Source organism: Drosophila obscura, unplaced genomic scaffold (assembly GCF_018151105.1).
Source record: "Drosophila obscura isolate BZ-5 IFL unplaced genomic scaffold, ASM1815110v1 contig_200, whole genome shotgun sequence".
Lineage (NCBI taxonomy): Eukaryota > Metazoa > Arthropoda > Insecta > Diptera > Drosophilidae > Drosophila > Drosophila obscura.
In genome coordinates, this window is record NW_024542791.1 from 5,970,115 (window position 1) to 6,084,890 (window position 114,776).

The following is a 114,776-nucleotide window of genomic DNA, read 5'->3' on the forward strand; positions in this document are numbered from 1 at the left end:
TATGCAGATTGTTGCTTATTCCGTGCCAAAGTTGCACAACAATGCTGCTACTTCATTTCCCCATGCTGCTGAAATTTTTCCCATACAAATCAAATGTATCTTACGGGAACGCGTATGGAATGACGCAGCAATGAATCTTTATTCCATACGCGTTCCCGTAAGATACATTTGATTTTGTATGGGAAAAATTTCAGCAACATGCTGCCACACCACGAAAATGAGGGGAAAGTCTCCACAAAAACACTCTATTCTCCACTGAAAAGAGATGGATGATGATGAATTGTTGTGCAGATGTGTCCCCTGTCTTGTGAAAAACCCCCCAAATCAGCACTGGAGTTTGCCTCTAACGAAATTAATTAGCAGTATCTCCTTCCGGTGATTGAGTATTTGTGATTGACAATAGACAAGTGGTTTGGGCTGGGGGTGAGGCATTCGAATGATATATTATTAAACGAGTAACAAGAAGCAACACAAATCCCCCAAGTCGTAGTCAAAGATATTTTAATAATAGATGGAAACAGCGGGGAATGGAATGCAGCAAAAGACAAGCGAGAGGAAAAACAATAAGAATACAAAAACTGTGGAAACTGCAGTCAAAAGTTGTAAAAATCCAAACAATAAATCAACTTTTGCGTGCACTTGGGAGGAAACGTTGAAGGAGCTGAAACGCCAAGGCGGAGCAGCCAGGCGCAGGCAGGAATCAACTTGGTCAAAGCAATTTAGAAGCAGTTTATATACCAGGCAAGTGGCAGCAAAGTTTTGACCACAGATCCAAACATACATATGTACATATAGATAAAGATGTTGATATAAATAATAGTAGGAGCAACAGCAAAAGAACAATAACCATTTGTGGGAGATGTACCCGGAAGCAGGAAGCCAGGCAGGAAGGATGCGACTGCTTCTGCTCAAAATGATAACCATTTGAAACTGAAAATAAATATTGAAAAAGTTCTTAGAAAAATAAAAAAAATACCATTCGAAATAGAAAGGGAAATTATCAATATATGAGGATTGAATGAAAGAATAGGCGTCAAAGGGGATACCATAGAACATTCTTCTAGGTTCCGGGAGCTCTGTCAGGGGAGTTAGGGGGCGCACGCCAAAAACGGCCATAAAAAGTGACAAATTTACATATTTGGCTGCATATAAATTATGCTCAGCGCCATGCTTGGCAGTCCAGGATATCACAGCACCTGAACCCTTCTCAAATTTTGACAAACTAATTTTAGCGACGACAAGATTTCATATCATTAGTCAAATGCCAAAGGAATCTCATCTTGTCGTCCTTGTGATGTCCTAGACAAAATTGGTTGTATTTACCATTATATGGTGCAAAGTAAGTTGCTCTTAGCCAAGGCATGCATTACCAACATTTCATGCTATGATTTTTTATTAGTTTTGGTTTTAGATTAAAAAATATTTAAATCTCAACGTATCATACATTGATTAACATCCTCAGTTACATGCTACATTACATTTTACATGAGCTTACTTACTCCCAATTAAAAAAACAAAACAAAACCTTCAAGGTTTTCATTTCACGTTATTAATTGGAGCCTGAAATTACAAACAATATCTCAAGTCCATAATATCCATTTTCTCAAGGTATGCAGATTGTTGCTCATTCCGTGCCAAAGTTGCACAACAATGCTGCTAATTCATTTCCCCATGTTGCTGAAATTTTTCCCATACAAATCAAATGTTCTTAACGGGATCGCGTATGGAATGAAGATTCACTGTTGCGTCATGACGTTATGTTATGTTAAGTTTTCGAACTTATGTTATGTTAAGTTTTCGAACTGTTATGGACAAAAATCACAAGATATCATGGTATGGTAGCCCGCAGCAACTACGAATTGCACGAGTCTGGCAACGCCACAAAAACGTAAAATAACAACTGAATTGTAGTTTTAAAGTGGTTTCAGAGAGGTTTATTTTTCTTTGTTTACTTTTTGTGCAGCAATTCCCACGCTCCTCTGCCCGAAATCTCTTTGGTTTCCTTCTAAACCTAATCTTATCAATACGCTATCCAGATCTAAACTGTGCCGCCTTCGGTGTTTTTCTCTACCACCTCTCTCTCTCTCTCTCTCTCTCTCTTTTCATTATTCTACTGTTTGCTGGCGGCATTTGAAAGAACTCCAAAGCCAGCATCCACATAGCTACAGACACTTGCTGCTGATGCGGTCGAAAGGTCAAGGTGGGCCATTGTTTGAAGTATTTTTTTTACATTTGTGAGTAAATATTCGTAGTAGTTTTCACTTTTTTATATACAACTCGTACATACAGTAGCAACTGGTGTGGCCAGGCCCCAAGAGCAAGAGTGCCCCAAAATGATCTGGCGAACCTTTCGCAATTGAATTTCCCGAAATTCACTTCCGTTTTGCACAAATTAGCAGGTTAAATATTGTTTATAAATAACAGAATCACGTGTTAAAGGCTTGCCTCCAGTTCCAGGTGCAGCTCCAGATTCCAACCCCCTCCAGATCACTCGCAATCCGGCAGCTGAGACGTGTTTGCATGCTAAAAGTTCTTACAACTTTTCACACTTTAAATGACTTTTGACAACAATTAAAATACTTGCATTTATATAACATTTATACTGAATATACATACATACATATACTATATGGCTACAGAATGCCAGCCCCCAAAACTGGCGGGAATTATGAAATTTAAAAAAAAAACCCGCACTTCCCTTGCATATCATATGGTAGTATGGCGAGCGGCACTTTCGCCCACAATTAAAGGCCAATCATAAAGCGGCGCACACGACTCGTGGTGTGGTGTTCATTGCAAGCCAATTTGCCAATTAAGTTATTAAAAACACCTTGTCGATGACACATACGAAACGATCCTCTCCGCTCCGGAGTGGGACGGGACGGTACTGACTCCCGCCCATAAATCGAGTATCAATGGGACTTGACTTATTTTAAGTCGAAAGTCACATGCTGAGCTTTATGCCTCCGATTTGGCGGAACGGAATTGTTTGTACCCCAGTTGGTGTGGAGATTCCCTTCTGGCCTCTTTGCCAATCTTATCTCAAGCCGAAGGCTTTGGTACAAAAGTCATTGTATTTTTTCTGTTCGCTCTAGCATTGTAAAGTCTCTGTCGGCTATAAAGATTAGAGCCGATATTATGGTTAGTACCATTGTAAAAGACATATTTAAGATAGCTAGCTTTGCTCGTTTCCTCGCCCAGTTTATTTAGTTTTTTTTTTTATTATATGGCGGACACAAATATGGCCAAAGTATTACCCCGGCAAACTGGAAAAAAAAAACCCAGAACCAACGTAACCCCATGACCCATTGGCGGTGGTCAGCCTTCGTCTCAAGCGAGAACACTCAACGCTCAAGACCCTCCCCTCCAGTTCCCACTTCACACCAAGCCAATCCACTCCACTCCGCACTCCAATTTGTGGTCTCAGTTTTTGTATTTATTTTCTTTTATTCAGCTGAACGAGTATATCTCTCGGCATCGATGACCCTCGAAATGTCAATTGGTATGGCAATTTCCTTGCCTTTGCCTCCACAATTCGTTTTCGTTTTGTGGCAACTATTTTAATTATTTAAGTATTTACTTACGTATTTTTACTAAAATTGTTCTCGCCTTAACCGTTGTCGATCAATCCGTATGATTTCGTTTGATTGATTTATTGTTCAGATCCGTTGAAACTTGTTAGCGACTCAAACGTTTCGATATTTTTTTGCGGCTTGGAATTGTAATATCTACAGGCAACAGATCAAGGGGAAAATTGGGCACTAAAGCCATGAAAATTACGAGAAAGTTACCTTGGGATAAGCAAGTGCTTAGTACACGCTGTGCCATGTACTATGGAGTGTATCTAAGTTAGGATTATGGGTGGGAGATACATCATATCTTATCGGGACACAATCGAGATATTTTAAGTTTACAACACCAAAGATACATGTGTACCTATGATAAAGATAAGTTTTGATAATACTTCTGCTAAAGCCATTCAAAACTTTTACTTCCATGTGTCAACACAAAAGAGTTTATTTTTAACTGATGAATATTCATTAGGCCTATTTTATGATTGATGGAAACATTCCCCTAGATTCTAAGTTTCTTGGCAATTTTCATTCTCACAATAGATTTGTTGAGTTCTTTTTTATATGAACTGCTCGCACATTGATTCAAAGGTCTCGGCTATTTGCTTGAGAAATTTGAGTCTACATTTAACAGGTCGATGCTGTTAATACCCTTCTATCTTTTACAAAGATTTCTAGATTATGTTGTAATATTTTGTTTTCAGTTAAACTGTATAGCCCATAAAATCGTACACTTATGATATATCTATTTTTCAGGTAACTCTATGGACAAGCCGCTCTATATTTATCTTATCCATTCCACAATTCCATATTTTTTGCATAAAGTATCCAACATTTTAGTACACTTCGCAACAGAGTTTCTGTATAATTATTTATATCACTTTATTTTGGCGCTCCATCGCATCCCCATTAATGGACATCAAATATAAAAGACTTTCTGGCCGCTTCAATTAATTTGCTGTACGAGTATATAACGCAAAATATTTTGTATGCGAGTAAAATATTGAGTGCTATGTTTCTGTCTGTCTGGTTACCAGTTCAAGCTGGTAACATTTTCGGTCATGGACGATGAAGCCAGTTTGAGCTAGTTTTTGGATATAGTAGCGTGTGGCATAAGGGGAGGACGGTAGAGCACGGGGCTTCTGGGTTATTATGATATTCTGAATTTTTAGATATGTATTTATATGAGCAAACATATCAATTGCAGAGTTTCATATCACGTAGCGGTTCGCTGACTCAATTGGAAATGACAATGCTAAAAACCCGTAAACAATTTTGAAGATCATCTCAGAATCGTTAGAGCTTTGCATAGCTTAGTGGGGCTATCCTATCGTATTGCATGGATCGTGCTGGACAGTTAATTGTTTGGGGGCGAGCAATTATTGAAGTTTGTCACTTTTCATTAAGCAAAAGATGGAAAAATCCCAGTACAAAAGAAGCCAGAATGTACAGTGAAAATTCAATTGAACGGAAAGTTATATTAATATATATTACATTTCGTATTAGTAACTTTATCCAGATAGCACTGCTCGTAGCAGCGAAATTATCTTGAAATCAAGTTGATCTCAAGTCTGGACAAAGTGTGCCATCGATAAGGTAGAAAAGATAAACCTGGAATGCTGGTCGAAAATCTTGCTTATGGGATTTATATGGAAAGTACTAAATTATCTGACGATACATCAGCTCACAGATTTATACGTCTCTCTCTCTATCATAATAGTAGAGCCAGAGATTACTACTACTTGTGGGGGGACTTTTCACAGCTGCACGAGCTGTAATTTCCAGTGAACCAATTTCGACAATGATCTGACAATGCCTAGATCACTCAACTCAGACATCTCTGAAAAAATATACATATAGACAGAGATATAAATATATACCCCACAGATAGAAATGTGTATATATGTATTTATACCATAACGCGACTGCATTGAACCGCATCTGTAACTGGTAAAATCAAACAAAAAAGTTTTGTCTGCTGTGTGCACCAATTTATGCAGATAATTATAACAAAACAAAAATAATACTTGTGCAACTGAAGCTAAAATTGAAACAGCATTTGACTGGATCGGAATAAAATGAGAGAGATGCACAATAGACGAGGTGGTTCAACCGACTAAAACGATAAGCACCCTCCCTTTCTCCGTGTCCCACGGCCGCCTCCCTCCGTTTACGTCTCCGTCGGTTTTGCACTAAATTGCATTGCATAAAGACCGAAACCGAAACCCGCCTCTAACCGGTAAACGTTACTAACTAACTATCTATGTCTCTGGGCAGCAAAAACAGCAGCAGCAACAATACTAATTCTATTGGAGATACAACAAGTTGGCGCATATATTGAGTGTATGTACATACACCCTACACTCTACACTTTGGGGGATGTACGATCGCTGTAATATTCGCTCACAAGAGCGTTCATATTCTGTCAACAACTTGGATTATATTTATATATACATAGTATATACTCATCAAAAGTCATTCAAAGTCCAAGCATATATGTGCATACATATGTATGTATGTATGTCGTGTTGTTTTTTTGAGTTCTTCAAAATAATCTTCTGAATATTTTACATATTCAATATATGTATGGTAGGGACAAAAAACTTTTGTTTTTCCCAAGTAATCAAAATAAGTAAAATTCCTTGATATTATATTTATACAAACCGAATGAAAAAGAATGTTTTTTTGTTGCTGTTTTGGTATTATATTGCCATGATAATGCGAGCATATAAGATACATATGTATATGATGGTTTATTCCATTTGATCTCTAAATTCGCTTTGAATATACATATTTAAAAAATGTATACTCATCATCCCTTAAAAAAGTTGTTAGCAATCCGTCTACGCTGATTCCCATGAAGAGCAGAGTGCAATGTTGAAATTTATCTAGTTTTTGTTTTTTGCCAAGTTTTTATGGCTGTGTATAGAACGGGATATAAAACTGGCGCGTGCAAGTTCAACGACGACAACGGTGTGTACCGTTAAGTATTCAGCGCATAATCGATTGTTCCTATAAACTGAAATCGAAATCGAGTTTCAAATGAGCAAATAAAATAAAGTTCCTTGGGCGGGTTGGGTTTACGCTTCACGCATGTGGACGACGACGATCAACGTCTACTAATTCGATCGATTAAGATAGCAACAGTTTTTTACGATCATACATACTAAGTACACACACACATGTACATATAAACTTATACATATGTACGACAAATCAACTCCTTGATCCACGATCGTTGGTTGACGAAACAAACCCCCGATGCCGCGCTAATAAAAAAAAAAAACTCCAGCAGCAGCAGCAGCAGCAGACAGGCAGCCAGCCAGCAGTGACACCAGCGTCGTCGATTGTCGCTTATCTGCTCACATATAAACTAAAGTCGGGGGGAATAATTTCTCATTTGTAATTTAACAGGCGGCGTGCGCGGATCGAGCAGAGAACAAAGCGCCAAAAGCGGGGATCGAAGATCGTTAACAGTTTTACAGTTGTTGCCGTTTGCGTTTGCGTTTGCGTGTGTGTTGCTAAAACATTGCTAAAACAAAACTCGACTCACACACACAGAAACACTCCAAACACAGACACAATCCACAGACAGACAGACCGAGAACGAGAGAGAGCCAGAGAGAGATCGGTGCACTACTGAAATAACGGAAGAGGGGCCAAAGCGAAAAAGAATCAAGAAGTGCTTAGAGGAGCACCAGCAGGCCCACTTGCCGTTTCGTTCTCGCTGCGTGTGGTTTTAATTGCGTTTTGTAATTGTTACGCATGCGCCCAAACCCGAAGTGTTAAGGAAGTACAAGTATTATAAAAAGAGACGGGGAGAGAATAAACTGTGTTTTGTGTGTGTGTGCTTGCGTTCGTGTCCGTGTGATATCCTTTGCCCATATATCCGAACCAATCCTGTGTAACCGTGGCGAAGGAACTGAGCAACTTGCTAACGTTGCAAAACAATAATCTCGAGATGACACAACAGCCGCAATGGGGCATAAACCTATCACGGTGTAAGTGTCCCATGCCCCCCACATGACAACCAACCCCCTTCATCATTATTTGCAAAACTTTCTGTGCTATCTGCCATATCCGTAAACCCCGAATTGGGAGTGTGCTTTATTGAATATTAAATACGAACCGATGGGGATGGGGATGGATACGTTGAACTCCGAGCGGAGTATTCTTGAAATGAAATGATTAAACAAAGTATATTTGAGTGGTTTAACCGACATTGACCGACAACAAAATAAATTCCTAAATATATAATATATGTATACATTTTTGTACATACGAATACGTTGTATACCGATGTATAATGCAGAAATGAAAACAATGACAGAAACGTTTCTGCCAGACACTTCCGATTCAGTTAGTGGTTTTATTTAGTATTTCGTGTCTCGAATTTTACGCCTTTTTTATTTCGGTTTTTTGTTTGTTGTCATTCGTGGACTGTTTCATGTCCGATCTGTTGGGTTGGCATTCCCGCCACGAGCTAACATATAATTCATATAAAATAATATACTACTATGCATGTATTTATTTTGCATACGATTTGCATGTGAAGTGACGATCGTGGAACGGGGAAGTCGCTGCGTCAGGTGTGTAGGGTGCCCATCAATCGAGCCTGTCAATTCTCATAATCGCTTTGCAATGGATCCCATTAAAACGAAAAACAGTTATTTATTATTGTTTTATGGCCAGGAATGGGGAACGGTCAATGGGCTCCCGGTTTCCTCTCCTATCCGTTCGTTCTGACCTTTTTTGGACAAGGTCAATGCTATATACGAAATTCGTTTATAAAAGTTTGGGCAGTCAAATCATTTCGTTTGTTGCCCTGTAAATCCATCTTTTGGTAGAATCCATCTGCTAGATACGTTTTTCCCGTGTTCCTCATTGAGAACTACTTTCTCTGGAATGTCCAATAATTACAGTCTTGTTCTCGTTTTGTTAGCTTTTACTTGCCATACAATCAATAGACTGCGGACTGTTGTTATTTGCTTTGAAAAACAAATACAGAGAATCGAATAAGCCTGGGAATGGGTTGAGTTTAACATCTTGAAACGTACTCACATGGTTAAACGTGAGTTCTTAAGTATTTTGTTAGCCTAATGAGTTGTTAAATCTATGACTTGGCCATAAATCATCGGATGCAGGGCATTGATTGGCACTCAAATGAATAATACCCGCCCAAGTACCCAAAACACCGAAAAGTACCCCTACCCTACCCAACCCCGCAAGCTAATCGCTTTGTTTCATCACTTTCCCTGCACTCGGCGCGTCTGCCCCAATTGTTCGATGCGATGCACGCTTATCGAACATGTGGATGGAAGGGCGGTGGGGCATATCTCGTATGCAGCAATCGCACATTAAACTCGCCCCCAACCCAGCCCAGCCCCATTGACATAATTTTCGCAAGACCGCGGAAATGCAAGCGCCTCGAGGAAAATTATGTAAAAATGTGAAAATGGAATATTTGTATTTGTGCCGTGGCCGTGCTATCAATACTATGGTCTGGAACTGGACACTAGAGATTGCACCGGACCATATAGCATTTCATATATAATATGTAAATATATATGTAAATATATATATATGTATGTACATATGTATGGAATGATGAAGACAAAGAGTCAGAGACCCAGAAATGTCAACAGACAGACAGGAGATTGTTTTATTCTTTTTTCACTTTCTCATTATTGCAATGAGTGCATGGACACATATGTATGTACATATGTATATACTTATAAGTAGTGACAGATCTATTGGGTGGACACACACTTTCCCATACTAGGAGTTTTCCTAGTACTTATCTTCTGGAAAGTTTTCCTCTTTTACTACATATTCAAGAACGGGATAACACTAGAAATTCCTGATACTTTCTTTATTAAAATATTTGCCCCATGCTTCAGTGATATCCTATAGGCCCCGTATTTATGTTGTACTCCAATGAGATTATAACGATATTACCTGCTTATAAAGCACTCCAAAATAATACCTAGCACTAGCTTTATATGCGATAAGACTGTGTGTGTTATTCACTTCTGATTAAATCTTAACTAGCTTATCGTGTGATGTGATGCGACTTAGATCGAGTGTGGTCATATATTAACGCCAATAAGCGTGATTGGTCAAGTAAAATATAGCCATGCTTCTCGAAATGAACGAGAAATATGATTAGCGCCTATATTTACATACATATACGTTCATACTTATTTATACGTAAAGACGGTGGCCTAATCAACTTATCACTTTCGGGAATCATACGAAAAAGAGGTTGTATTTCTTATTTGACACTCGTGTGACTTTGGGGCGCGTATAAATTTTCTTGTCGGCTTCGTTAAGCGATATGTCAAATATTGACACATTGTTAATTTTGCCAGTTTTGGAGTTTCGCTTTTTCAACCAGCACCACTCATGCAAAATATTTAATAATAATGTTAATTTATAAACAAAATAGGATGCCAGCCAGTGACGTCTTTTGGAGGGGTTTATTAAACTGAAAGAGTGGTGCCTCGTTCTTCATTATAAAGTCAAACAGGTTGCTTAATGGATCTTACGTAGGCGAAATGTCTGGCGGGAATCGTCAATAGATGATCCAACAAAATTCTTATGAATTTGATTGTGATTATATTTACCATAGAACGCGAATTGTTTGCTCATTTACAATGCAGACCAAACGTCTCTGTATTGTCAACAAAGTTGTTTATTTGCTCTTCTGGTTAGAGTAGGGATCGCTTTGAGATCATATAGGTCAATGTTAACCCTTATTCTTAGCAAACTCTCTCAATTAATTGATCAATTCAACCTTCAAAATTTCATGAACTTGAGCCAGAACCCAACAATTGAGGAGGTTCCGCTGCCCCAAAATGGGAGCCCTATAAATTTATACTGAAGACCATTTAATTGGCAGTGCCGTCAGACCGTTGCTTTATTTTATGGTCATTATGGGTTCTCCGTTTGATATACATACACACTCGAGATTGGTGCCATATGCACTCCAAGTGTTTTATCGCAGATCTATCACACTTGGAGCCTTATCAGCGCATAATACCGTTTAACAATTTGATTATGATATGAGGGTGTTGTATAACCCGCGCGCTCCATCGATCGGCGCTTGGTGATTGATAATGGCCCACAGAACAAGTGCATAGCGCCGTTCCTATATTGCCTAATCGCGTGCCAAAGGTTTTCCATGGCACCATAAACAAAACACAGCCCAGGAAGCACCACATATATGGCCATAATTTTCACACAAAATTCTTCTTTGGAATTCCATTGATTAACACTACAGTAAAATAATTTGGAAATGAAGGCAAATAAATTTCAACGAATATTTGAAGTACATTTGACTTTAAAGACGGTACAAAATAATCATATATTATTATTTCAATGATTTATACAAAATGATTTAAATGCATACGAGTATATGGTTTTAATATAATGTGTGTTGTCAAGGGAATAACTTTTCTGGGAGTCTATAGTCGTTATATACACACTCGTATGTAGATAATTATATGATGAATGCTCGTGATTGGATTTATGTAATGCAAGGGAAAATATCCATTAGAAGATAGTGGCTTTGGGGAGATACTTATCTCCTTTATTGAAATACATTTAGCTGTGCCAATCTATGATAAAAAAGTGAGGTTTTGTAGGCTTAGAGCGGAGTAAATATAATAAATATTAGGGCCACGCATGAATCCACAGTACATATAAAATCACAGCTATACTCATACCTCTTCGATCATTACGAATCCTACACTGAGTATCTATTAGGTATACCTCCATCAGTGGATAATGCTCTTGAAGTTATAATTATGTAAACGAAAGGTTTATGGAGTATTTGATCAATATTCTCCATCAGTGGGATGTCTGTGTTACAATATCAATCAATATTATTTAGGTGCAATCTCGTGAAAGTCAAGTCGTGTAAGATAAATGATATGATGAGCACGATATAGGCCCTGGCGGCTATGTAATTGATACTCGTTTCGTAGCTCGCCATAGGGCAATCAACTGCAATTTGAAGTTTATCAGCGCAAATTGATTTGTACCCAATTGACCAGCCCCGCCCGCGATGAAGAGCAACTTGTCAAACTATTTATTCGCACGCTAACCAAATTAAATTGTCTAAAATTGTTTAAAACAATATGCGGTGGATACCCCATACCCATACCCAACCCAGACCGTGCCATCAAAATGTTTGACGCAAACAATTAATATCGTATATTCGATTCCACGTCACTCTCTCATCTGTCTTTTTTTGTGCTGCAGATTTTATAATACCCCAACGTGTGATATTGGCCATTATGGGGTTCCTGGCGATCCTCAATGCCTACACAATGCGTGTGTGCCTCTCCCAGGCCATCACAGTGCTGGTCATAAAGAGGAATGTCACGAATGAGGATAGCGATGTGGCCATCTGCGAGCCAGATGATCTGGATGAGGGCGTCAGCGTAAGTTTCATCTGCAGATACCCATAAATGAAACCCATTTTCAAGCCTTAACATCCATACAGACTGGCGGCGATTACGATTGGTCGGAGCAGCTGCAGGGCCTGATCTTGTCCTCCTTCTACATTGGCTACATTGTCACGCACATTCCTGGCGGTCTGCTGGCCGAGAAGTTTGGCGGCAAATGGACCCTGGGCCTGGGCATCCTCTCCACAGCTGCGTTCACTATGCTCACACCTCTGGCCATTGAGAAGGGCGGCTCCGACTGGCTGATCGTATCCCGTGTGCTGATGGGTCTGGGCGAGGGCACCACCTTCCCCGCTCTCAGTGTGCTCCTTGCTGCCTGGGTACCCGCGAACGAACGCGGCAAGCTGGGTGCCTTGGTCTTGGGCGGCGGTCAGGTGGGCACAATCATGGGCAATCTGCTATCTGGCGTCTTTCTGGATGCTTACGAATGGCCATTTGTGTTCTACTTCTTTGGCGGCCTGGGTGTCATTTGGTTTGTCATCTTTGTAAGTGTCACATGCCTCATCCTGCCTTCTCTGTTTGGCTCTAACCAAACCCTTTGCTCTCGCCCACAAGGTTTTCCTGTGCTACAGCGATCCCTCCAGCCATCCGTTCATCAAGCCCAGCGAACGGGAGTATCTTGCCAAGGAGATCGGAACGATTGGCCGCAACGAGTCTCTGCCCCCGACGCCCTGGAAGGCCATCCTCACGAATCTGCCCATGTTCGCCCTGGTCTCTGCTCAGATCGGTCACGATTGGGGCTTCTACATCATGGTGACGGATCTGCCCAAGTACATGGCCGATGTGCTGCAGTTCTCCATCAAAGCCAACGGCCTGTACTCCTCCCTGCCCTATGTGATGATGTGGATTGTGTCCGTGGGCAGTGGCTTCATTGCCGACTGGATGATCCGCAAGGGCATCATGAGCACAACAAATACCCGCAAGGTGATGACCGGTCTGGCCGCCTTTGGTCCAGCCATCTTCATGGTGGGCGCCTCGTACGCTGGCTGTGATCGCGTCCTCGTTGTGATCCTCTTCACCATTTGCATGGGCCTGATGGGCGCCTACTATGCGGGCATGAAGCTCAGTCCCTTGGACATGAGCCCCAACTATGCTGGCACCCTGATGGCCATCACAAACGGCATTGGAGCGATCACGGGCGTGATAACGCCATATCTGGTGGGAGTGATGACACCAAATGTGAGTGCAACAACTCTTCTGCAACCGTATCATTGCAATGCATGCTAAACTGATTTTTCTTCGATTGTAGGCCTCGCTGCTCGAATGGCGTACTGTGTTCTGGGTGGCCTTTGGCGTGCTGTGCGTCACAGCGGTCGTCTACTGCGTGTGGGCCTCGGGAGAGGTGCAGCCGTTCAACAATGCACCCATCCAGCCCCGCTCCGTGGACTTTGAGGCCGAGGAGCGCAAGACCACAGCCTTCAAGAGTCCCGAGTACGACTACAACAGCGGCAGTACAGGTGTACATCAGCGCACGGAGCGAAGCTCCTAAATCGGCATCGCCTTCAGAATGTGCCATATTGTACTCTAGTTGAAAATGCTGTCCCCGTCGAGTCGCACGAGTCGAGGTTCCATTTATATACATAGTAGATATAATACGTATACGCCCTTATTGCTGTTCAGATAGCTAGTTTTATAGTATTTCCGATCTGGCCGAGATCCCCAGCACAGGGCCACCAACTAATTAACTTTTAAGCGAAGAATTTACTTACACTCACCCAAAAAAAAAAAAACAAAAGAATGGAAAAAAAGAAGATGAAAGTCGCACGTGGCAGTGTGTACTTCTGTGTGTGTACAATTTTCCTGTTATAGGTAGGATAATCATCCCTAATTAATACCGTCGTCCTGTCCCCCGCACCCGCACATGTCCCCGCACATGCAACGTACTCTCTTAATTATTATTTAGTATTTAATCGAAACCTGAAAAGCAGCAGCTGAAGCCGATTTCAACGTCTAAGATTAGATAGAGCAAGTGTATACCGAGTTCGTATTGCCCGTACCCGTACCGTACTGTAAAGGCCCCCACCCACCCCCGTCGGATGGGATGGCGAAATATTGTATGAGTTTTAAATTGTTGATCAATGTGTAACGCCAAAACGTGTTTTTAACAAACTCTGTTAAGACATAACTGTTTTTATGATGTTAGCCAAATAAAGTGCATAAAGAAAATGAAAAAAAAAAACGAGCAATCAATGAAATCGAGAGACCTGGCCAAACACAGAGCACCTCGCTATATGTAGCACCTTTCTGGCAAGGTTTTTCATTCGACTTTGGTACCCCGCCCTACTTTAAGGTGATTCCCTCATAGACAACTGAATGGAAGCTATGGAAAACTTATATAATCCATAGAAATATTAAAGGATTCCCATTAATCATTCGGCATTCAATGTTCTTGCTGTGGGAGAGCTCTGATAGGTCTTCCGGGACAAACTAAGCTGCTACATGACTTGGATTGACCTGTCCAATGAGAACTGCCATTGACGATGGATACATGTACGTCCATGCCCACAACTGTTTGCACTGCTCCAATTGTTCCCATTTCTTAGGGATTTATTCTTCGACAATCGACGCCAGCAAGACGGTCAAGCAAAAAGGGCAGAACAGAATGGAAGAAAGGATGAACACAAACAAATACATACACACTAAACCTCGGTCCCAAGAAAGCGAAAACGAACTACATGTCGTGTGCATGACAAGGAGCTTTGCTACTCGACTCGAGCCTCGCCTTCCCTTTCAGGGAACTAAAGAAAGCTAAAGATATGAACCCAATACATTTCGTTTCTATTCAACATTTTTGATTCCCGAATTTATTGTCAAATATTTAAGTTAATTGAAAAAACATATTTTCTCTTTTATTAATGTTATCAAAGTGATTTCCATTTGCATTCAAAATGTTTTCCATTCAGCATATGCTACGCGATCTGTTCAGCTGTAAGTATTTCTTTAGGATAATCCATATTGGGGTAGCGTTTATGAAGTGTTTCCATCTTTAAGGAAGATTTTAGGGTGCAGCAGCGGCTGGTCCTCTGCTGCTTCAGCCTCTTGGCCATCATCAATGCATACACGATGAGACTGTGCCTGGACCTTTCCCTGAATCGCATTGCCCTGGAAGGTTGTGCTCATCATCCTCCCCCTTCTTCTACTCCTCCGCATTCAGCTGCACAGAGCAAGTCACACAATTGGTTCACAGAACTGGCTGCTCGATTGAATCAAACGGAAAACATGCTAAGAGCCAGACTTCGGGCTGGCAGGGAGCATCTGTACCATCCCACGAGGGTGCCTCTCGCAGCAATCGAGCAGCCGGTAAGGGTAAAAGTGCCATCTAGTGCGTCGATAAAAGTGTCCTCTCGCGAGCGGATAAGCTGCTCCGAGCTGTGGTCGCGACAGACCCAAACCCTGGTCACGGTGGCCTTCTATGCCGGCTACATGCTCACCCACATCCCAGGCGGCCGCCTGTCGGAGCGTTGTGGCGGCAAATGGATATTAGGAGCCGCCATCATGTCCTCGGCCATTCTCACGCTGCTGACGCCGGTGGCTGTACGCCATGGTGGTCCGTATGCCCTGGTGGCTGTCCGCCTTGGCATCGGACTCTGCGAGGGTCCCACCTTCCCGGCGGTGTCTGCTTTGCTGGCCCAGTGGGTGCCGGAGGGAGAGCGCGGACTGCTGGCCAGCGGTGTTCTGAGTGGTGGAGAGATTGGCATCACCCTGGTGCAGCTGCTCAGTGGGTTGGTGATGGCGGAAGAGGATTGGCCGGTGGCCTTCTATGTGGTCGGTGGTGGGGCTGTTGCCTGGTTCCTGGGATTCGTGAGTTGTATGGACGCTGCTTGAGCAGCGGTCTCTTAACTGGCTTCTCTCTTTCCATAGATCCTGATCTGCTATAGCAAACCCGACAACTGTCCGTACATACAGAGCGAGGAGCGGGATTACATCAAGAGCCATGTCAGTGCCACACTGCTGGTAACATCCAGCAACGCGGGTGGGGACCAACCACCGAATGCGCCCTGGAAGAGCATGCTGATGAGTACGCCGCTGTGGGCGCTGGTTTCCGCCTCCATGCAGCACGACTGGAGTCAGCAGCAGTTCGCCCATGAGTTGCAGAAAGTGCTGGAGGATCTCAGATCCAAGGGCAGCACTCTGTGGGATGAGCTGGAGGCAAGCATAGTGGTGACGGCTCCCCATCTCTGCAATTGGCTGGCCTCTCTCAGCACGGGCACTCTGAGCGACTTTCTCATAGCCGAGCGCATCCTCAGTCGCACGGAGACGCGTCGCCTCATGACCTGGCTGGTGTTTGTCTGCGGCTCCATGTACATGGTCTACTTGAAATCGGATGGTGCACGCATCTGGAGTGTCCTGGCCGTAGGCGCCTACTACGCGGGCGTCAAGCTGCTGCCCCTGGACATGAGTCCCAATTACGCTGGCACCCTGATGGGCATCTCAAATGGCTTGGGTGCGTTGCCTGGTCTACTGCTGCCCTATCTGCAGGAGTTCGAGGCTGACTATGCCATTGTGGGAAGCGTGCGCTCCGCCCTCTGGCTTATCTGTTCCGCTTACATATCCGGCGAAGTGCAGTCGTACAACCAACCGGCGGGCTAAGACCAGGGGGGCCACAAAATCACGACGATTCAGCTTTTACTTATTTTAATCTTACGTTTAAGCATAGGCTATGTGGCTGTGTGGATTCCTTAGGCAACAAAGATTATACATGAAATGAATTTAAACGCTTCAACGGCGAGTTATCGTCATCGTCACACAATTTGATGCTAGAACTAAAGATTGGGGCGGGGGGGGAGGGAAAAAACAAGCTATCGTTTTTTATATATATAAATAACAGGATCAACTTAGCTACAAATAACTGGGTCTGCTTTCCGGTGGTGGTGTGTCCGGCATGCCAATTGCTAAATGCACATATCTGCCGCTAAATACTCTACATGCCTCCCGTGCCGTACATTTGGTTCATGGCCGAGATGGCGTTCATGTCGATGCCCAGATTCTTGGTTACATTGATTTGAGCAATGGCCGCATTGCGCAGCGAGTAGGCATGGACGACCTCCTCAAAGCTTTTGGAATAGCGAACTGCCTGATCGAAGAGTTCAACAGCTCGCTTCAGGTTCGCCCGCTGTACTTCGACGGTGCCGAGCGTCTCGTAGGCCTGCTCACATTTGGGATCCAGCTGAATTGCCTTGTTGAGCGTGTCGACAGCAGACTCAACATCGCCACGCCACTGCAGCGTCATGACAGCCTGGTGAACAAGCAGGGACGCATTTGTGGGCGCCAACTTTGTGGCCTTGTCATAGTATTGCTGCGCCTGGTGGAAATTCTGCTGGTCGGCCATCACCTGGGCCAACATGCTGTAGCACTCCACGCACGTGGGAAACTGTTCGATTGCCTGCTCCAGTTGGCGGACCACATTTTCCAGCCGTAGCTGGTTGTTGGACATGAGCGCCAGACGGTACTCGGTATAGCATTTCTGGACGAAAGCGATGGCATGGTTGGGGGCCAAACGCACAGCCTTGTCGAACTGCTCCAGGGCTGGCTCAATGCTATCCAACATCAGCAGGATCTGGGCACGCTGATGGTACACATCGGGATTGTCGGGCTTCAGCTTCTCTGCTGCATCGAAATCGGCCAGGGCTTCCTCGCGCTTATTCACCTGCATATAGAGGGAGGCACGCCTCAGGTAGGCATAGGCGCGGATTGTCTCATCCGCATCGACTGGAAAGAGAACTCAGTTTTGGCTAGAGTCCACATTTAAGTGAAGATATTTTCTTACCATTGCCGATTATGGCATCAAAGTCTGGTTTGCTCTCTGTGTAGGTGCCACAAAGAAGATGGACTGTGCCGCGCAATAGCAGGGCCTCCACCTTGTACTGGGATTCGGACTCAGAGGATTCGATTTCCTCTGTGCAGGCAGGTATAACGTCATCAAACTTCTCCTCGCGGAAGGCGCTAAGGGCTCGCAGGAAACCGCGCGCCGGTGTCTCCGCCACAGTCGATGGCGGCACGTTTATAGTCTGCAGTGGATCTCCGACAAATGATTGCAAATATGTTCTGATAAAGGACGTGGAGGGCACTACTGGAACCCGGTCGCGCATATGCTTATCGGCATCCGTGCGTCCCGTCTCTTTGAGCACACGATCCGCATACATGATGCTCTGGTTGTTCTGGAACATTTCCAATATACAGGTGGCAGTGACGTCGTTCAGGCACTCCAGCATGTCTTTTGTGGCCTCGTGGGCCCGAGCGCGTCGGAAGTAGGCCTTTGCATAGCGACGATTGTATGCCAAGGAGCTGGAGCAGTCTTCCTTCACTTTGTTCCACTTTTGTAGCTTCTCGTAAGAGGCGGCGCGGTTCTGGTAAAAGATGGCCATGTCAGCGCCGTTCTGCGGTGGGCACTTGTCAATGGCCTTGTCGTAGAAGATTATGGCCTCGTCGTACTTGCCATTGCGATAGCAATTGTTGCCCTCGTTCTTGTAGCTGTTGGCCTCCTTAACGGGAGACAGTTTCTCGCCCAGCTCGGCAGATTTCTGCTTACGCTCCAGTTCCTTGTCCGGCGCTGTTCCGTCAATGGACGTCGCTTGCTTCTCGATTTTTCCCTTGGACCGTTTATTTTCCTCGCCCTTAGACTCGCCGCCAGGCGTGGCGTTCATCCGTCTGACCACATAAGTGCCCAGGCCGATGGCCAGGGGCGTGCCAATAAATAACGCAATCTGCCATTTACTCAACTTTATTGAGCTAAAGTTGAGGGCCATTCTGATGGAGTATGTCTTCTGAAGGCTGCAAGAAAATAATACATACAAATTGTGTAATAGTCCGTTTTCTTATCAACGAGCACGGACCGGGCTGGGCTCCCGCTAAATGCCGGGGCCCTAACCCCTCAACCCCATTGATTTTTTCACCACCACGGCACAGTACTTACTCTTTGGCGAACTTTACACTGAGGTCAATTTAGCAACTTTTAGTTGATGTTTTTACTAATTTCCTTTCAGGATTGAAGGATTTAAAAGGAAATTGTTTACCAGGCCTGCTGATCAGCGTGACCGCGCCGATAACGATAACGATAAAAAAAACCAGGGCAATCCGGCGATCAAACGAGACTTAACCCACTTAACCCCCCTCTATTTAAAAAGTTGAGCACCCTTTGTTAAACCGTCGATAGCCCAGGGGGGCTGGTCGACAATGGGATAACGATATTTTTTATTGATTGCAATCGTATTCCACAATTTTGATATTCAGTTTAATATTACTAGCTAGTTGGCCCTCTCAGCCCTAAACAAATAATTTTATCCAATTCATCTATCAATTTTGTAGAAGATGGTTAGCTTTCAAAACTCCTTTGGATGTAAATCTTATCTGTGTACCGGAATGTGACGACAGTGTTGCTGCTCAACCAAGTTTCTTCTATGCGTATGGACTTTTGTATACCTTATTTCCTTTAATTGATGTTAAATTTGTTGTTCCAAGCTCCATTGAAACATTAATAATGATTTTGTCCTAAGGTGGAAAAATGCAATTTTATGTAATTTACATTACATTTACATGTATTTAAAATTAATTCACTAGAACTCGAATACGCGGGTCGGGCAGCTCTATGAGCGTATTTTCTCTCCAGAGTCATCAGTAGTCCGATCCGTGGCAGGTGCCGGGCTCTCTGGCTGGCCTTCGTCACTAGTGAATACTTTGTACAAGTTTTCGGGTTTCACCAGACCGTGGGAGTCTGCATAGCGCAGGAGATCACAGATGATGGGCGATTCCACGACCAGGATATACTGGCACGTCTTTGGCTCCAGCAAGTACATTGACACGGCGGTTCCACTGGTGGTCACGGGCGTGCACGTTAGCTTGACATCCACCTCCCGCGGCTGGCTGGTGCGATCACAATGTGTTCCCTTCACATAATGGTGCCAAATGGATGACGTGAAGCCAGTGCGGCGTGCTCCCTTTTCAGGATTGGCGATGGCCCACTGGCGGTGTGACTCCTCCGAGAAGTAGCCAAGGAACAGCTCAACTTCACTATTCTTATCCTTGTGGAACTGGCGCACATGCTTTCCATAGCAGAATTCATAGCGCCACCAACCGTTGCCCTGTAGAAAAGATAATCTTGAGTAAAATGGATTGCCTTCGGGGGTAATTTCTTACCCCAGTTAGACAGTTTGCGCCAGATATAAACTGCCTGATGGGCGTAAGCTCATCGATGGGGGCTGGCTGTGTTCGAAGAGCAGCCCCCGCTTTGGCAAGCAATAGCTGTTGGTATTCCTTCTCGGAATCCAGTCCACCCTTGTTCATCAGCTCCATTATGATTTTGTCGACATCTCCGCTGTGTTTGAGTGTTACTACTTCCCCCTCCTTTGGCCACGCCTTGGCAACGGGCTTATTTTCGGCGTCGTTTGAGAGAATCAGATCGGACTCACTTTCGGCCCATTCGCTTAGCTCTGAGCGCAGCATGCTCAATGGCTTATGCGGCTCTGTTTCCGAATTGAAGCACTTGATGGTGGTCTCCTTGGTCTCCTCCGCATGGAAGCCAGGAATGACGCACAATGCAGAGGTGAGTATAATCGCCTCATAGTTGCAGGAGGAGGTCTCTTTGAAGGAGTAAATATCGTCCTTGCCATGGGGATAGCACACATAGCGAACCATTGTGGTGCGTGGAGCGTCGATAATATCGCACATGGTTCCGTCGCTGAACTCCATTTCGAAATACGGATAGCGCGTATTGTCAATCTTGATAGTCTTGTACTTGTGCTTGCCCCCATCCTTCTGTTCCGCCTCCCAGGTCTTTGACAGCAGCTCCGTCTTCTCCTCGCTCCATTTGCCCAGGTAGTACTCCTGGAACTTGACGTTCTTGCCCTCGCGCTCCTCGTGATACTGCCGCACATGATGGCCATGGCAAATCTCGTAGGACCAATAGGCTTCGATGCGGTACGAACAGGTTTGGCCAGAGAAAGTCGGCTTCAGTAAACTGATTGGAGCTGCAAGAAGCGTACATTTGCAGGAAATACATTTGTAGAATGAATATCCCCACTTACACAACTCTGGCTTGTCGGACTTCTCTTCCTCCTTGGGCTTCTCCAGGGCGGGTATCAGACACTCGTATTTCTCTTTGTCCGTCGTAATGAAAGATGTCAGTTCGTTGCCCAAATCCTTCATAAACATACAACAAATATTAGCCATATGCTTCGGCTGCATATCATTCATTCCATAGACTTACTGGTGCACCACTTATTAAATCTGGCACAGCCCAGTCAATTCTGTACAAGATGGAATCGTCGAAATCTTTGGCTTCGTGGGACGCCGCAGCGGACAGCAGGCCAAGCAGCAGCGCTGCTCTTATTGTATTTACTTGAACGCTCGTCATTTTTACTTTTCAAATGTTGCCCACTTGATTATTTTCATGCCAAATAGCAATAAATAGAAAATTGCTGAGCTACGTGTTGTTTTCTTCAAAAAAAATAATGAACAGCTGTTTTCCTAATAGAGGTGGAAGTCGATGCATCGATGTTTTTCAAGTTCCGCCGCATAACATCGATGATTCATCGAAGTTCTTATCTAAAACATCGATGTCTCCAAACATCGTCAAACATGTCAAACTTGACATGTTGGTTTATTTCAAATAAAAACGTTATTCGGAAAGAAAGAAAGACTGAAGGTTATGTTCAACATTTTTTTTTTGTATTTTCATTAACAAATATGGTGGGTTCCCTAACTCGTTTCCGCTGCCGCCGCTGTTTCTGTGCTCCCCCAGCCGGGCTCTTTCGTCTGCAAACGATCCAGTGGCATCTTTTCAATGGCGTCCAAAATGAATTTTACGGAATGCGCTGTGCGTGGCAGCCACTCCATGATGCGGGAAGTGGTTGACACCGGTGGCGGTGCATCGGCATCATCGACGAAATCCGCATCGCCGCCAGATAAGGAGCGAACACCACCCAAATAATCCGTATAATCGTAGTCGCTGGTGAGGGGATTTACTTTGGAGTAGTAAATGGCAGCAAATGTCGAATAGATAATCAGAAGGGCTGTGCCCACCTATTGGTTGGAGGATTAAAATAAGTAACTGGACGGACTCAGCTGACGATATATCAACTAACCTGAAAGACAGCCCAGAACTTGTAGGAGCCCTCCGTAATGACGAAATCGTAGTAGCCCTTTAGGGGATCACCCTTAATGTAACGACCCTCACCCACATCCGTGTCTGCCTTGTCCTCTGCAACCGCGTCACGTCTCTGGCGAAGTCCGCGCACGGAACTCACATCAGCCTTCTCCCCCTTCTCACCCTTCTGAGGCTCTGGCTTCACTGTTGTTGTTGATGATGACATCGCCTCTTTCTCCTCCCCCTTGTCCTCCTCAGAGTTATCCGCAGGCGGAGTCGTACTCGAAGTGGATGTTGGCTTTCTCGTTGTGGTGCTCTTCTTGTTTTGATTCTTTTTATCTCCCTCGATGCGCGGTGGCTTCTTGGAATTAACTCTCATTTTTTGCTGTTGCTGCTGACGCAGGCGATCCTTTTCGGCCTGTTTTTCCGCCTGTTCCTTGCGGAATTTCTCGGTGCTCTTTTGATGACGCTCAGCCATGGAATTCCAGGCGCTCATTAGTGCCTGGTAGAGATCCCACAGTTGCTTTAGGCTCTTGAGAACGGTCACAAAAGTGGATTCTTCCTGAACGGCAACCATCGCGTTATTATGTGTGGGTTGCGGCGGGGGGGCCTGCTTGGCTAGCGCTGTCTCCGCCTGTGGACGACGCTGGAAGCCCATGGGGTAGTCGTACACTTCATCGTAGGCAGGGTAAGGGGCGCTGCAGGTAATAATCGTTAGGACTGACTCTGGCATTATAAAATAAAGGTTTGTTTTACCGATTCGGCGGGGCTTGGAGCTTCCTGTTTTTTGCATCAGCAGCAGGATGCGTGGCCACTGGCGATGGCTTCCAGGGCGCGTAAAAGCCATCATAGGGACGAGCCTGAGCCGCTCTGCCCTCAGATGAGCCATCGCCATCTCCATAGAAATTCTCGCCCGACTGCTGTTGCTCCTCCTGCTGATATGGATAATGTCCAGGCCCATAATCCTCAGCTGCATCATAATAGGGATCCTGTTCGTCGGAGTCTTCTCTGCTCTGGGGCGGACCAAATGAATCCTGACGCTGTGCAACAATGGGATCGGGATCCATGCTTTCTGCATTCACCACCACCGCCCGCTGCTCCTCATAGAAGTCCTTACTCTGCCTGGCTGGAGTCTGTGTGGGATCACTCGAATTGCTGGCCTCCCTGGCTATGCGCTCCACTGTGGCAGTTTCTTCTTTCGTATCGTTTCCAGTTGCCGCTTGAAAATGGCTCCACATGCGATTCAGAATTAACACGTCAGCACCACCGGACTGTGCACGTTCAGCCTCAATTAAAGCCACCACCGTTAGGGTCGACACGAACAGCAGCACGGTGAGCAAGAGCAACCATATGGACGACAGACGCCGCTGCGGCTGCTTCTGCGACATATCTTCGTAGGCTGCCATTATCCGTATTGTATTCTTTCTATTCTAATCTGAGGTTTATATTATTCCGGAATCCTTGATTTGGATTTTGAGGCGCGGCACGGCCAGTCGGCTTGCAGTTCAGTCTTCAACTAAACGAAGAATCTTCAATGATGATCCAGAAAAACCCCGTACCATCGATGGCCCCAGCGATGGTGCTAATACAAGGGAAATGTATCAACATTTACTACGAGTATCTAGAACATCTTCGCTGGGGCCTTAAGTCTTCAGCTCGTTGAAAGGTGCTAATCCGTGTGCCGCGTGCATCGTCGTTATTGGGGCAGTGCTCCAGTTTCGATTTAACGGTTCATTCGCCATCGAGTGCCACACCAATTAACATGTCCCCAAGTCATACTGGATGTCTTTGGTCCATTCCCATTCATTTTGATGCATAATCCCCGACTTTGTTGTTGACCAGAAATTCGTTTTTTTTCGCGGTGAAAGTGTGCAATACTCGGTAGGATTCTATGCTACACAGAAGATGGGAGAGCAGAGCCCAAAGCGGAGGAATTTAGTAAGTCGTAATTGGTCGTAGTAGATCTTGGTCTGTCGCCCAATGTCGTGGTGCATGCACCGTCTGACGTGTGGCACGCGCAACTCACGATTCAAATAGTTGACATATTTACAAACAGAATTTGAGTATACATAAACTCGTCTATCTAATAATTGACAGTGTATATTTCAAGACGAGCGTGTGTCATTCATTAAAGGCTAAGAAAGAAATTCATTTCCTCTTGATTGTGTCTTTGGCTACCACAAAGGTGGCTGGTCTGAGGCATTGGGGGAGGTATTATTGATACGGGCTTATAGATCAAACGTTTTTTGTATTATAAGTAGCCCCTGAAGAAGTGGGTCGACTTAAATATTTAACATAACATTACTATTTAGGGGATAGGAAACACATAGTTTGGTCTGCTGGCGAATCCATCACTGGCGAATCCAGTGACTTCAATTGCTGCCGATGCTGCTCTTGTATATTAGGTGATCTCATCTCGGCTTGCAACAGCAACAGATGATTCCGCTGCAGATGAAGGGTCAAGGTGAGGCGATTAGGGTTCAAGGTGAACAACAGTAACAGATGATTTTGGAAGTAAAGGATGAAAGGTGAAGCCTAATCCCAGAGATTTGCAGATGTGTCAAAACAGATGGAAGAGAAACGTTGATGAGGGAATTCGGCAAGTGGAAAATCGTTTCAAAGGTCGGCTAAAAGATCTTATCCAGCTAAACAGCTAAACCGAAATTCGCTACTCCTTGCTATAATGGCACCCCAAGATTTGTCTGGTATACACATACATATGTATGTATGTTTGTACTTGAAAATTTGATGTGTGACGAACCCAGCAAAGCTTTTATTGTAGAATTTGCTAATTCAATTCTGATGTTTTTTTCTAGATTGTACTGAATTTCTAATGCGTCATTTGTTTACAGCAGAAAACGCACCGCGACAAACTAGTTTCGTTACCCCCAAAATTGTTTATATGTTTCTCAAGATATCGCACTGGTTCTCCTCTAAAAAAGCTCCATCACCTTTTTATTTGTTGTTTTGTTTGAAGCCTACAAAGTGGTGATGGTAGCGTGTTCTTGATTTCTCTTTGTCACGAGCGCTTAGGCTGTAAGGACCTAACCTGATGTGCATCCGTTACAAGATGGACATTTTGATAATGTGAAGATGTTTACCTAAATAAATTTAATAATTAAGTAAAAATGTATATGTATAAACGTAAAAATGGATACATACATATATGTATAAGAGCTTTGGTAATAGCGACGTTTCGTCGTTGCTTGGACACGCACCCATCTCTACTTAAAAATAAAAATCTGACAGAGAAAAGCGATTTCTGGAAATAGTACGTGAATAATATAAAATTGTTTGAAACAAAGCGATGGATCATGAAATTCAAGTAGCTGAAATATACTGCTTGCTGTTATCATGATGATTAATATTCAACACATCATACATACTTATACATATGTATGTAACCACCTGATATGCCGCCTGTTTCATTGTTTACCACATACCAAATATAAACAGAAACAACGCAATAAAAAGCCGGCAAATTGTGCAAAGAGAGCGAGAGAATTCCATTAGAGTGGACCTGTCTCGAAAAAGTAAAATATATGTACATTGAGACTAAAGAAAAATCGTTAACCGATCGATCGTGTTCTTAACTTCACTTAATCCTACAAAAATTCATACATCAATTTTGTTTACTCTCTCACAACCACATGCAACGTACAGGCGGAAGAATTACATATATGGTAGGCATTAACACATATGTATGTATGTATACGCGTGTAAGTTATGAACTTTTATGGAAGGTCACGGGAATATTTCCGTTTTGAAAGCAATTTCTAAATATGTACATATAGATATGTATGTATATATGTACATGTGGCTTCGATGATAACTGAAAAGAAAGAAAACACTTGGTGTTACAATTGCATTGGCGGTCGTCGCTGATACTTGAAGATCGACGAGACGGCTGAGCTGAGTGCAAATGAGTTCAACTAAAAGGCTATAAATATGCACTCAAATCGTAAGAGGAACGGAAACCAACAACTGCAGCAAACAAATACATATTCGTCGACAAGGTGCTTTTTTTATAAGGTGAGACACTGTTGTTGGTTTGCACATAACTTTTTAGTTAATTACGTTTTTGTGTGTCTGTAAGAGACGGGGAAACCAAATATAAGGTGATGCCTCACCTTTAGTTAACACACCTTCTGCATACGTATGCATTCATAAATATGTACATGTGTGTATTAATATAAATACAAATACCACCTGAGAGAGCGTTGATTCCAAATGCTGGAAAGTTCTCGACAAACAAATCCAACACCTGAGAGGAGAGAGCCTAAGTTGTGTGGGTTTCTGGAAATTTCTCAATCAAAAATGCAATAAACTCAGTATTGTGTTTCTCTTTATTGTGTATGTAATATCTAAATCAAACTTCATAATGTGAAACTCACTATAGCTTATTAACTAGAAATTGTAAGTCTGAATTAAGTTTAGGAAATAGTTTAAGCTAAGGGTAATTTTTTTTGTTTGTGAAACTATAAGCAAATAAAATTATTATAATGTTCACAAAAAGTTTTTTTCCGTTGCTCCTCCTGCTTCATGGAAATTCAGTGTATTGTGCACTTCCAGTGGCTGTTCCGCTTCCTCTCCACTCCACCACTCTCTTTCTCTGCCCACAAACGCCACTGCGCTGCGCTGCTTGATTTTCAATTTCTTCTTGTTGCCTTTTCTTCTCGTTTGCCTTTTAGTAACTTAAATTCGATTATTTCTTCGTTTTCGACTCTCTTCAACTCTTTGCCTTTCTTTGATTCCGCGTTAGCGGCAGCCCTGCATCAGTTTTTGCAGGCCTTCTTAATGTTGTTGGTGTTTGTGTTCATGAGCTTGGTTAGGATTTTTCTGGAGTGACCGGAGGGGTCGAAGTGGTTGGTGTGCACGCTGGCCTCCTTCTTGGATCGCTGCTTACCGCCGTGGCCAGAGAAAATGTGCTTGTCATGGTCGAAGTTATAGTGCTCGTACTCATCAAAATGTGACTCGGACATGGTTGTTGGCGTTTTATTTAAATTTGACTAAAACGAGCTGCAATATAATGCGTTTGCTTGGTTTTTGCTTTTTCTTTCTTTGCTGTGGCCTTTTGGCTGCAACTATGGACGAATTTTTCACTTTTTTCCCCTTCGCTGCAGAACGTATTGAAATTTTCACTTCTATATCAGACCTTTATATACTCCAAGACAAGAGCTTTCAAAGCTGACAGGGAGAGAATGTGAACTGCTCTCACGTGGAGTGGCCAGACTGTCTGCTTCAAATGTGTTTTCGTGAGCTCAAAAAATCCATATATTTACTATAATTGAATAGGTTTGATTCAGAAAGTAGTCTACATTTAAGATCTCTTAAGATATCTGTCGTTTTTGGTGATACAAGGCATATTTTAGCTTTTCCAAGTCCTCAACATATTCACCAACTTTATGGCAGCACCATTTTACTCTCTTGCTCTCTTTTTCAACAACTGCGCAATTTAATTTTTGTTGTTATATTAACTTAACAAAGTGCGCGTAAACAAAAAAAATAAAAGCACACACAGCGCCAAACATATTTTCTTTGCCTTGTACATTTATTTAAATTATTTTAGAATTTTCTCATAATACACACGTTCTCAAACAACTGGAGGGGCAGGCAGGGAAGAACAGGCGGTTGTTATATAAACTTAACGCTTGCCACCCACCTTGGCCCGCCCTCACATGACCCCGAGGGTGGTGCATTCAAATTGCATCATCATCAGAATTGTTCCGTTACATTTGAAATACCATTTTTGACTTTGAAAGGGAAACGTGATCGTACGCACATATCTACATATAGAAGTGGGCTTGTCAGAACCCGATCCGCTGACCCAGTTCCCTCACACTTCAATCCATTTTTGTTTATTTTTGAAATAAAGCTTTTAATTGGTTTTGGTCTAATTGTTTTTGTATTAAAAACACTTGTTACGTACAACTCAGCTCCCTCCTTCGGTCTGATAAGATTGTACACACTGTCAACTATTGCTCTGGTTATGGTTCATTAGTCACTTGAGTTAGCCAGAGAGCCGGAAAGTTCCACCTGTTTCGAGAGAAACGACGCAATAGAACGGAATCGTTATCACATTCCTCGATAAGAAAGCATTCCCCTTACATTGTAATGGACTCTACATTGTAGAGTCACGAGCTTCCACAATATATGATCAATCGGTTTAACGACTTTCCAAATTCCAAAGGGTCTATCCTATTTGTCACTTTCTTTGGGGAGCAGAGTTTTCAGGCGCTTTTCGCTTGTTGGAGTGCCTTCAAGTGCGTGCTTGCGCGAACTTTTGGGTTCTCTTTGCTTCTTTTTGGCCGGCGGTAGAGTGTCTTCGATCATGGGGAGGTCGAAGTCATCCGGCATTTTGTTCTCAAATGAACTATCCACTGATTCGGACAGTTCCAGTTGTACAGCTTTCTCGGTGTGCACACGCTGCACATGCTCCTTCATCTTGTCGGATCGATGACTGCTAAAGCCGCACAGCTGGCATTTGTAGCGATTCAGCCCGTTCGCCGTGTGCTTGAGCGCGTGCCGCTTGAGATTCTTGCTCTGGCTAAACTTGCAGCCGCATATTTCGCAAATAAAGTCCCGCCCCTGCTTGTGCGTTTCTATGTGTAGCTTCAAGTTCTCCTTGCGGTTAGCCCGATGGTTACAGCCCGATACGGTGCAGGCGAAGAATTCGCCCGTGTGAAGCAGTTTGTGGGACTTGAGAGCCTTCATGTGGGTGGTGCTATAGCCGCACACATCGCAGAGCATTTGCTTCTCCGGATTGTGGACTAGAATGTGATTGCTGAGACCCTGCTTCCACTTGAAGCCCTTGCCACAGTGCGGACAGATGTGCGGCGTTTCCGTAGAGTGCTTGGGCTGGTGCACCAGCAGAGCAGCTCTGGTGGTAAAGTGAATGCCGCACTGTAGGCAAAAGAAGGGCTTGCGCAGATTTCCAGAGTGGCGGCGCAGATGACGGTCATACTCCCGCCAGTCCAGGAAGCCCACCTCGCACAGGGAACAGGTTAGATGCGAGGGTTCACAGCTGCTCATGTGCTCAATCATCTTCTGCACTTGGTAGCATTTGAAGTCGCAGCCAATACAATAGTTCACCTTGCTGCTGGATTTTACGGCACGGGGATTCTTCAGCTTCAAAGGCAGAGAAATTAAATAAATGAAAGAGCAACAACAAATCGCGTAGCATACCTTGAAGAAGCTCTGTTGATTCTCAAATAGATCTTCGGGTTTCTTTGTTGGCTCCAGGTTTACCTCAGCCTCTCCGGGTGTCAGAGCCTCGCATGTGTCTCTTGCCTCGTCCACGGGCTGCATCTGGTACAAGTTTAAGAGCTCTGTCACAGCCAATATTTTAGCCAGCTCCCGGAAATGTTCCTCATGCTCCTTCGAAACGGATACAATGTCCTCGTAGAAAAAGTCTGCAAAATGCAAATATTAATACTAAAAAATTATAAATCTTTGTAACAATAAGATATACATAATTGGCTAATATTTTGTAAGCATAACATTAGCATCCATAACTGCGCTGAGGCGACGCGACGATATAAGTGCCTTTATGTCGTGATATTCAGATGTTTTTCGCCACCACTCAATTTCAGCTTTGGGCGACGTTTGGCCATCCATTTCTTGAGCAATGCCCACAATAGGATTGGATTGAGATCCGGACTTACCTACAATTGTGTGCAGGCATTGGGTGCAGGCGAAATTGCGGATGGTTATCTTCAGGGGATTGTGTATGGAGAACTGCTGCTGCTTTTGGCCAATGAGCTGACTCTGGGCGGCCAGAACACAAAAGTGCACGCTCAGGCAACAATCCGCATCCGAACAGTCCGAGTCCAATTCTAGCAGCAAATCACAGAACTGGCCAGTGCGCCGCTGATTGTTGAGGTAATTGGATACTTTCGAGTGGAGCGGCTGGTGCAGAGTGGGCAGAGATTGAGTAGCTGGTGCCAGTAGCATTTTCTCATTCAATTAAGGTGTTTTTAGCAATAAAAATAAAATTTACAAGAACAGTTTTTTGTTTATATCGCAACAGCTGGCAGTGCAGTGTGACCAGGACGTGGGTTTGACAAAAATACCATGAGACGAGGAAAAATGCGACTAAAAACATACTGCAAAACACTGACGCTGTATTTGTGTGTGTCCGTTACATTAAACTGGTTTGGTTTTCTTATTGTTTCATATATGCAAATTAACAATTTAGAAATGTTCGAGTTTTTATAGCAGTGCATTTATAGTTAGCCTCTTAAATAACAAAAACAAACAGAAACTTCTTTCATAAAAAGAGCCCATTCAAATAAGCTCTTGGACCTCTCGCTGTTTGATGACTTTCAGTTGAAAAGCTAAACTGTGCCTTGTAAGACCTCTCCGCGGATCGGTGTTTATTTATGTGCGGTGTTTATTTAAAACGTTGCTATTGTCTTGGCTTCCACTCTTACAAGCAAATCTTACACTGCCAATTAAAACCAAACACGAATAAATAAGATGAAACATTCTTGGGAATTTTGAGCAGCCATTGTCGGGAGTTTTATCTGATTGCAGTCAATTGTTGTTCCATTTACGCAAACAATAAAAAGAAATCTCATTGCGATTTGAACTCAAATTATATGCAGATTATATATTGATCATCGGATTAGACTAATTGCATTTGTCCTTATCGTATAGATAATATCTAACGTTTAATTACTGGAAATCCCAACATAAACACACTCGTAGAGGAAGTCTACTTTACGCTTCTCACTAAGCTTTCGTGTTGGATTCCAATTGTTTGTTCAACGGACGGACGACTTTCTTGCACATGTACTTATAGGGGCAGCCAGCCAGAAAGAAGGAGAGAGAGAGAGAAAGAGAGAAGAGGGGCTTATGATGATGGGGCTAGCTTATTCCGATCATAACGCTTGAGGCTCGTGTGGCGAGCGGTTGATCTCCCATCGCGTCAGATTCCGATTCCGATTCCCACTGCCGTCGCCCGCTGATTAACGCTGGACGCAATCAGAACAAATCAGCATTAATTCAATCAATGATTAAGACTGACAGCGATCGTCTCAGCTGTGCACAGAAGATGTTCCTTGTGTTCATCCTGGCCCTGACACTGATAGGCCCTGCCGCCGCCTGGCCACAGGTGCAGACAATTGGAGCGGCTCGGCCCGATGAAGATGGGGACAGACTGAAGCTTTGGCTGACAATCAATGCGCGCAAGCGTTTTCTGGAGATCTCCTGGAAGAATGCCCCAGCCCGAATGGGAGACAATGTCCTGCTGACAGTCCAGGATCCGCACAGCTTCGAGCGGCGTACACTGCCAACGGGAACGCCTTTGGCTTCCTTTGCCAATGACGAAGGCAGTGGTTCCGGCGATGGTGCGGTCGACTATGTGCCCCTGCAGGGATACACAAGGAAGCCGCTTATTTCGCTGACCAAGAAGAAGTCGCCTTCGTCGCAGCAGTACTGGGTGGCCAACGAGGGTAGCGCCCAAGTAGTTGCCGCCATTCAGCCCAGCCTCTCCACCCAGTGGTTCACCACGGGCGTGCCCTTCGACTATGCGCTGTCGCGTAATGTGACCGCCCAGACCTCCTGCTATGGCTACTGGGCCAGCTACATCAATGCGGAGGGACGCATTCTGGCCAAGAACTGTGTGAGAGCCTATCCCCGCTGGATGAACGAGCTGCGTTCGGTGGTGGACGAGCTTCGACTGCGAGATCTCTTCATACCAGGCACCCATGATTCCGGCTCGTATCGCCCCAATTTCGATCCACTGCTACGCGAGGGTCTGGTGACCAAATATGCCCTCACCCAAGATGACGACATAATGGGACAGCTAATGCATGGCGTGCGATATCTGGATATACGTGTGGGCTACTATCGACCATCTGTGGAGAAGTTTTTCATCTACCATGGCATCACGAAGCAGCGCCCGCTGCAGGAAGTCATCAATCAGGTCAAGGATTTTGTCCATGAAACCAATGAGATTGTCATTTTTGGACTCAAGGAGTTTCCAGTGGGTAAATGTGGAATAACATCATTCCGCCTCCGTTTATCAGCTTAACGTCCTATTGTTTTTTCAGGCTTTGGCAAGAACTTGGGCGTCCATCGTCTGCTGGTCAGTTATCTGCGCGAACAGTTCCAGGATCTGATTGCACATCCCTCATTGGGATGGCGCGCCTCCCTGCGCGACATTTGGTCCAGGCAACAGAATGTGATACTAGCCTACGACAAGCATACCATTGTGGAGGAGTTTCCCCAACTGCTGTTCGGCGCCGTGGAACAGCGCTGGGGCAACGTACAGACCTGGCCGCGTCTCGAGACGTATTTGCGCAACATCAACGACTTTGATGTGTCGTAAGTGTAACATCCAATTGATAATTATACGAGTAGTTTATTTATGGGTTGTTACTCTCTTGAGCAGACGCTTCTCGAGTCGCCCGGTGGCTGATATGGCCGAGCTGACGCCGGAAACCTGGGATGTCATACTCGATAAGCACGGCGGACTCCGTAAAATGGCCGACACTATCAATTGGCGTGTATCGCAGCTGTATCGGGATGAGCTGGGCGAAAATTCCAACATTGTGGCGGCGGATTTCATACGCGGCACCACCATAGTAGAGACAGCCATCGATTGGAATCGTCGCAAGATTGCCTATTAAGTAATTAAGTAGACATTTAGCATTTAAAAACAGCAACATTTATCAGCAAGAAAAAACGTTTACAAATTTATGGCCAGCAAGTGGCTGTTGTTTGTTCCCTAAACATGTCACAATATCTATGTATGTAGTTTGTTCCCATATCAAAAGCAGCACTGCACTTCCTGATGTATATTCAAAAAAGGAATGTGGCATCAGGAAGAAATTATAAAATGCATTCTATTCTATTGGGCAAGGCCTTCGGGGGTTACACTCGTATATCGTATAGCAGGTATAGTAAAATAAATGTGTTAGCTGTTGAGTTTGCTCAAATAAATAAACGCACTACGGGGAAACTAAATGTATGTATCTATGTTTGTATAAAACTAAATGTATAAACGATACCGATTTCGTTGTGAGGAATGGAATGCCAATTTCTAAGCACAAATATCATACACATGGTGGCGGGGGGGGTTGGGTTCACTAATCACAAATAGAATGCAAGGCTAAAAGGCAAACACTTTGCTTAGCTACTCTGAATATCATTTACGAGTGTTCTTTTCTTTCATAAACTTAATGCATTAGGTGTTAGCCGATGCATGAGTTCTTCTTTCGTTTGTGGGTAAATTGGTCCTAGTTTATGGCCTCATTTGATTCTATAATGGTTGTGTTGAACATGCCGCGACATAGCTCTACAACAGCACTGGACAAGCGGCCATAGCACTTGGGCTTCTGTTTCCAGGCAATAAACACATAGTAAAACGGAATGCCGGCCAAAGTGATGGCAATGCCAATGAGCAGATTCCCGGGCTCCTTCAAATTGGGCAGCAGCACCAATGTCACACAGCAGACCATAAAGGTGAGGGGCAAGGCCAGATGTACTTTAATAGGTCGTGGCAAATCCGGCCTGAAACATACAAACAAATTGAGCAATTGAAGGGATGAATGTTAGGTATGTAAGGAACACAAACTTCTTGTGCCGCAACCACAACATGCCCGCTATGCTGGCGACTACAGACAGCCAGAGCACCGAGCTGAAGTAGTTGATCAACTGATAGACATTATCCGTCAGCAGCATAAGCAGCGACATCAGGCACTAAACAGAGAGTAAAACAATGTTTTAGTTCATTTTAATAAAATGAAAAAACATTAAAAATAACTTACTGTGAAAATTAACGATGGTATTGGTGTCTGTTGCTTTACATGGAACAGCTGGAAAAACTTTGGTAAGTGTCCCTCCTGGGCGCCAGTTGCAAATAGTCGTGCCGATGTGAAGAGCACGCCATTGACACCGCCAAAGGTGCTGAGGGCCACAAAAATGGGCACCATAAAAGCCATTGGTCCAAAGACCTTGTTGCCAAAAGTCACCGCCACGGCCAAGGAGCTGAGCATTTCCGGTTTGTTAACCACAACGAAATAGGCCAAATTCACGAGCACATAGATGGCCGTGACCAGGGGCATGGCTATCCAAATGGCCCGTGGAAGATTTCTGTAAAAATACACACACAGAGAAACGTTAGGAACGTGCTTTTACAGAAGGGAAAAGCAAGCAACCCCAGCACTTAAATTGATTGGGAGTGTTTCAAGCGTAAATTGAATTCATTAGGGAGCAAAACCAGCAGCATCCTACCCAACACCCTCCTCATTCATGACATCAAGGACACTCAACAAGTTTCAACTTGTTGAGGGCTCGCGCATGACGCAAAAGGCAGTCCCACTCCCACCCCAATGCCGCATCCATTTGTCTTGCTGACAGGCGGCTCCCTACCCTACTCACTTGTATGGATCCTGCAGCTCCTCTGTTACAAAGTTCAAGTAATTCCAACCGCCAAAGGCAAATAAACCAGAGTAGAAGGCATAGCCAATATTCCGAGCACTGTAAGTGCCCTCCCAAGGATTACTAAAGTTCTCCAGTTTTCCCATGGCCATGTAGTAGAGGCCAGCAAGTATTATCATGATGAGAGCCAGCAGCTTGCCCACTGTAAAGACATCCTGGACTTTCATTGAGACCTTGACAGACAAACAGTTAATGGCAGTGAGCAAAGCTGTAAAGGAAGAGAACTTCTTTAATGTAATTTTTGATGTCATTAATTCTTTACTCACTCAGACACACAGCTGCCAATAGCTTGACCGAATTTTGTGGCGGATCACAATCCTCAAAGAAAGGTTTAGCGGCATAATGGGCAAAGGTAAGAGCTACAATGGTCTGTCAAGAAAAATCCGATTAATATAAGAATATATAATCCAAAACTAAATCTTTAAGCCAGCTTCCCACTTTCGTTTCGTTGGAGAAAGTTGTTCCAGTAATTGAATTCAATTCTGGTCGAAGGTTGCCGCCACTTAACAAATTTATATATTTGTTGTGCATCAACAAACAATTCAAATGGCAATCCATCAATCAAGAGAAATAATGAACATTTCATAATTCAATTGATTGGCCCCCTCCCCTGAGGCATTCACTGACCTGCGTCGTTGGCCGGATGATCAGCAAAGCTATCCACAGACGTAGGAATCCAACCAAAGGACCAAAGGATACCAGCAAATAGGCATAATCTCCACCAGATCTCGTAATGCTTGTGCCCAGCTCTGCATAACAGAGGGCTCCAATGGTCGATAAAATTCCACAGGCTGACCAAATCAAAAGGGAAGTTCCAACGGATCTTGATAATGAAAGAAATAAATTAATAATTTTTGAAGACCCACAAAGGGAAAAATAAATGTTCTAAAGCTAAAATAAGATGATATCGATCTATCATGGAGTTTTGTTTCTCATTTAAGAAAAGATTTTGAATAACTTAATTCCTTTCAAACCTTGGAACTGCTTGCAAGCTTTAGATCTTGACCATGTCCAAGGAGCGAGACAATGCTGGTCGACTCAACCAAGAGGACTTGAATAATGTTGATTCGATTGGTAGCTTCTTCCCAGCGGTGCCCAACCTGGATGAATTGCGTTGCAGTGAGGAGAACTTTCGCCAGGATCAGTACAAAGCCGAGTTGTGTGATGTGTTAAATACCTATGGGACGGGTATGGCCATGACAATGCAAATGGATCGCATGATCGCTAGCCGTGTGGGTCATCCATCCCACATGTCACCCAGCTACTTAATGGACGATATACTGACTGGCCGCATTCACACTATAGGTTTCGAGGACTACTTGAATCTGCCCCATCACAACGAACAGATGCGTAACTTACATTTTGAAATGGAGAAGAATGACCACAAATAAATCTACACCAAACATCTTTAAAAACAATATTTCCCAAGACACTGTACAGAGTTTATTCAGTCCATGATTTCCCACGCACACCACACTATTACATAAATTTTAAACAGAGTTTATGTTCATTCAGCAAATTAAATTGAAATGAAAGCCAGCTAACAAAAAATATGAGTACAAGAAAACTTCTGCTTGCATAATTGCTTTTTTGCCACACTATGCTTTTAGAGTGGATTCGCATAAACCAGACAAAGGCATTCGATTTTTTTACAGGACGACAACTGTTTAAATATTGCGATTATAATAGCTGGGCTGGATAACACATGCCTATCTTGAATACAGCCTAGTAAAAACATTAGAAAATATCTAATTCGACAGCTTTAAAAGTGGAAAAAAGCTGATAAAATGCCATATAACTATTATCTAGTCAGTAAGTAGAAATACACAGATAATATTATTACACTTTTTTCTATTTACAACGAACTTCTTTATGGTTTTGTCAAGCACCTTGTTTATGCATAATATAAATAATTTCAGGCATGGAATCGTCTTGTTGTTCGACTTCTTGTAATTGGAGAGAAATCGACTTAAAAGCTGACGCAATATTTTCTCAAAATTTCTTCTCAAACGAAGGCAGGGCGGGCTTTAACAAACTCAAACTCAAGGGAAAATCGGGTACTAATAAATTCCATTTAATTGGCGCCAAAAGAATAATTGTGACAATTTATCCATTAATTGACCTTTTTGTGAATTAATTGAATTAAGGATGATACTATGTATATGCATAAAGAGATTCTACAACATATTTAAATATGCATAGTAGGTGATTTCCCCACCAGCTTACTCACTCTGTATAGAGAAAGACTCCAGTGGGTGCGATGAATATGCCAGATCCTATAATGGTGCCAACAATAATTGCCACTCCATTGAGCAGAGTTAGCTTGCGTTTCAAAACGATTTTTCCATCCAATTCGGGGGTCTCCTTGTCTGCTCCATCGAAGGAGTCCGCCAGGCTGGTGGTCACTCCATTTGCATATCGTTCAGTCATTATGTGTATGGATATAGTTTGCCTCTAATGCGCGATGTTTGGCATTGCCCCTGGAAATGGAAAAGCGGAAGTGTACGCTTTAAAGATGCAAATCTATTTAGGGGGCATCTATTTATATCAAGGGAACCAAGCACGTGCTGTGCGAAAGCGAAACCTAGCCAATTGTAAACAATCTATTGCACAGAGATATTACAACCTGTTGGTCATTGCTCCCCCCGTCAATCACAGCCACATAGAACCTCAGCTGGTCTCTGCTGTGTTGGCACCACGAACTAATCTCTCAATTGGTCTAAGTACAGCGAAGTCCCACATCACATCCATTATCTCTTAACAGACAAAACTATGTATCTATGACTTAAAGTTGAAAGTGTCGCAAGGCGAGTGTCGGCAATCTATGGTGCGTGGAGTGGAGTTCTTTTCCAGGTGGCGGCGCCACCTCGCACCTCGTGCTAATTTTCACGATTTCGTCATTCCACTTCCACTGCAATACAAACAAAACGTTCCACCGTAAACACAGTCGCGTGGCAGTGAAAACTTTGTGCACTTTTTTTCTTCTATTTTTGTGTGTCAACGTTTGGAATGCAGTTTAGTTGATTATTTGGTTTTATCTCTCGCGGGGTTTGGTGCCTGCTCTACCATAAAATGCAATTTTATACCTCAAGAAAAGCAAACACTATGCGCGACTGAGGCGGACACAACAAATCGGCTCCAAATACGGGTTGAGACTGTGCGTTGGCATCGAGACCGGCATTTTCGTATTAATGTTGACGCATTTCCACCCCAGCGTAAATTTTAGTATATAGCGAGCCCAGAGAATGAATGTGCGCGTCATTTGAGAGAACGACCGTGGGTAGCAAAAATTTGCGGGCCAAAAGCAGAGAGGAGAGTGCTGAAAACCGGAATATGCTAAATGTTTACACTTTCTTCAATCAGCTGGTATCAGTCAGATATTTATAGTAAAACGAAATACATTCAGAAAGGCAATCTATTCACCAAAATCATTAGTTATTGGTAACAAATATTAGTTATTAACTAAAAACAACGTTGTTTGCGAAATGAAAATTGAATTCCCGCTTAAGTGACATTCTCTCTGCTACGTAGACTCAGCTGATTCGAGTTGATGCGATTAGTAGCCTGTTTCCACTACAGCGCGTTTGCTATCGATATCGGAACAGACGATATGCTATGATGCCGAAAAGTCGCTTACACTGGCAGACGAAGGATCGCATATTTGATGTACTGACCGGGATATGCCAATAAGCTTCTTGCGGATCAGCGCTGAAAGTTTTTGGGAATTAACTAGATTCATAACTACGTATTCATTATCGTTTTTCAATTTATTTAACCATATATTTCATTCGTTAGCCATAAAGAAGGTACCCCTTATCAATTATCTACGATCTGTGACTATCCAGAACAGGAGCAGTGGCCATGTACCAAGCCCACATAGCAGTAGTTGGGCTATAATCCTAAATGGTCGATGATTAAATTGAACCATTAGCGATCATAGATCAGTTTTGTGCTCACCACAAAGACTTCTTTGACATTGTTTTACCTCTTAAGAGGTGGGAAGATCGCACAAAACCAATTACAATATATTTTGGAATTAACAATATTTTTGTCTTTATTTAGTTTTATTAATTAATGCTGTTCAAAAATTTTCTCATCTCATCTTAGAGTGAAAAATTTCGTACACTACTTGCGACGATATAAAGTACGGATGGCTGCGAAGGTAGGTTCTTGCAGGTTCAGGATCAGATGAAGACGACAGAAATAAGTAGGAGCGATTGTGACGATATTAGCTGAAGATCAGTATCAGACTAATTAATTGAAGGCGGACCGAATTGCCCGTGAATGCAAGTGAGGGAAGGAAGCGATAGAAGAAGAGCGATAGAAGGAGAGCGTTAGAACAGCTCGGGCTGCTGATAAGCCGAGTACGAGCGTTAGATGAAGAGTAGGAGCGCGAGAGAACAGCTAGATGCTAGAAACAAAGAAGGCTGGATAGAAAGACGAAAGTAAGTATGTTGTTTATCTACAGTGGGCAGTGAAAGTACCGAACATAAGGTAAAGTTACATGATTCTGCACTACTGGCTATTATTCGGGAAATTTCAGGCTGGGAAACCCGAAACCGAGCGTAGGAAAACTAATAAATAAAAATCAAATGTTCATAAAATGGTTAAAGTTCTGCAGTATGTGCATTCGTATCTTCCATCGTTCTTACGGATGTCATCTCGAAGACTTGTTATTGCTCGTGTGAGTCAGTAGGTGTCTTTTGTACGTTTTTTTTTTGTATTTAAATGTCTTTGAGCATTGGGGGCACTTATAAGGATTACCTCCTGTGTGGGAACACATGTGTACCCTGAGACTCGATTCTGTTATAAATGACATTGAGCAGAGATTGCATGGATAGGCTCGTTTAGCGGTGTGATAACGATTATGTCTTCTATATTTAGATTTATCGCTGAAAGATTTTATGCAGTAAGAACACTTATACGTTCTTTCCTGGAGATGGGCTTTATATGGTCGCTCCTCCGTGTGACTTCGGATGTGTTTTTTGAGGTAGTACCGGGTTTTAAATGACATCGGGCAGTGGGAACATTTGAAGGGCTGACCTGTGTGCGTACGGTTGTGTTGTTGAAGAGCTTTTTTTTGTTTAAATGACTTCGAACAGTGGCAGCATTGGAAGGAGCGATCACTTGTGTGCGTACGGATGTGTCCTTGAAGATGGTATTTTAATTTAAATGACTTTAAGCAGTCGGAGCATTTGAAGGGTCGATCTTCAGTGTGTAATTGCTTGTGTCTAGTTAGATTCGATTTATGCGCATAGCTCTTTGGACAAAGACTACATTTGAACCGACGATTGACATCCTTATCACTTGGACCCTTTGCATCGGGTTTAAATTGGTTTGACCGCTCACTTTCACTATCCGACGGTTTCCAATCCACATTATCACAGATTTCTTCTTCTTTATCCTCCTCCATTCGTGCGAAATAGAGTTTATGGCTCTGCTCGCAGATTTTCTTGAGATTGAATGCACTCACTGCATCCTCCAGGCAGGGCGGACATATGTTTTCTGGTAGTGAATCCCCTCGCCTAACCACATATCCTGTGTAGTCCGATATCATGTCAGCAATGCAAGTGTCCCATTCTTGTGTCTCATCAAAAATGTTTGTGAGTGCTCCGGACGTTTCCATGCAAACTCTGCATATTTGATCCATTGTCCTGCAAGTAAATGAATCTTACTCATGTGAAATGATGGGATTCAAACCAGCCAAACCCAGAAACTACAGGGTTCCAAATTATAAATTATTGCTTGGAGTTGTTTGTTTTTGTTTTGAGAAAATGTATGCACGCAATGTGCTGTTAAGCGCAAAACACATGAAACTAAAGTTAGAGTTGTTGTATGTTACAATATGGGTGTTCGTTTAATTTATTTTCACTTTGATTCAGAAATTTCTTCATTGCTCAACAAAATTATGATCAAAATCGGTTAAGAATAATACATTATTCAAGTAAAACACCCTTAAAAATTAGTTTGTTAATTCGTCGCATAAAACTTTTATTTTATATTTCTATATAAATATCTGATTATCTAATTTTAAAGGCTTTTCCTAGCTCTGTATGGAAATTTAGAAATCTTAAACCTGAAAATGAATTTCATATGTACATTAAATCTGATTAAAATAGTAATTATATTTGTGCAAGCCTTTACCAAACCTGGTATGAAATTTATTTTCGGGTTAAATATTTCAAAACTTCAATTCAGATTGTTTAATAAATCAAAAGTTAAAAATAACATAATAATTTTAAGTCTTAAGTATTACATAATTTATAACAATTTTTTTTACTAATTAATTAATTAATTTTCATAAATGGTCATTGATTAAAATAAGAATTGGCACAAAGATAAGTTTAGTGCTCGCCACAAAGAATTTTTGTTTAATTTGCACATATTGTTTCCCTCTTGAGAGGTAAGAAAATATAACAAAATCAAATCTTTTATAATAATTTGTTTGTGGAATTAAATAAACGTTCATCAAACGTATGGTCCATGGTTCTTACTGAGGTGATCTTGTATGAGTAACTATATGTCTTTGGTAGCTACTGTTTTTGTGTCTTTGAGCAGTGGGTGCACTGGTAAGGACCCTCTCCAGTGTGAGAACGCATACATATGTATCTGGAGATTAGATTGTTCTTTAAATGACTTTGAGCAGTGACTTGCATGGATTCGGTCGTTCCCTTGTGTGCTTAAGGGTTTGTGCTTAAAAAAGGGAATTTAAATTAAATGACTTCGTGCAGTAAGAAAATTGGAAAGGTCGTTCTCACCCGCGTGCGTACGAGCATGCATTTTAAGACAGTACAATATTCTGAATGACCTTGGGCAATCGGTGCATTTAAAGGATCGTTCACCAGTGTGCGTGCGGATGTGAAGCTTTAGAGTTCCTGGATGGCTAAATGATTTTGAGCAGTGAGAGCATTGGTAGGGTCGTTCACCCGTGTGCGTACGGATGTGGCTTTCAAGATTGCGTTCGTATGGGAAGGTTTTAGAGCAGTAAGGGCATGTGAAGATTTCAGAGTTTAGAGTTTCCTCTTGTTTAAATTCCTTTGTGTGGAATTCCGTTTGGTGGACTCTAAGATGGAAAATTCTGGCAAAGGCCTCGGAGCAGTCAGTACACTTGTACGGCCTTTCCCCAGTGTGAGAACGGAGATGTATATTGAGTTTGTATATTTGCTTATATGACTTCGAGCACTGAGTACATTTGTACGGCCTTTCCTCAGTGTGAGAACGGAGATGTATATTAAGATTGTATTTTTGTTCATATGACTTCGAGCACTGAGTACACTTGTACCGTCTTTCCCCAGTGTGAGAACGGAGGTGTATATTGAGTTTGTCTTTTTGTCTATATGACTTCGAGCACTGAGTACACTTGTACGGTCTTTCGCCAGTGTGAGAACGGAGATGTATATTGAGTTTGTCTTTTCGTGTATATGACTTCGAGCATTGAGTACACTTATGCTGTCGCTCCTTCGAGTGAGTCCGGATGTGTCTGGTGAGTTGGTATTTTTGCTTAAAGGATTTTTGACAGTCGGGACATTTGTAGGGTCGTTCTCGAAAATCCGCTATGTCGGTATCATTTCTATGTATCGTTGCATCGGATTTAAAATGGTTTGATTGCTCATTTCCACTATCCGTCGGTTCCCATTCATCGTCTTCCACATTATCAAAGATGTCTTCTTCTCTATCCTCCACCATGAATTTGAAATGGAATTGATGGCTCTGCTCGCAGGATTTCTTCAGATTGAATGCACTCACTGCATCCTCCAGGCAGGGCGGACATATGTTTTCTGGTAGTGAATCCCCTCGCCTAACCACATATCCTGTGCACTCCGATATCATGTCAGCAATGCTGGTGTCCCATTCTTGTGTCTCATCAAAAATGTTTGTGAATGCTCCAGACGTGTCCATGCAAACTCTGCATATTTGGTCCATTGTCCTGCAAGTAAATGAATCCTAATGAATCTTACTCATGTGAAATGGGGGTATTCAAACCAGCCAAATATTGTAGTTTCTGAGTTCATTGCTTGGCGTGGTTTTTTTGTTTTGAGAAAATGCATGCACGCAATGTGCTGTTAAGCGCAAAACACATGCAATCAAATGAAAACATTGTGTTATCGGATGTAACAATATGGGTATATCTGTAATTAGCTTTGAACTAATTTAATTGTTATTAAATTTTACTTTCGAAGTCTTTGAATAAAACAAGTTGGTAAATAAAAAAATCATTTTATTTCATCACCTAAAAAATAAAAATATACAATTTTAAAATTGTTCACCAACTTTAAATAACATAGCAAAAAAATGTGAAAATATAAAATTTTTTAAAGTTCTGCATAAATCATAAGCTCACAGATTTACGGGTAAAAAAATAAAGTAGAGTCGCGCTCAAAGAAGCGACTCACACGTTCCTTCTCGTTCTTTCAGGTTTTAATAAGAAGGCTAGACTACACAAAAGTAGATAAAACATTTAAAAGTCCCAGTATTAGCCATGCTTCGTCGCTTGCATAAATTTATTTTCATGAAATAAACTGTAGCTGAAGGAAGAATCTATAAAGTTTTAGTCGAGTGCCAAATTTGTACATTTTTAGATCAATAAATATTGTTTTGTTGCGAATTTAATTATGTCTAAATATTTTTCATTAAATTTAAATATAAAGAATGTTAATGTAGCAGAAAAAGGCAGTAGAACGATAATGGGGGAATATCAATCCATCTGCCCTTGAACCGCTATACATTTCCATGCCTCACGTCTTAATTCGATGATAATAAACAACGAAAATTGACTAATAAAGTTATATGAATAAATATTTACTATGAGGCCAAAATTCAAGTTGAGTTTATTCTTAAATTTAATCGAAATCGTATCAGTTAGAAATCAAATTGTTCTTTAAATGCCGTTGAAATCAGGCATCGCAGTAGAAACGTTAGATGATGGTTTCAGGCGATTTTTGCCAGTATGAGCACGTAATATGTGGTCCTTGAGATGGCCTAATTGTACATATGTCTTGCTGCATAAAGCGCACTGGTAGGGTCGTGCACCCGTGTGTATACGGCTGTGATGTCGGAGAGTTCCGGACCGAGTAAAAGACTTCTCGCAGTGAGAACACTTAAACCTTCGCTCTCCAGTGTGAGTACGTATATGTTCCCTGAGATTGCATTTTAGTATAAATGTCTTGGGGCAGTCAGAACACTTATATGGTCGCTCCTTTGTATGAGTGGGGATGTGCATATCGAGGGACTCTTGCTCATTAAATGACTTCGAGCAGTGAGGACATCTATATGGTCCATCAGCTCTGTGCGTAAGGGCGTGTGAGTGAAGATTGGAGGAAAGGTGATAGGACTTAGGGCACAGCGCACACTTATACGGTCGCTCTCCAGTGTGAGTGTGGATATGTTCCTTGACATAGTTTTTAGTTGCAAAGGATTTTTCGCAGTAAGAGCATTTGTAGGGTCGTTCACGCGAGTGCGTACGGGAGTGACTTTTAAGACAGGTTGTTGTTGTGAATGACTTTGGGCAATCAGGGCACTGGAACGGTCGCTCACCCGTGTGCTTGCGGGTGTGAATTTTAAGACTGTATATTGTTATAAATGACTTTGGGCAATCGGTGCATTTGAAGGGTCGCTCACCAGTGTGCGTGCAGGTGTGAATCTTTAGAGCTCCTGGCATGCTAAATGATTTTGAGCAGTGAGAACATTGGTGACGTTGTACATCCATGTGCAATTTTACGTGTCTATTTAGATACGATTTTTGAGCATAGCTCTTTGGACAAAGACTACATTTGAACAGACGATCGACATCCTTATCACTTGGACCCTTTGCATCGGGTTTAAATTGGTTTGACCGCTCACTTTCACTATCCGACGGTACCCAATCATCGTCTTCCACATTATCACAGATTTCTTCTTCTTTATCCTCCTCCATTCGTGCGAAATAGAGTTTGTGGCTCTGCTCGCAGGATTTCTTCAGATTGAATGCACTCACTGCATCCTCCAGGCAGGGCGGACATATGTTTTCTGGTAGTGAATCCCCTCGCCTAACCATGTATCCTGTGCACTCCGATATCATATCAGCAATGCAGGTGTCCCATTCTTGTGTCTCATCAAAAATGTTTGTGAATGCTCCAGTCGTTCCCATGCAAACTCTGCATATTTCCTCCATTGTCCTGCAAGTAACAACATTAAACAAACTTGTTTTATGTTTTTAATAAGCCAACCTGTGCTCCTTTTATGAATATAAAAATATATATTTGTTTGGCCCGAATTATTTTGTTTTGACAACACAACATAAGAGATTGGGCTGTTATACGCGAAATTGTGGTTAGGCGCTGTTAAGTTATATTTTTAATCGGTATATTTACAGTATTTCTTTAACATGACAAGGAATATTTCGGTATATTTCTGAGGGTCAGGTCACACTGCCTTTTAGTTATTGTTTTGATTGCCGCTGCACGTGTTTTTAAGGAGCTGCGTATTAAAATACAAAATAGAGAGATGTCGGACAAGTAAGAGCGATGAAAACTATGTTGTTTAGCTTATTTAACACAACTTCATATAATTACACAACATAGATACGCCGTGCCAAACAAATTACCCGGAAAAACCGTCTCCGTGTTGAAGCACCGTAAGCGACGTATTCTGCAAGATCAATCGGTCGTTGAGCAGAAGAAAAATGATCGCATTAAGCGCAGACAGAAGACCAAGACGCACCACAAATTCCGACGTGCCGAATCCTTTGTCATGGGCTATCTGAAGGCCGAGAGAACATCAAACCGGATCCGGCAAACCATTCTCAAGACGAACATAACAGAACAGAGTTCTGCGGCGGCCGATGACTCCAATCCCAAATTGCTGTTTGTGATGCGCCATGCGGGAAAGAAAATCTTCGACAAGACCACCACCGATATATTCAAAACGCTGCGCATGGGCCAACGTCACAATGCCGTATTCCTGGAGAACACCAAGGAGAATCAACTGTTGCTGCGCGTGATCGAACCCTTTGTGGTGTACGGCAATCCATCGTTGAGCACCATACGCGAGCTCCTGTTCAAAAAGGGCTTTGCACGCGTCGAAGGCAAGAAGACGGCAATACAGTCAAACACCATGGTGGAGGAGCATCTGGGCGAGAAGGGTGTCATATGCCTGGAGGATATCATCCATGAAATCTGCACAGTTGGACCCAATTTTGCTGCTGTTACACAATTCCTGTGTGCCTTTAATGTAGGTTTCGATATACGAATAATTTATAATATTTTCTGTAATCCAACGATTCGATTCCCTTTGCAGATGTCAAGTCCCCGCAATGGCTGGCAGAAAAAGGTCTCGGTGTCGTACAAACGCGGCGGGGAGTATGGCTATCGTGGTAATGCCATTAACGATCTGGTTGCCCGCTGCCTATAGAAGCCTCAATCTAGTAGACTTTTAAGTGATTGTTCAATCTATAATACCATATTCTATGCCTAAGTCCAATAATACACTGTTTTCACAATCAATTGAGCAAAATGTCGGTGATATTCAATGCCAGTCAAGATAGCAACACGGAGATCGAGTACCAGACAATCTCCTCGACTGAGACCTATCTGGCGGAGGATCAATCGGAGCGTCTGCACAATAAAATATCCAAGGATCAGCTCGAGAAGCTGAATCAGGCCTTCAGCGAGCGTCCCGATTCACAGGTCGGCATCGATGACCTGCGTAGCCTTCTGCTGGAGCATGACATCAGCTTCAACGATGCGGTGTATACCCGCCTCTTTCTGAAGATCAATCAGAATAGGGACTTCAAGGTCGATTGGAACGAGTTCGTCTCGTATCTGATCTTTGGCTTTCAGGAGGAGGATCCCAGCAGCCAAAAGGAGTCGCTGATCCTGCCCATTTCGGTGGCGCCTTCGGTGCGGAAGACGGAACACCGATCGACTGTGTGCTGTGTGGCCCTGCTCAAGGCCAAGTCCGATCAGGTGCCCATCGAGGAGGTCACCGAGACGGTAAACTTCTCCTTTGGCGGTGAGGATTCCCCCGAGGCCTCGGGCATGTGGGTGACGGCCAGTCACGAGGGTATGCTGCGCTTTTGGACCTCCCACATGGAGCCCATTCGAACAGCAACCTCGGAGAGCAGTAAGTAAACTAGTCAGCCTTGGTTCTTGATCCAGGGCTAACCCTTCTCTTGCCGTCAGTCCACCTGAAGATGCCCACCTGGATACTGGCCGTACAGGCTCTCTCGGATGTCAGCATCGTCTGCACTTCCTCCACAGAGCGGGAGCTGCGCTTCCACGAGACCATCGCCTCGACCTTTACCCTGCGAATGGTGATCCGTAGCATGCCCCACGCTGTCTACTGCATGAGCTATGCCTTCTACAACAACGGCAAGGTGCACTCGAAGCTGGTGTTGGGTGACTATGCGGGCAACGTGAGGATTCTCTCGTACTCGCCGCACCTGCGCGGTCCGTTCCAGGCCAAGCCGGGCGCTGCCCTGATCGAGGTGGTCTGGACGGACGTGCTGAAGGGCAAGATACCCCAGATGATACCCAAGGAGTACATCAATCTGCACAACGAGATGGTCACCTGTGTCCACTATTCGCTCCACATGAACGCCCTGTTCGCCTCAGCGGAGTACAGGAACACAAAGAAGTATCGTGGCCGCTGTCCGGGCATGATTATGGTCACATACGATGAGCGGAGCAATTTTCGGGTACCTTTGGGTGTTTCCACCTTCTTTGTGGCGGAGAGCCACAATATTGTCGTCACGGGAGGACCCGATACGTTCGTCAGAATCTGGGATGTCTATATACCCACAGAGCCGTCGGCAATCCTCACCGGCCACAATGGGGGCATTGTCACGGTCTTTGTGCAGCCGGAGGAGAACAAGGTGTACAGCGTGGACTACCAGAAGATCATCAAGGTGTGGGATCTGCAAGAGCACACACTGCTCCAGACCTATGGCGAGTTGGTGCGTCTTATCCATCCCAGCGAGACGGATCTGACCTACTTCTATCACTCGCATCTGCGCGAGCTCATTGTGGCCGGTCGCAAGTTGATCTCCATCAAGTGCTGTCCACGCGTGCGGGTGGACCTCACCGATGGCAACACCCATGCGGCACCCGTGTCTGTGGTCCTGTACAATCGTCTGTTCCGGAATATCGTCACGTGTGGCCTTGACAGCTACATCATTGTGTGGGATCCGTGGAGTGGGCGACGCAAAATCATCATGAAGAACTGTCACACGAAAATGATCTACGGCGAGATCATTGACATTGAGATTACGGCCGCCACCTTCGATCCACTCGAGCAGTTCCTACTCACGGGCGCCCGCGATGGTTCCCTGAAGATCTGGAACTACAATAATGCGGTGGTGGTGCGTAACATGAGCATAATGCCGGACCAGGAGGTGACATCAGTCATTTGGGTGGTGGATCGGTAGGTCTTTCACTCCTTTATCCATCTTAATCCTCAAATGCCTCGCTTTCGGCAGTATTCTGGCCATGGGTTGGGATCGTCAGGTAACCGAATTCAATGATGTGGAGGGCCGCGAGTACGGGGACCCCAAGAAGTGGTCCAAGTTCCACACGGACGACATCACCTGTGCCGATGTCAAACTGGGCGAGGGCGTTGTCACCGCCACCTACTCGGGCGAGGTTATATTCTGGAAGCTGGAGACTGGCCAGCCCTATCGCAGGTACAGCGTCATGGATCCCACACGCTTCATTGAGCTCAAACTGACGCCCGAGGAGGAGAAGTTAATGCGGCGCAGCAAGCGAATGATGTCACGGTTGGGCCACGGCTCCAGTCGCATCAGTCGTGGGACCACAACCACCACCTCTGCTCTGCCCAAGGCAGAAGACGGGCGTGACTATGGCCAGAACGTACCGATCTCCGTTCAGGCCGTTCTATTCCTGCAGACACGACCCCAGACCTTGCATCATGGTAGACTGCACACAACAGATTCCAATCGACTTATAGCTTGAGCTTTCTATTCATTCTTCTTTCAGGTAGTGTCTTTATCTCTTTGGACACTGGCTACATTCAGATGTATTCCCATCATCAGCGCGGCGGCTACATGAATCAGTTCATGTCCGTCCACAAGACCGGAGACTGTGTCCTCACCATGTGCACAGATCGCAAGAACCGTTTCCTCTACACGGGCACAGCCTTTGGCTATATCAAGATCTGGTATATAGTCAATTATTGGTGAGTGTTTCATTTATTTTGAGCGTGTTCCAACTGCTTCCATCGCTCACACATCGCAGCACATTCGAGTCGCACAAGCGAATGCTGCAAAAGAGAATGCCTTAGAATAGTTTTAAAAACAACATTCAATTTCTGTGTATGACGCGGTTAAGCGATGTTCATGTTGGAATGCTCCCAAAGTTCCCTCTCTGATTTAGAATTAAGAGTACATATTTCATTGTTCTTTGCCACTCGCGTCTGCCTATTAGAGCACCTACTGTATCTTCCATAAAAGCAATACTCAGGCCATTAAGAAACCACATGAAACTGTCTCTAACGACATTCCTCATTATCTTGCATGTTTCTCAAAACGAATTCCACCCACAACAAACCAACTTCCTCTTTGGATGGCTTGACTTGGGCTTGTCCTTGCGTGTTCCAACAAAGGTTCTACCCAATTTGTTGGGAAAGCAAAGTTTTTGTCGGTAAAAATAATAAATAACTCATAACTGGTCGGAGGAGCAGGCACTAGCGACTGCCTAGAGCCTCACTTGTTGCCATGATTAGTCGAAGACCGAACCACTAACCTAGTACAACCCGTGACGTGACGTCTCTCGTTCCATACTTCTAGCGTGCCCGAAGCGGAGAAGGTGCACGTGTGCATGCCCAGAATGCGGCTGGAGTTTATATTCCTGCGAAAGGAGTTCTGGGTCACACGGGCCAAGCGAGTGGTGCGCCATCAGCGTGAACCGCTGCTGGTCAGCTCCTACAAGGCGCATCTGAAGGCCATCAATTCCATATCCTTTATCAATCTGCCCAAGATTGTGTTTTCGTAAGTGACTGTGAACTTAAATCGATGCATTAGTTAATCTCATTCTCATTTCAGTGGCAGCCACGATTACTCGTGTCGCCTGTGGACACAGGGCGGCCGCTACTTGGGCACCCTGGGCACTGTTCTGCCCTGGTCCAAGCTTACACCCTTCGAGCGTGCTGGGGACGAGAATCAAGTCTATCGCCTGCCACCGGACATCAAAAAGGTGGCCAGCTCTACAACACTTAAGGTGATCTCCGGCCTGCAGATGGATCGCCCAGTCAAGCGTTCCGAGGCCAAGGCGCCCGAGGATCGCGACGAAGAGACCGCCCAGACGGAGGATGGTTACGATCTAAAGAAAATCTTCGATAAGCCTTTGAAGGAACCCATTCTGGGCAAGCACTTCACCCTCCCCGGTAAAAGTGTCATGGATCAGCGCATCGATGTGGACACCACACAGAGCTACATTGCTGTCTACACGCATCTAAAGGTCCATCACACCGAGATGCTCGAACGTCTGCCCACGCCGGCTGTGATTAGTCGCGTGGCGGCGGAGAACTACTTGGAGCATTATGTGCCCGTCGAGGGCAAGGTGGACATGAGTGGATCGGCTCTGAATATCAAGCAGCCGCCGCGTCGCCCCGCATCGTTGCGGCCCAACGATCCACGGAATATGCGTATGGCGAAGACACGCGGCGACTTGGGTTCCGGTAAAAGTCCCAGCCAGCAATCTCAATAGTCGTCTCTCTCGTGTCTCTGGTCATATCATATATATATTTTTGGGGGTATTGCTGCTGAATGTTTTGGTGGTTAAATTAAAGTGTTTGTTTCCGTTTCCCCTGGGCATTTAATTCTGCAGGATTCGTACGGCATTGTACATCTGGGCGATGATGGGCAGTTGCTTGGACTCTCGTCGACACAGGCACTTGTAGGTGTGGGCCAGCAGCTTGTCCAGTGCCGCAACATCGATGTCGTCCGGCTTGGTGGCAGCAATCGGTATGCTATGCTCGGTCAGGGGTTCCTTCTGCGTGGCGGGGAGAACGGGCACGGATCAGTTCTGTGGGTGGTAAACGCTGGCAGCACTTACCAGGTTATCCAAGTAGCCCAACAGTTGATGGCCCACAGAAGCTATCTTGAGGAAGGTGGACTGAGAGCTCTCGGCATACAGATTGAGCCGTCTGCCGGCTATTTCAAGCAGCAGTCGTCCCAGTTCCTCGTCCTCGCTGATATCCTGCAACAGGTTCTGTGCTTCGGCATCATAGCCAAAGGCATAAAGTTCCACTATCTGTTGAAGAACGTGTCGGAAATGGCTAAAGGCAAAGATGATTCACGTCTCACCTGTCGCCTCAATATCGGCAACTTGTCCAACTCCCAGCTGTCGGCCAGCGCACAAATCTTTGCCATGTAGTAGACATGATCTAGTATATAAAGCTGCTGGAGATCCTCCCTGATCAGGTCCATTGTGACGGCCACGACGCGGCAGAGGAAATCTGTGCGCTGCTGCTGCAGCACCAAATCAGGGCCAGGGAGAACGTAGGGCAGCTCCTTGTTGATGTCCGCCAGCAAGGCCTTGTTGCCCATGGCATCGAAGAGCAGCGTCAGCGGCTTGGACACGCGCAGCTGGAAGAAGGCAATGAAATGCAGGACACTGCAGAGTTCGGTCTGCAGCTGGAGCAGCCTGGGCATGGCATGATGCTGCTGCAGGGCCAAGAACTGTAGGGGAAGGGCTCCCTCGCTGAGGGACTGCTCGAAATGTAGCTCTCGCTTGTCGTGCTCCAGGGAGCTGGAAAAGTGTTGCAGAAACTCCAGGCTTAGCTCGAGAAACTCGGGCACTTTGCCGGCCGACATTTCCAGATCCTGCTGGCACATCTTGTCCACTGGGAGGCGTCCCACCTTTTGTATCAACTTGGCCGCCGCCTGCAGCGGAAACTTCAGAGTGGCATTCCACAGCATGCAGCAGATGCCGTGCTTCAAGGCCCAATCGGGCGTACGGAACTCGGCCAGACAGAGCAGGGCTGACCTCATATGGTCCAGCGATGAGAGCTCTTTGCTCCACTGCACCATATACTGCCAGGACATGAGGCTCAGCAGCACGCCCGACTCCAGGCTGAAAGGAAAGTGGGCGCGTAGCAGTGCCAGTCGCTCCAGCACGGGCTCATTGGCAGGCACCACCTGCACTTCCTTGGCCAGTTCTAGCTCTGATTCGGTTGCATCGTTTTCTTGCTCCTCTTTCGCTGCCTTCTCCTCGTCCTCTTTGACTTTGGCTCTGGTCAACACTCGACTCTCTTCATCCAGTTCATTTTCGGCTGCTGTAATCTCGACAATCTTGCTGGGATGAAGCTGCGCACTGACCAACCATTTGGCAGTCAGCTCCGTGACGATGCCTTTGCCACCGTTGACGATGCTCTTGAGGCTGCAGTCTGGCGTCTCGTACGGCATTTCCGGACCCACTGGATCCCGGCAGATTAGGGGCTTCCCTAAAATGGCACCCAAGACAGAGACATCCTCCAGTTTGCCCGTGAGCAGGCCCCACTGTGCCTCGTCATGGGATATGCGTTCCCAGCGCTCCTCTTCCTCGTTCTGGGATGATTCGTCACACGAGCCCTGCAAAATGGAATAGTAATCATGGGGCACAGGGTATAGGGCATAAATGGTACGACAGAACGAACCTCCTTTCGATTGCGCCAGAGATTTGTGGCCACCGTTTTGCAGACAATTGCCACGAGAAGACCAGAGAACTGTTTGCTCTCCAGGAGCTGCTCGCGAACCTCCTGCCACCAGGGCGATATGGCATTGTATGCATAGTCGTGGATATGATCGCCGGCCAGCTCGCAAATGGTCTGCACCATTGCCGCAATGCGCGACATGTCCTTCACGACTTCATCACTGCCAAAAAGGGACAGAAACAAATTGAAACGTAAGCACAAATGAGCCTAAAAAGCGTTTCTTTTCCTCTTACCAGTTGTTGTACTTGAAAGGCTTTTCCAGCCAGAACCAAATGATTAGCGTCAGCAGATCCTTGCTGGGCAGGCAGGCCTGGCCAATCCACTCCTTAAACTGGCCAAAGCACAGGCCCTGGCCAAAGAACTGACTGAAGAGATCGATGCTGACGGCACCAAACTTGTCCGCCTTCTCGGGGAGCAGACTAATGCCATCCGGACTCTCGATGTTGAAGATGCTCAGGTAATCCACAAACTCTTCGGACTTGTGCACATCCCTTAGCTGAAAGCTGACCTCGCGAGTGCCGGATGGTTTGTCCTTCACGCTGCCATCGTCCAGGAGCAGAACCAACTTATTGATCGTCACCAGATCGGCATCCGAGAGCTCCAAGTGCTCCACGGGTGGTTCGTTGTCACTTCGCTGACAGACTTGGCTGAGGGCCAAGTAAAGGTCGGTGAGGCGCTTGTAGTTCTCGATTTGATGCACAAACTCGTGGAAATCCTCGCCAGCTGGTGGTTCGGGCAGCGGCTTCTTGATGAATGCATTAACAATGCATTGGAATACAAAGGGTTGCAGCTTTTTACTCTTGAGCAGCATTTCCACACATTGTTGGCGCACCTCCAACGTCTGCAGTTCGCTGGCCAGCACTGCAATCTCCTCTAGCTTCTGGTCATTGGCCTCCTCAGCGTGGGTCAGGGCGCGCATTTGGTTCCTGAGACGCCTCAGCATGTGGATATCGCGCGACGTCTGCGAGTTGGTCTCGCTCAGAGCATAGTGAAATGGTATGTGGATCTCCTTCAAGCTGCTGTCGCTGGGATCCAGGAACAGACAATGGTTAATGGCAGCCGACTTCCTGGACTGCCCTCCTCCTCCGCCGCCCGCTGCTTGGCCAACGCCAAGAGCACTGTGATTGTTGTAAATCAATTGGCCGCTCTTGCAGACATTAAAGGCGGCCACTTTGGGTCCATTCTGCAGGGCCCAGATGTCCAGACAGCCCATACGCGGCGCATAGATGACCAAAAACAAGGCCTTCCTCTTGTGTGTCTTGATGCCACGCACGGATCTCTCCTTGACGGGCACAAAGGCGCATTGGGCATCGCGATAGCCCTTCCATACGCGCAGAATGATGGCCTGTTGTGTGTCCACCAGCATCACACGATCCAGATTATCCGTGACGACTGCCAAGCGTCCGCCTGGGGCTATGGCCAAGGTAAGGCCATCCCTTTTGCCGTCATACAGGCGGCACCGTATCCGCATGGGTGCCTCCTTGGTGGGCAATGGCAGTGGGGCATCTTCTGGGGTTGGCGGTTGTTCGGGGGCACGCTTAAACAATCCGCCCAGAAGATTATTGTAGGCTAATCCAATCACACCCTTGGCCACCTCACCCAGTGACACGGTCTTGTAGCCCTCCTCGGCATGAAAGAATCCCAAATAGGGTTCCGCTCCGGCTGCCAGCACTTGAGAGCTACGCGGCGGTGTGGCATGCACCTTGGCATAGTAGCCGTGGCCAATGCTCTGCTGGACAATGTAGTCGTAGGTCGGAGGTCGTTGTGTGCTCGATATGGCGGCGTCGTTAATAATGCCTTCGCGCTCCTGCTTGAATTTGTACTTCTGGAATGGCACCACATCCGCAATGGGATAGGAACCCCGCTCCAGGGCACCACGCTGGACATTGTGGCGACAGTTGGTCAGCGTGGGCAATATGTCCTGGCCCTTCATGAAGCACAAGCAGCGGGTGTACACAATGTAGAGCAGGGGATCGCCCTCAGAGTTGCGTGGAGGTGATTGCAATTTGACGCCAATCACAGGATCCTCCTGACAACTGGAAAAACATACCCATTAATAACCGATAAAGAACAGTTTAATGACTAACCATTGAGAGAAGAGCTTTTGGCCAGCTTCTGTGTAAAAGACAACCAGACCAGAGACCAAGCCCACTGCCACGCATGTCCATTCTATGGCTCCATCAGTGTTCCGACTCTGCGTCATAGGCAGACACGTCAGACTGGTCACAATCTGATTGGGATCCTCCAGCTCGCCGCACCATCCCAGGGCGTAGGTGTTGGCATGTCCATTGCTGCTCCAACAGGTCGATAGAAAGGCTAGCTTCTCCCCTTGGGCCAGGGCGATCAGCTCCCCCGTTGGTGAAATTGCAGAGTTTATAGCGTTAAGCCAATTATCGTCTGCTCGATGGGAAAATGTTTGCATTAACTACCGGTAGTGCTAGTCATAACTTTCAGTGTCTCACCATGCCCGAGGCCAAAGTATTCCTGAACTTTTCTAAAATCGCATATTTCCCCAAATGTTTTCACTTCACAGGCCATTTTCTTTTGTTGTTTGTTGTCATTGCACAGCTGTTACCACTTAGCCCACTTAACCCCCCACTATTTAAACAGGCGAACAATTTCAATGAAGCCGTGCAAAATAATAATGTTTGTAAATTCTCCTTATAGCTCTATCCTGCTCTTTACTTTCAAAACAAAAATGAGCATGATATTTTTCACCTGAACTACGCTAAAATGATTCAAGCTTCACAAATTTCGTGGGGAATATTTAATACCCTCGTGGTCGACAATGGGCTAACGTTACTTTTAGTTGATCGGAAATCATATTTGCCGATTTTGAAATTCGGTTTCATATTATCAGCCAGCTAGGACTCTCAGGACTAAACATATAATTTTATCCGATAGATGTATCAATTTTCTACAATCTATCTTATTTTAAGGACTCCCATTTATTGGATTACTTTTGAAATAAGGTTTAAGAAAATAAGGTCAACCAAAATGTCCCTTTTTCACATGGTAACTACACGACAACTACACATTTTCTACATATCAACGACTTATATGTGGAGTACGAGCTGAGTCACAATAAACTGCGTCTATCGATACGAGAGCAACAGGTATCGATAGCAATGTTTTGGCGCTAACATTTTAATGTTTGTTTATTTCGGTACATAAACGCAAATCAAAGCAAAAATCTATATTAAGTCCGACTCCACACCACTGTCAATGTAGTCCTTCAGCATCAGACCACAATGATCTGGAAGAAGCCTCGTCCAGTTGTTGATGTGCAGCAGACAGCTGGGAATAGTTACCTCCAGAGCGTCGGAGCGATGTGCCTCGACAATACGCATTGCCACCTCCTTGGGATCCAGTAAACCCAGAATCGATGGGAACTTTACTTTCGGATGCTTGCACAGGCCCGTGTTTGTCATGTACGGGAAAATTGTTGTGGTTTTTATCTGTCCACGAAAAGTAGGTTAGTTCAGAACATACTCGTACGACTTTGCATTTAATAACTCTTACCATATTTCTGTAGGGTCCCTCGCGTAGTTCTTCATGCAGGGCCTCCATCAAACCGCGCACAGCGAATTTGGTGGCACAATATGGAACCAGATTCGAGAGTCCCACCACACCCGCAATGGAGGAAAGAGCGATAATGTGGCCGCGATTCTTCTCCTCCATATGCGAGAGGAAGGCCTGTATTGTCCAGAACTGCGAGAACACATTCACATCGAAGACGCGCTGGATCTCCTCAGCCGATTGCTGTAAAATGGGATGCGTGGGCATGATTCCCACATTATTGATCAGCACCGATATGGGTCCGACCTCTGCCTTGACGCGATCCGCCAATGCCATAACCTGCTCTCGCTTGGAGACATCGCAACTAAAAAAAGGTTTTGATACAGTATTTGAATGTGGGTATTCTCTGGTTGGCTATTTGGAATACCAACATGAAACTGTGAACATCGCCCAAATTAAGGCGCTTGGCCTTTTGGACTGTCTGCAAGTTATTCTTCTCATTAATATCCACACATATCACAGTGCTGCCCAAGGAGGCGTAGTGCAGAGCAAGCTCCCGGCCAATGCCGTGGCCAGTGCCGGTAATCTAAAAACGAAACATTAAACAATATGTTTTTAATTATTCAATAGTATATTCGTTACTTACCAGAACAACTTCACCGCTGATATCCTTAAGCCTTTTGGGCAATGCCTTCTGGATGAGCATGACAAACATTTCCAGAAAGATGCGCAAGAAAAGCAACAGAAATTGTACAACATCCTGCAGAACATCAAACAGTCTCTTCGATGCAGTTGTGGTGCTACAAAATTATAGAATATGTTAACATTAAACACTCATTGTGTATGCCATGGTCAATAACGATAGCACAAACAATTAGTTGGGTCAACTACTAGCTCAAGTAGAAGCAAATATTTGCCAAAAGTCGAGGCTTGGCAAGCCCCGAAATGATTTAATTTAGCTATTTGTATGCGGTTTGCTGCATGTGCAATGTTCAAGCAGTCATATAGATTGCTATTCGCCTGACTTTGCCATAGCACATAGCAAGCACATCGCAGCAAGCATAATAAGAGATAATGGAAAAATGTTCAGACTTGTTGCAAATGTTGACTCTGGTTCTTGGCACCCTTTTTTAGAGCGCTTGGGGATTTTATCTCAGAGTGTAACTGTGGGGATGCAGCAGCAGTTTACCAGCGCTATCAGGCCTTGTGCTCCCATATAAAATACATACATACATACATAATGCGATAAAACACTTACTGGATAATTTCACGCTCAATCATGGCGACAGTTGGATAAGTATGTTGTTTGGCTGCGTTTTCCTTTTAATCTCTTTGCCCTGACAGCCCTTTGAGTGCAAAGTCAAGCAGAGCGCCCAGTGATTTGTATAATTTCTATAATGAAAAAACAAATAATGATTGTCAGTCACGGCTAGCTCGGTTTTTGGTTTTGATTTGTTTTGTATTATCTCTTCCGTATTTGCTGGTTTCCTTTTTCACAATTTTTGGTGTGCTTTATGCAGTTTGTTGTATTTTTCCTATTATTTTAGACAACTGGCTGGGGAAAGAGCAGTTGGCGGCGGCGTAGGCGAGCGAGGAAAGCAAATGCAACATTTCCACTTTCGTTTTCGTTTCGTTATGCCTTGCCTCATCTGGGCAACTGAAAATGAAAATTACGTACACTCCAATGTGGCACAGACAGAGCGAGAGAGAGGACGACTCGATTACGCCTTTGCCTATGCCAAAAAGTGCAACCAGCCAAGCCACTTGGCGGTGCTCTTGGTGTAATTCTCTTCGATTCGACTGGGCTGCGGCTGGTTGGGGCTCTTGGGGTCTCTTGGCGGCGACTGGCAGCTACAGCTACAGCTACATGGCTTATTGCAACGGGGAAGCCAAGTGTTTGTTGCAACAACCAAGAGCCATAACCATAAAATGCAACGGGGTGTGCTTCATTAGTTTCAAATGGATTTTGTTTTGTGCAATTTTGTTTTAGAAAACTTGTTATTTATTTAGAACACTTCTAAAAATTATTATTATTTTATACAAATTATTTAGTCTCTTCTTTTAGCATTTTTTAGTTATATGAAACCACATATTTCGGGTGCAATTATTTGGAATAAACAAAATTATTTCAGAAGGAAAATATGCACTTTAAAGGTGATACTCTATAGTTCCTTTGTACTAATGTTATTGAGAAACCGTTGGACACTATACATTTTATATTTGAATTAATTTGCATTGAAAACATTGCAACACTTTAATTACAAGACTCGAAATCCTAAGATTCCTTTACACATATTCCCAAAACTGGTATGAAAACCAAGTTTACGCAATATTTACACAATATCCCAAAGATCCGAAATGGAAGATCGTTTGCCAAGTCAAAGCTTGAGCGACCGTTAAGTCTCGTTGCTTGCAGCCAACTGATGTTAGCAGCGGGTGCTTGGAGCAAACGAAGCCCACAATTCCAACAGGCTGGGCTGAGCGGTGGCTCCAACAGAGAGAGAGAGACAAAGAGAGAGAGAGAGAGAATTTGGGGGCTTCAGGGAGTGGAAAGAGACGATCCTTGAGATTTAGCCTGAAATCTGATAAATGATCTGTGGCATGTGGCTGGCTGGCTGGTGTCGTGTCTTTTGTTTACACGTCTCCCGACAGATGACCTTCATTCAGGGTAGGGAGGGTCCAGACTGAAACAAAAGACCGGGAAGCAGCAGCAGCTAACAAACATACATACATACATATATACATATGTAAGTAAACGAAGCTTAGTATGATTTACCGTTTATTTGCTTTATGTTTTCTTTTTGTTTCTTTTGTGGTTTTGTTGGATTGGATGAGTAAGCAAAAGTTCGACATACGATCTGCAGTCGGAGCCAAGTTCAAGTTCAGCAATCATAAGCGAAGGAAAGACAGAGAGAGAGAGAGAGAAAGAAATATTTTGAGATGAAAGTGAATGTGAGAGCGAAATTTGAATTCCGTTTCTACATTTAAAATCTTATCCAGCCTTTGTCCTTGAGGCGATAACCAGTATTATGTTCCGAAAGTAACTTGAACTTAGCTTTGCTCTGCTTTACTTTAATTGGTTTTTTTTTGGTGCTGTGGTGCTGTGTTTTTGTGTACCCTGGCAGAGGGTATAATATATATTCTTGATAATGATATCAACACCCAAGCTAACATAATACGAATAATCATTTCAGTAAATCCGACCGACTGTCTCGGTATTTTCTGTAAAACGATTATTCCTTTTTTTTCTATACGTAGCACATACATATGTATGCACATATGTACATATATTAATACATATGTATGTATACTTTAGATCCATCAATATTGTCTAACTACTAAAATATCTTATGGCTGCAAGGGGAACAAGTTAAATTCTTTGAAATCAAAAATTTCCCATAATAAGTATTGGCAATATGTTATTGCAGTTGCATGATATGGTACACATCGGTTCACCATAATTTAGCTGCCATAGGAATAACTACTGTGCAAGGGTATCAATAGCTTCGAATCCAGCAGTCCCCGTTTCTTTGTTTTTTGTATATTTATTATCTTTTGATGTTGTCTGTAGATATTCCTCGTTGCAGTGGGGAAGGTCATTGAAGGGTTGCCCGCTTTTTCACTGCGATCGACGACCCGTTCACATATTGTAATTGGTGTCAATTTGGTGTGGAACAGTAGCAACACATGAAGTGCATAGTACAGTAAAAATATATCTTAATGAACAGGGGCACAAAATTAAGTTATCATCTGCTTACTTTTATCGTTACTTTATCGATGCCTTCTCATAGGGGGACACCCTGGGGCTATCCTAGAGAGCTTTCACTGTACTTGCACTTTCCGAACTGTGCATTAAATGAAATCACATTTAAAGCTCTACCATATAGAGCATACAGCATACACAAAGCCTCCAACCCTAATCAAATATCGAAACTTCTGTTTCCTGACTGCCATTTAAATAATCATCAACTTCCCCACACAAATCACAATAAGCAAAGTTTCTGCTTATTATGTCTTCCCCTTCCCATGCACTGAACCAGCGCCTTCCCTTTTGGTTAATGGTCGTGCTTTGTGGTCTGCGGTCTAGCTTGTTGCTTATTGTTTGGGCTTTATGGTTCCGTTTTCCCCTTACCCTACCAATCTCTAGTACTAGTATGTATTTTCCCCTTATCGATATGGCGTGCATTAGCAATCAATATGACATGTCAGGCACATGGCGACGGAGGGGGAATGACAGCAGGCAAACCGAAATACGGTGGCAAAGCAGGATGGTAAGGGGGCTGGAGTACATTCATATCAGATCTGATTTGATAAGTTCCGAAACGGGTTACTAATGTGCAATGCATACAATTGTTATGTTTCTATTTCGGACTTAATTAAGGAGGTTCTGTCGGGTGGTTTAATGTGTACTTAGCTATGCTAATATCCTACACAAATTTCGCTCTTTATCCCTAAATATATTTCCGTTGACAGGGACAAACAATTAAGAAGCTTCAACCGATTTAGCTAGCCTTGAAATGGAATATTGCCATCATATTAATGCATTCAGTACACTATGTAAGTATGTATATATGTATATGTACTCTAGGTATACACATACATATGCATGCATGTATGTATGTATACTAGTAGATGTTCCTCTAGATTACCTCATCTTTAATTCGAATATTTATAAAAACATTACACTTGGTATGTTCTGCTAATTGTCAACTATCAATCCGACTACTCGTCCTGCCATTAACATGCAACACAAAATGGGGAAAACAGATAAAGCCGTTCCTGAAATACCCTTTAATAAATAAATTTACATTCAAATGGTTTATTTTGGATCGGATCCAATTATATTTAATAAGCCTAGATGCTAGAGGACACTGTTGCGGAATGCCTAAAAGAAAATTGAACTTACGAGATTTTAAATATTTTTATCGTTTTCTATATAGTTTTGGATCTTGATCGGCACTTCCTCCGAACGGATTTTATTTTGAATTCAATTTAAACTCTGTTTGTTCGTATGGTCTGGAGACTACTTTAAAGATTACTCGTATTTAATTTGAAACAAAACTGGGAATTAAAAACTTTAAATTAATTTGAAGACAGCTCGATCTTTAAGCTAGAGATATCTAAAGTAATTTTGAAACCATAAAAATCATATAGAGTTACCCAATTTAAAAAAGCTTTGATATTAGAATAAGTGATGTCCCATCCACTGCATAGTTCCGAGTCTAATTTTTTTTGAGTTGCAAGACATTCTGATCATTCTATTGAGTCTGCCGAAAACCAGTTTTTTGCCCAAGAACTGGGAAAAAGTTTTGCATTAAATAAAAAAAAAACAGGACTGTCTTGCCAAACAATTTCTACATTGCTGAATGATTGATGATTACTTCTACTACAATGAAAAATATGAGAGGTGTCACTAACCCCTCACTTTACAAAATTAACTAAAATTTATTTTGAATTAAAGTCTGTATTATCTATACAGAAAATAATGTACTGAAGCACATTCAGCATTAACTTCTCCAACTTCCTGACAAATTCGTTGGGGCTTGCCCCGAATTAGGGTATTTAATTGTCGACGCATGTGGCAGCAATGCAATGTGGCAGCCTGAAAGGCGGCTTCAGTTGCCGTTGGCAAGCCAGGCGGCACACAACGTCAAGAAAAATAAACCGGCAGCCAGAGGCATAAGGAGATCGAACCGGAAAAAGATTAAAGCCAAAATGTGAGTGTCTAAGGAGGAGATGCCATGCCGCCATGGCAAGGACCTGCATATTGTTTTTTGTTCTACTTCCTGTCTGTGTCTCTTTCTGGGTGTGTGTGTGTGTGTGTGTGTGTGTGTGAGCTCGTGATTTGTTTACCTGTCAACATAATAAATATAACTTTTGTTTTCGTGGGTCATAAAATACGGTTGGTTGGCATTGGAATTGGATCCAAACAGCAGCGAAACAGTGAAACAGCGAAACCAGGGCGAAGGCCTTTCGGGCGCCTGTCTGGCATGTCCTGTGCTGTGCCAAGTGCAGTGTCAAAAGTCAAGCGAAGGATAATGGCCCAGAGCCGAGAATGACAAGAAAAATGCCCCCACAACACTTGCCAGACACATTTCATTTCACTTTCGGAAGAGTCAAATTCAATTTTATAGAAATTCCACGTGTGCCTTAAAGTATGCAACAGTTTGAGCTCCATTTAGTTTTAAACCCGTATTTAGTTGACTTTTCGATTCAATTCAAATATACAAAATCTCACATTGTCAGGCACGCTTCACAGGATGTTTCTGCCGGCGCCTAACCAGACATGCAAACGCATCCAGGTGTCCTTTATTGGTAGGTTCTTCTCCAGGCAACTGCAGCAGATGAGCCAGCACCGAAGGACGTCCTATGCCCGTGCAGCCCTTGAGCAGTTCCAGCCCCCAGGACTATGCCAAGCCGTCATCCCTCTGAAGGCCACACCCAGCTTGGTGGCCATGCAGCGGAGTCAACAGTTCGGCGAGGATTACCGCATCTATCAGCAGAACATCGACCTGGACTCGTTCTTCGGGGAGCAGCCAAAGTATGACAAGGTCTCGGATGTCTGCCTGCTCAACGATCACTTCATACTGGTGAAGATGCCCCAGTTCCAGTTCCAGCAGCCAGAGAAGCCACCTCCACAAATGAAGTCCAAGCTGCCGCGTTGCTTCAAATGCAATCGCAGCAGTCGCGTCTCGCCCATTCTGGAGGAGTTGGAAGAGCAGCCTCCTCGGAGGAGCTGCCTGAAACCCTGGGCCAGCAGGGACATGGATGAAGTGGAGGTCTTTGATTCCACCACAACTATAACAACCATCCCAAGTAAGGCCAGCTGGGATGGCCAGGCTGATGCTGAGATCTTCGATTCCAGCACCAAAGTAACAACCTTTCCACGTAAGTGGAAAGTATCTGCTCATGCTACTCCCGAATCTGTGATAGTAGAGCAGCCGCATCCACAGCCTCCTCCGATCCCTGCTCTTCTGCAGCTGGAAGCGATTCATCCAGCAGCATCCGCACAGCCGCCTGACCTCAACCGCGGCCCACTCCACTGGTTCCTCTGGCCCTTCCGCCGACGGCTCCACGCCAGACCCAAGGCCAAGCCCCAGCTGGCCGCCGTGCACAAAACCTACTTTGTGCGCTGGAGCAAACCGCCGGACACCATCTGGCAGGGCTACGGCGTGGACAGGGGCGAGAGGGAGCATAAGATGGCTCTGCGGCGCTGCCGTTCGGCTGTTTTCTGAGCGAATCAATCTACAGATACAGATCGTGTACATATGGGGGATATATTTTTAAAAGATTACTTTTTAAGGGTCCAATAATTAACTGCTTAAAGAGCTTTAACGGTTTCAGTTATTAGTTTGAAGAAAAATATTAAAATTTAATTGATATAATGTACACAATAACTGTACAATAACTGTTGATATCGGGTCTCAATAAGGGAGGAGGAAATGATCCATAAAGCGGTATCATAACGGGCCGAACCCGGCCTAAGTGTGTTGGGTTCCTGGTGATCCCGACTGCCGCTTCAACCTCAACCTAACCTAGTTTATTGATTATTTCTGAGGGTAGCGCGTTAATCTCAAGTTTTCTTATATACTCAAAAATACTCAGAGTATTAGAGGCTTATTACAATTTTTATTGAGATTGATAAATGCTATAATTGGACGTGTTCTTGAGAGGTTTCCATTCTCCAAGAAACATACAAAGGAGTAAAAAATCGATGCTGTGCATAGGCACTATATAATCCCGAAAAGGAATTCACTAGTTGCACGATGTTTAAATTTCCCAAGAAATAACTTAGATTGAGAAGAATGACATGAAAATGTTATAGAAAACTCGATGTACATACATAGATTCAAGTCAAGATTATAGTCTGCAAGAGAGACCCCGCGTTCGTCGGGGCACATGTCAAACTTCAATTTCCGCATACAAAATTAGTGCCCTGCCTGCCAGGCCTGCCACAAACACAAACTTTAGCCACAATGTGCGGAGAGGCATACAATAACGCCAAAAGGAAGCTAAAAGTAATACTACCAAGAAGGCAACAAAATGCAAACTACGTAAATTGCTGGGGCCAATCCAATGCAGATAAAGTGAAGAAAACAAAAAGAGGAAAACTTTGACTCCTTTTTTCAATGGAATTTGCACGCGTCCGTGAAGTCAGAGCACCAGGGGCTGCACTAGACCATGTGGAGCGTTATGGAGCGGCGGTCTGAGGGGGGTTGCTTCATTAGCTTGGGGCCTGCAAAAAGTCGGGCAATGTCGTTCGTTACTCCCCGGTACGGCCGCTGGATGGCGCTGCCGCGTAGTTCTACAACTAATTGCAAGAGACCCCGACGTTTGACCATAAAAAAAAAACCAACCAACAAGTTCATGATAAAACTACAACTACAACTACTGTCTGAAAGTATGACGAAAGGGAGACGAGAGGGCGTGGATGTAGATGTGGATGCAAGCAAGCCCCGTGCGCCACAATATACATAATAATAAAATAAAATTAAAACCGTCACGCCAGGCGTCAGAGGCAGAAACAGAGGCAGAGCCAGAGCCAGAGCTAGAGCGGCTGAAAACAAAGCAACCAAAACCGTAGCACAGCCAAAAACCTACAAGCCCAAAGGAGCTGCCACTGAAACTGAAGTTGCAGCACAGCACAGCACACATGACCAGAAACACAGACCCCATCCAGATCCGAGCCCTGTATTACTGCCACTGAGGCAGCAGGTCACCATAATGAACCATTAATATGCAAGTTCCCTACCCCCACCCGCCGCCCTGAAACTGTGCGATAAGAACCCAAACGCTTTTCTTTTATCGAAAATCGAACTACGAACTTTGTATTTAATATTGCTCTCTCCATTGTGTTTTTTTTCCCCTTTGATTGCCCCTCCTCCACCCTTCTTCAACTGGTCTGTGGCCCGACCTGTGCTTATCATTAATAATAATGTCGGCATGGAGGCGAGCACATTACCATTTTGGCCAAATGTTGAATTAGATGGCGATGGCCCAGACGGCTTGGGGAATTGAGGGATTGTTTTTCTATGTGTTTTTTGTTGAGTGCTTGTAGGGGGGAAGGGAGCACCTGTTTCCGGTGGAATCCCACTTGGAATATAGTAATATCTGCTGTAAATTAATTTCAGTAATTTTTGATTAGTTTTCTACTTTTGGGATGGAAATCTTTTTAATATATAAAGTAATTTCATTTATACGAGTCTTATTAACCTCTAGAAATCTAACCATTCGGGAATTGAGCCGCCAGGACAAACCACCACAAAGCCACAGAAAAACACTTCTCATAATGGAAATAACAGCATAACTATTTACAAAATATATGTTTAGCAGAGTAACTAAATTTCTCAATTGAATAAAGACAAATCTAACTCAATAATATCATAATTGTGCCTCCAATCAAGGGAGGTAACTAAATATAGTCCAACACATTTATTATGAGAAATATTTTCAACTAACTTTGGGGGCGAATCTTTTCTGCAACATAATGCTGTACATATGAATGTACACCTGTCTACTGTTGACTGGGGATTAATAATAATCTCTTGTACTTATTATGAGCTAATTATGGGCTAAATAGGTGAACATTTAGCATATATTACTAGTCCAATCAAAGATTCCTGTTCGTTTGCCAAAATCAGCCTATTTCAATCTATTTTTCTCTTTTAAATTTTAGAAGATATAGTTAAATTATAAAGATGTAGAATGTATTATCTGCAGAGCTGTTATCACACACTTTCCTCTTTAAAAAGAATATTCTATAAGAATAAAGAAAATTATGCTTGTATGGTTTAGTGTCCTGCTGCCCACAAAGTATGCACAGATAAATCGTCTTAAATTAATCATTTTCAATATTGAAATGAAGGCTATTTAACTAATTAAAATTCAGCATAAATTAAATGTTCTTCAAGTTTCTCAAAAAATAATTTTTCTTGCTTAATTTAACAAAAATTACGTCGAAGCTAAGATATTGTACGCGTCTCAATCTGAATCTAAATTTTTTTAAAAATTTTTTTTTACATATTTAGTCTCCATCAACCGTGCTTATGTAGTTGAGGAATAATCTACATTTAATTAAACAATTCCTGTTCAATAACTTCTTTATTATCTTTCGGTCTGCCCCATATATTACAATACAAATTTCGTTAGCCAACATTTTCGACTTTCAGCTTCATTTAATTGGCGGAAAGTAGCGTATCGGTTCCGGCCAACTGAAGTTTTTGGCACTCCGGAGTGCGATGGATGGCAGACAGAAGACACTTGCTGGGCCAAGATGCCAAAAGGAAGCTGACAAGTTGCTAACATCAGCTATAGGCCATTGGCCATAAAAGGAGCAGCAGCAGCAGCAGCAGCAGCAGCAGCAAGAGAAGCAGCAGAGAGCAAAGTCCCGCCAAGCATTCCAAATCGATTACGACTGTCTTTTGAGAAGATCAAACAGAGAGCAGGCTATACGTATATCTTTTGCTCTCTTGCACACCAGCCGGCAAGGTGTTTATTAATAAAACTCCAACTATTCAAAAAGAAGCAGAGAGGAGATGGCAATACACTCACAGACAGAAGATCGGGAAAGAGAGACATCGTCGCGAAACAGAAACAGTTGGTGGTAGACAAAGTGTTGACAATACCCAGGGAGGGATCTGAGAGCAGTACCATGTCGGAGTCCAAGTCCCTGTCCGAGTCGTTGGCACCGACTGCGCAACGACCTTCGGGCCCGGTTCGGGTACGGGTACGGGCAATCATCGTTAATGATGGCAATGTCCTTGTGCGCCTCAATTTGACAAATCAATTTGTGCGCTAACAGCATGCGCTCTACGGCCAGGACACGGACACAGCCGAGCTGTCCCACTGACTTGAACGAGGACACATCGGGCAGAGACCCATCACAGTACGAGTAGTTGGAACGACAGACCAAACCGAAATGTTTGCCAATACACAGGATGGCAACTGTTTTGGGTGTGTCGTGGGGTGACGTGTCACATAAATGGATCTACTCGTAGTCGGATAGAGATGCTTTCATGGTTCCATCAACTTCATTCACTTGGCTGCGATGGGATCTCATTTTGCTGCCCCTAATCCTTCTTATTCCCTATTATCCTTGACTTACAGACTTCGCACAATCTCTAGTTTCTCTCTCTTCGGACTGAACACCTCATTAGCAAGGATTATCGCTGCAGTTTGCGAACTACCTAAACCCTCCATCGATCCGCCGATCCGATCCTCACATCCTACCTGACTTTGACTTCGCCTTCGCCTGGCTGACTGAAAGCTAAGCCTTTCTTGGCTTAACTCTTGCCAGGACGGCGACGGACCTCTGGGAAAGGGGTTTGTGTCCCGGCTGAGTGCTGGACGCGCGAGGACGAAGAATGACAGCAAATAAAAGTTTATGATGTCTGTCGTAAAAGTGCCCGAAAAACGAGTTGACCTGGTCCAGACCTGGTCCACAGAGGGGTTATGGTTTAAGGGCTGTGCGCCGTTTACTGCATTCTTCCTGGCAGCAAAGGATTATTTCCGAAATATCCTAATCCCTTAGAGAGCAGGAGAGAGAGATAGAGAGACTACACGTACACTGACGCGCTGACAAATCCTTTCGCAACCTTAGAACCTCGCTGCCCTCCTGGAATTGGAATTTTTGATTCGCAAATCCATCTCGGGGTTAGTCCACCTTGCTGTCGAGTAAATATTTTGAGGTTTTGCGCTGCTTATGTCTCAGGCACCGCCTGACAATCGCTGGCCAGGAACTATTTATTGGTCCATCATGTGGCAGCCACAGGTAGATAGTTCGGATCCCATCCGATCCGACGTCCAGTCCAGCAACAATTAATAAAAAAAATTAAATTAAATTTCATCTTGAGATTCGTTGTAAATTACTGTTTTCCCTGCCTTTGATGTTCAACACATTGTCGGCTCATTAATCACCCAGGGAGAAGGCAGTTGTCGGAGAGAGAGCGCGGCCAAGAGCAGCCTCCTCTGTCCCTGATCTCTGGACAGCACCGAGTTGAGTTCCACAACTTCCATTATCTCCCCAGAAGCCCCAGAGAGGGGGGCTTACCATCGCAGCTTTTCTTTTGCAGTAACTTTGCTTAGTAATTTTTGTATCGCTACCGAAAATTAATGCGTTATATTTTAGATTTAATCCATCCATTCTCAATCGAAGCCCAAAGCTTTCTACAGTAGCCCTCTCATGGCATAGAGTTTTCCCCGAGTCTCGCTCAGTGGGTAACGAATAAAAACATAATTGGTTTATTAACCTGAAAATAAGTTAGTATGGTGCGGGGTGCTATTAAATTGGCATTAGAAATTGTGGGTTAGGAAATGGGGCGCAGAAGATTCTCACACTAACAGCTGAAACTTCAACTGGAATGATGATTCTAAATCCTGCTTTTAGGTGTATGGAAACTTAAACATAGAAGAAGGATATGATTTGTCAATTGAATCGAATTAAATGGGAGTCTAATTTAAAGCATTATTTTTGTTTATTGTCTATGCTACCATTCGTTCGAAAACAAGGTTAGTTCAAATGTTACTTATCCCAGATGTTTTTATTTTTTTTTATTTTAGTCCATGGTGAAAATCCTTCATTCATAGCTACAAAGGAATCTATTTCTGTGATTTTATTGTTCTGTATTCAGGATATTAAAAGTTCCACAATATCGTTTGAAGAAGTAACAAAATATAATTAAAGTTCTAATGAGTAAGGGAACCTTTATTAACTATTTTTCCTGTTTAATTTCTTTTTATCAAATCGAATTTCGATCAGTTTTTAATTTTTACAGAACCACATTTCATCTTGAAGACCCATGCCACCGTCACTAAACCGTTTGTTCCAATTAAACTCTTGATGAAAATTTAATCGTAGTCTCCACTCTAAGATCCATATGCCCACACAGATAACCGCTCAATGCTTTTGACTATTTTAATCCATAGATTCCTTAATGATCAGAAAGAATTTACACATTATACATTAATGATAAAGGAATATATGAGGCAGAATAATTTCAATGAGAACTTTGTACTCAAATGACGCATTTCAAATGAAATGTCCTTCCTTACCGTATTAATTCTTGACCGCATATTTTGTTGGCACTCTTCCCTTGTTTTTTTGTTTTTTCCCAGCTTCTCAAGCATTTTCTTCTCTCTAATGATAACCAAGATATGAGCCCAAAATTTTCAGATTTAAGATTTTATCTAAATGAGGAAATATTTAGCATCGAACAGACACAACCCCTGACAGAACACTGATAGAAATCAAATGGATCTAAATGGATTTTGTGCAATTTTCTTTTGCTAATCTTTGGCACATTGGTTACCTGGAAAAAATCCTAATGAGGACCTAAGTCGATTGCAAAGTCAATATTTACTTTGCTTGGCTGGCTGGTCAGGGGAAAACAAACAACTATTATTCGATTTTTCTAGATTAAAATAATAGAGCCACGACCTAAGGCTGTCTGAGCTGCTTCGGATTACATATATCGTTCAAGGATGATTTGGGATCGTTTGAGTTCGTTCTTTTGGGGTAATGACTTCATTAATTGCCATCACTCAGACACGTAGGATGGACAGAGAGTTCTAGGATGAGGTGTGAATTTGAGGTAAGTCTGAAATAGGGCAATTACGAGGGATACTGCAATTCAATGGAATCGAAAGGGCAATTAACACCTTGGTTGGAGTTTGCCTTAATTCTGATAAGCGACCGAAAACTCAGCGAAATACTGCAATTTTCCCGTTTCCAGTTTTGGAGTTTCTATTTCTATTTCTCTTTCTGTTTTTTTTTTTGGGAAAAACATTTGGCATTGGCACAGCTTGACATGCCAAATAAAATAGGTGTTCCGAGAGTGCCCTGTGCCCTGTGCCCTGTGCCCCGTGGAGTTTGTTGAAATCTCCAGCCATGTCCGTGGAATGTGCAGAGGCTACTTAAAGGCTCTAATGTGGCACAGCAATGGGCCAGCAGGATTTCCATTTCCGATTGCCTGCTGCGAACAGAAGCGTGTCAAGGCTACTGAATGGATGAACACTAACAAGACTTCGAGTGTAAGGAATGGACTGTTCTTAGTTTTGTTTTGGATAAATTAGAATATGTATTTATTTTCAAGGCACTTGCTACTTAGCATAGAGATCTTAGGATACAAAATATACTCGTACTCGTACTTATTGTAGGATAAACTATGATCAAGACTTAGCTATAGATAATTGCTGCTACTCGGGGAAGTCCTGAAGATGTTTTCCATCTGGAAAATGTCTCTACTTCCCGCTCCCGCTCCCTTCCCTTCCCATCCCTTCATCCCTTGTGTATGTACATCTTTGGCGACATCAAGCGACGGATCAGGTGACACCTGCTCCCGATCCTCCCTGCTCAAACCCCCTCCTAGTACCAGGAGTGATGGTAGAACGGCTGTGGGGGCATCGTCGTGTAGTTGACCTTCGAGGGCGATGAGAAGGCGGCGGCATTGAAGTTCTGCGACATGAAATGTGTCGAGGAGGTGGGCGGATAGTGGGGATGTCCCGCTCCAGCGTACTGCGGATGGTGCGCATGCGGATGCGGATGTGGAGCGTGCCCATGCCCGTGCGGATGGGGATGGCCGTGAGCATGATGCGAATGCGAGTGCGCATGCGAGTGTCCCGTGGCCGTGGGATATGGCGCATACTGCGGCGTGTGCTGATACGGATGGAACATCTGATGGGCGGCTGCCGACACCTCCAGGGCCTGGCTGGTGGAGCTGGTCGAGTTCAAAGAGTCCTCCGGCGAGAGTGGGGCATTCGGGCGCAGGCTCTGCATCGAGCTCCAGCTGCTGTAGAGCTGAGGCTGAGCCGCAGCTGCGGCGGCGGCCACCAGATCAGCGGCCTCCACTTTAAGGGCGGCCGACAGCTCCTCACTGCCGCCGCTGGCATTGGCCAACGACTGTGAGGACTCGCCGGAGGGACCACCACCGCCACCCACCACGGCCGAGAGGCTGTTGGGTGTGGGCGGCAGCTGGCCAAAGCCGGAGGAGACGGACTCATTGGGACTCTCGTTACGTGGCATTGTCTGATGCGGCTCAGATTCAGTGCTGTAGACGGAGGAGCCCACTCCCAGACCCAGTTGTGTCTCATAGCTGGGCGTCACGCCAGAGACGATGATGTTGCCCGAGCCGGAACCGGAGGTGGCGCTCGAGGGCATGATGTAGCTGGCCGTGCTGACGGCGCTCGGATTGTAGAACTGATGGTGATGCGGCGGCGTGGTGGCCGAGTTCAGGGAGGAGAGGGCCAGGCTGGAGCCGGGCGACAGGTTGCTGCCCACCGCCGTGGCCGTGGGTGCGGCGCTGCTGTAGAAGTCGTACTGCTGCTGGTAGGCGGCTGCCGCCTCCATGCTGGGCATCATGGCCAGAGGCGCCATGCTGGGCACGCTGGACACCACGCTGGAGGGCATCGAGACGGAGGGCATGGAGGAGCCCACGCCAGATCCAGGCCCACCGGAGACCGAGTTGTGCTGCTTGCGGAGACGTGCCCGGCGATTGCTGAACCACACCTGGATGCGTGCCTCCGTGAGATTGGTGCGCTGTGCCAGCTCCTCGCGCGTGTAGATGTCCGGGTACTGGGTGCGCTCAAAGGCTCGCTCCAGCTCGTCCAACTGGGCGGCGGAGAAGGTGGTGCGGCAGCGGCGCTGCTTGCGCTTGAGAGCGATGCCGGGCTCGCTCTCGCAGTCGGAGAGATCATCGTCGGAGGGCTTGTTGTTGTTGTTGTTGTGATGGCCCGACGAGAGGTCGGAGCCGCACGAGCTGGACGGTGCCTTGTGGTGGCCGGCGGAGGAGGAGGACGGCGACAGTTCGCTGTCCAGCGGGGCATCCCGGCCGCGCACCAGGCGCGATATGGCGGACACGGACGGGGCCGTGCTGCGGTCACAGATGCCCTCGCGAATGAGCTTCTCGCGTATCTCCCAGGAGAACATGCCCGGATTGGTGCGCTTGTAGTCCTCGATGCGGTTCTCGATCTCGGGCGTGGCGATTCTCGGCTTGGAACCCCCAATCACTCCCGGCCGTATCGAGCCCGTCTCCTGGTAGCGATTCAGTATCTTGGACACGCATCCATGGGAGACGCGCAACTGGCGTGATATCACGCACGGACGGATGCCATCGGCGGCCATCTCGACGATCTTTAGGCGTATATTATTTGGCAGTGGACGTCCGTTGATGAATACTCCGCCCAATTGATTGACTCGTCCTTGGCCGCTGTTCATGTCTGCAAGCGAAGAGAGAGAGACGGAAAAGGAAAGTTAGACAAATTTCCAAAGATAGTTTCCAATTTGCCAGGTAGGAGGAAGCGCGCGTGTCAGGAGCGTAGTCGCTGTGCCACTTGATTTACGACACCTCGCGCACAATTGACTTCCCGGGAAGGGGCAGAGGTTGCCCGTCGGAGCGAAGGTCATTCCGTCTCAACGACGCGCGACTCCTCTCCCGTCGAGAGCAGCTAATGGCCATTAGAGAGAGAGAGTCCTTGGAGAGAAGCGAAGATCGTACGGACTGTACGATCTGTTGATCTCTCAAGACCCGAGGCGAAGGACTTTGTGATCTCTCAATTCTCGGAGAAGGGAAGAACTGTTTGATCTCTCGATCTTCAAAGCTTTGGACATAGTTTCTTTACGATATTTCAATCCCCAAAGCTTTCAAACTTTCGATCTTTGATCTTTCTTCGATCTCTCAACCTTCCAATCGATGATGGGCTGTTCGATATTCAATATATCTTCGGGTTGATCGCAGACACTTACCTTGCATAGTGGAATATCCATTGAAGAAGGGTCTGTGCATTGCGGCGGCAAAGGCGGTTACAGTCATAGTTTCAGTGGCTCCAACCAAGCCCACAAAATGTTTGCCCGGAACGAACCGGCGTACTGCACCGATTGTGATGGCGCTTTCGTTGCGATTCACTTGACAATCGATCAGAGCTTTAAGTGATAATTAACCGATTTGTTTCAGTATTTCGATAAGCATAACCACGACACTTGGCTGGGCAACGGAGGAACGAACGGCGAAACGAAATGCAAAAAAAAATTAAGACGAAGACGTGGACGTAGACGAGATGTGGTCTGACTCGTTGCGCAGTCTGGGCCTAACTGACTTCACCAGACGAACGGCGGCCAAGATCGTTGCCTTTCTGTGAAGAAGGGCGACGACGGCAGCGGCAACGGCAACGGCAACGGCAAACGGCAGTGGCAGCCAAGATGTCAGCCATCTGGCAGGTAAAGCAATACGCGGACCAATCGCCGCACGCCCAGCTCTCGCTTCTCCCTCGCACTCGCGCTCAGATCTCAAGCAAGCAGGCCATCCATCCATCTCGCTCTATTTGGGGGGCGTCTCAGCGAAAGCAACGGCAAACACGGGAATGAGTAGCAGAAGTTCTGGAGGGGGTCCCATGTTGGCAAGTTCCAGCTGGTCCTTCTTTTGAGTTCCTGGCAGTCCTAGGCCTAGTTCATGCTCGGGGGGGGGGGTTCCACTTTTACTCCCGGAAATCAAATTAGATATTTAATGGAACGCATAATGCAATCGAGTATGCATTAAACAGTTTACAAGCGTAATATATCCTTTATTGATACCTCATTAGCGCCCTCAATTTATATGCCAACGATTGCCTCCACCTGCCCAACAGTTGGCCGTGACTTCAGGAACGACACAAAGAACCATCGGAGGTGGACAGAAATGGAACCACTCAAGGAAGTTTCGATGGCGGATACAAAGGATCGAAAGAAGAATTTGAGGATGGGAATTTCTAGAGGTAAGTTATGGATAAATACATATGTGGAGGTGAGATAAACATAACTCCATAAGAAAATTTAATATATTCTTACTAGGGATATTTGGATGTGTTCCTTCTTTTTATTTCGGGGTTTGTTTAGGATACAAAGGATTAGAAAACATTCTTGGATGGGATTGTGCAATAATTATAGATCTGATAGAATAAAGATAAAGAATAAAGAGAATAAAGAATATATTCCAAAAGAAAAAGAAAAGAAAAGAAAGAAAATAAAAATATTCTTAGCTTTCTGCACAGGAAAGAAAATTATTTAGAAAAGTTCCGCAAGCGTTGAAAAATTATAAATTTATTAGAGAAAACAATACAAAAACTAATTAAGAAAACTTAAAAATAAAATCAATCAATTAGCTTTCCAGCTCGTACTCGAAAGAGAATAAAACTCTGAATGATGATCCTCAGACAGGTTCTTCTTGCAAGCGCTAAGAACTACGAGTTTTCCCATGAAATAGGCCTTACCCTTAGACATATTCTAACCATATCCTTGTCACGCTTTTCTCTCCGCACTATTATGCACCAGTGCCCCTCATGGCTGGATGGCATCGATTCTGTTGGCTATTCTTGGTTGGTGGGTGCTTCGTGTGGGTTTGATTAATTATGAAATTTCACGCAACAGAGACCCCTCGAAAAGGTTAAGTAAAAACGCTGGAAAAGAAAGCGAGCCGCGCTGGCTGGCTGCAACCACTGAAAACTCTGAAAACACTGAAGCCATCGAACAATGGAGGAGCGCCAAGTGTTGGGAGAATTAATGATGGGCTCCAGCTGAAACGCCAGCGAGGAAATTGGCCCACAGAGACGTGACGAATTCCGCGCATTGCAGCCTCCTGGACAGGAGGAGAGTGAGGAGAGCCAGGATCAAGGACAACGGAGGCCGCAAGTCAACAAAGGTTGGGTTTCTACTGCTCGGTACGGCTGCCCGTTGGGTTTTTGGTTAAGCAAACCCAACGGGAGGAGTGGTGCACCCAGTACGGAATACGAATGTGCAAACATTTACGCCTGGCAGGAGACCCAGAACGACCTTGAGCCTTAATCCTTGAGTCTGGAGTGACCTTGACCAAACAGGAAGAAGAATCAATTGGGGGAAGCCTCTACGGATTACGCGGCGCCGCAACGCCGCCAATCGATCCGATTGCGATCCTCGTTGATTTCTCGATTTGGACAAACAATGAGCACTGAAAAGGCCACTCATATAACGCTAATTTTGCGCTATCAACGCGCAAAATGTCCAGCATCAGGATCAGAATCGAGTCTGAGCAGAGGAAAGGGCCAGGAGTGGGACAGGCAGACAGAAAGAGAGGGCCGAAAGCGGTACGAACATGCAGAAAACAGTAGGAGGCAGCGGTGCCATAAACGCTGCGATCGCATTTCCACGAACGGACGACAAGCGAGGAAAAATGAAGACAGAGCCAAATGAAATGCAATGAATAAAGATGCTAAGAGACTTTTTATGATGCCACCCAGGGTGCTATGAATGAATATCATCCTCGTGATCGTTGTCACAGTACTCAAAGGCAACTTTCCTCAGTCCGTATTCATACCTGAGACAAGGATATGGCATGTACGTTGAGAGGATCGTGTGATCAATCTATGCAAACTAACGATCCCATTATCGAGGGGTTCTTCGGGTATAGGGGGGTTTTTACGAGCGAGCTCTTAGCTCCTCCCACTTTTTTATCAACTTTCATATTTCCACCTGCAAAACTGTTGATAATTGTTTGGCTTCGCCAGCATCTAAAGTTGGCTAAAACAAATTCCATTTCTTGAAAAACTTTCACAACTTTTAAATGTCTTTAATGGGTAGATTACTCACAGGTTTTTTTGATACTTTCTTCATTTAAAACTCTTCCTTTTAATGTAATAAAAGTCCTCGATTAACCACCAATTAATAATCGCTTTTGATCGAGCATAAACCACTTAAATTAGCCTAATTTTTCCACATAGAGTGCTTAAATTTCTCTGCCTACTAAGTACCCCACAAGTCTTGAGCTCTCTTCATCCTCACTCCATATCCATTCTTCACAACTTTATTTATTTTTATTTTTTTCCTCTCTCGATTTCTGTTGCTGTTGCTGTTTCTGTTTGGCAATCGATTCGCTTTGGGCAGACGTAATGTGGTCTGTTGTCACACATTGGAACGGCCTTGATTGTTTCCACGTTCCCTGCTTCTAATGTCTTTATCAGGGGCTCTGTAACTTTGTTGTTTTTTTTTTTGTTTCTCTCTTGGTTTTGTTTGCTGTCGTGGCTGCCCATGCCTGCTGCCTGTTGCTGTGCAACGAATTTCCATGCAGCCCACAGAAGGCGAAGGCGCTCCTTTCAACCGACCACTCAACGGGTGTCTGGGATGCTTAGATAATGAACTATTTAGAGCCATGATTTTTAGAAATTAGGGAACTTCTGCTAGCACAACTTAATTAACCATGCCATCCCCTTTAGTTTGGATCTGCCTGGCAGACCGGAATAATACTAGGAACTACTGTAAACCTCTGGCTGTTCCTCAAGTGGTGGACATTTCTACAGTTCTCTAACTGATCTTTCATTATTTTTGCAAGAATATTATTTTGATTAAAATGAACAAGAGTTATCACACTCTTTTCCTTCAGATAATATCTATTCTTTTTCCTTCATGTCTTAAAAAATTGATCCCTACTTCTAATATTTTTCAGACTGATCACACATTTTCCTTTAATAGATTACCCAATCGTCTCAGATTTTCTGATAATCCTCCAATAATTTCCATTGGTTTTGGATGCCGTTTTCTAAGTTATATTTTCTGAATATCGGAAGATGATCAAGACCTTTTGAACTTTAGCTGCGATTATTAAATACATTCAATATTTATGCTCTTTACTGCTGAATAAATTCAAAAAGCCAGCAAAATCCGCTCATATTTGTATTCCAACCTTGACTTAAGCATTGAGCCTCCTCGCTGATCCTCAAGCTGTCTGCTGATCCTCAAATATTTCCGTTGGCTTGAGCAGATCAGACTACAGCAGGCGGCGATTGACTTTTCGGGTAATCCTAGGTAAGTTTTAGTAAATACGCGTCTCAATATGCAGGCAGAGAGTCTGCCCCCTTGTCACGGCCCATGCCCAGCCCAGAACCAGCCCAGAACCAGCAAGCAGCCCAGCAGATATTATAGTTCCAGGGAGCGATTGTAAAGTGAAATCCTCGCTAAAGCATGCAAACAAATAGCAGCAAAGTGCAAGATTAGAGGGAAAGTCGCACCAGCTTAGGAAAACGAGAGAGAGAGGAGAGGGATCCTGAAGATCCTGGAGATCGCCAGTTGACTTTTTCAAATATTTTGGAAAAGTTCTCAAGTGTTGATCTGTAGCTGGGCATGATTATAGCGGATAATCGCATTACAGTCCAACGTTTTATTGATCAACATTTGTAAACGATTTGCCATGGATGATGCATCGTCCAGGGGACGAGTTAAACCGGTGCTTCGCCACCACCCCAGGTAGTCCAACCCATCCAGCCCATCGAGAGAAAAAAAGAAAATGCTGCGGCTTAACGCAGCCAACGCCCATCGATAGTATGGGCCATGGGCGATCCTTGGATGGCCTTTCCCGATCTCCAGGCGGCGATCAGCAGCAAGGCGAATGCGATTAACCCTTTGCACTTGGTGGCAGTCGAACCTGGTAGCGGGTCCATGTCCATGTCCATGTCTAAGACAGTTTAGCCGGGCTAATTGAAGGCATTAGTTGTTTGTGGGTCACGAATTTGGCTGGGCTGTTTTGGGCTTGGGCTTGGGCTTCCCGGGAATGGCATTGTCTGCAAATTAGCATATTTCATATGTCGCATTTCGCATTTCGATTGAAAGGAACTCCTCAAAGTCTGCCCACAAACCAATGTTCGGTTCGCCGCAGAGTCCTGGTCAACAGATTCGTCATGGCTGAGACGACGCATTGTCTGGCGGAAATATTCGCTCACTGTTGAGGGTGATGCCCGTTTACTGAGTGCCAAAGAGGAGCCACTGCCACATACACCCACTTTTAAGAAACTCATTAGCCTGGGGGCCCAAACAAAAACAAAGCCATCCCAATCCAATCGACTGCTAAACGTTGTCGGCACACATCTGAGACCCGGAGGCCAAACAAATTGATCATTAAACAGAAGGCGCAAATGGTAGGCGCAACACATCGTTGTCCAACAGCAGATCAGCATCAGGTCGAGATCAAACATCTGGAGGCACGGCACTGAACTGTTGAGCTCTGTGCTCTGGAGTCTGGCTCCGTGCTCAGGGGTCTGGGCCTGCTGCAGTGCCCTAAAGAAAGTGATGAGGCGCGGCGATCAAGAAAAGACGTCAACAAGATTAATTTGTTTTCCTGTCGGCCGTCAAGGGGCTTCCACCAGCCATCCATCAGACAGCAACCTGTTGTCCCGAACTCTTGCTCGCTCGGTCGCTCGGTCGCTCGCTTGCGTCTGCTTTCGGGAGTTCGTTCTCTGATTTGTAATTGCTCTGCTTTGTAGCCGATCATCATCGATCGCGGTTGGATCCACCATCCATCCACACACCATACATCATTAGCTAGCCATCGAAGATCACTGCACAGAGCACTCTGAAAAGTAGGTGGCACTTTTCTCACATCTTTGTGGTTTTCGATTATGTAGTTTGCTTGGACCTGAATTTTGGATCTGCAGCGGCGGCGTTTGTCCATTAGCCACGCTTCGCATCGGATATATGCGAATTTAAATAATATTATTCAATTGTTTCATTAATCAAAGGCCTTGGAGCTGCTTTTTTACTTATTTGTTTTGAAAAAATGCAGTGCAAACGGAAAATTATTAGTTTAACATTCGAGTTTTGGAGATGAAGGAAAAGCCTTTTTGGAAGGAAGAGCTTTGGGTTAGGCAGATCTTAAAAATTGTATTTTAAATTATAATGATTTAAGCTAGGGAATAATTTTTCTACTCAAAACAAAACATTTAAAAATTACAATACTAATCGTGAGATGTCCGTGCTATCCATATTTTTTTATAGAGAACGATGATTGAAGATGATTGTAGATTCTATGAAAATTTGAATAGAAGTTAAACAAGTTGTAGAATATTTTTGTAAGAAAAATAAAATATTTCGTAATCTTAAAGCCATTTTTAGTCTTGCTCTAACTCTTAATTGTAACATAAAACTTATCGTAGTCTAAAATTTATTGTAAGTTCCAACAATTCCTTAGGGTTCTACTAGTTTACATCTATCCACTGAGAAACCCCCATGAGACTTTTAAAATGGATTAATATTCGGTTGCCATAGCACGAACCATTTCTACTCTGCCGGAAGTAGAATTGAGCACAAGACCTTGTTCAGCATTGGAAGATGAAGGATCAACTCTAATCTCAAAGTAAATTTAAGGGAAATCCACACCCCCAACATAAAGATAATAAATAAACTGTAGACCTCTGGTTTTCTCAATTCAAATTTACACAAACCAAACAACAGCCCAAAAATTGGACATGCCAAATTGATCAAGCAACATAAAAAATATGTGCAGGCCGGAATAAAAAGGCAGCCATGTCGAATCGCATGGGGCTGCAACCGAAACGCACACTTAATTTCCGCTTAATCAAACAGAACAGAAAACCAGAGGGCAGCCAACAGCAACCCACATCATCTGGAGCAGCAGACGACGACCCAATCTGGCCCCGCCGCCGGGAGTCACGACAGACGCAAGGGCTCATTTGCATGTGGGGGGAGCGAGCGTTTAGCATTCAGCGCTTTGATGGAGAGCGATGGGTGTCAGAGCATGAAGAACTCTCAGTGTCTGCCCCATTGCGCAATGCCGAAGGAGATGCGTGTGAAGAAGTTTTTTTTTTTTGGGAGGGGTAGACTTTAATTTCAAAGGAAAACTGGGAGTTTTCCAGGAAATATTGCCAGGCCTGGTCGCCCTGTAATCGCAATTTGTATGGCCCAAATATCAAAAGATAGCGATCTGATCCTGGGCCTGGGCCTGGGCCAGACACACGCCACGACCGCGACCTGAATGGTGGTGCTTATAAAACCGCAATCATTGCCATTACTGAACAATCGCGAAAGTACATTATGGCATGATCAATGGCTCATAAAATTGCGCCTCCTTCCACCTTCTTTCGCTGGAAGGATGCGGCAAAAGTCGAAAAAATAAAAATTAAAATAGAAATGCTGCGATCAGTGACCGTGAAATCGCAGTCAATACTCTAACATACACACATATGTATGTATGTATAGGGAAAGGTTACATTATATCTACACAAAGTTCCCAAAAAAAAAAAAAATAGACGTGCAAGTAGGAAGTGAAATCTACGTAGAGTGGGATGCTGATGCGCATTTTATGACGGTTAACAGGGTCCCGGAATCTGGTCCTGGGTTCCGTTTCAACACTCTTCCTTCCCGCGAAGCATAGCGTGCGCTGGATGCCGAGACGAAACTCAGGTAAACTCTGTAGAACTCCAAGCAAACGATTATATACAAATAAATATATTTATGACAAACCTCTTGTTCATTAAAAATTGTGTCAAAAAAGAGCGAAAGACCATCGGCGTCGCCTGTGGTAGTGTGGACCAATCCTGTATTGTTCTCCGTCGAAAGGGTTTTTACGTTTTCGACTTTTGTTTTTGACTTTTTGACGGTTGTCTTGACTTTTTGAACCGTTTAAGTTCCAAGAAAAATTAAAGTTGGTCTATTTTTCTGTTCAAAAATAGTCCGAAAAATTTGTTTATTTTTTTCCATACAAATGAAAATTCCCCTTTGCAGCTTGCATGTTTTTTATAGCACCCTTAATCCGTATTGTTAGCCACAAATAAAACATTATAAATTATGCATTATTTCAACTGAAGCTCCGCCCATGCTGTGCTGTGCCCATTCATGGAACCCCTCCAGCCCAGCTCAGTTCATGTCGCTGAAAACTCCGCCCCAAATGGCAGAGAAGTACAAAAATTTTACCACAATACTTCGCTGCGTGGGCGTACCAAATTGTGAATTCGTTTTGCTCTTTTGGTAAACTGTGCGGTTAAAGTAGAAAAATAGCCAACCAACCCAATTGACCATATGAGATGAATCGAAAAACTAGCCAGGAGAGATGACCTTCATGCCGAAGAGGACTCGGACTCCCTACTGCAAAAACCCATGTGTTCTGGCTGTGGGTGTAGCGTTCTGGTTTTAGAATTGGTCGCGCCTCGGCGCAACCTTGATGGATTTGTTGACTTGGTGATTGCCCCTCACCGTTGCGCTTCGCTGTGCAGTACGAGTATGTGCGGTTTTGGGTTTCTGGTCGCAGTTTTGGTCGCCGATCTTCATGGGCGCACAGCAAGGTGCATGCTGGGTCCTGCCATGTTTTTGTGTTTCGCAGAAGAACCGTAAATATTTTGAGTGATTATTTTAAATAATCTTCACCTAATGTCCTTGGATTGTTTCATTTTGTTGCCGACTTTTGCACAAATATGTACACTCTTAAAAGGCAAAGAATTAGCTTGAAAATATACAAGTTATAGGGTATATTTGAATTTTAAGACATCAGGATAAGTTAATACAAATGTTTAAAAATGTTATTGGTTTTCTAGTGCTCCTCATGTAATTTCTGCTGCTACTTCTGGACTTTCAGCATTTCCCGAGAAATCTCTTCCTCGGTCATGCTTTCGCTCTCTTCCTCGCTCACACTCTCGTTCTCACTCTCGTCCTCGTTCTCACTCTCGCTCTCATCCTCGATCTTGTCCTCGCTCTCGGCCTCTAATGGTTCCATACTTATCGGTGACAATCAAATACGTTTTATCGAGGCTTACTTCGTCTTCTGATTCATAAGATGATAGGGAAATCCGTATCTCCAATGGTCCTTGAGTTACCGGATCTCTCACTGATTTCAGTATGTCCAGTGAATTTTTCAGGAAGTCTTGGCAGAGGTAGCAGACAGTAGTTCCCAAATCAATAGTCTTAAGTTTACGACATCCTCGAAAGATGTCAAGGAGATGCCCAGAAATATTTATAAATTTATGTCGCGAAGTCACTTCCAGACTCTCAAGATTGGTCATGTTAGCCAAGAGGGAGAAGCTTTCTTCGTCTTTGAAGCCACACTTTAGTCTTGTGATTGAATCAACCTTCACGAGATAGCGAGCCTCTTCATGGTTGGTGGAAGTGTGCTTTAAAAACAAATGCTTTAATTTGGTTGAATTCTTCAGTGAAAGTGCCCGGAAAAGGCCTTCTACACAACCCCTTTCGGCCCCAATGGACATTGTTAGCTCTTCAAGGTGGTCAGATTCGGCCAAACTCTCAATGCCCTGGGTATCTGTGATTAGGAATTCAAGAATTCAAGAATTTCAGTCTCGAAATTCGGGAAACATGGTTTAATGCGCTACCTGGTTCCTGACCGACTGCCGTGCCATCGACAACTACATTCTAGATCTTTGAATCGCCAAGAGATGCAAAAGCAGGGAGCAAATCTTCCCGAGAGGTTTCTCCTTTCTTAGTTTTACCGACCAGATCCTCGATGCAGGAACGCTGTGACAATACATCGAGACCCTCTGTGCAGCAGAATGCGAACTCGAGCCTCTTCAAGGAACCTATAGCGGATACTTCGGTCAGCTCTGGGGTGGTGAGACTTCCGCCCGTCACAGCCAGACGTTCTATAGTGGGGCTGGCAGCAAGATTCCCAAGAAGGTTCTTAAGGGAGCCCGTTCGATGGGAGTCAACAGTCAGCTCTGCCAGCTGGGGAAGATGAGCCAGCTGTTCTATTTCTTTGTCCTTAAAATACGATAATCCGCAGACCAATGTTCGGAGAGACACAGGGCCAACTGGCCGAAGAAATTATACATAGAGCCCTCTGCGAAGCGTCCGAAAATGTTTACGTGCAGCAAATTCTGCAGTCTAGCAAGGGGATTTAGGTCAAATCCGTTGTGTGAGTCGATAAATGGCCCCACGTTCGTAATAATCAATTTCCCAGTGCTTTTATTGAATGTGATGTTTCTAGGAGATGGATGGATAGCAAAATAGCTTAAATTTTTGCGATAGATCGATTTAAGAGTTATTTACAAACCTCCCAAGGCTATCTCCTTCCGATACATCGAAATAGCTTAAATGGAGTAAATGCCAGAAACTGCGTCCATCGGACGGGCTAAAGGCTCCATCATTAAATTAGTAAAAAAAAAAAGGAATACATTTCTAATTTCAGTGTATTGTTTTCCCGATCAATATATGTGCTACCGACGTTCATCCATATACAAATTCTACCACGACAGGCCTCCAATATTTCAAAGATCTCAGACGATGCCGTATCTGCAGGACAGGTACTAGTGTTCTCGTGATGAGTTACTATCTGAATTCTAGCTAACTTTTTGCAGACCTTATAACTTTAAGGACCCCTGCCGATACCTTGCCGAACATTTCATTCGCATTCAGATGCATATTGTTCAGTTCAGTTAGCTGAGACAGAAGCTGAATGTCCAGAGGATCAGCGAACTGACAATCCAAAATTCGCAAAGATCTTAGGCGGGCCAGTTCCTATGCCTCCACGGGATCGATCTTTCCATTGAAACAAAACTTTTATAGTGTCAGCGACTCCCTCGAGGCCAAAGCAGTCAGGAGGCCCTGAAAGGATCCTGGGAATGGCACAAATGTGATAGTTAATTTTTCACTTCAATAAACGGTTTTAAACAAATTAAGTATGGACATAATTTACACGATCTGTATATGTATGTATACTTAGATCGTCAACAAAAAGCTGATCTAAGCTATTTACGCTCTCTTTTTCGGCTGGTAAGATAGTCTTTGTCTAAATGGTTCGCTCATCTCCCTCTCTTTTTACTGCTTAAATTGGTGGGATTCACCCAATTTCACTTTCTTTAGTGTCATGTTCTAAAGGGATACAGATATGTATGTATGTACGTACATTGCGATTCTCGCAAACCTGTTTGTCTTTGATTATACCCTGTTCAGAAAGGCGACATTCCAGTATCCATTTCTGGAATGGTCCCATCCCCGGGGGGGGATTTTAAAAAAAACCCCTTTCCCCCCCCCCCCCCCCCCCCCCCAAATTTTTTTCCCATTTTTTTTTTTTTAAATCTCCGTTGTAAGGCAAAAATATTTACAATAATATGTGCAAAATTTTCATACTTTACAACTTTGGATAGAGCCGTGGTCTAGTTCTCACTGGAGAATTCAAATGTTCTACCCAACAGAACGAAGGGAAACTTACAGAAGCTTAATTGGTACAATTTACAGATAGTAAATTTCTCGCCGCACTATGGCAAAAAAATAAATTTGTACCATAGCATACAAAATTTTCCAAACATTTCCAGATATTCTATTTCCAATTAGTCGCTGCGAAAATTCGACACTATTTGGCATCCTATAGTTTTTAAATGTCCCTATGCAAAGTTCTGTATTGTATATGCTTAGAAAATTAAAATTAAAATTAAAATCCGATATTGAAAGCGGATGGCTTTTGAGCGCTCTCTCTCAGTCTTTTCAACAAAATTTCAAGACAGCCTAAAGCAAGCATCAAAATCTAGGAAGGAAAATATACAGTTCCAAAAAATTGTATGGCCACTACTCATCTTACTGTTTATATTGACTTGGTAACATAAGTATACATATATCCAATTATTAAATTTTATTCTTACCGGCTTGCATTCCCTATCGATACTGTTTTGTTATCGATGCCCCATCTATCGATCAATCGAGTGTGTAAATATTGTTAGCAAAGTGTGACCAAAATCCATTTTCTGTCAGTCAATTATTTTATCCCTCCCAACCCCCCTCAGAATTAATTAGAAATAAAAGAAAAATTACACAATGTCTGAGGAAAAGCAAAACGGAGATGACTTAAACGACCTGTTGGACAGTGAGTGGATGGCCCCCTTGCAGCCGCAATGAATTTTGACCAAATTATATAATGCGCAAATCCAAATTGAATATTGAAATTTTCTCTCGGCAGGTGCTCTGCAGGATTTCGACAAAAGTGGCAGCCAGAAGGAGAAGGCCAAGGCCACTGATGCGACAGTCGCCGAGGTCGCCGAAGGGTCCGAAGACCCTGATGCATTTTTCATGTGAGTCACGGGAGTCTGCAGCCCAGCACTTCTGTGTGCGCGATGTCATCAGCCAACATTGAACTTTGTATTCTCCAATTGCAGCGAGCAGGCCAAGGTGTTGGCCGACCGCATGAACACGTTGTTCGGTGGTCCGGATACGCCCAGTGGGGATATACCACCGATGCCTCAGGACCCAGATCAGATTATGTCTGGCTTCAAGAAGATGGCCGAGGCAGCCGCATTGACACTGAGTGGCGAGAATTCGGCCACCGATGAAGATGTCTCCAAGTATTCAGACAGCATTTCGCAGGCCCTGAAAGGTCTTCAGGAGGGCACTGAAAATCTGGCAGCACCTGCCTCAGAGAATGACATTGCCAGCATGTTTGGTTCCTTGAATCTGGATGGTGTAAGTGTGGGAGATCGGTTCTGAATCACGTGTAATCAATCAATGGAATTTATAGAGTGGTGCACCTGATGGCAACATGTTCCTACCCTTCATGGAAGGCATGATGCAGAGCCTGCTTTCGGCTGAGATTCTACTGCCCAGCATTAAGGAGCTGCTGGAGAAGTACCCCAAGTACCTCGAAGAGAACGATGCCAAGCTATCGGCTGAGGACAAAGAGAGGTTTGACAGAAATCCATTTAAATGTTGCAAACAAATCTAAACGGATGCACGTATCACTTGTCTCCGCTAGATACCAAAAACAGATGCAGCTCTACAAGGTCATCGAGGGCCATTTGCAATCGGAAAAGCCCGAGGATTCGGCCGCCGTTAAGCGCGAAAAGTTCCGCGTGGTTCTGGACGATATGCGAAAACTTCAAGACTATGGACAGCCACCGGCTGAGATTCTGGCAGAGACGGGCGGTGATTTGCCGTTCGCCGATCCCACAGCAGCAATGGGCATGGGCGGTGGCCCCAATCCCCAGTGTCCCACCATGTAGGTGGAGCTGGAGGTGCTCCTTTCTTTTTTGGAACACTTTCCCCGTAGTGTGCCAATTCGGTTAACTGTTGAGTGTTGCACATTTTTAAGATAAGAACTTTGTATTTTTATTATTTTTTCTGTATTTATGGACAACAACAAAATGTCAATGTGGTGGTCTCCTCAGATGGTTATCTCTCTCTTGAGCTGAGAAATTTTTTTTATTTTATGTTCTCTATGCTAAATACAAAGAATTGAAATACATTTAGAGGAAGAAACGTCGTCGGGACTCCATGGCATGCCGCTTGTTGCTGATTATCCAGGCGTAGTCGCCAGTTTTGCTGTCGAATGTTCCCTCCTGCAGGGAACGCAGCTTCAGCGTGAATCTGGGCCCCAATTCACGGAGCTTCACACGCTTTCCCTCCTTGGAGAACTCGTAGCGATGGTGGCGGAAGAATATGTAATCGCGTTGATTGTGAAACGTTGCCGCACGCCGGCCCTTGAACTCGGGGTCGTGGTGGAAGAGGGCGCCCAACATACGTCCGACTGTCAGACCCAGGCGCGTTGTGAAGTTGGTCAGAATCACCTCGGGCCTATGCTTGGTTATCTCCTTGTGATCCCTCTTGATGTCCGATGTCAGCTTGACGTTCGACAGCTTAAAGTGCGCCGTGGGGCCGTTGGGCAAGTGGATGACCAACAGAGCATTGGGCTTCCTTCTGTCCTCGTTGATAATGACCACATCTGTGAACTCCTCGCGTTCAGCGCTTTTGCAGATCTTCTTAACTGAAGCTTTGTTCCTGATCTTGACCAGGGCATTGGGGAATATACGCGACAGCTCCAGGCCAAACTTGCGCGTCTTGGTCACTGGATTGTCGGCGAACGTGATGAGCACTTTCGGTTCGTAAACGCGTTCAAAGTACGAACTGAAGTCATCGATTTCCAGCTCTTTTTGCAGTTCCTCGTTGTCCGAATCGTTCAGATTGGCCACCTCTGTTTGATCCTTCTCACGCAGACTTTCGATTGTGTGGCCCGGATTGGCCGGCACACCAGCCTTGCGACGGGCGCGTCTTTCCTGCATCTTCTTCTTATGCTTCTCCTTCTTCATTTTGCGATAGAGAGCCAAGCGCTGTTCCTTGTTTCTCATCAAGCTGAGTGGATTGAAAACGGGAATGCGTGCTTTCTTATCATCTTTATCGTCATCTTCATTATCCTCGTCCTCGTCGTCGTCGTCGTCGTCGTCCTCATCCTCCACGCCGGCCCCGTCGTCGCCAGCATCTTCCTTTGGCTGTTGTTTGCTTTTGCTGGTATGTGGTTCTTCGTCTGAGCTGGCGTCCTCTTCGTTTATTTTTTGTTGGTCCTCGGTCTCCTCCTCTGCGAAGCTCGAGTCACTGTCCGAGTCCTCGTCCACTGGAGGCGGAGCTGGCAGTTTTCTCTTTATTTTAATCATTTTGAAACGCACAACCAAAGTAAATTCCAGCGGCACGTGTTGATGTTGTTCTTCTTCTTGAAAAAAACCATTACACTGTTTCGTCGACAACCTGATGTTGCGGCAGTGTTGTAAAGCGCTCTGACCACAACGTGCCGTATATAAACAATACAAATATTTAAATAAAATATTTGAATTCAATGGGATTGCGTGTGTTGGAACTATTCAGCGGCATCGGTGGCATGCACTATGCCTTTAAATGTGAGTAGATACGAAGAATGCATGAAAACCCTACTGACGCTCGCATTGCAGACGCCCAGCTGGAGGGAGAGATTGTGGCCGCCTTGGATGTGAATACAGTGGCCAATGCTGTTTATGCGCATAACTATGGCAGCACCCATGTGAAGACGAGAAACATTCAAAGCCTCAGTGAGAAGGAGATCAGAAAGTTGGGAGCCAACGTGCTGCTGATGTCCCCGCCCTGCCAGCCGCACACCCGCCAGGGACTGCAAAGAGACACGGAGGACAAGCGTTCCGACGCACTTACACATTTGTGCACTCTCATTCCGCAATGCGAAAGCCTCCAGTATGTGCTGATGGAAAATGTAAAGGGATTCGAACGCTCTCAGGCTCGAAATCACTTCGTTGAAGCGTTGGAAAAGGCTGGATTCTATTGGCGGGAGTTTATACTGACGCCCACACAATTTAATGTACCAAATACTCGTCATCGCTATTACTGCATTGCTCGCAAGACTGAAGACTTTGGATTTGCTGGAGGTAAAATCTGGGATGAAATGCCCGACAGAAAAGCAGCCGCCGATCAGTCCGTTTCCCAAATCTCCGCCATTCTGGAGGACAATGTGTCCTGTGAACACCTTGTGCCTGACGATGTTTTAGCCAAGCGGGTGTTGGTCATGGACATAATACATCCCACACAAAATAGATCCATGTGCTTTACCAAAGGCTATACACACTACACCGAAGGCACAGGCTCTGCCTTTACACCGCTCTCTGAGGAGGAGTCCCATCGAATATTTGAACAGGTGAAAGAAATCGACGATAATAATCCGGCCTACCTGTAGTAGCTCTGAGGATGTGCGGCTGCGGCGTTTGGATCTACTGCGACAAATAAAACTACGCTACTTCACGCCCCGGGAAGTGGCACGCCTGATGAGTTTTCCAGAGGAGTTTGGCTTTCCGCCTGAAACGACAAATCGACAAAAGTACCGGCTGCTCGGCAACAGCATTAATGTTAAAGTTGTTGGTGAATTGATTAAACTGTTGACCACAACAAAGCACTAGAAAACAGAAAAGCAGAATTTTAACATTATTTAAACAGGAAAATAGGGTATACAAAATACAGAAAGTATATATAATCAAGTTTCAATCTATATTTTAAATTATATTAAAGTTCATTTTTTAAATTGACCGCCAAACTCAATTTAGCGCACCAAAAATACTGACATTTTTCGCTCTCAATTCGTGGAGAGTTTTCAAAATTTGCTCTCAATTCGTGGAGAGTGCTCTCTTTTCAGTGGAGAATAGAGTGTTTTTGTGGAGACTTTCCCTCATTTCATTTTCGGGTGGGGGGTGGCAGCATGCTGCTGAAATTTTTCCCATACAAAAGCGCGCGAACCGGCCGCCCGGGGGTGGGCCGCCCTGCCCCCCCCGGGCCTGGTCCCGTGCCGCGGGAAACCCCAAGTGGCAGCCCGGGGGCCCACGCGCACATTTAGTCAACATTTACTTTTTATGCTTTGGCCGTTTTTGTTTGAACCTTTTTATGTAAACAATCCAATAAAAAATAGTTCTGAAAACTAGCCAATCCTGAACAAAATTGAATGATGAATTGGATAAAATTATTTGTTTAGGGCTGAGAGGGCTAACTAGCTATTGATATTAAACCGAATATCAAAATCGAGGAATATCAAACGCATCTTGTCGTGTCCGTCAGTATAATTACGGTATATTTTGAAAATAAGAAGTATACTTCGGTATATTTCTGAGGGTCAGGCGGTATGTCGATAAGTCCGCCATAAGGTCACACTGGTCCTGTCCCGTTTATTCGCTCGTACGCCGCCGCCGCCGTTTCCAAAAAAAAAACTTGCGAACCAAACGAAGAAAAAGAAGTGCGGCTCACAAAAGGAAAAGCAGGAAACAACAAAAATACAGAATCGGACGGCGGGCGGCGTTTGCAGCAATCTTCTGTACACTCCGTAGCGACGCAATAATATTCACGTAATTATTATAGAACGCAGTAAACAAACGCAAGTTGCTGCAACGGGCAGGGAAAACAAAATTGCATTTGATTGATTTTTGCACAAACGCAAAAGAACAAAATTTTCTGTTATTTGTTTGTCCACCACTGTATACATGTGTGTGTATGTGTGAGAGTGCAACATTGATAAGACGCTGAAACGAAGGAGATACGTGCATTACGCTTTTGGTAAGTAACGGGAGTTCTATTTTCTGTAATCTTTGCTGTTTCGCCTTCCCTTTGCACTACTCTCCATCGCTTTGTTTGGCGCCTGGGATGCGCCATTCCCTCGCCTCGCTGTAACGCCACGCAGCATTCGACAACAATTTGCCAATTAAAAGCTTTTGACCTCCTCCACATTTCTGCCACTGTCGCCCTCCCTGACAAACAGAAATTTGCTGTTATTTGAGCTGCCTTCTCGCTGTCTCCCTCTCTCGCTACCAATCTATGTTTGTTACCCAAGTTACATTGAAGAGAAGGTAAGGCAGTACTGCTCTTCGTGTAAACATATTTAGATTTTCATTAATTTGAGTTGTTTTGGCTATACAATTACAAAGATATTGGTTTGGTTCGACGGTTCGTGCTACTGGCGCGCGGTACTTCCATTCTCTTTTAGGCTTTCCTTGGCGCAGTTGGTCCCAGTCCCGATGAAAATATGCCTCGTTTTGCTCAAGGCATACAATTTGTTCTTGGATTATTGGACATTCCGTTTTAAACCATTCGCTTGTACGAATCACAGATGAAAAGAGAATTGAAGCTGTGACGAAACATCTTGGTATTGTATAGTCTTTGAATTGATTCAGCTTTTCTGCGGCATTCCGATACACAGATTTTTGGGCCTTACCTTTCCATTAAATGTATGTAAATTCCTTGCTTGTGCCCATTCGATATTCAATGGTTGTGTGTGTGTGTATGTTTTGTGGGTGCTGCTGTCATTGCATTTGTGTTTGTCCTATCCATTGCACTCTTAGCTTTCTGACATTGACAAGATTTTGAGCGCTTTTTCGAAAAGCTGAATGCAAAATGGATGAGGAGCGAAAGGGATGGACTGGACCGGGGATGCTGTCTATCGTTTCAATGTCAGCTTTTCATTGAACTTGATTTTTTTTTTGCGGTTTTAGTTTTTGTTTTGTGGCTTGTGTCCCTCCCAAGGCCACAGTCATGGTCACACTGTGAGTTCCAAGGAAACTACGGCATTTGTTAGGACTCGCCGTCTAAGGCAAATAAACAAATTCTGAAAGATAAGAACAATGCAATGTGAAGCCTTAGCCTCATATAAAGTTTTCTTATCTCTAGAAGGTTATTTTTAAGATGTACTTTAGCTTTTTTGTAAGTAGTGCTTACGTTTTTATAGCCGCGACTCATAGATTACGAGGGTATTTTGCATTCGCATAGCCTGTGGTTTGCAAAATTTACAAGCTATGAATGTAAGAGATATGACTACGAGTATAAAATGTTTGTATATTATATTTCCTTCATAGTTTTCCACATTTATAATAATTGTAAGCGTTAAATAATTCAAATCGATACGAATTTTCAGTAATTTCGGCTTTTACCTTTGAAAAATGATCCAACGAAATATTTCGATATGAAAAAGGTTATCATATTACAACACACAAACATTTCGAGTTTCTGTGGAAAATATTACTAATGCAATGTGATTTATTGATTTAATGAAAGTAAACAAATAAATGCTTTTGGGCTGCAAAAGGCTCCAGTTACAGGGAATTTGAACTGGAAGTAGCTAGAGATAGTGGTTTTCGACAGGCAAAAGCTCTTAGTAAAAAGTAGCCCTAAGCTTAATAGACTTTCCTCTACTTCTAACTAATCCTATCGTCGAATCAGTAGAATTTGAAGCATACGAATAGCCGCTAAAGCTTAGCTGAAAATTTCAATTTTCTATTGGTTTTGTGCTTACTTGCTGTCAAGTGTCGTTTCTGTTGTTTTTGTTCTTGTTGTTCATGCATACTCGTATTTGGTTTTTATTGCCTGAAAAATGCCTGTGACAGTCAGGAATGAAAGGCAGTGGCAGTAAATGGTAGTATGTAGGAATATAAGGAATTCCAGCAAGCAAAAGCGGCATAAATCCAAGAGTGAATAAATGAAGCGCCAGCAACGGCAAATGCTCAAATTTTATTTACTGCTGACATTTTCACGCCCCCACACACAAAAACACAGAGTATGGTCCATACACCCAGACAAGCCTGAGAAGTCGAAAGGGCGCAAAGGGCTGCCTGCATCATTGTTTGCCATTCATGAATGAAGGCCAGAACCACGTATGAGAGGAGCACCAGAGAAGAGAGGGGCAGTAAGCCTCGCCAGCTAGATAATATGCCCTCTGCCTCTGCCTGCTTTATCGTTCTTCCTTTCCCGCTGACTTAACACAATGGGACATAGCACTTTGCATCCTCTTTCTTTCCTTCCTTCCTTCCTGCGTCTCTTCCTTTCTCTATTCCGTGACATGTTGTGCATTTAAATCGAGCTTGATCAGTGGAGCTTACTATATCCTTGTCTATATTCAGTAATCGTATGTGTGTGTGTTTGTGCTTTTATCGCATAGTAGGCATTTTATTTTTACGGCTGAATTAATTTATAGATTTAACCCATGTACGATACATAAATTGATTATGCATAGCCATGAAAGTCAGCCCCCCGGGCCCACACATTCCCTTGTGTGGGTTGGTGGTGCTCTCTCTATAAATAGCAGAGCAAAGGGTCACCAACAATTACTGAGAACGAGAGAGAGAGTTCAGGTCATGGTATCGGTGGAATTTATGCATTTTACATGAGTGGGAGTGGGTGTTGCTGTGTGTGCGTGTGTGTGTGGCAGGTGATAAACAATTTCAGTCAGCATAAACAATATGGCAGGTGGCGATACGAGTGCTGCTGTCTGTCGGTGCCCTGCCAGTCCCCTGTCTGGCTCAGACCATTGACGTCAGCATTGCTAATCTGCTAGAAGAGGTGTGAAAAATATCCAGTTGGCTTGTTCAGAAAAGGTTAAGCCAATCCTTGGAGGAATGGTATGATAATAATCCTCGAAGACTGGCAATGGGAGGAATTATAATATGAACCCCCATTAAATGGAACTTTTCTACACCATTTAATACGTATTAAATGCTGTAGCATACTTTCAAGTGGTTACTAAGAGTCGAGTGAAATTTAATCACATGCCTGAAACCGCCAACAAGTGCTTATCGTGTGTCGGTGATATACGCCATATCCAAAGTTCTTAACATTGACACCCGACCAGAGCGAAATTGACAGGTTCCAACACACACACACACACACGCCAGAGAGGGGAGACCCGACCCGGGACGACGGCCACAATCGAACCACTAACGTCATCAACTGAAGCGCTAAAATGACGCTCCATGTCAAAGTCCACTTCTCGCCCATTGAAGTATTTTGTTATTTTTGTTGCCTGTTGAAAGCAATTTTGTAAATGGCTTCCGTTTGAACAAGACATACGACAGCACTGAAAGAGGGTAAGGAGAATCTGAAGAACTAGGACGCGGGCTTTGCATCCTAATACCCCTTGTGTTTTTAGATGATACGGGTATGCTGTGAACACAGTTGGAAGTCTTCAATTGTCGCATTATAAACATGGTAGAAGTAATTAAGAAATAATAGCGCTTTCATTTCCAAAATGTGTGATTTATATACACAGCTAAAAACATTTTTTAACGTAGCCAATGAAGAAGTGGGTGAGTAGAGGGTATCTAGAAATTGTTATCTCCTAACCTACCGTTCTTATTCACTTTTCTCTTATTTCCCTTCATCCTTTTAACACTCTCCTCCCGCATCACATATATTCCCATTTCCAAGGCACTACGTACGTGCCTGGCAAAGCCTGAGAGAGTCTTAATAAATACATTGGCAAATGGCAAACGAGTGCGAGTGCGAAAGGAGTACCGAGTATGTATGTATGCATGTATGTTTTTTCTGTTGGATATTTTTCCGTTCTCGCTTTGCTCGGTTCTTCCTCCGTTATGGCGCCACTCACTTCAAAAAGATAAGCTCTGAGAAAACAGAGACACATCAAGGTCAAAGGAGAAAGAGGAGGCGGCACATCTATTGTGTCTTTCTTTACCCTGGCTGCTATAATGGGGTTAAAGCATCAATCAGTCACAGTCCGTTAGTCAGTTTAGTTTATCTGTAATTCCACCGAAAAGTCAATGAACCAGAGAGACTGTAGAGAGAGACTCATCCAGACACGACACGACACAGCATCTCATCCGTACACACTCTCTGGCGGGAGAGGGAGTGACAAAGCAATTCGGTTTGGTTAGCGGGCCCCAGCCAGGAAATAAAGGAAACCTGCCTGGCCTGGCCTTGATTAACACTGAATGCATATTTAAAAGTTCTCCAAACAGGGGCAAGCAGAATGCAATCCGTGCTTGATTCAATTTGCATGCGCCCGAGTGCAGTCCGAGTGGCGGCGGGCAGGCAGTTGTTTATAAATAAATTAACAGAGAGCTGTAACAAGCGATGACTGACCCTCACTCACTTACTCGATCCGACGACAGCGAGGAGGAGCGCAAGTAGAACAATAACAGGCAGTGGCAGGGCCGCGGCAGCCCCTCCTCTCAACAAGTGCATAAGAAATTACATGGAAGGGAATCGTAGTCGCAGCTATTGATACCCTTAAAGAGAAAAAGTTCTTAAGAAGATGCCATAATATACTCGTACAAATATCTTGTCAATATACATATGCATACCCTTAGAAAAGGGTATCAAATATGGAGGTGTGCGAGTGTGAGAAGTTGGGCGAGGATGACCATGCGCGTGGCATCAGCTGAATGCCATGACAGCCAGAGTGAGAAGGAGAGGGTGTGAGCAGGCCACAACGCAATAGCTGACAGAACAAAGAACTGTTGCTGGGGGGTACCGGGTACCATTAGTCAGCATCCCACGGACCCGCTTGACAAATATTTCCGCATTTCTGCACCAGCAGCACCCCAGAACCAGCAGCATTGATTAATGAGCAAAGCTCTCACTCTTGAATAATTCCCGCATATCATTTGAGGAGAATGCAATTAAAAAGTCACTCAGCAGTACTGAAAATCAATAAAACGCATAAGAAACGAGAGTTTTTAAGATTTTAGTTGCGCAAAAACTGGCACAGTTTTACATTCAGTTTGGTTCTTTCCTTGCCTTTTTCCACATGATATACTACCATATACCGTATACGTATTGTTTTCGTTTTTACTTTCGTGTTTACATGGGGAAATTTGCATGCGGCAAGCGAGGGGAAAAATTTGCATGCTATGGAGAAACAACAATAAACACGTCGCGAATCGTTTAAACATGAACGGACCAGCACACAAACAGAGGGGGGATGTAGGTCTTGCAGTCTCGGATATGTATGTAAATATGTGTACTCGTAATTATGGATTGTGTGTATAATTGTATGCATTAAACGAAAAAATTCAGCTCTTTTATATTGTTAAATTAATTGTTTACCTTTGTGAAATTTCCCACGCTTCTCAGTAGAAACAAGGCAGTGTTGTAAAGCAAGCAAAAATTGTTTAAATAATTGAAATGTTTGGATTTAAGTTGAAGGTGTTCTCATCGTAATTATTGGTCTTGTTCTGTTCCTATAAAGATAATTCCTTAATATTTATGAAGGAAATGTTTGCACATCAAATGTGCAAGAAGAAAATATTACAACTTTGCACTGAAAAAGTTATTAAAATTGGTTTGGGTTACTGGTTTTTATTTTACACAGGCTTACAAAAGTTTTTCCGATCGGTCCGAAAAAATTCGCAATAAGAAATTTGCAACTTTGAAATACAGAAGTGGCTGAAGAAAAATTGTCGATGCTGTTTTACATCTTTAAAATAGAAATGCTTCACCAGTATCGAACATAACTCTAAATTGAAACAGTTCCCTTTGGTAATTGTCAATTTGATTGGTTATTTTTTCCCACTTCCCCAAGGCAGCAACCACTGCTGTTTAAAGATAAAAACGTGGTCACCAAATGGTGGTAAGGCACCAATAGACTGGAAATATTTCACACTTAACGCGTGACAAGATAAAGCATCGACTTGAAATGGAAGACCATTTCGAGTATGGATTGTGCAATGGGAAATTTAATTAAAAACTCATTTAACCCACGCCCCCTCAAGGCAGTTAAAAGAGCCGCTCCCCGCCACCTGATTTAACGACACTGTGGAGTCGAGAGAGCCACAGCCCTGTCAACAGCTACATACATATCTCTATATTTGGATCTGCAAATAACATTGATTCAACGCTGGCGAACCCAAGGCAAAGGCTATTATTAAATATACGTATCTGTATCTGTGTGTCCGGGGTAGGTCAGTGCGGGAATCGTGGGGACTCTATCGATTTTACTGGCGCCAGATAAGATATATGTATATATGCACTGGTATTTGGTGTGTTTGTACTGTAATTTGCAACCCTAGTAGTCAATTTGTCGCCCAATCTATATAAATACTCGTATTTCAAGGGCCTGTCAACGGCTCCTCCCCAGTGGGTGGATGGAGAAATATGTCAACCATTCTTGACATTTATTTCGTTCAATTGGAGCAGAGCAGACTACTTTTCTGGCTCTCTCTCTCTCTCTGTCTCTATCTTTGTCTGATTTTCTGCTTTAACTTGTTTTGGTCTGGCACTGGCCTCTGACTGGCGGCGCCTTTGTTTCGGACCAGAGTGCCACAGCAGTCCAGTTTTTCCTCGAGCTGAAAGCAAGAGTGCAAAAAGTTTGTCTATAAATACTTTTAGTTGCACGGAAATGGACCATAACTAAGAGAAAGAATGAAACGATTGGGGTAGCAGCTCGAACTTTAATGAACTCTTAATGAGGTTGGTTAGAGGAGATCAAATGAACACACACGTCTTCCAGGGTCCATTAATCAATCATTCATAATTTGTGTAGCCTAACAAGCTGGAACAGAGGGAACTACTATTACGATGTGATATGAATAAAAGATGAGGAAAGAATCACAGGCGCAAAAATCTGTGTATGGGTAAAAATGTATTCCTGTGATTGGGAATACAAAACAAGCTGAGAGCAAAATATAGTATAAGAGAGAGCGAAAGACTATAAGGCAAGGCACGGAAAAAATACTTTAAAATAAATATGTACATATGTATGTATATATCTTAAACCAAATCCATCTTTTCCCTTGGACTCGTTATATCTGTTATTGTTGTCTCTAAACTTGGCTCACAATTATCTGCTATACTTTGTAACAATAAAAATAATAATAGTACCTCAGTAACACCCGCAGTAATGCGGTTGGCCTAAGTCCAACCCAAAGACTCCACCCAACCAATCCCAGTGCAGCGGCGGGGGACTAGAGCTAATTATGCGCAAGACAAACAATTTGGCGGAGACCATGGTCAACACCTCGAAAATACCTCTAAAGGGTCGTGGGCGTGGGTGTCTCCATTTCGGTATCTTTGGCACACAGCAGAGACACAGCGTCACAGCAGCAGCAGCAGCAGCCGCAGCGAACGCCTCTCCAGAGGCTGTGTAAACTTTGCCCATAAAACTGTCGGGTGTGTGTGTGTGTGCCGCCTCGAGTGTTCTAGCTCTTGCCATAGCACAGCAGAGCACAGCACAGCACAGCTCCTCCTCATCCTCATTCTTATCTGGAGACGCCTACTCCTCGCCCAATTCCTCCTTCTCTTGCTGGCTGCCTGGCAGCTGCTGGATGCGACGTAATAAGTTTTTTTATGCCGTCGTCCCTTTACCAGAATTTCTTTACGAGTTGTTTTGTTGGCGCTGAAGCTTGGTATTTAACATATTTTGTTGCTTGAAAATGGTTTTCAAGGATGTGTTTTGTGCTCATGGCGGCTGCTGCCCTAGACAGCCAAAAGTCTCTGGTGGCTGGGGCCTTATTTGTGGTAGGGAAAATGCGTCTATTTCAAGGTCAGACATGCGGTTCTGTGGGACGGAAAGAGACGACCACTAAAATATGAAAATTGCTTCTAGGGAATCAAATTCCAAGTAATGGCACCCTTGACAAAATAAGATATGGTAATTTTTGTGTACCCATAGACTTTTCAAATAAAGTTGAAGACCGATAAGTTCCTCTTAGAATAATGTGGAATTTTCAGCTAACATTTTTGTCTCTGATAGGTATCCAATATTGTAGAAGTTGGGGGGAGGTGCTGAGACAATTGAATTTTTTGTATCTGTACGACTGAACAGTTAGCTAGAACCAAAAGCAGGGGGCAGAAATTATTAATATGTATGAAAGATTAGTTTAAGTAACTTAATTGAACCTCTTTATTGGAATGCTCCACCTAGTCTTAACTAAAAGAATATGTTAGGAACATTGTCGGAACATTAATAAAATTAATACTTAATACTTATATGCCACAAGGAGTCCTTACGTTCCAGGGTGCTACAAACTATCGATTTTCGATATAAACTTTATAAAATTGTTTGCGTTACATAAGGAATATATTTTCTAGTATTCTCTTTTACTATTTTTTTTGCGCACCACATGGAATCCACTTACATTCCACATTCTATCAACGAAATAAACATCTATTTTTTATATAGTTTCTGATACTCTTTTGCAACAATTTAATATGTTCTACATGGCAGCCACCGCTCTAATTTGTTACTTTTTTTTTCCCCTTTGCAGCATTAACTCGACGCCAAACTAACAAAAAAAAAAAACAATCATTACACACACACACACAAAGACAAATGTTGGAAAAAGACTGAAAAACGACGAGCACACACACACACACACACGCACACGATATTTGTTAACTGGGAATCAAAGCCACCGCCACCGCTCAACAAGAACCAAAACGACGCACTTGAACAGAAACAGGGAGACCACAAAAACAACAAAAATCATTGCTAAAATGTCATCGCGTTCCAAGGAGAGAGTTGTCACTGCATTTCGCAAAATCTTCCATAAATCCAGCAACAACAACAATAATAACAATAATAATAATATTAACAACAATGATAAAGTTGATGGAGCTACTGGAAGCAATATTAACAATAATAACGAGGCTGCCACCTCAACAGCTGCCGGAGGATCAGGACAAGTCGGTGGCGGAGTAGGAGGACTAGGAGCTGCAGCTGGAACCACAAACTCCAAAAATCCTGTAGTTCGAATGGCAGGCGAGCAGGCTTTGTGCGATTCACCAGGCAAACGTCGACGACAGGATCATAAGTCAGTCGAATACTAAAAAATTATCAAAAAATTAAGTTTAAATTATGTCTAAAATAAAACCCACATGTTCTTGTGATTCTAGAGTGACGCCGACGGCAGGGCGTCAGTTGGTGGCAGCTGATCAGAGCATTCGATCGCGCCGCCTCATGAAGGAATACCGTGAAATGGAGCGACTGCAGCTCAAGTCCGATGCCGTGTTCACGGTAATTGGAAATTGTTTGCTCCATTTATAGTCAAGTTTAGCCAACTTTTTTTTGCGTCTCTGTTTGGCAGGTGGAACTAGTCAATGATAGCCTCTATGAGTGGCATGTGCGACTGCATGTGATTGATCCGGACTCGCCGCTGGCCCGTGACATGATGGAACTGAATGTTTCAAACATCCTGCTGCACTTGAGCTTCCCCGACAATTTCCCGTTTGCTCCGCCCTTTATGCGTGTGGTAGAGCCGCGCATCGAGAAGGGCTATGTGATGGAGGGCGGTGCCATATGCATGGAGCTGCTCACGCCCCGTGGCTGGGCCAGTGCCTACACCGTGGAGGCCGTCATCATGCAGTTCTCTGCCAGCGTGGTCAAGGGTCAGGGTCGTATCATGCGTAAACCAAAATGTACAAAGGAGTTTAGTCGGTGAGTGGCTGAGGGGTGCAGGTGCAGCCCGAGGGGAAATGGTTGATTAAAAAAACTAAAATCGATTGATTGCTTTCCCTCCCGTACAGCCGTCAGGCAGAGGAGTCGTTCCGTTCGCTGGTGAAGACACACGAGAAGTACGGCTGGGTCACGCCCAGCCTGGCCGATGGTTAAGGACCACGACCACGTCGGAACGTCCGCTCAGATGCCCTTCCGTTTGCCAACTCAACATATAAATTACATTCAACACACAAAAAAATCTCATTGAAAACTTTTCGCCATTTAACATTCAAAATCTGTCAAGTAATTAACGATTTCAATTGTAAACCATCCAGAAAGAAAGATAAATGAGATCTAGAGAAACGCATAAAGCAAACAAAACCATTAGCTTAAAATGTAATTTTAGCTTGTAGAAGAAATCCATAAACGATTTTCGGTACGATTATAGCGTTAAATGTTAACTTACATTTTTGAAAATAATGTATAATGTATTATGATTTACACATTCAATTAGTCTGAATAATGGAGATCGACTGTTATAATTTCTTGTGATTTTTGTTAACTAAAACAAATGCCAATCCCATAGTCCATAGTATAGTCCATCCCATGGGACAAAAACAAAGAAAAACAAAAGCAAAAAAAAACCAAAACTACAACTGAAGCTTGTAAACACGATTGTTTTCTCTTACGACATTTTCTATTTAAGTTTCCGCATAATGAATTAATAAAACATGTGTCTATAACAAGAGTTTTCTTTTTGGGGCGGCAGCAGCAGCAACAGCGAGTTGATTTAAAATGCGCGCGCGCAGAGTGTTGGGCAGCAGGAAAACCCAGAGCTGCATGAAGACCAATGTATCATGCAAAGAAATACCGAGCTCGTTGCGGCAGCGCGGAAAAGCCAAAGACAGTTGTTTGTAAGGTGGAAATTGATACCAGAAAATAGAAAAACATTTTTGCCAGCATTACCAATGGTTATTAAATAGACTCCGATTAAAATGCCAACATTTTTTAAAGATATTTGTTACCAAGCCTCAAATGCCATACAGTTTGAACGTGTGCCCCATCAGAGCAGCACCGGCGCTATACAACACTAGAAAAAAACTAAACGGGTAGCTGAAAATTATAATCACAGGACACAATTTTGTAAGTAAATTAAACCCTTAAGACACCGTGTAAGACCACAAGAGTTTAGACCAAAGTGTGCCACACACTCTAGACAAACTAATTTTAGCCACATTTGCCAGCGCTCGCTACGAATAAGGCGCAAAAAACGAAGCAAAAAAGTGCCTCGCTGGGCACGCATTTTGTAGTAGAAAAAAATTGCCAGGCAGCTGAAGTCGACAACTGTGGCAGCGACGCCGGCAGAGGGCTGCAGGCAGCGGCCACTCAAAAATCCTGGCAGTCCGAAACTGAAATATAAATTTCTGTAGTAATTTGGATATTGCCCGCTGAACGGGAGGGCCCTCTCGCATCAGCTGTGGCCAAAGTGGAGCCAGCGAGAACATTGTGTGTGCAAAAATATAGAGAAAAACAAAAAAAATACAAAAAAAAACCGAACAAGAACACACGAAAAGGCAAATTGTCGAGCGATCGGCAACGAAACCCAAACGAAACCCTCGCCCCAGGCCGCTGGCCCCAGCAGAACAACCCACAAGCCGAAAATAAAACATTTTGCCGCTCTATTATATTTTTAGACTTGGATTTCGAAGAGTGCAACGGAATGGAAACGGAGACGAAAGCCAGCAGCGAGGAGCAGGCCAAATCGGCGACGCCCGTGGCCATGGATACCCTTGATCCACCGCCGCCTAGCAGCTCGAAGACCCTTAAACGCTGCCTCAGTGTGCCAATTATCCGCACACCCTCCGGGCGACCCTCGCCGCATGCACCCATGACCACACGCGCAGCCGCAGCTGCTGCCGCCGCGGCCAAGGAGCATGAGCAGACGCCAAAGAAGAACCCACCGCAGCACCAGCAGCAGGAGCACTACGCTTCCAAATGCAACTCGACCATCGATTACTTTGGCAAGAGCATGCACATCCGATCGCAGCCCAATTCCCGCGAAGTGTCGCCGGCGCCGGTGTTCAACATATTTGCACCACGGGCCCGCCGCTACTCGGCCAGCTACAGTCCGATGTCCACCGCCAACGGGGGCGCCAATGGGGCCGCGCTGTGTCTGACGCCGCGCGTCTCCCAGTTGAGGCAGGAGGAGTGCGCCGATCTGAACAGCCGCGAGGTGAATCACGAGCGGGAGGTGCACCGCGAGATACAGATCTCCCAGAGCTGGGAGGACCTAACGCTGGTGGCCGAGAACTGGTCGTTCAAGTCCGACGAGCTCTCCAATCCGCTGCAGGTCACACTGCCACCGACGGGCAGCACCAGCTGCTCCAGTCCCAGTCCCACCAGCAATCGGGCGGGCATGCGTCTGCCCTACTCGCCGTCGCCTACGCGGCGCACCTTTGCCACCAGGCGCTCCATGTCGCCGATTGCCATGCGCCCCTCTCAGTTGGGGCCGGTGAAGCGCAAGTTCGAGCTGGACGACAATCCCGGGGCCAGCAACTGGAGTGTCTACTCGCCGTCGCCCATGAAGAAGATGTTCACAGAGAGGTACGTCTAAATGCCGCCTTCCAGTTACAAATCTTCCATTGAAAGTCTCTCTTTCCCTCCCCTTCAAAAGTCGCGGCTCTTCGCCCGTGTGCCAATCCCCCTCCTCTGTCTGTCCCAGCCCCGACTCGGGCACATACGATGGACGCATCACACCCAAGCTGTTCATCTCCAAGCTGTGCACAAACAATGCCGTCGGAGGTGGTGGCCAGAACAACAACAGCAGCAGCTCCGGCTGTCCCTCGCCCAGCTCCGCTTCTCCCGGAGCTGGTGGTAGTAGTGGACCTGGTATGGATGCCAGCTCCTCATCGGAGCCCATGTGTCTGACCCTGTCTGGGAGCAGTCAGAGCCAGAGCATCGACGAGGGCATCTCCATACCGGAGAGTGAGCTCAATTCTTGCCGCAGTCGCACCTCCTCCATCCTCTCCACGGCGTCGTCGAGCACCCAAGTGCTGGTCAACGATCTGGCCGACGATGCCACCCTAATGGACGATGCCAAGAGCGAGACGTCATCGATCGGGGGCTGTTCCACGATCAGCATAGAGTCCTCCTCATGCGACAGCGGAGCCAAGACGGCGGCCACCTTCCTCAATCGTCTGGTGGTGGACGATGGCAACTCGCCGCTGGCCCTTAAGAGTTTCTACATCAACAAGCAGGGCCTCTTGGGAGCCAAGAAGTACATTGTTAACCATCACGAGGGTGGTGGTGGCGGTGGCGGCGCTGGTGGTGCAGCCAGCAAGGATGTGCAGCAAAAGCTTTAAGCAATCAATTGGAGGATTGTCCCACATGTACATTAAGATAATTAAATAATTTTTATTATAAAGCACTCCCCAAGATGTCCTCGAGCCTGCTAAGGGCTCCATCCATTCAATCCATTGGTCCCACATTAGTTAATAGCTTTGTTGTACATAGTTAAGTTGTTTGTGTTGTCACAAACTGCCTTCGATTAGAAGCATATCATCAAGCAATCCCACACACACACACACCCCACCCCTCACCTTTAGCAAACATTTGTTTTAATATGTTTAGCCTAAGGTTTAGGCACTAGGCAAAAGAGTTATTAACTTAAAGCTCCTCTATATGTTATGATGTATGTTTTCTTCTACCAATTTCCAATGTTTTTTGTATATTTATAAGTATCCATATTATTATGGATATTTACTTTTGTTAGTTCGTAGTCGCCCCTTAGATGATAGCTAACAAGAACCCAATTTTGCCAAATATGTTTCCTCTATGTAATCAAACATTATATATGTGATCCAATTAAGTGCGGGGCTACGTATGTACATACATACATATATGCATATATTCCCGCTATAAACTGATCGATATACATACATATATACAATTATTATAGTTTTACGATTCGTTTGTAATTATCGTACGCGAATTTACGTAGCTTCAGGAAATGTTATATCTAGAAAGGATCCACATATGGAAAGAAATGCATATTAAAAATTTTGTCAATATCATTTGATGTACATGTTTATTGATTTTTTTTGTTAGAACAAATTGAGCAGATATTTTTGGGTTTTCTAGACATGCATATAATATATGTATACGAGTATATCTCTGATAGAGAATTTCAATCTATATGCATCTGACAGAGAAATTCCATCTATATATTTCTGACATACGAAAAGTGACGTCAGTTTTGGAAATGAATCTTTTTAATGTATCTTTCGGTTGATTTACGATGATCTAATCGAATGGAATGCTGAAACAGCGATGGGAGGAGATCCTCGTACTTTTTGAAATGTGAAATATTGCTCCCATAAAAGTATTATAGAAGATAATCTTTGATTTTATATTGTAAAATATAAGTTAAAATATGAATCTTCTGGGAATACCGAGGACTTGGTTAGCTTGGTTTTTAATATTCATATATTTGATGACATATAGATATGTACATATAATATCTCTAAATAAATGTAGACTTTTTTTGCCAAATGAATATGATATATAGTAGATAGGCCATATCCATAGCAAAACAGTAAGAGCCTTTTTAAGAATTAAGAATTTATTCAAGCATTCAGATAACCAGAAACAAATTAGATACTTGGATGGTATATAATCCTCAATTATTAAGTTGACATTTAGTTCCCTAAAACTCAAACTCGGATTATCCTGCTGGACAATCCATCCTTTCGATGGAAAAAACCAAATAGTATTTGAATTTATCAAAAAAGTCTATTTTATCATTCATTTAAAAAGATATTGGCATGAAATATAATCTGAAATATGTTCTGGTAATCGCATAGTATTCAAACAAACCCAGAGCTGTTTTTCTTGAACAGCAATTAATATGAATATAAACAATAATCGAAATAAACATACTCCTAATATAAACACTAACCAAGTATATTCTGTTCGTATTTTTAGAATATTTAAAGAATGCATGTACCATCTCGGAAAAACAAACGATGATTATGCATTACGGAAAAGTATCCTGATGTCTAAGATTAAAAAAGGATTATGAAGACAATATGGTTTATTGTCCTTTTCACATACTTTGCACTATCTATACTACAGAGATGGGTAGGTAGTACCATTACAGTAAATGAGGAAAGCAGATGATATAAGTCTTCCAAATGAAATTCATTTGTCAATAATTGAAGCGTACATCACACGCATGTATGTACATACTTGTATCTTTCAAAGATAGCAAGGTATAAATAAAGTAAAATATTACGACACATTATCACATATCATGAAGTTATAAAAGCTCAATACGAGTATTTATAGGAAATGGAAATACTTACAACAAAATTGCCTGTGGGGGAAGTGTCGTGCAAGGCTGGCTCTTATTCGCAGCATTTTTTCTTAACAGTAATACAATTCCCTTTTATAATCAAGGATTTCTTGGAAGTCCATATGTATGAGCATACCACTTATTGGGAAGTTTGGGACCTACTCTGAATCTAAATGTTCCTCAAAAGTCCATTCATTCAAGTACATATGTTCGTATGTACTATAATAGAGATAGGATTAAGAAGAGTAATAATTCATACATACATATATACCATAATATGTATGTCAATGAGAATTTAATCTACAACAGATTGCAACTAATTATCGTGATATCGTGATGATTAAAAAACTCTGTGTATGAGTACATCCATTTCTGTATACAGATGTACATTCATTTTATTTACACAATGCGAAATGATTCGTATAGCTCTGATGCAGAGTTCGTTCTCCACACTCCCTTTTCGGTCCTTTAAGCGTACAAAATAAATTAATATGAACAGAACTGACTATTCCATGGCAATGAAAATTTAATATAAAGGAATTTCGAAAACAGATTGGCACCAATTATCATGATATCGTGATGATTGCCAAGCCCATATGTATGTACATACATATGTGTACGGGTTCATATATCCATTCGACATGCAGCTACATTTCATTTACACATTGCGAAAAAGTTCGAACACCTGGGGCTACTATCGTACCGAGCCGAGCATTGCTCTCCAAACATATACAAATGCAGGCGCCTCATACGAACACACACACACACGCATGCAATGCAATCCCCAACACGGATGTTCATGACGGTGCCAATCCCCCAGGCCAAGCCAGGCCCGGCCCGGACCGAGTGGGCGTTTGCAGCGTGTGTGGATGGTGTATGGTGTATGGTGGACGGTGGTGGGGATACGATATAAACAAGTTTTATAGCAAAAGCTGAAAAAGCAAAAAAGAAATAAGTGTGCGCGGTGTTGCTCGTACTTGTAGTCACGATCGCCAATCCAATCCAATTCTCATTCCCATTTCCATTGCCCCCGTTCCCGGATCGAAAGCCTAGCCAAGCATTGAGGAGTAGATCTCTAGATCCGGGCCAGAACTCTGTATGTAATCGGTAATGGCCCCCACGCTAGAGGCATACAAATGAGAACTTCACACGCCATTCCAGAAACCACGTGGAAGTTTCCATCGAAAAAGGGTTCTCGGCGATGATATTTCGATCATTTAAGCGGGAGGAGTGGGGAAGTGGGAGGAAGAAATAACAGCAACAGGCACAGGGAAGCACAAAGAATGAGATGGAGAAGAAAAAAGAACAATAAATAAAAGAAGAGAACAAAAATTATTGCGCACGGTGCTCGGACGTCAATTGCCGTCGTTGGCTGCGCTGGCTCTGACTCTCCTGTCTCTCGACCAGCACCCCTTCTCCCGCTATGGCTCCGGCTCCACTCTCAGAGTAATCTTGAAAATCGTGAGTTTGTATGTTGCGGCTGTTGCAGTTGCAGTGTTGTTGTAGCTTTGGGGCACGCTTTCGGTCCGCCCTGTGCGCATTTTCTTTGTTTTTCGTTTTGGTGTGTGTGTGTGGCAGGCCAGGCAGCATGTGCAGTGCCCCCAAAGAAAAATCAAGTTAACAACCAACGCACGCAAACACAGTGGATAGGGTGGTGATAGGAGAGGAGGAGCAGGAGGAGGTCCAACGCCAACGCCAACGCTGCGCTCGTGTATTGGAAAAAAGCCTGCAGCGCAGTTGAGTTGCCTTCTCTCGTGCTCTCGCGCTTCGCTGATTCACAGACAGCACAGACCAGGCAGACGGCACCGGACGACCAACAGGGGGGCAGGGGCTGGGCACGTTGGCGTCGCGTCGCTGCCAGCGTCGACTGCTGAAACTCGACTTTTGTGGCGTTTTGTCGAGAGGTTGCTGAGCCCGAGCGAAGCCGCGAATCCAGTTTCTTCTTCACTCGCACGGCGTCAGAGGCAGACGGGCAACACGGGAGCGAGCGCCAATAGTATTATTCGCAAAATCTGCGGCACAACAAACAAACAAAAAACAGAAAGTTGGAAATTGTTTCTGCTCTCAGCTTTTGTTGATGCTGATCCTCTCCGGGTAAGGATAAGCAAGAGCGAAGGGGATGCATATATGTACGTGCAGCATTTGACTAACTGTTAATTGGTGTGTCACTCTTTCTATCCCTCTTTTTCTTTTGCTATGCAGGCCATGGAGCTGGCTATGAGTAAATCAACGTGCTCCTCTGGAGCAGCAGCCGCTGCTGCGTCCTGCATGGAATGCTGCACTGAATGCCCCCTCTCCTGTTGCAGTGCCTCCTCGTGTTGCGATGCCAGCTGCGAGTTGCTGCCACAGGATGCCATTCGATACGAGTACCACGAGCCGGAGGAGAACTTTGTGTCCATCGATGATGTGAAGATCAAGGCGCTGCTTTTGAGAATCGGCCAGCAGCAGCAGCAGCAGCAACAGCAGCAGGAGGAGCTGGAAAGGCAGCGTCGTCTGGAAAGAGAGAAGGATCGACTGGAAATCATTGTACTGGATGAAGAGGGGATAAAGCAGAAGGAACAGCCACCCTCCGGTTTGATCATCAGTGCAGCCAGAAGTTTGGCAGGAATTTGGCCAGTGAAACGCACATCACCCGACATCCAATTGATCCCCAGAGTGGAGCATCGCATTGTGGCGAAGATCGAGCTAAGCGACAGCGAGGAGGAGCAGGAAGAGGAGCCAGAAGACCCCAGTGATGAGGAGACTGCTCCACTGGCTGCCGTCAGCTGTGAACTGGAGGAACAGGAGCCGGAACAAGTGATTGTCCTGCAATCAGAGGATGAGGAGGAGAAGGAGCAGCGGCCCACCAAGCAGAAAAAGCATAGAAGGTCGAACAAACGTCGTCCTTATATTAACCGCCGCGGACGGCATGTCTTCGAGTGCACCGCCTGCGGTAAGAAGGTGCAGTCCAACTATAATCTGCGACGCCACATGATGATACACACAGGTGAGAGATCGAACCCAAAACAGGATGCTATTTACTGATATTTTCCATCAATTCTCCCTTTCAGGCGAACGTCCCTTCCCGTGTGATCTGTGCGAGCGTCGCTTCCGAGAGTTTAGCGATCTGAAGAAGCATCGCCGGAGGCACTCCCACGATCCGCAGTTCATCTGCATGATCTGCCATTTGGGGCCGCCCACAGAGCAGGACTCGACGCGTTGTGCGGACTGCGAGAGCAAGAATCTCATGGTGAAGCCGGAAACGGATGAAACAGAGCCAGCAGAGGATGATCCTGTGGCAGAGATGGAAGAAGATGAAGAAGAGGAGGAAGAGGAGGAAGAGCAGCAGGAACAGGACGATAGAGGGGATGATCTAGAGGATGCCACATCACTACCGGCTCAGCCCTCGCCCCCACCCACTTTGACAGTGACCCTAGTTCCAATCCTCCCACAGCCCACTCCACCTGTCCCAGAGGCCATTGCTCTACTGCCAATACAGCCACCTGCCCCTGCACGTCCGCCCCTGCCACTGAGCTGCAGCAGCGCCAACTCATCCTCGTCCCTCAGCAATGACGGCACAGCCACAGCTGCCCCGATGAGACCCTCCAGGAGTCGCCGCTCCTATCCCTGCCCGCTGTGCCACCGTCCCTTTGGAACGCGCCACAACCTCAAGCGCCACTACATGATCCACACGGGCGAGAAGCCGTTCAGCTGCACCAAGTGCCGCAAGCCCTTCCGCGAGTGCTCCACCCTGAAGAAGCACATGGTCACCCACGTCCGGGATCGCTGGTACAAGTGCCTGCGTTGTCCCTTGAGGTTCCAGGACTATCTGGACTACACATCCCACAAAGCCGCGCACCAGGAGGAGGAAAGCAGCGGCGAACAAAAATCCACATATGAAAGCGACGATGGCGACAGTTCTGTGGACGATTGGCTGGAGTGCTGCGAGTGCCAGCAGAGATTCACCGAACTGGATGCGTACACGGCACATCTTAAGCAGCATGATATGGAGCTGTACGGCATGAGTGTGGATGATGTGGACATTGAAGAGCAGGCGAATGTGGCCCAACTGTGATGCCACCTAACGGATCGAAAGAACGAATTTTACATATACGCGATGATTGAATCATTAATTTATTTTATAAACTTTCACTGTGAGTGACGAGCGCGTGTGGATGCTCTCAAACAGGATTACAAATCCTGCATAAAATCAAGACATTCCTATCCTGTATGGCAGTATTTTCTATCTAATCTTTTGCATTGAATGAAACATTCATAATTTATTTGAAATTATTTTCAATTTATTACTGGATTTTAGCTACCAAAAGCTCCTATAATAAGCTCCATCTTTCAAGAATCGCCCAATATTTATATTAATCCTTATATAGTGTAAGGATCGTATTCGCAATGAACTTCCAGTAATAATTTACGATATGGAATAATATTTTATTCTTTTATATATCCCTACTATTTGCTTCTTCCATATTATGATAAGAAATTTCTATGAACTGAGCGATGACCCCTATAAATAGGGTCTTATCTTTTAATTGTGTATTTGTATTTATTATGATATATGTATGTATTTTTTATTAAAAAATAAACGTATTAAGCGCACAAGAGTTGGTGAAATTTACAAGAGATAATCATCATCAAAGAACCCCCAAGGATAAAATCGATTTAAGTAAACATTAACTAAAAAATAAAAATAATAAATAAGGCAGAGAACTATGTATAAGCGTAGGAAAAATGACTAAGATTGGGGCACAAGTAGTAAAAGAATCCACAAAGGACTCTCTCGAACCCTTTACTATATGTCCAGGAGCACAGGTTTGGTCTCCTTGGCACACTTGAACACCGAACGCATCATTTTGAGGAAGCCCGTATCCTTGGGCTTCTCCAGGCCGCGTTGGACGCGATTCTTCATCACCGATATGAATTCCTTGTTGCTCAGCTGGTTGTCATCTAAAGGGAGATTAAAATACAGTTATATAGTATTCTATAATATTGGCAAAGATATCGCTTACTGTTTTCATCGAAGATGGTAAAGACCACATCCACCACATGGTCGGATAGATTGACCATAGCCACTGTCTTGGCCACATGCTGCAGCGTTTGCTGATCAATTGATGCGCCCGCAATGTGATAGAAGGTTAGTGCTGTGTCCACATCGTTGATGTTATTCAGGAAATGAAAGAAATCCAGATAATCCTGCTTGGATATGCCCGTGCCATGATCCCGGAAGCGACGCTTCACACGCTTCAACTTCTTTTGCTTCTTCTTTAAAGGATAGCCCGCATAGGCCAAAAGGAGTTCAGCGAAATCAGCTTCCGTGATGTTGCCATCGTCATTGGGTTCTTTTCTCTCGAACTCCAAGGAGAGGATCTCACGCTGCAGCTGCTCCTGGAAATCCAAGAACTTTTCAATCGTCAACTTCTCATCCATATTGGGGCCAAAGAAGTACGTGATCAAAGCGGAATTTACGCCCTGTGGAGAGGATTTTAAAGAACTTGTTAATGGATCTTCAATAAAAGAGAAGGAAAAAACATCAAGAAGATTAATCTGAGGTGCATGGGAGCAAGTGCGTAAGTTAAGTTCCGAGCGGAGAGGCAAATAATGTGCGTGTGGGTGTAGGTGGGTGATTAGTTCGGTGCGAATGTGGAGGTCTGTTAGGGTTAAGGTAAAGGTATGTTCACATTTTGAAAGGGCAAAAGAAGTGAATAAGCATTATCACACAAAAGTACCTTCAAGGACTGTAAGTACGTCAAAAACAGAGGGAAGTTAAGATTTCTTATGTACACAGTTAGACACGCGTTCAATATAGGATCAAAGCCAAAAGACAGAGAATATACAAAATATACAAAAAGGATTCGTTTAGTACAACACATTTGGTACTCTTTTGTATCTCCTTTATACTCTAGTATCACTCCAAGCGATTTTTGTTTACCTTAAAGGTATTGCCCGTATTGGCATGATCACGATGTCGGGTACCCATGCTCGTCTGTGACCTCACCAAAGTGGCCACCATCTCGAATTCCTCACAGTCAACATCACCATCGCCATTCAGATCGAACATGCGGAAGGCAATCTCAAAGTGACGTCGGGATACTATCAATGAAACATGTAAATTGATAAGGTTACAGATATTTCCTTAATTGAATTACTTGAGAGCACTGTCAGCAGAAAAATGTAGTCGGAGAAGGTGATGAGACCGTAGGAGCCCAGCTTATAGAAGATGCTGTTCTTCTCCAAGTGAAGATTCAGTTGTTCGCCAACAGACTGCAAGCGAAACAGGGTTGTTTTTAGCGATCAAAAGAGTGAAAAATAATTAAACACTTGCCTTGGGATCATAGCGACGATATTGATCCAGACCCAGACCTAAAAATGGAGAGCAGAAACATTTAGTAAGAAAATCCATAAAGAAATTTTAAGTGTATTAGTAGTAAAACCAATTTTGCTGCTGATATTTGTGTTTGATTCTTTGTTTTATTTGGGTATCAAGCACATACCATCGGGTTGCTTCATGCCTGGCGTCATGCTGGTCAAGAAATCGGTCGGTGTCATATACACCTCATGACGATCATCGGCCACTGGCACTTGGATGGTGGCAAAGTAGCGAAATACTTTGTCCGGCGTGGAAAACTGACGTATGCGATTCTCATACTCAATGATCTAAGGCAAAGGACATTAACTTAGCATAGGGAATCGTACGAGCAGTGGTAGACAAGCAAAAACAACAAAGAAAAAACGCAAAAAGGAAACTACAAACTGATGTTAGTGGAGGAGGGAGGGGTACGGGATGAAACATTTACCATCTGGCTGCTTGATGCCCGGATAGATGGAGCGCAGAAAGTCCTCGGGTGTCATGCACACAATCGTCTGTGTGGCATCCTGCAGGCGCACTGTGGCAAAGTACCGAAAGATCTTATCGGGCGTGGAGAACTGACGTATGCGATTCTCATACTCAATAATCTTCATGGGTGTGTTTATGGTGTGTAATGGTAAAGCAAAATACATATAGATGGGGACAACATAAAAGGAAAAGCAAAAATATTGGTAAAACAACAAAATTTAATATAAATGATAAGAAAGAGAAGAAAAGTTTCCTATAAGCTGGATTGTACCTTGCGCTCGCGGAAACCAACTTTTTCTCGGATTTTCTTGCCCTCATGGAGATGCAGGCCGCCGTTGGATTCATCCTCATCGCTGTCGTCGCTCTCGGAGTCCGAGTTGTCCTCTCCATTCACGCCAGCTGCCGAAGACGGGCGCTGGCCGGAATCTGCATCAACTTTGGGCATCAGCAAACGTTTCACTCTAAAAATAGATTCCATTGTAGCCACCGAATTTACGTAGTAGATTTTTTGTTTGTTGGTTACTTACTTGCCCCAGTCCAGCACGGATATGAGGAACAGGCCCAGGATGAGTCCATGAAAGTATTTGGTCACTTGTGGGGTCTTCTCCTGCTCGTGGCCAAAGCGTTTGTGTCCTCTAATCTGCATTTGGCACGGACTTCCATCGGAAATTGTTGGGGTTGTCTTCAGACAGCTGTTGTTGCTGCTCGTCAGAGTGGAGGCGAGTGCGATTTGTGCCCGATTCTGCAGCAGATTGATGGACGCTGGCCTGCACAGTGCTGCCAGGGCCTGGCGCGTCACCAGAAAACGCAGCACAGACATTTTAAAGTCCTTTTCTTTTCGCTTTAAAAAATATTTTCGTTTTTTTGGCAAACCATCGAGGGCACTATCGATAGAATCGATATTTTACTGCTAGCCTCTACTATCGATGGTTTTGCGACTATCATGATAGTATCGAGCTACAGTCGTTGCGCTTTTGATATGTTTGGATCGGCTGCTATGAAATACGAAGACACATTTGTAAACAAATCGACAGGTTGCATCTAATTTTCACAATGGACAAGTTCCTAAAAGGTTTAAATGGTTTTTTAATAATTATTTGAGCCCGATACTATTACGATAGTATCGACTGTTTTTTTCAAAACATTCAACGTTGATATTCCTCGAATTTGATGTTCCGGTTAATATTACTAGCTAGTTGGCCCTCTCAGCCGTAAACAAATATTTTTATCCAATAGATACATCAATTTCATATCATAAAAAAACCAGGGCAATCCGGCGACAAACGAGACTTAACCAACTTAACACCCCTATATTTAAAAAGTTGAGCACCCTTTGTTAAACCGCGGAAAATAATAGGCTCCTTGTAGCTCCATCCTCCTCTTTACTTACAAAACAAAATGACCACCGAAATCTTTATCCTATACAGCGTAAAGTATGTTAAATTTAAATAAATTTCGTGGAAATATTAAAACGAACCGATAACAAGAAAGTGTGACAGCATGTTCTCAAAGCCTACAGGTTGTGTTGCAAAACAATGAGCTTTTGTCAGAGAGCTCGTCAATTGGCGGTAAAATTCGAATTGTCTAAAGTACATAATTGATTTGCTTAATTGATTTGCATCGAGGCGTACTTCCAAGAAGCTGCAACTGCAATTGCAACGTCAGCACGCACGCACTTTAAAAATCATTAATCAATCACAATCAATCAATCAGCAGATTCAATTACTCACACGCATGCACACACGTGCACGCACGAAACTATAAAAAGTGACCACCGCGTGGGCGTCTGAACAAATTGAAATGCTGATTGCATTCGCAGCGCATCGAAGAGGGAGAGAAGTGCAACCACCAGGTGAAATATTCCTCAGGTTTTGATTAATGTAACACACGCCCCAAATTGTCTGTCTGTTGATATATTTATGGCGCGATGCTTATTTATCGCTGTGCAGCCCTAGCACTTGGCTAATAATAGCACTGTGCTACAAAATTAAACTTGTTGAACTCCAAGAACTATTTATATGGAGTTTTGATAAGCAATGGCTGATACATAAAGATATTAGACGATGACATATTTTTCTGTATTTTTAGGGCTTAAGCATAGACTGTAGCACAGTGTAATGTTTATTGGTCATGGAAACATGTTGCTCAGGCTCCTTGATTAGCAAAAACTTATTGCCAAGGCACTTGGTTTAGTGAATCATGTTACCAAAGTCGGCTTTAAATTATTTTTAAACTTATTTTTTAAGTTTGCTGCCAATAAAAACAATTAAATGGACATTAGTCCAAACCAGGCCTATGTTGAAATACATCTACGTGCAAGCCGTCTTAATTAAATCACTCGGTTCGGCTTGTTTCGATCCGTTTGAAATGGAATTAGAATGGATATCCGACCAAATGGCCAACCAACCGCCTGCCGAATGCCACCACTTGATTAGCATTTTGCAAATTAATTTCTCATTAGTAACAATTTCAAACTGTTGGAAATGCATTGCGCATTGAATGCTCTGAACGGAACGGACACCGCCAGTCAGCACCACTCAATATCCATTCCCCTGCTGGGGTTTGTTGACTTTCGCATTGGGAGCCACATCCAATAATGGAGGCCTGGCTAACTTTTATCAGTGGCTAGCTGGACTGGAGGGCACGCTAAATCAATGCAATTAATGTCACTTCCTCTTCCTCTGCATTTAATGTCTATGTTCTGGTAATCGGAGTTGGCGCCATTAAGCCTGACTCTGGGCCCTCTGTCCCTTTGGTTGTTGGCCGTCATCCATGGATGAATCCATAGGTTAACCGGTTTCCTCCCATTCCTAATCGCAGCAGAGACACGAGAACTCATGTTAATGGTATTCAGAAGAGCTTGGCAGAACTTTTTCTTAAGGTTGTTGGGATGGCTGGCTCTTGATAAAGCTAAAATGAGGCTGGTGGCTGGCTGGTCATTTCAGGATGATTCCAGCTTCTTGGAACGGGATACCTTCTATGTGGAGTTGATGATGGTTTAATACGACATGGCGTATGGAGGGGAAATTGATTTGCTGGAAGATTGAAATTCTGATGACAGAGCTATTAACATCCTATTAACGAGAGGAGAGTCTAAATTAAAAGGAACATGTGTATTAGTGGGGATAGTTTAAGTTGGTTGGTGGGGCGCAGTTAATATATTTACATTGTAGTACATAACTTGAAAATATGGGGCTAACTATTTGAAAAGTTTTTATAGAACGAAATATAATCCCAAGAGAATTTTTTTGATTTTCGTAGACAAATAGATTAAACTACTCAATAGTTTATTTTGATATTCAGGTAGCCTTAGATCGATGTTTCGCAACATTATATTGAACAATTACTGTTTATTTTAAATATAACATTCCACTCTGTCTTATGATAAGAAACAGCCACTGCAATCCTAACTCTATTTTTTGTGTACACAAAGATATGTGATTAGAAAGATGTGAAAAGAAAGAATAAAATATAAGTATAGTAAATAATAAACATCCAGATTAAGAATAGTTTATTCAGCCACGAAAAGATTACAACCCAACCAGTTTCCGTTTGCTAAATACGGAAAAATCCTTCAATAATACGCGCTTCTTTCCAAAGGAAACATTTGAGTGCAGCCCCACATCGTGTCTCCTGATAATTAAACTAAGTAAACA

At 44.1% G+C, this 114,776-nt stretch overlaps 24 protein-coding genes and 1 long non-coding RNA gene across 33 annotated transcripts; 11 read left to right on the forward strand and 14 right to left on the reverse strand.

Moving 5' to 3' along the window:
- The first annotated feature begins 6,978 nt into the window (after positions 1-6,978).
- LOC111073335 (putative inorganic phosphate cotransporter) lies at positions 6,979-13,915 on the forward strand. Its single transcript, XM_022365609.2, has 5 exons — positions 6,979-7,573; positions 11,838-12,019; positions 12,082-12,528; positions 12,599-13,222; positions 13,293-13,915. The coding sequence occupies exons 1-5, from the start codon at positions 7,534-7,536 to the stop codon at positions 13,530-13,532; spliced, it is 1,533 nt and encodes a 510-aa protein (XP_022221301.1). The 5' UTR covers positions 6,979-7,533; the 3' UTR covers positions 13,533-13,915.
- Positions 13,916-14,811: 896 nt separating this feature from the next.
- LOC111073334 (putative inorganic phosphate cotransporter) lies at positions 14,812-16,808 on the forward strand. 2 transcript variants are annotated; one of them, XM_041593747.1, is made up of 3 exons: positions 14,812-14,971; positions 15,039-15,851; positions 15,905-16,012. In XM_041593747.1, exons 1-3 carry the CDS (start codon positions 14,932-14,934, stop codon positions 15,919-15,921), a joined length of 870 nt encoding a protein of 289 aa, XP_041449681.1. In that variant the 5' UTR covers positions 14,812-14,931; the 3' UTR covers positions 15,922-16,012. The 2 variants fall into 2 exon arrangements, with proteins under 2 accessions (XP_041449681.1, XP_022221300.2); XM_022365608.2 differs by having other exon boundaries at positions 14,817-14,971; positions 15,039-15,844; positions 15,905-16,808.
- Positions 16,809-16,830: 22 nt separating this feature from the next.
- Positions 16,831-18,924, reverse strand: LOC111073357 (mitochondrial import receptor subunit TOM70). The gene is made up of 3 exons (XM_022365636.2): positions 18,920-18,924; positions 17,811-18,814; positions 16,831-17,752 (listed from the first exon to the last, which is right to left on the reverse strand). The coding sequence occupies exons 1-3, from the start codon at positions 18,922-18,924 to the stop codon at positions 16,965-16,967; spliced, it is 1,797 nt and encodes a 598-aa protein (XP_022221328.2). The 3' UTR covers positions 16,831-16,964.
- A 608-nt stretch (positions 18,925-19,532) lies between these two features.
- LOC111073339 (endoplasmic reticulum lectin 1) lies at positions 19,533-21,501 on the reverse strand. The gene is made up of 4 exons (XM_022365613.2): positions 21,246-21,501; positions 21,064-21,178; positions 20,177-21,006; positions 19,533-20,121 (listed from the first exon to the last, which is right to left on the reverse strand). The coding sequence occupies exons 1-4, from the start codon at positions 21,390-21,392 to the stop codon at positions 19,627-19,629; spliced, it is 1,587 nt and encodes a 528-aa protein (XP_022221305.2). The 5' UTR covers positions 21,393-21,501; the 3' UTR covers positions 19,533-19,626.
- Positions 21,502-21,694: 193 nt separating this feature from the next.
- LOC111073356 (hepatoma-derived growth factor-related protein 2) lies at positions 21,695-23,652 on the reverse strand. Its single transcript, XM_022365635.2, has 3 exons — positions 22,881-23,652; positions 22,123-22,822; positions 21,695-22,060 (listed from the first exon to the last, which is right to left on the reverse strand). The coding sequence occupies exons 1-3, from the start codon at positions 23,528-23,530 to the stop codon at positions 21,737-21,739; spliced, it is 1,674 nt and encodes a 557-aa protein (XP_022221327.2). The 5' UTR covers positions 23,531-23,652; the 3' UTR covers positions 21,695-21,736.
- A 2,800-nt stretch (positions 23,653-26,452) lies between these two features.
- Positions 26,453-27,250, reverse strand: LOC111073331 (nuclear protein 1). The gene has a single exon (XM_022365605.2). The coding sequence runs from the start codon at positions 27,104-27,106 to the stop codon at positions 26,900-26,902; it is 207 nt and encodes a 68-aa protein (XP_022221297.1). The 5' UTR covers positions 27,107-27,250; the 3' UTR covers positions 26,453-26,899.
- On the reverse strand, positions 27,102-30,161 carry LOC111073330 (zinc finger protein OZF). 3 transcript variants are annotated; one of them, XR_002607692.2, is made up of 4 exons: positions 29,789-30,161; positions 29,310-29,536; positions 28,233-29,252; positions 27,102-28,160 (listed from the first exon to the last, which is right to left on the reverse strand). XR_002607692.2 is itself a non-coding variant. In XM_022365603.2 (3 exons), the coding sequence occupies exons 1-3, from the start codon at positions 30,075-30,077 to the stop codon at positions 28,323-28,325; spliced, it is 1,446 nt and encodes a 481-aa protein (XP_022221295.2). In that variant the 5' UTR covers positions 30,078-30,161; the 3' UTR covers positions 27,102-28,322. The 3 variants fall into 3 exon arrangements, 2 of the variants coding, with proteins under 2 accessions (XP_022221295.2, XP_022221296.2); XM_022365603.2 differs by having other exon boundaries at positions 27,102-29,252; XM_022365604.2 differs by lacking the exon at positions 29,789-30,161 and adding an exon at positions 29,596-29,719 and having other exon boundaries at positions 27,102-29,252.
- A 302-nt stretch (positions 30,162-30,463) lies between these two features.
- On the forward strand, positions 30,464-33,095 carry LOC111073329 (PI-PLC X domain-containing protein 1). The gene is made up of 3 exons (XM_022365602.2): positions 30,464-32,116; positions 32,180-32,453; positions 32,521-33,095. The coding sequence occupies exons 1-3, from the start codon at positions 31,138-31,140 to the stop codon at positions 32,756-32,758; spliced, it is 1,491 nt and encodes a 496-aa protein (XP_022221294.2). The 5' UTR covers positions 30,464-31,137; the 3' UTR covers positions 32,759-33,095.
- On the reverse strand, positions 32,781-37,802 carry LOC111073328 (large neutral amino acids transporter small subunit 1). Its single transcript, XM_022365601.2, has 8 exons — positions 37,658-37,802; positions 36,802-37,051; positions 35,199-35,394; positions 34,838-34,940; positions 34,512-34,779; positions 33,899-34,223; positions 33,706-33,830; positions 32,781-33,641 (listed from the first exon to the last, which is right to left on the reverse strand). The coding sequence occupies exons 2-8, from the start codon at positions 36,999-37,001 to the stop codon at positions 33,368-33,370; spliced, it is 1,491 nt and encodes a 496-aa protein (XP_022221293.1). The 5' UTR covers positions 37,002-37,051; positions 37,658-37,802; the 3' UTR covers positions 32,781-33,367.
- A 791-nt stretch (positions 37,803-38,593) lies between these two features.
- Positions 38,594-40,333, reverse strand: LOC111073375 (zinc finger protein 525-like). The gene is made up of 3 exons (XM_041593945.1): positions 40,281-40,333; positions 39,553-40,225; positions 38,594-39,513 (listed from the first exon to the last, which is right to left on the reverse strand). The coding sequence occupies exons 2-3, from the start codon at positions 40,219-40,221 to the stop codon at positions 39,229-39,231; spliced, it is 954 nt and encodes a 317-aa protein (XP_041449879.1). The 5' UTR covers positions 40,222-40,225; positions 40,281-40,333; the 3' UTR covers positions 38,594-39,228.
- A 1,949-nt stretch (positions 40,334-42,282) lies between these two features.
- LOC111073373 (uncharacterized zinc finger protein CG2678-like) lies at positions 42,283-44,753 on the reverse strand. Its single transcript, XM_022365662.2, has 2 exons — positions 44,412-44,753; positions 42,283-42,498 (listed from the first exon to the last, which is right to left on the reverse strand). The coding sequence occupies exons 1-2, from the start codon at positions 44,719-44,721 to the stop codon at positions 42,398-42,400; spliced, it is 411 nt and encodes a 136-aa protein (XP_022221354.2). The 5' UTR covers positions 44,722-44,753; the 3' UTR covers positions 42,283-42,397.
- Positions 44,754-44,956: 203 nt separating this feature from the next.
- Positions 44,957-46,051, forward strand: LOC111073376 (60S ribosomal protein L7-4). The gene is made up of 3 exons (XM_022365664.2): positions 44,957-45,064; positions 45,131-45,779; positions 45,846-46,051. Exons 1-3 carry the CDS (start codon positions 45,054-45,056, stop codon positions 45,957-45,959), a joined length of 774 nt encoding a protein of 257 aa, XP_022221356.1. The 5' UTR covers positions 44,957-45,053; the 3' UTR covers positions 45,960-46,051.
- Positions 46,052-46,060: 9 nt separating this feature from the next.
- LOC111073372 (WD repeat-containing protein on Y chromosome) lies at positions 46,061-50,365 on the forward strand. The gene is made up of 6 exons (XM_022365657.2): positions 46,061-46,670; positions 46,730-47,969; positions 48,025-48,476; positions 48,542-48,740; positions 49,351-49,551; positions 49,606-50,365. The coding sequence occupies exons 1-6, from the start codon at positions 46,061-46,063 to the stop codon at positions 50,267-50,269; spliced, it is 3,366 nt and encodes a 1,121-aa protein (XP_022221349.2). The 3' UTR covers positions 50,270-50,365.
- On the reverse strand, positions 50,280-54,829 carry LOC111073371 (rab3 GTPase-activating protein regulatory subunit). The gene is made up of 7 exons (XM_022365656.2): positions 54,719-54,829; positions 54,344-54,653; positions 52,490-54,292; positions 52,200-52,416; positions 50,869-52,134; positions 50,618-50,815; positions 50,280-50,554 (listed from the first exon to the last, which is right to left on the reverse strand). The coding sequence occupies exons 1-7, from the start codon at positions 54,792-54,794 to the stop codon at positions 50,378-50,380; spliced, it is 4,047 nt and encodes a 1,348-aa protein (XP_022221348.2). The 5' UTR covers positions 54,795-54,829; the 3' UTR covers positions 50,280-50,377.
- Positions 54,830-55,396: 567 nt separating this feature from the next.
- Positions 55,397-58,191, reverse strand: LOC111073345 (short-chain dehydrogenase/reductase family 16C member 6). Its single transcript, XM_022365619.2, has 6 exons — positions 58,113-58,191; positions 57,034-57,167; positions 56,422-56,575; positions 56,207-56,361; positions 55,779-56,139; positions 55,397-55,714 (listed from the first exon to the last, which is right to left on the reverse strand). The coding sequence occupies exons 2-6, from the start codon at positions 57,054-57,056 to the stop codon at positions 55,451-55,453; spliced, it is 957 nt and encodes a 318-aa protein (XP_022221311.2). The 5' UTR covers positions 57,057-57,167; positions 58,113-58,191; the 3' UTR covers positions 55,397-55,450.
- Positions 58,192-61,961: 3,770 nt separating this feature from the next.
- LOC111073351 lies at positions 61,962-63,148 on the forward strand. Its single transcript, XM_022365626.2, has 2 exons — positions 61,962-62,663; positions 62,729-63,148. The coding sequence occupies exons 1-2, from the start codon at positions 62,036-62,038 to the stop codon at positions 62,794-62,796; spliced, it is 696 nt and encodes a 231-aa protein (XP_022221318.2). The 5' UTR covers positions 61,962-62,035; the 3' UTR covers positions 62,797-63,148.
- A 6,687-nt stretch (positions 63,149-69,835) lies between these two features.
- On the reverse strand, positions 69,836-72,870 carry LOC111073336 (segmentation protein paired). Its single transcript, XM_022365610.2, has 2 exons — positions 72,514-72,870; positions 69,836-71,987 (listed from the first exon to the last, which is right to left on the reverse strand). The coding sequence occupies exons 1-2, from the start codon at positions 72,578-72,580 to the stop codon at positions 70,138-70,140; spliced, it is 1,917 nt and encodes a 638-aa protein (XP_022221302.2). The 5' UTR covers positions 72,581-72,870; the 3' UTR covers positions 69,836-70,137.
- An 11,363-nt stretch (positions 72,871-84,233) lies between these two features.
- Positions 84,234-85,744, forward strand: LOC111073332 (peroxisomal biogenesis factor 19). Its single transcript, XM_041593785.1, has 5 exons — positions 84,234-84,361; positions 84,455-84,566; positions 84,651-84,954; positions 85,010-85,173; positions 85,244-85,744. The coding sequence occupies exons 1-5, from the start codon at positions 84,313-84,315 to the stop codon at positions 85,488-85,490; spliced, it is 876 nt and encodes a 291-aa protein (XP_041449719.1). The 5' UTR covers positions 84,234-84,312; the 3' UTR covers positions 85,491-85,744.
- On the reverse strand, positions 85,598-86,986 carry LOC111073337 (probable ribosome production factor 1). The gene has a single exon (XM_022365611.2). The coding sequence runs from the start codon at positions 86,913-86,915 to the stop codon at positions 85,734-85,736; it is 1,182 nt and encodes a 393-aa protein (XP_022221303.1). The 5' UTR covers positions 86,916-86,986; the 3' UTR covers positions 85,598-85,733.
- Positions 86,987-87,082: 96 nt separating this feature from the next.
- On the forward strand, positions 87,083-88,266 carry LOC111073338 (tRNA (cytosine(38)-C(5))-methyltransferase). The gene is given in 3 exon segments (XM_022365612.2): positions 87,083-87,155; positions 87,207-87,961; positions 87,963-88,266. Coding segments are annotated over 3 exon segments (1,050 nt in total). The 5' UTR covers positions 87,083-87,094; the 3' UTR covers positions 88,197-88,266.
- A 688-nt stretch (positions 88,267-88,954) lies between these two features.
- On the forward strand, positions 88,955-99,674 carry LOC111073324 (ubiquitin-conjugating enzyme E2Q-like protein CG4502). The gene is made up of 5 exons (XM_022365599.2): positions 88,955-89,337; positions 97,770-98,315; positions 98,398-98,518; positions 98,589-98,938; positions 99,028-99,674. Exons 2-5 carry the CDS (start codon positions 97,999-98,001, stop codon positions 99,110-99,112), a joined length of 873 nt encoding a protein of 290 aa, XP_022221291.2. The 5' UTR covers positions 88,955-89,337; positions 97,770-97,998; the 3' UTR covers positions 99,113-99,674.
- On the reverse strand, positions 89,786-90,696 carry LOC111073326. Of its 2 annotated transcripts, none has more exons than XR_002607690.2 (3): positions 90,493-90,696; positions 89,993-90,382; positions 89,786-89,905 (listed from the first exon to the last, which is right to left on the reverse strand). It is a non-coding gene; the product is annotated as an uncharacterized LOC111073326 (long non-coding RNA). The 2 variants fall into 2 exon arrangements; XR_002607691.2 differs by having other exon boundaries at positions 89,786-89,919.
- A 299-nt stretch (positions 99,675-99,973) lies between the features above and the next one.
- Positions 99,974-102,364, forward strand: LOC111073323 (flocculation protein FLO11). Its single transcript, XM_022365597.2, has 3 exons — positions 99,974-100,081; positions 100,633-101,542; positions 101,613-102,364. The coding sequence occupies exons 2-3, from the start codon at positions 100,659-100,661 to the stop codon at positions 102,298-102,300; spliced, it is 1,572 nt and encodes a 523-aa protein (XP_022221289.2). The 5' UTR covers positions 99,974-100,081; positions 100,633-100,658; the 3' UTR covers positions 102,301-102,364.
- Positions 102,365-105,449: 3,085 nt separating this feature from the next.
- On the forward strand, positions 105,450-108,832 carry LOC111073353 (oocyte zinc finger protein XlCOF28). Of its 2 annotated transcripts, none has more exons than XM_041593877.1 (3): positions 105,450-106,420; positions 106,494-107,277; positions 107,342-108,832. In XM_041593877.1, the coding sequence occupies exons 2-3, from the start codon at positions 106,497-106,499 to the stop codon at positions 108,343-108,345; spliced, it is 1,785 nt and encodes a 594-aa protein (XP_041449811.1). In that variant the 5' UTR covers positions 105,450-106,420; positions 106,494-106,496; the 3' UTR covers positions 108,346-108,832. The 2 variants fall into 2 exon arrangements, with proteins under 2 accessions (XP_041449811.1, XP_022221319.2); XM_022365627.2 differs by having other exon boundaries at positions 105,450-106,385.
- Positions 108,832-112,016, reverse strand: LOC111073354 (calcium uptake protein 1 homolog, mitochondrial). 4 transcript variants are annotated; one of them, XM_022365628.2, is made up of 9 exons: positions 111,648-112,016; positions 111,392-111,581; positions 110,777-110,939; positions 110,608-110,645; positions 110,432-110,546; positions 110,215-110,375; positions 110,012-110,020; positions 109,295-109,754; positions 108,832-109,232 (listed from the first exon to the last, which is right to left on the reverse strand). In XM_022365628.2, exons 1-9 carry the CDS (start codon positions 111,938-111,940, stop codon positions 109,078-109,080), a joined length of 1,584 nt encoding a protein of 527 aa, XP_022221320.2. In that variant the 5' UTR covers positions 111,941-112,016; the 3' UTR covers positions 108,832-109,077. The 4 variants fall into 4 exon arrangements, with proteins under 4 accessions (XP_022221320.2, XP_022221323.2, XP_022221322.2 ...); XM_022365630.2 differs by lacking the exon at positions 110,777-110,939 and adding an exon at positions 111,080-111,239 and having other exon boundaries at positions 108,836-109,232; XM_022365631.2 differs by lacking the exon at positions 110,012-110,020 and having other exon boundaries at positions 108,833-109,232.
- Between the last annotated feature and the right edge of the window lie 2,760 nt (positions 112,017-114,776).

Coding starts and splice junctions, on each gene's coding strand:
- LOC111073335 (XM_022365609.2), top strand. CDS start 7,534: ATGACACAACAGCCGCAATGGGGCATAAACCTATCACGGT. Junction 12,529..12,598: donor TCATTTGGTTTGTCATCTTT/GTAAGTGTCACA, acceptor CTCGCCCACAAG/GTTTTCCTGTGCTACAGCGA. Junction 13,223..13,292: donor TGGGAGTGATGACACCAAAT/GTGAGTGCAACA, acceptor CTTCGATTGTAG/GCCTCGCTGCTCGAATGGCG.
- LOC111073334 (XM_022365608.2), top strand. CDS start 14,932: ATGTTTTCCATTCAGCATATGCTACGCGATCTGTTCAGCT. Junction 14,972..15,038: donor GCTACGCGATCTGTTCAGCT/GTAAGTATTTCT, acceptor TCTTTAAGGAAG/ATTTTAGGGTGCAGCAGCGG. Junction 15,845..15,904: donor TTGCCTGGTTCCTGGGATTC/GTGAGTTGTATG, acceptor CTCTTTCCATAG/ATCCTGATCTGCTATAGCAA.
- LOC111073357 (XM_022365636.2), bottom strand. Junction 17,753..17,810: donor TGATGCCATAATCGGCAATG/GTAAGAAAATAT, acceptor TTCTCTTTCCAG/TCGATGCGGATGAGACAATC.
- LOC111073339 (XM_022365613.2), bottom strand. CDS start 21,392: ATGACGAGCGTTCAAGTAAATACAATAAGAGCAGCGCTGCTGCTTGGC. Junction 21,179..21,245: donor ATTTAATAAGTGGTGCACCA/GTAAGTCTATGG, acceptor ATGTTTATGAAG/GATTTGGGCAACGAACTGAC. Junction 20,122..20,176: donor GCGCAAACTGTCTAACTGGG/GTAAGAAATTAC, acceptor TCTTTTCTACAG/GGCAACGGTTGGTGGCGCTA.
- LOC111073356 (XM_022365635.2), bottom strand. CDS start 23,530: ATGGCAGCCTACGAAGATATGTCGCAGAAGCAGCCGCAGCGGCGTCTG. Junction 22,823..22,880: donor CTCCAAGCCCCGCCGAATCG/GTAAAACAAACC, acceptor TATTACCTGCAG/CGCCCCTTACCCTGCCTACG. Junction 22,061..22,122: donor AGTTCTGGGCTGTCTTTCAG/GTTAGTTGATAT, acceptor TCCAACCAATAG/GTGGGCACAGCCCTTCTGAT.
- LOC111073331 (XM_022365605.2), bottom strand. CDS start 27,106: ATGTCCGAGTCACATTTTGATGAGTACGAGCACTATAACTTCGACCAT.
- LOC111073330 (XM_022365603.2), bottom strand. CDS start 30,077: ATGCTACTGGCACCAGCTACTCAATCTCTGCCCACTCTGCACCAGCCG. Junction 29,537..29,788: donor ATGCCTGCACACAATTGTAG/GTAAGTCCGGAT, acceptor TGCATTTTGCAG/ACTTTTTCTACGAGGACATT. Junction 29,253..29,309: donor ATCAACAGAGCTTCTTCAAG/GTATGCTACGCG, acceptor CTGCCTTTGAAG/CTGAAGAATCCCCGTGCCGT.
- LOC111073329 (XM_022365602.2), top strand. CDS start 31,138: ATGATTAAGACTGACAGCGATCGTCTCAGCTGTGCACAGAAGATGTTC. Junction 32,117..32,179: donor ACTCAAGGAGTTTCCAGTGG/GTAAATGTGGAA, acceptor TTGTTTTTTCAG/GCTTTGGCAAGAACTTGGGC. Junction 32,454..32,520: donor ATCAACGACTTTGATGTGTC/GTAAGTGTAACA, acceptor TCTCTTGAGCAG/ACGCTTCTCGAGTCGCCCGG.
- LOC111073328 (XM_022365601.2), bottom strand. CDS start 37,001: ATGACTGAACGATATGCAAATGGAGTGACCACCAGCCTGGCGGACTCC. Junction 34,941..35,198: donor TCATCCGGCCAACGACGCAG/GTCAGTGAATGC, acceptor TTTTCTTGACAG/ACCATTGTAGCTCTTACCTT. Junction 33,642..33,705: donor TTGTGGTTGCGGCACAAGAA/GTTTGTGTTCCT, acceptor TGTATGTTTCAG/GCCGGATTTGCCACGACCTA.
- LOC111073375 (XM_041593945.1), bottom strand. CDS start 40,221: ATGGATCAAATATGCAGAGTTTGCATGGAAACGTCCGGAGCACTCACA. Junction 39,514..39,552: donor CCCGGTACTACCTCAAAAAA/CACATCCGAAGT, acceptor CCATATAAAGCC/CATCTCCAGGAAAGAACGTA.
- LOC111073373 (XM_022365662.2), bottom strand. CDS start 44,721: ATGGAGGAAATATGCAGAGTTTGCATGGGAACGACTGGAGCATTCACA. Junction 42,499..44,411: donor GGTACCGTCGGATAGTGAAA/GTGAGCGGTCAA, acceptor ATTTACTTGCAG/GACAATGGACCAAATATGCA.
- LOC111073376 (XM_022365664.2), top strand. Junction 45,780..45,845: donor AATTCCTGTGTGCCTTTAAT/GTAGGTTTCGAT, acceptor TTCCCTTTGCAG/ATGTCAAGTCCCCGCAATGG.
- LOC111073372 (XM_022365657.2), top strand. CDS start 46,061: ATGTCGGTGATATTCAATGCCAGTCAAGATAGCAACACGGAGATCGAG. Junction 46,671..46,729: donor AACAGCAACCTCGGAGAGCA/GTAAGTAAACTA, acceptor TCTTGCCGTCAG/TCCACCTGAAGATGCCCACC. Junction 47,970..48,024: donor GTCATTTGGGTGGTGGATCG/GTAGGTCTTTCA, acceptor CGCTTTCGGCAG/TATTCTGGCCATGGGTTGGG.
- LOC111073371 (XM_022365656.2), bottom strand. CDS start 54,794: ATGGCCTGTGAAGTGAAAACATTTGGGGAAATATGCGATTTTAGAAAA. Junction 54,293..54,343: donor CAAAAGCTCTTCTCTCAATG/GTTAGTCATTAA, acceptor ATGTTTTTCCAG/TTGTCAGGAGGATCCTGTGA. Junction 50,816..50,868: donor TGCCGATATTGAGGCGACAG/GTGAGACGTGAA, acceptor GTTCTTCAACAG/ATAGTGGAACTTTATGCCTT.
- LOC111073345 (XM_022365619.2), bottom strand. CDS start 57,056: ATGATTGAGCGTGAAATTATCCA. Junction 56,362..56,421: donor TCAGCGGTGAAGTTGTTCTG/GTAAGTAACGAA, acceptor TTTCGTTTTTAG/ATTACCGGCACTGGCCACGG. Junction 56,140..56,206: donor GGCGATGTTCACAGTTTCAT/GTTGGTATTCCA, acceptor ACCTTTTTTTAG/TTGCGATGTCTCCAAGCGAG.
- LOC111073351 (XM_022365626.2), top strand. CDS start 62,036: ATGTTTCTGCCGGCGCCTAACCAGACATGCAAACGCATCCAGGTGTCC. Junction 62,664..62,728: donor CAAAGTAACAACCTTTCCAC/GTAAGTGGAAAG, acceptor CCGCATCCACAG/CCTCCTCCGATCCCTGCTCT.
- LOC111073336 (XM_022365610.2), bottom strand. CDS start 72,580: ATGACTGTAACCGCCTTTGCCGCCGCAATGCACAGACCCTTCTTCAAT. Junction 71,988..72,513: donor TGGATATTCCACTATGCAAG/GTAAGTGTCTGC, acceptor CTTCGCTTGCAG/ACATGAACAGCGGCCAAGGA.
- LOC111073332 (XM_041593785.1), top strand. CDS start 84,313: ATGTCTGAGGAAAAGCAAAACGGAGATGACTTAAACGACCTGTTGGAC. Junction 84,362..84,454: donor CTTAAACGACCTGTTGGACA/GTGAGTGGATGG, acceptor TTCTCTCGGCAG/GTGCTCTGCAGGATTTCGAC. Junction 84,567..84,650: donor GACCCTGATGCATTTTTCAT/GTGAGTCACGGG, acceptor CTCCAATTGCAG/CGAGCAGGCCAAGGTGTTGG.
- LOC111073337 (XM_022365611.2), bottom strand. CDS start 86,915: ATGATTAAAATAAAGAGAAAACTGCCAGCTCCGCCTCCAGTGGACGAG.
- LOC111073324 (XM_022365599.2), top strand. CDS start 97,999: ATGTCATCGCGTTCCAAGGAGAGAGTTGTCACTGCATTTCGCAAAATC. Junction 98,519..98,588: donor AGTCCGATGCCGTGTTCACG/GTAATTGGAAAT, acceptor TCTGTTTGGCAG/GTGGAACTAGTCAATGATAG. Junction 98,939..99,027: donor TGTACAAAGGAGTTTAGTCG/GTGAGTGGCTGA, acceptor CCTCCCGTACAG/CCGTCAGGCAGAGGAGTCGT.
- LOC111073323 (XM_022365597.2), top strand. CDS start 100,659: ATGGAAACGGAGACGAAAGCCAGCAGCGAGGAGCAGGCCAAATCGGCG. Junction 101,543..101,612: donor AAGAAGATGTTCACAGAGAG/GTACGTCTAAAT, acceptor CCCCTTCAAAAG/TCGCGGCTCTTCGCCCGTGT.
- LOC111073353 (XM_041593877.1), top strand. CDS start 106,497: ATGGAGCTGGCTATGAGTAAATCAACGTGCTCCTCTGGAGCAGCAGCC. Junction 107,278..107,341: donor CCACATGATGATACACACAG/GTGAGAGATCGA, acceptor TCTCCCTTTCAG/GCGAACGTCCCTTCCCGTGT.
- LOC111073354 (XM_022365628.2), bottom strand. CDS start 111,940: ATGTCTGTGCTGCGTTTTCTGGTGACGCGCCAGGCCCTGGCAGCACTG. Junction 110,940..111,391: donor TTGGTTTCCGCGAGCGCAAG/GTACAATCCAGC, acceptor CCTTTGCCTTAG/ATCATTGAGTATGAGAATCG. Junction 110,547..110,607: donor ATCGTCGCTATGATCCCAAG/GCAAGTGTTTAA, acceptor TTTCGCTTGCAG/TCTGTTGGCGAACAACTGAA.